We start from the raw sequence: 144179 nt of genomic DNA on the forward strand, positions 1-144179 counted from the left end.
AGTCTGTAATTTATTTAAATAATGCAATTGAATTTTTAAAGCTTGACATGACTAGGGACTGCAGTTTGACTACATTTTTGATTCTGAAGGGTTACAAAAACAAAGAGACCAACAGACTACATAAGCAGTTACATGAAGGAAGGGAGTAGTCCATTTGTTAGATTACTTTACACCCCATAGGTAAAAAGTACATTGTTAAAAGCATTAATAAGAGCTTCTGAACTCAGCTAAAGTGGCATTGAGTTTATGAAAAGAGCATCTCTGGTTAGGGATACATTTGTTGCTGGAGACTACCCTAAGGGCCTAGTTCTTGGTATTTTCATTGAAGGAGTGACTCATAGGGTTGATTTAGAGACTAATAACTTCTTGCTATCTGATGTGGTACTCTCCTGTCTCTGACCAACCAATCACTAATAGAGGTGTTCAGTGAACACATCATCTAGAAATTAACTTTAAGAGAAGAGTGGGAGACTTTACTTACAGGAGTCAACAGCTATTTATATGTTATTAGATATCACAGAGGGGGTGGACAATGGTCATTCAGTCATACAGCATCTCTGGATCTGGCTAAGGCTTTTGATACTATCATCCTTGCTGGTACATGAATTAGCCAAAATACCTAAATGTAGATCCTTACATGGTAAAATGGATAGCAAACTGATGGAAAGATAGAACTGACAGAGTTAAGGTGGGAGGTATCATTTCAGATAGTTTGTTTGTTTGTTTGTGTCTTTTGGCTTTTCCCGGTTAGGGGTCGCCACAGCAGAACTCCGGTCCGATAATGATTGGCAGTTGATTTTTTTATGTACCAGCTTGCCAGGCCTGATGCACAACCTTCAACGAAGGTACGTCCATTCATGCATGTCTCCACGCAGAAGTTTAATATACTTCTCCGTTCTTCAAATTCATAGCCGGCCTTAGGCATAGTCCAACTAGGCGGCTGCCTAGGGCACCTCTGTAGCAGGGGCGCTTTTTCAGTATGACCAGGATGGGGGCACCAGGTAGTGTGTGTGGGGGAGCGGCATGGAGCCCTTTTGCCTAGGACATCAGTTGACCTAAGGCAGCTCCTGTTCAAACTGTAAATCCACACTTATGGATAACTAAAATTGTTGGTGACTGCAAGTTGAATTTTATTATTTGATTGCCTTGATATAAAATTACTGATGCAAAAACTAATCCTTAGAAATACATGGTGTATAGAAAAAGGGCTAAAATTAATTGCAAAAAAGGATGGTGTTGTCAAGTTTGATTATCACCCTTCAATTACACTTTATAGTATAGCCAATACCAAACTCCAAACTGACACAGTAGTTAGAATCCTCACATCTTGTTCAACAATTCCCTCTCCTTTAATCCAAATGTAGCATCAGTAGTCAGAAATTCCTTCTATTTAGCCTTACTGATAGCTAAAAAATGAGGTCAAAAGAAGTTAACACCCCTCCATATTAAGCTCTGATTAGTATATGATTAGTCTAATTTTAAAAAGCCAACAGTGTTTTTTAACTAAAAAATATATATGCTAGTATAAAGACCCTTAGCTAACAAGACAGGCTTGCAGCCTCATCTCTATAGTCTCTGCATTTTTGTTTCAGTCTCTGATAGACTCTTGCATGGAAATCTGTGTCTTGCATTTGCATCCTTCCCTGACATCTTACTAACTCCATAAGACCAACAGATTCAAAAATACTTGAACTAAGGTTTAAAGTCTTCACCAGCATATAAATAAAACACGATGGAGGGACAGATACATCACCTAACACTTATCCTATTTCTATAAGAAATTGTCTTTGCATATGAAACAGAGTGACAGCCTAACACATTTTAACGTAATCCTTGATAACTGGATGGGCATCATTTAATTTTGATGTGACCCATTTTGACCCTCTGGAAGTGGGACATACAATATAAGGATGGGTACTGACAAAGCTTACCTGCCTTGTAATTATTATAGTCCTATGATCCTGTAAACATAATTAGTGCATGTGTTTGTGTGTGTGTCTGTGTATGTGTGTGTGTGTGTGTGTGTGTGTGTGTGTGTGTGTGTGTGTGTGTGTGTGTGTGTGTGTGTGTGTGTGTGTGTGTGTGTCTGTGTGTGACAAGCTTATCAACTTTATAACAGAATCCTGCAGCAGATTTAAAAGTCTACATTTATTGTTTTATTGTGTAATTTTACTATAGCAATTTACAATCGTTCACACAGCTTAAGGCTTAATGTACCTTCTCTGATGATTTCTTATTCTGCTAATTTTTTGGTGTTCAACAAGTTTGCAGTATACAAGATACTTCTATTGACTCAGTAAAAATACAAATTAATTAAACAAGGGGGAATAACAGTCATTGTTTTACCATTGTGGGAACTTTAATGTGAAAAGCAATCATATTCCTCTGCTAGATTCTGTAAACCAGACTCGCCCGTTTTATGCTTCATAGAATGACATCCTTGTGGTTTAACTTCTCTGATCACCACCAGGAAAATCAGGTTTCATCTCAGCATTTTCTTTAAAAGCAAAAAGTTAACAAGTTGCCAGAAAAAAAATTCTGATTTTCATTGTTTTGATAATCTGCCACTCTTGCTTCAGGGATATGCTGCGAACCCCCCCCCCCCCCCCAATTGTAGTTTTTAATCTATATCAATGCAAATTTAGATGAAAAACTGAAATATACATTAAGCAAATGCAGGAAGATGCAGAGTGAAAAAATACTGCACTATGTTTTGTTAGCAGTTTTATTTGCAGATTGCATTACCTTCAATACAACTAGAGTTCTGTTTCATGTTGACATATAGAACAAAACTTCTTTGCACGAAACAGCAACCTAACTGTAATAAAAAAAACTGCATTAAAAAGATTTAAGAAGCTATAAAATGCACCATCTAGAGTCACAACAGTATACACTGATAAAAAGCTGAATGTTTCCGAAAGATCTGGACAACATAAGAAAGAATTATACTGCAGAGGTCCTTATGTGAACCTTAAATGTTGTAGTTTGTATCAGAACAGAAAAAACACAATCTTGGTGTGCCACGGACACATGCACCCAAATGAACTTTGTGAATATTCATACATGTGCTGTTTTCCTAAGAACATCATTTTGGATTTCTTACTACTGCAACACAATCGATAAATATTTGGTGGAGTGCTGTCTTGCATATGTTCGCAGTTGGTACACTGACGATGAAAAGTATCATATGCCTAGAACACACCACACTGTGAGTCAGTCATTAAATGTTGTAAATGCTTACACTGGCTCACAATTCTTGAATCACTGATTAGACCATGCTGTTTTCGCACAGAAGGGATTTGCATTATGTCTTCCACTACTGACTCATTTGTGCTTGAATTTTTTTTAAAGCCTAACGCCATAACCTCTGTTTAAAGGCTTTTTTATTAGCACTGTTCTTTGCAAAACATAAAAGTAAAAAGACATATGATATGTCTGAATGGGTTGCAAATAATCATGAAAAAATTGTTCCAAAAAATTGGAAAACTCATTGAGCAAGGTCAAAGAGCAAATGTTATACTACGTTTTCTTTCTTTCTTTCTTTCTTTCTTTCTTTCTTTCTTTCTTTCTTTCTTTCTTTCTTTCTCTTTTTTTCTTTCTCTTTCTTACTTTTTTACATTTTTATTGGTATTCATAGACAAGTTTATATTGTACAGTGATAAGTCAACAGGATTTGAGTAGTAAGGTTGCTGTCTCAGGGCACATAGTATTTATTGATTTATGTATTGACATTTGATTAACAGGAAAGTCCGACTGGGTAGGTTTCCATTTTCAGCAGAGGCCCAGGAAGTGTACAGTGACACACCTATATGTTGTAGGTAATAAGTTGTTTTCCCACTTATATATAAGAAATGTGCCATGATGGACATTCCACATTATCCCTAACACAGCTTCACATTCACACATTCTTGTTAGATTATTGTTATGCATCAGAGCACCTGCGAGTGGATTGTGTTTGTATGTGTAAAGGACACTTCTGTTTAAAATTAGTCTCATTGTGATATCATGTTTTAGAACTGCAGTTGTGCTCCAAACTGGGAGAGTCAGTTTTGAAGCAGTGAGCATAAGGATGAAACTTTCATTACAGGTCATTCTGGATTATGCAGTAAACATTTACTGTTCCTCTCATTTTGTGAACATATGGAACAGTATGGACAATTTAATTAGTTGCATCATACCTCTCAGTTGTACAGATTTTCACAGAATGTTCAGATTTTTGACATTATTTTTGGTCTGTTCCTCATAAAAATTGTTTTTTTTTACAAATCACTGGGATGATCTAAGGATCAAAGTCACTAAATAATGACATATATTTGAGTTTCAGACTTCATATCTTTCAGAAAATGCATGCTAACACAAATCCTTCTATTCTAGCAACTTTCTAAGTTTATAAGAGCAATACTTAAAATGCGTCCCTATTTTATGGCCTTTGTTCCCCATTATGTCAGGCTTTGTCCAGATTTCTTGCTCTAAGAGGTTGAAAGGTATGCATACAATTCACTGATACACATTTCTACTTCCTGCAAAATGTTTGTTATTGTGCATTTACTCTTTTACATTCTGGGTAGCCTGCATACAACGCTTATATGTATTCCTGCTTTGGTTCTTTTGTTCAGTTCTCTTTTTTTTTGTCTGTGTTTTTGAAAGGAGACACTTGGGACAAAGAATATCTATGTGCATAAAGCCATTAACTTAGGAATGCTGGCTGGTGGAATCTACACAGTTTTGTTGGTTTCATGTAAGTTGTTGAGCCCTCACATAGACCTATCAAAGTACAGGTATATCAGTATTATCCATACATCAAGGAAGTAACTCCTTTTCCATGTTTGGCCTACACACTACTGCCCAGTACCCAGAATGCAGTCTGCTATATAGTACTGCACTTAGGAGTCATGAACTCTGAAACTTCTTGCTTTGTGGTTATAACAGTCACAAGGTAAGTCATGGAAATCCTGTTTTTAATCATCATCATACCCTTTTACCAGGGCACAGTGGAATATAAAGTACCCTTAACTATATATTGTTGTGGAGGTGTGTTGTAGATGCATAGACAGAACTACAGCTGGCTGGTCTGGAGGAATTCATCTTAAAAAAATGTTGGTGATTTGTCAGCAGCATGTTCCCACCTGATTATTACAGCATTATGCACCCCAATTCTCAACGAGTTCACCAGTGGTGAGTGATATCTGTCCCTGTTCCTGCTCTCCATTTATGTGGCAAATGGTACTAACAATCCCCCTACATTATTAGTGACAAATATGGTCAGACTATCCTAAAAAAATTAGCAGTGGTTGGAACATTCATCTCAACCTGACAGCCTGCAAAGTTCCTCACAGTGCCATGGGACAATATGTCTGCAATGAGAGCATTAAGTCTCCTCTACAACCTCATGGTCAAAGATAGGAGAACTGTACCTGTCTGGACACATGTTATGTAAGACATTAGAGAATGCCTCTCTCATTTCTCCTTTAATCAGTGGTCTGGACTTAGGGCCTCCTGTGCACTGTCTGTCATGGTGGGCAAAAGCCACCTCACACTGTATCATCTCTCTCCCATTCATAATCACATACTGTGTTATGCTACCTTTCTTCCTGGCCAGGAGCTCTGTTTCCATTCCAGCCTCACATATCCTGTTACAAGTTAGCTTCTGCTCCACAGTGGTGTTTATGTCTGGCCTATACAGCAGCCTCCCAAATGATGTATGCTGAACACCCTAACTACTCCCTAGATATACCCTTCCTGCTGACCTCACAAAACCCATCTGAGCACCCACTATTATGCAGTCAATATTAAGAGGCCAACTCTGCCGTGCCAAAAAAATGACCACCTTTACTCTCACTATATACCTAAAGTATTTCTAACTCATTGGTGATTACGATTTAAGCAAGCACAAGGAAGCTGCCAAGTTAAGTAAACAAGAAGGTTCAAAGTGCATCACAGGTTTTCATTAATTAATCTTCTGTGATATGCACGCGGGGCAGCACAGTGGCATAATGGTTAGCATTGTTGCCTCACAGCAAGAGGTTCTCTGGTTCAATTCTTGGTTGGGGTGCCTTCTGTGCAGAGTCTGCATATCCTCCATGTGTTTGCGTGTGTTTCCTTGGGGTGCTTTGGTGTCCTTCTACATTTCTAAGACATGTAGTAGGTGGATTGAACCCTTTAAATTTGCCCTAGGTGTGAGTGTGTACATGGTGTACCCTCCGAGAAGGACTGGGCCTTGGGCTAGTGACCTGAGCCCATAAAACATGTAACTGCTACAGAAGCAATGAGTGCTGAAAGGTGCTCATTGCCTAGCGTTCCACATTGTGTGTAAAAGGGAAAGAGAGAGAGAGATATGCACTCTCTGTATGGCTGGTATACTCACATCCTTTATTTATTTTATTTGCAGTTTGTTAACCAGGGAGGTCCACTGAGCCATACAGACTCTGTTTTTCAGTGGAGCTTGCTTTATATATCAGGTTTGTGGAAATAAAGATGACATATGGGATTTAACTGTGCATGTATAAATATGACATACATTAGGATTCTGCCTTGTAGCAATTAAAATGTGCACATTTACATACATTTTACTAGAAAATGAAATGGAAGAGAAGACATAAAGAATACCCATGTGTCGGAGACAGAAGGGGTTACATAAAATATGTCCTGGATGTGGACCCACAGAAGTATTTATGTCTACGCTTTAATGGCACTCCTTATCACTTTTATCATAAGCTAGCATTTTTTCACTTATTAGGATTTTGTCAGGAGACTCTAATATTAACACATTTTTATCTGTATGACTATGACTGTCTATAAATTGGTGCATCCATCCATTCATCCTTCCATCCATTCATCTGTTCTTCTAGGGTATTTATTCCAAGCCACTCTCTCTGTTTTCTAATGCTAAACTAAATATGCACCAATGAATTTTGTTTACATTCCATTGCCATACTGTGCACAGTGATATCGTTTTAGGGTCACTGTTATCCTTTTAACAGTGCTACATGAGTGCACTGTGCAAAAAACTTTGGATACATTTCTCTTTTTAAAGGTAAGATGAGCACGGTTTGATTAGATCTGATGGCAAACAACCTGTCCAGTTACCTTAAGAATGTGTGAATTTTTCTGAAAATCACAAAGTGGGCAGGTGATGACCCTGTGTTGACAGATTGCAGTTTCTGATTCATAGCTTTGCATCCTACCTTTCTGTTGCTATTTACACCAGCAGGCTCTAGAGCATAGCTAAATAAGGGTATTCTCCTTACTCACAAATTCATGTATTTTAAGCTCTTCTTTTGTAATGGTGGAACACTTCATATACCTGTAATTTCTGCTTCCATGTACGTATATAGTTAGAAATGAACTATAGCTGTCCAAAATCATAGAAAGACTAGTAAAAGTGCAACCCTTTGGGTACACTTTTTATAAATAGTGGTCCTGTCTGATTCAGAAATACCTAGCCATTGAAGACATTTCCACTGAGGTAACAATTTCCCTAAACTGTTCTGATTACTTTAGGCACTTAAAAGGAAATATTTTTGCAGAATGCAAATAATCTGCTAATAGTAAGCTATCAGAGATGAGATTCTGCTGGTAGCACTGTTTCAGAAGTGTTAAATACAAAACAACCATATACCTAATACTCGGGCAGTTTCATTAGAGCAGCAGATGCAGCCGTGGTGCTTTATTAAATCAAATGACAGGTACCAGACCATCACTGCAAATTTTACTTTTTGCTTTTCTAAGCCAAGTGAAAAATGTAGCTATCTTAGCAGTATCAAACAGATTGTACATCTCTGTTAATAGCCTTTTACAAATTTAGTGAAACAATGGATGTATGAGAGTATTGGAAAACTGAAACAAATAAACACAAAACAAACAAACAAATAATTATTCCAGCAACCTTGCCAAAATATCTAAATCTAGTCTGGGCTGAGACTGCAAACATCAGATAAAAATAACAAGTCACACAGCAGAGGACAGATCGCAGTGCCTCTCCTCTGCCCCCGGGCTGCACATGCCCAGTAAGTACCTCTGTGGTGGAGAAGAGCACGGTAGCATTCCCCAGCAGAAGGCTGGAGTAAAAAAAGGCCCGTGTTTGATGTATGAGCTTTTGCTTGCCATTGTGAGTCACCCCAGAACTAGCTGCAGGCAAAACAAAAATCTTTTGTGATTAATTAGAAAAACTGGACAATTATGAATTGACTGCACAGATCCAGTGTATGGTAGTATAAATAGTAATGGAGCTGGTACAAACTAATTCGCATACAAAGCATGCATGCTTGATTTTATATATGTGTGTTTGTGTGTGTGTGTGTGTGTGTGTGTGTGTGTGTGTGTGTGTGTGTGTGTGTGTGTGTGTGTTCATGTTTGTGAGATAGAAAGAGAGATTATAATGCATGTATTTGTATGTGTGTGTGTGTGTGTGTGTGTGTGTGTGTGTGTGTGTGTGTGTGTGTGTGTGTGTATGTGTGTATGTGTGTATCTGTGTATATATGTGTGTGTGTGTGTGTGTGTGTGTGTGTGTGTTCATGTTTGTGAGATAGAAAGAGAGATTATAATGCATGTATTTGTATGTGTGTGTGTGTGTGTGTGTGTGTGTGTGTGTGTGTGTGTGTATCTGTGTATATATGTGTGTGTGTGTGTGTGTGTGTGTGTGTGTATCTGTGTATATATGTGTGTGTGTGTGTGTGTGTGTGTGTGTGTGTGTGTGTGTGTGTGTGTATCTGTGTATATGTGTGTGTGTGTGTGTGTGTGTGTGTGTGTGTGTGTGTGTGTATGTGTGTGTGTGTGTGTGTGTGTGTGTGTTCATGTTTGTGAGACAGAAAGAAAGAGAGGGATTATAATGCATGCATTTTTGTGTGTGTATGTGTGTGTGTGTGTGTGTGTGTGTGTGTGTGTATGTGTGTGTGTGTGTGTGTGTGTGTGTGTGTGTGTGTGTGTGTGTGTGTGTGTGCGTGTGTGTGCATGTTCATGTTTGTGAGAGAAAGAAAGACATAATGCATGCATTTTTGTGTGTGTGTTCATGTTTGTGAGATAGAAAGAGAGATTATAATGCATGGATTTGTATGTGTGTGTGTGTGTGTGTGTGTGTGTGTGTGTGTGTGTGTGTGTGTGTTTATGTGTGTGTGTGTGTGTGTGTGTGTGTGTGTGTGTGTGTGTGTGTGTGTGTGTGTGTATGTGTGTGCTTGTGTGTGTGTGTGTGATCATCATGTTTGTGAGACAGAAAGAAAGAGAGAGATTATAATGCATGCATTTGTGTGTGTGTGTGTGTTCATGTTTGTGAGATAGAAAGAGAGATTATAATGCATGGATTTGTATGTGTGTGTGTGTGTGTGTGTGTGTGTGTGTGTGTGCGTGTGTTCATGTTTGTGGGATAGAAAGAAAGAAAGATCATAATGCATGCATTTGTGTGTGTGTGTGTGTGTGTGTGTGTGTGTGTGTGTGTGTGTGTGTGCATGTGTTCATGTTTGTGGGATAGAAAGAAAGAAAGATCATGATGCATGCATTTGTGTGTGTGTGTGTGTGTGTGTGTGTGTGTGTGTGTGTGTGTGTGTGTGTGTGAGCATTTTCATGTTTGTAAGAAATACAGAAACAGTGAGAGAGAGAGGGAATATAATGCATGCATTTGTGTGCGTGCACGTGTGTATGCATTTGTGTGTGTGTGTGTGTGTGTGTGTGTGTGTGTGTGTGTGTGTGTGTGTGTGTGTGTGTGTGTGTGTGTAATATAAACAGATAGATATTAGCTGTACATATTTAATACTTGCCTTCTCTATGACTATCTTGCATGTTGTTCATATTCTTGCCATGCCATGTTTTTGTAAAATTCATATTTTGTCTGGTTGCTCAACATTTTGTAGAGATACCTGATGGATGTATCTTCTTTTGCAAATGTAGAGCTTGCTTTTTTGATGAGGGTTGTATCCTTGAACAGCCATCATTATTTTATTTATGAAGTTTATTTAACAGGAGAAACCCAATAACCAATATATAGCTTTAATGAGAGATTACCAGATTAAAATATTTTCTCTAAATGATGAACATGTCATTTTCCTTAATGACTCACTGAAAGTTTATCTTCTTTATGCATAGAGATAGTACACATGCATGAATAAGGTGTGCATTTTCTTGTGAAGATGATAGACAGACAGACTATTTGGCAGATCTGCACTGCTTCAGTTACGAAATCACTGAAAGTAATTTGTTGTCCTGCTAAATGAAAATAGTACAAGCCAGCAACATTTTAAGCTTTTATCAGAGGTGCACAGTTCTCTTTTGTTTTATTTTCATATACCTTTGAATGTGTATTTAACCAGAAACACACACACACACACACACACACACACACACACACACACACACACACACACACACGCCTATTGTGCCTTACTGTTACTGTATATGTAAGTTTTCACAGGCTGCGTTTACATGTATCCAGTATACCATACAATGTTAATACCACACAGATACATACATCAGATTAAGAAAAGACATCACCAGAAAAAAATATATTCCCTAAAATTCCTTCTTTTTTTCTCACACAAAAGCAATTAACTCTTTCCTTCTCTTGTTCTACAGCTATCCATTTGCCTCCCTAGTCTGTCTGTGTTCGCATTGTTTTCTGTTATTATTATTCAAGCAGTGATGCCTCGGTAGTAAACCCATTGACCACTCAATCAACAAAGTAGCTGTTGATAATTAAAAGTTCCCAGCCCTTTGCCCCAAGGCCAGACTAGAGCCAGTCAGAGAGGAGCCAGGCCCAGGCTGCTCAGGGACCAATCGATCAGCTGATTAACCCTCATTACTGATTGGTCAGAGCTGATTGCATCCTCACTAAAGAAATCTTCTTTTGCCTGAAGGAACAAGGAGCAACTATACATTCAGTATTGGCAAAGAAAGCCATTTCTCTTAAAAAAAAAAAAAAAGGTTGTACAATGGAGGATGATTCACAATAGATATATTTTGGTTCATGCTTCAGAAATATGTACTGATATTACGATTCTGACAAAGAATGCATCTGCAGTTAATTGTTAATCATTTTCTGTAACAACAACAAATTAATACTGTTAGCATGTCTAATGCAACCTTAATTTTCGGATATAATAAGTGCTTGGTTGGCATTTGAAAAACGACTTTCTCTGAATACCATTTTTATTTTTAACATCTTCATATCATGGATTTCTTACATTTTGCTTCATACACACGCATCAAAATGCAGCAGGTAAAAAACTGATTTTTATGGGTGATATCACTATGGATATTGCTTCAGAACAGATATGTTTCACTAGTTACATAAAATGCAAGGACTATTTGTAGCTTCTTGTTTATTTGCTTATTTTTTTAATTTATTGATATTTTTATTTAAAAATGCTTGTTTTTGTGGATGTCCATAGATTAGTAGGGAGGTTAGGAGAGGTATACACTGTCACACAACATGGAAGTTGAGGGTATAGGGCCACAGTACCTTTTTTGCTAAATATATGAAGTCCTTTCATAGCACAATAGTTTAGCATTGGACTAAACTGCTAGACTTTCTAGACATAAAGAAATGTTTACTGTAAACACATAAAAGTATTTGTAACACTTATCATTTGTTGAGTACTTTATGGTCTCTCCTTTATCCTACACATTCATATCCAGTACTCTATGCCAGGTATACCAGTTCTCCATTTTATTTATTTGCAGTTTGTTTTCCAGGTTAGTCCATTTTCAATGGAGTCCTGAGGAGAAAAGCTCCAGAGATATATAAATACATAGTACAGAAAGAGCACAAATCCATAATATACATTTCAATTACATGTTAAATACATATTTTGCATAGTACAAACCTATATTGCACAATTCAAATAGATGTTACATAATACAGAAATAAAAAAAGATTTTCATTAGGAAAATTACATCAGGTTAATTCAGTAAGTAATAGTTTTTTTGTGTCTGTGTGTGTGTGTGTGTGTGTGGGGGGGGGGGGGGGGGATTCCAATGAGGTATTTTTTAGTCATTGGTTGAATATGTCCCAAGGGATGTAAAACTTTAGGAGGTAGTGACAGGCAACAAAATTTGGAAAGTTAGGAAGAAAGTGTGATAGAATTAGGTTGGATGAGAGCAAGAGCATTTCCATTGTGAAGTAAGGTGCGAGTGCAATGAGGTTTTAAACTAGGAGAAACTGCTGGTGATGTGCATGGGAGAAGGAAGAGAGTTCCAGAGGTGTGCAAGAGAGAAGGGCACCAATTGATTCACAGCAGGATGTGTTGGTTTATGTGATTTAATTAGGTTTTAGGAACTGGATCTTAGGAGTCTATCTGGTTTATGCATTTCAAAGGTATTTGCTAGGGAGAAGCAGAGAGACAGGTTATGAATGAGTTTGTGTGCTTGGATGAGCTGGGTATATGTGAGGAAGTTTGGTAATTCTAGCCAACTTAGTTGCTGAAGGGAATTACAGTGGTGAGAAGAAGCTCTATGACCTGCTGTAAATTTGGATATTTTGTTATAATAAGATGAGAGTTTTGTATTGAGGGAAGATTGTAGGCTGGTTAGGATAGATGTACCATATAAAAGGGATGGGATGAGGTATGTATTAGCTAATGTAATCCTGGTGGTGGGAGAGATAAAGCAACTGTGGCAGTAAAGCATACCTAATTTTTAATGTTTTTTTTATATTTGCTTGTAGATGCTTATCAAATTTTAGTTGATTGTCAATGATAATTCCTAGTAAATTTGTGTCAGATACTAGTTCTAGGGGGGTATTATTATTGCTGGTAATTATGAAGGATTGTTTGTTTAGGGAATAGGTTTTGGATGCATTGAATAACAAACATAAGATTTGTTTTGGTTGCTTTAAGGGCTAGATGGTTGTCGAGCATCCACTGTTCAGTGGAAGAGAAGGCAGCTTGTGTTAGATTGTTTAGAGTTGTGATGGAAGGGGAGGAACAGATTATAGTAGAATCATTGGCATATTGGATGAGACTGGAGTTAGGAGTGGCTTGGAAGAAATAATTTATGAATATGTTGAATAGTAGGGGGCCTAGAATGGAACCTTGGGGGATGCCTGTGGATGTATTAAGGAAGGCTGAGGTAGCTTTTTTCCATTTAACTGCTTGTTGCCTGTTTGTGAGATAGCTTGAGAACCACTGGGCAGAGGAAGGGGATAGGTTAAATTTAGAGAGTTTGGTAAGAATGAGGTTGTGGGAAACGGTGTCAAATGCCTTAGAGGGGTCATGGAAAAGAGTGGATACAAAGTAGCCAGAGTCGTGGGCTTTGTTGATTGTTTCTAGGAAGGAGAGGATGGCAGTGGAGGTACTATGACCTAGTCTAAAGCCATGTTGTGTGGGGGTAAGAAGCTGATTATTGATGAGGTAGGGTAAGAGTTGTTGTTGTACACACTTTTCAAGTAGCTTAGAAATAGGGTATAGGATGGTGATAGGGCAAAAGTTTGGGATGTCATTATTACTGCCAACTTTATGGAGAGGAATAATAAAGGCCTTCTTCCAGAGCTGGGGGACCTGGCTTTCTGAGAGAGACTGATTCATTAGTATGCTGATAGGGAGAGCAATGGCTTCTGTGACTATTTTTAGGAAGTAGGAGGGAATTTCATCAGGGGCATTGGAAACAGGTTTTAATTTTAGGAGAAGTTTTTTTATGATGGATATAGAGATGGGATTGATAGAGAAAGGTGGAGGTTGGGGGCAAGGGATGCTAGGGGAGGAAAAGATGGGAGCACACTGAGGAAGGGTTGTAGAGGTGTTGCTAAAGGATGATATTAGCTTGCTTATGGACTCTATGAAGAAAGAGTTAAATTGGATGGCCAAGTCCATGTCAGAGGCATCTGGGTTGGGGCAAGGGTTTTCTTTTTTTCCCAGGTTGAGGAGAGATGAGATTCCTTTCCAAAAAAAGTTTGGGATTGGTGATGTGGTTGGTTTGGGGAGTGGAGAAATAGGCTTTGCGGTCTAAGGTAATAAGTTTTTTTACTTTATTTCATAGTGTTTTATATTTGTTTAGAGCGATAGTGGTTTTATTTTTGTGGTAACGTGTCCAGGCTTTGTCACGGAGTCACATAGTAGCTAAGGTGTTTTTGGTTAACCAGGGTGCAGGGTTACTTTTTATAAATTTTGTTTTTAGAGGGGCAAAGGAGTTGAGCAGTTTTGTGAAAGTAGAGTTAAAGTATGATAGAGCATTATCTAGGGAAAGAATTTTTAATGGGTTCCAGTTTGTGCTTTTTAGTACATTTGGGAAGGTTTCAGCATTGAAGTTCTTTAGGCGACGAGTAGAAATATAGGTGTGAGTTAGTTGTACAGAAGAGGGGAGATGGTGGGCAAAAGTGGGGAAATGGTCAGCTAGTGGGTCTGGGAGAATATCACTAACAGAGATATAGTGAGGGTGGGATACTAGAATCCAGTCTTTTGTAGTTCCAGTGATGGAGTTCTTGGAAGGCTTGGTAGCGGAATTGATTACTTGTGTAAAGTTATATAAGTTAATATTGAGTGAGTTAGAGGGAGATTGGATTGTGGCCCAGTTTATGTTCATGTCCCCAGGATTATGGTTATATGAGTAATGTTGGTAGAGACCCAGGAGAGAATATCTTCAAGGGATGAGATATTTTTGCCAGGGGGAATATAGAGGGAGAGAACAAATATGAGTTTATGCTTGTTTAGGTGGAGTAGGGCTGGTATTATTTCTGCCTTGCCAAATTTGGGAAAGGGTTTGCTATAGGGGGTGACTAAGAGGGATGCCGAGTAAAGGAGTGCTACACCACCTCCATTTTTTTGTATTCTGTCATTCCTTAACATGTGGTAGTTGGGAGGAGTTATTTCAGAATCTTGTATGTGGGGCTTAAGCCAGATTTCTGAGATTGAGAGAATATCGGGCTGATTATGTAGAAGTCAGGCATGAAGGTTTGGAATTTTGTTACATAGGCTCTGACCATTTAGAGCTGAGAAGTGGAGGAGTTTGCCTGTTGCTTGGGGGGTTGGATGCAATGTAGTAGAGGGGCCTGGGTTTGGGTGGATGTCCCCGGAGAGAAGGATAGAGATAAGATGATGGATAAGGTATTTGGTTTCTTTGGGGTGTAGTAGGTAGAGAGTTTTGTGGACATTAGACTAGTGTAGTTGGGAGCAGTGTTTTTAGAGTTAGGTAGGAGTCTATAGGGGACAAGCATGCTAGTATTGAGAGGGTAGAGACTGGGAGATATATGAGTAACAGTAGATGTGTACCTTGTAGAGGATGGGGTAGTGGTGTGAAATGGGGAGGAGTGGTTTGCATTAGTAGGTTGGGTGATATAATTTAGGTAAGTTAAGGTAATTAGAAGTATTATTTGAGTAAGTAGAGATAGAGATTTGAGGGTCATGATGTTGGTTATTAGAGTAGCAGTAGGAGGTAGGAGGTGAGTTAAGTTGTGAAGTTAGTTTGAGTAAGAGATTATGATTTAGGTTGTTTAGTAGTTTATCAGGACAAGTTGTGTTTGGCAGTAAACTCTGAAAGGTAGGCTTATTATAATGGGTGAACTGTGGGAGAAGATTTTGGGGGTATGATGTGTAGTTTGAATTGGATGGTGGAAGTGGTGAGAGTGGCTAGCTAAGTAGCTTGGATTGGATGGAGGATGTGGTGTGAGTGGCTAGCTAAGTATAAGTGCCAGAGTATTGAGGTGGGTGGGATTTGTGGGTAGGGTAGGGGAACGGAGCAGGTAGAGCCAAGGAAAGGAAGAATCAAGGTCAAAAGTGCAAAAAAAATCAGTGGAGTGTAAGGTAAGTTCAGATGAAAGTATGCAAGGGGTAAGGGATATTCTAGCAGTGGTATAGGGAAAAAATTAGAGTGGTTCAGAGAGGTAAAAGATGGTGCCACAGGAAGGAAGGTAAAGTTAAAGAGTCTGGGGGAGGGGTTGGAAAGAAAAGAAAGTGAAAGAAACTGGGGGAGAGGTAGGAACAGAGACTGGAAATTGATATCACAGTGGCCTAGCTGGTTGGAACCAGTACTGAAAGGGTCAGGTCAGCAGTGTGAAACAGTACTGAAACAATTGGAAAGGAAGCAACTGTGAAAATCAGAGCTGAAGAGGGAATGAGACCAAGCCAGAGATGGAAATGTTGCAGATATAAGTTTAAAAACAGGAGACAAAGGGAACAGAAGATGTACTAGGGGTTAAACAACACTCTAGAGTGTGGCTGCCAACATTAAACCTACATATACTGGAACTATTGATAGTTAAAACAACATTAAACTAAATGCTATTGGTGCTATTAGTTAAAACAGCAAGGAATGTGGTAGACTACTGGCATTGTGTTGCTGCCTGGTGGTCAAAGTAAGTTACTATAGCCATAAAAACTAACATGTGTGTATGCTCATCTGCCATGTAGTAATACTTTAAATAAGAAGGAGTTTACTTTTTAAAAGCAGATAGTTTTAAAAACAGACTCAGAGTGTAGATAAATTGCAATAGAAGGAACACCTACAGTTTAGAAAGCTGTGCTTTTTAAATATTTTCCCCTCTGGATGTAATATGAAGTATCTGGGTCTGGTTGTGGAATCTATGGGCATCCTGGGAGCATCCTGGGGCTTGGTCATCATCATCTATCATTTTTTGTTTTAATATTTGGACCTACGCCCTTATTCCCCCCTCCCATTGAGGTCCCACGATTTCATACAAGAGATGGGTATGCAATGGGGGTGTGTGGAATATCACCCTATTCTGTGGCAGCTCAGCCATACCCAGGATGAGTAACCCCATGTCTCCCCTGCCATTCCATCAGTTGCCTGAGCGACTAATCAGACCCAGGTCAATTAGGCCGTAGTCAGGGTTTTATCCATCTGTGACACAGGAGCAGATTCAGACATGTACTGCAAAATGTATAGCACAAATGGCATTGTTTCCTGACTAAAAATGTACTTTTTAAATTTTATGCCAACCAGATATGATGGTTTGATTACTTTCTTTTTTTCTAAATATATTTTCTCATTTACTTTCATTATAGTTCACTTTTAAAAAATGTGTTTTTGCAAAAGAAACAGAGTATTGCTAGGTGTGTTAATTACACTAAAGAAAATATTGCTGCTGAGGGATAAAATGGAACATTTCAATGTCTATGACAGTGGTGATTTTGCTCCTTGAAACTGAAATTAAAACATGTACTATTATTAAACATCTTTACAGATGTCATATACAGTATTTCATATTTTTTCATATCTGTCTGTGTATCTATCCACCTATTTATTAACTTATTTATGCATTTTGCTGACAATGTTGACTTTTACATTTAGATCACTCACTGTTCACTTTTGGCACAATCAAGTGAATAATACAATGCAGGAATTCTGATCACAAATGTTTGGCCAGAGCAGGTCTTTTGTGTGGATTGTGATAGTCATGTGTATACAGTTTCTTCCTGTGGTACTTCCTTGTTATAACAATTGTGTGTTACCCATTCCATAAATAGATTGATTATGAAGAAATTTTCTTGTGCATGCATATAGTAATATGGTTGTTATATAACTTGTAAACTGTTGTAGCATTGATTTTTTGGTACAATAGCATATTAAATGAATACAAGAAATAATCACTCATCTGAGATTATACACTAGCATTTATAATAACAAAATTTTCTGAATCTAGGTGCAAGAATTTTATATTTACTTTAATACACAATTGGTTTTATACATATATGTCTCGTATATTTTCTAGTGCCATCAGAAATACATTACAAATAATATTGCCTTATAAGCAAAAATCTTGCTAACAGGAAAAGATGAATAGGACAGCTGCAGGGATATTTTCCCTGCTCATTTATCTTTTCCCACAAAAACCTCTACCCCCTCCTACAAAGGCACACACATTGGATCATATTGCATGTTTTAGGTCAAAAAGGGAAACCAGTTTCAGGCAGGAAGCAAAAATGGCACAAGAAGCAACTGGAATTTGTAAGTGGCTCTAGCCCTGTGAGGTACACCTGAGTTCCCAAGAACTTATTTAACAATTGCTGAGTACTGCAGCACAGTTGAACAGACAAAAGTGTTAAAGGTCATTGAACTATGCCTTGATGTCTTTTTTTTGCTTTAGTTTCATAGTGCTTTTATTCAGTGTGCAGAGCTTGCACAAATGATGCACAGGAAAATAACTTTTGTCTTTTGCAATAGTAGGATTTATATTAAACCACTGTTAATTTTTTTAAACTAGAACTATTTATCTCAGAGGTGAAGGAAATATGCATTTCATTTACAGCAAGAATGGGCTCATAACTTGCCACATGCAAACACTGAGCATAAAATGGATTTTGATCCAGTTAGATTCTTAGCTGGGACGCCTTCTATGTGGAGTCTGCACTTCTCTGAGGTTGGATGGATTTTCTCCAAGTGTCATGATTTCCTTCCACCTATCAAAAACACAAAGTTGGTGAATTGATATTCTCCAAATTTCTGGGTGCATTTTCTTCAAGTGCCATGACTTCTTTCCACCACACAAAAACATAAAGCTGGTGAGTTGTTGTTCTGGAAATTTCCATTTGTGTGCATGTGTAGTACATGAGTGAGTGTGTATGTGCAGTGATGACATGGCATCATGCCCAGAATGGGTTAAATACTTAGAGTCTTTTGGTTGTTGAGATAGGTTCTGACAACCCTGTGACCCTATACAAGGAAAATGTAAGTTATCAGAAAACACACTGGTGGATTGAAGCTTGTACTGATGATGGAAATTTTACAGCATTGCAAAACTAGATAAGTTAAAAGTATATATGGTGTGTGTGTGTGTGTGTGTGTGTGTGTGTGTGTGTGTGTGTGTGTGTGTGTGTGTGTTGACACACACACACACACACACAGGCATATATGAATGATTACATTTTTTATAATGCCGACAAAATTTCATTCTTCAGAAAATTTGTCTAAAAAATTAATTGACACTAAAGTAGTTAGAAATGTAAATGAATGGATTACATTTGCGATCACTTAAAAAAAAATCAAAAACATTGCATTACATGGGGAGGGGGGTTATGCACTTTAAAAAGTATTGTTTACATTGACCATATAGTGGCCATTTGTTTTGTCAACTCACTTCGATAAAATAACTGTTTGGCAGTTGTGTCAGACTGTTGCATTACAGCGGATTGGGATTATGTCCTTCCCCAGTATTGTACAGTCTTTAAGTTAGAATATAATATATAATTATCAAGCAAGTGTGGGATGCATGAGGGCATACCCCCTGCAAAAAACATTGGTTTATAGTTAGCTGGTCTGAAGCTATGTCTCATAGCATGAGCAGATCCATATCAACATTTCTTTTTTCATTTTTCCATTATTTTGTATCAAAAATGATGACATTGACATTTGAATGTTTAGATGTGTATACATATATATATATATATATATGTATGGGTCCCCTTCAGATGGTCGAACTTTTAAAAGCTCGACTTTCATACGATCGAACTTTTAAAAGTTTGAATGATCTGAATGGGGAATGCAAAATGAGAAGATTTCCCTTTACTGCAATGTAGTGCTATCACAGAGTTAGTATATTTGAATAGTGGGGGGTGTGGGGGTGCAGGGGGGTTTGCTAGCACTGTTTAGTTTTTATTTTCTTTCTTTCTTTTTTTTCACATTGTCGAACATTCAAATGTTCGATCATATGGTCTCAGCCATATGAAAGTCGAACATTTGGATGTTCGATTATGTGAAGTAGACCCATATATATATATATATATATATATATATATATATATATATATATATATATAGTTCCCAACCATGATGGATGCGCGGAACAAAAAATAGGTGCACGGACCTCAGTAGATAATCCACAAACAAATCCAGCACTCACGTAGAATAAAATCCACAATCAGCAGAGTATTTAACTTTTTATTGGCAAACCTGCCCAAAAATACACAGACCGGTGGCCAGTTTCGCTCGCAGCATCTTCAGTGTGTGAATTCAACACTCAAGGACCCGGATTATATACATGAACGGTGCTAGCCGTCACACATTAAAAGAGACAGTGCACCTTGTACCTCACAGCAAATGCTGACCCAAGGTTAAAACAAAAAACAAAAAACCCAAAAACCACTATTATCAGACCTTATTTCAAATGTGAAATGCCCCAACCCATTAACTAAATATAATATTGAATGCAACCTTATCAATCAAAATTTCAGTACACCTAGATGTCTCTAAATTAAGTTGTTATCTATTAGCACATTCTGCCCCAATATTTATAACAATTAATGAAAGGATATGTAAAGTCATCCACTATTCTCACCATTACTAAGTATGAAGACTAAAGTATATATATAAATTTATTACCAATGGTCATTTAAACCTGGCTTAAATAAAGCCCCTAAATTCACTATCCATCTTCGTTCTTTTTGTGTCAAAATATCATGTTTTCTTTGATCATTAACATTATGTGTAGCCACCATATCCAATCCAATAAAAATAAAATGGGCAGGTACATGTGTTAATTTGTGCTTATATAGGGCACTTCTTGTGCGTTGGCACTTAATATCACTAATATGCAAAGCAATTCTTTGCTTAAAACTACACGAAGTTTACCCCACATAGAAGGCACCACACAGGCAAACCGCCATGTATACTACCCATGTACTGTTGCAAGTGATAAGACTACGGATGTCAAAAACTTTTTTTGTATTTACCGATGTGAAAGATTTAGTTTTGGCCATAATATTACAGTATTTACAAGCTCCACAAAAAGTACTCCCTACAGTGACTGTGTTCATAGCTCTTGTTACCTCCCCTTTTTTAAAAGATGAAAAATATTGTCCCAAGTTCTTGCCTCTTCTATAACCATAATGACATTGATTATCCACATATTGAGTAAAAAATGCATCAGACTTCAATATATGCCAATGTTGGGCAAGTACATTTTTAATACGGTATGTATTACTTCCATACGTTGTTATAAATCTGATGAATTGACTTTCATCCCTGTTGTCATGATCCTCCAATAAAGTAGTTCTTTCTACATGCATTGCCTCCCTATAAGCCTGTTGAACTAAGTTTTTACTATATCCCCTATTCTGAAATCTAACTTTTAAATCCACTGCCTGCTTATGAAATTTATTTTCCAAAGAACAGATCTTTCTAATTCTTCGAAATTGTGATTTTGGTATGTTTTGGATAGTGTGTGGGGGGGTGACAGCTACTGGCATAAAGAAATCCATTTCTAGAAAATGGCTTTCTGTAAAGATCCATATATACAGAACCATCATCTGTTTTACCAACCGTAACATCCAAAAATTGGACTTCCTGTATATGAATTGTTCCAGAAAAAATCATACCAAATCTATTGGAATTAAGATATTCTACAAACAACTCCCAGTGCTGTTCAGATCCCCCACACACTATCCAACAATCATCCAAATATCTCCTCCACATCACCAATGACTGTTTAAAGCAAACAGGCATAGAATATATGTAAAGCATTTCCAAATATCCCATAAAGAGATCAGCATAAGTGGGGGCAAAAGTAGCCCCCATAGCTGTTCCCTTTACCTGTATATACCATGCATTATTGAAAGTGAAGGTATTATGTTCTAATACTAACTGAAGTATATGTATAAGAAATTCCTGTTCTTGTCTGGAATATAAGCCTGACTGTGACATCCAATACTGTACTGCTTCAACACCTCCGTCGTGAGGTATAGATGTGTACAATGACTGTACATCTAATGTACCCAAGTACTGTTCTTTAGTAACTTCTATCTCATCAATTAACACCAAAAATTGCTGCGTGTCACGTATACGTGCAGTAACAAAATTCAACAATTTCTTCAACCTGTATTCAAGCTACTCAGAAAGAGGTTCAGTCAAAGATCCCCTACCTGCTACTATTGGGCGTCCAGGGGGATTAATGATACTCTTGTGTATCTTAGGGACCATATAGAAATATTGTGTCATAGGGTATTGCACTTGTAGCTGTTTAAGTAATTGGAGACTAATTATCTGTCGTAGATAAGCTTCTTCTAAATAAACATCAATCTGATGCTTATGTTGCTGAATAGGGTCTTCACTTAGACTTGAATAATACTCAGTATTGGTTAACTGTCTATTGGCTTCTATCAAATAATGTTGTCTCTCCCAAATCACGACAGCACCCCCTTTGTCTGCTCCGATAATAACTATATCATGATTATTCATCAACTTAGTTAATGCATACTTTTCTTCTGGATTCAAATTTTGTGAACCAATGTTAAAAATATCTGATTGATTAACATGTAGATCTTTCAAAATAATCTGTTCAAAGGTCTTAATATTGCTGTGATATGGTGGCATGAATTGTGATTTTCTAAACTTACAGCCTGTAGACTCCCCTGTACTGCAAGATGTATCTTTATGTGCATAAAAATAAAAATATTTCAAATTCAGCTGTCTGCAGAAACTTTTAACATCATTTACAATATCATAATGTGAGACAAAAAAAGAAGGTATGAACCCAAGGCCTTTATTCAACACACTGAATTCACTGGAGGAAAACTCAAATCTTGTTAGATTAATGACCAGATTATTTATATCATTAACAAATTCAGTACTGTTTAATCTTTCAAAGTCTGTTGCTGCTGGAATTGGTCTTGAAATATCTGTTGTACTGCTTCGTCCATGTCCACAATGTTTCCGCCCTGCCCGTCTAAAGGGATTTTATATCTTTTACTGACTGGTGATGGTACATCAGGCAAATCTCCCATCTCTGGTTCGGTGTCGGTATTAGACATGCTGGATGAATATTCAGAACCACTTGTTGTGGTTTCTCTTCTCCTCAATATTGATTTCACCCGTTTCCTTTTGGGCCTGGGGACCTGTTTATCATCTGTAAATCTAACACCCTTCTTCTGCTTTTTCCAACTATACATATTGGCTTGTTGAAAATCTGTAACATCCCTCTGATATTTCTGCATCTTTCTTTTAGCCAGCTCTTGATTATATTTTTCTATATCAACTATGTATTTTGCATGCAAATCCTTATATTCCAAGGTATTGGTGTGTTTCTGTGTATTCTCAAAACACTGTTCAAGTTTTGCTAATAAATCGGGCAATTGGCTTTCATAGTGTTCCACCAATAACTGTATAAACATACATGAAGCCGTAGCTTGTATTGTTCTCCATTTATGCATGAAAGCTGCATCATTGTTGCCCAAACCTGGTTCTACATAAACACGCAAGCCCCTTGGAATAATCTTAGCAGACAAATACGCTTTTAGTAACTTGCAGTGCCAAACACAAGAACGTACTCGTTTAGAAGCTTCCGTTAATGCACTGAAGCTCTCCACCACTTCAACTGGTTTATTGGAAACATTAATTAACGTTTTGTTCATATTGCTTTCCCCCGTAAAACAAGCACTGTCATCCTTATCCGCCGTTAAGTTTTTTATGTAACATAAAAATTCAGTTCCTTGAGCCATATTAGGGCTGGTGTAGTCAAATAATTAAACTGTAGTCAAAAGCTCTGCTGATAGAATAAAAGATGTTACCTGAAGCTGTACCCGTAAAGTACAAATGTCAATGTTTTTAGTCCAAAACGGTCCCCAGGCCCTTCCGTAATGAAGAAATCCAACCAGGGAATGTTCCAGCTTATATTCCAGACAAGAACAGGAATTTCTTATACATATACTTCAGTTAGTATTAGAACATAATACCTTCACTTTCAATAATGCATGGTATATACAGGTAAAGGGAACAGCTATGGGGGCTACTTTTGCCCCCACTTATGCTGATCTCTTTATGGGATATTTGGAAATGCTTTACATATATTCTATGCCTGTTTGCTTTAAACAGTCATTGGTGATGTGGAGGAGATATTTGGATGATTGTTGGATAGTGTGGGGGGGGATCTGAACAGCACTGGGAGTTGTTTGTAGAATATCTTAATTCCAATAGATTTGGTATGATTTTTTCTGGAACAATTCATATACAGGAAGTCCAATTTTTGGATGTTACGGTCTGTAAAACAGATGATGGTTCTGTATTTACAGATCTTTACAGAAAGCCATTTTCTAGAAATGGATTTCTTTATGCCAGTAGCTATCACCCCCCCCCCACACACACACACACACTATCTAAAACATACCAAAATCACAATTTCGAAGAATTAGAAAGATCTGTTCTTTGGAAAATAAATTTCATAAGCAGGCAGTGGATTTAAAAGTTAGATTTCAGAATAGGGGATATAGTAAAAACTTAGTTCAACAGGCTTATAGGGAGGCAATGCATGTAGAAAGAACTACTTTATTGGAGGATCATGACAACAGGGATGAAAGTCAATTCATCAGATTTATAACAACGTATGGAAGTAATACATACCGTATTAAAAATGTACTTGCCCAACATTGGCATATATTGAAGTCTGATGCATTTTTTACTCAATATGTGGATAATCAATGTCATTATGGTTATAGAAGAGGCAAGAACTTGGGACAATATTTTTCATCTTTTAAAAAAGGGGAGGTAACAAGAGCTATGAACACAGTCACTGTAGGGAGTACTTTTTGTGGAGCTTGTAAATACTGTAATATTATGGCTAAAACTAAATCTTTCACATCGGTAAATACAAAAAAAGTTTTTGACATCCGTAGTCTTATCACTTGCAACAGTACATGGGTAGTATACATGGCGGTTTGCCAGTATGGTGCCTTCTATGTGGGGCAAACTTCGTGCACTTTTAAGCAAAGAATTGCTTTGCATATTAGTGATATTAAGTGCCAACGCACAAGAAGTGCCCTATATAAGCACAAATTAACACATGTATCTGCCCATTTTATTTTTATTGGATTGGATATGGTGGCTACACATAATGTTAATGATCAAAGAAAACATGATATTTTGACACAAAAGGAACGAAGATGGATAATGAATTTAGGGGCTTTATTTAAGCCAGGTTTAAATGACCATTGGTAATAAATTTATATATATACATTAGTCTTCATACTTAGTAATGGTGAGAATAGTGGATGACTTTACATATCCTTTCATTAATTGTTATAAATATTGGGGCAGAATGTGCTAATAGATAACAACTTAATTTAGAAACATCTAGGTGTACTGAAATTTTGCTTGATAAGGTTGCATTCAATATTATATTTAGTTAATGGGTTGGGGCATTTCACGTTTGAAATAAGGTCTGATAACAGTGGTTTTTGGGTTTTTTGTTTTTTTGTTTTAGCCTTGGGTCAGCATTTGCTGTGAGGTACAAGGTGCACTGTCTCTTTTAATACGTGACGGTTAGCGCCGTTCACGTATATAATCCGGGTCCTTGAGTATTGAATTCACACACTGAAGACGCTGCGAGCGAAACCGGCCACCGGTCTGTGTATTTTTGGGCAGGTTTGCCAATAAAAAGTTAAATACTCTGCTGATTGTGGATTTTATTCTACGTGAGTGCTGGATTTGTTTGTGGATTATATATATATATATATATATATATATATATATATATATATATATATCTACTGCAGTTATTCATGCCTGTTGCACATACAAGATAAGAAAAGAACTCACAGGAAATAGTAGGTAAAAGAAATAAATAACAATGCAAATAAAACTATAATAAAATACGCAATCTTTTTGTTTTTCCCTTTTTCCAAATATAATCAGATGAACTAATGATATAGCTAATGATGTAACTTTCTGCCAAACTACTAATTTAACAGTTTGGCAATGACTTCACTAATTTACAATTACTTACCTATGCCAATCCAGCATTATTAGACCTGGAACCCAGAATGACGTAACTGTCCCATGCCTTCCCATGAATACTAGTGCCATAAACATCGCTTACTACATTTAGCATTCTATGTTTGGAAGCAATATTTGAAACAATATTTTTTAAAGGCTTCAAACCTCACTTTTCTTTTCATGCATAAAAGTGTTCCCAAGAATAAAGATGCATGTGAACACTTTTTTGTTTGAAATGAAAAGCACATTTCTTATCTTTAAACATGATCTTTAACTACATTGAGTGCAAGTTAGCACTTTGGTAGTCACCAATGGCATCATCCCGGCTGCATTTTGAAGCCTCTCCCAACATGGACACACTCCCACCCCCAACCCCACCCCACTCAACTGTTGTGATTTTATAGAGTGATCCTGTTGTTGCCTGCTATTGCCTCCTATACATGCCCATTCTCTCGTAACGACTGCTGTAAACAATGACTTAAGCCAGGCATCAGTTTTGTACTTCTTATTATGTAAAAAGTAACCTATTGCATTAACTCCGCAGTTAACTGAGAGGGCTAAGGCTCCTGTTTGATAAACTGCATTCTGTGTCAAAGGTGCAGCAATCAAAACTGTTCTCTCGCTTTCAGTTTAATGGCTTTTCTCAGACTTAAGGTAATGTGGTAAATATATCCCAGGTATCTAGTGATGGTACAGAGCACTAAAACTTGCTAAGAAGCTATGTGTGACAGTCAAAGGCAGAGGGTTTGAATCTTTTTAAGTGCCTTTAGGACATGATGTAAGGAATATAGCTATTATTTAGAGATTTGCTAGCCTACATATTTGTACTGCAAAACATTGGTCTTTTTATTCCGTGATATAAAATGTATCCTTGATGTCAGCAGGATGTGAACAATCCAAAAACACTAAACTTTATTAATGTTAAGCGCTTTCTTCTCCACTACAGAGACTTCCTCAGAACAATATTCCACACTAACCCAACCAACTACATATCCCCCCTAATTAATCAATTAACGTTTAAAATCAAGATTAAAAGCAAAATGCACACCATTATAAACAAGAATTAATGATTAATTTATAACATATTTTATAAATACTGAATACATATAAACAACCTGTTTGCCAACCTAAAAACACAGTGGTAAATTACAATTAATTAATAATAAATACCATTTAATAATGGACATGTCACCTGCACTAACCTGAAATTTGATCAAGTTTTAAAACACTTGCAATACTTATGGTTTCATTAACACCTAGGTAATGAGAGGCGTTTAAAAACAACTGCCTTCTCAGTTCCATCAGGTCCAGATGTACATCTAAAATGGACCCTTGTTCATCCTTCACTAACTGCTGCAAAACCAAAAATTTAAAATGATGTGTCTGATTTTCCTTAATATGCCTAAATAGGGCACCAGTGGTCCTACAATGTCTTATATCCCCCAAATGTTCACCTATTCTTAGTTTAAATTTCCTACAAGTTTTGCCAATATAAAAACTAGGACATTCTTCACACTTGGCCATATATATTACATTACTACTATTACAATTATAATGGCCTGTAATGTTAAGTGTCTTCCCATTTGCCCTAATTTGACCCTCAGTCTTCATTATAAACAGGCAAAAGGAACAGGAATTACATTTGAAATTACCAACTTTCTTATTGATCCTACCCTCATGTCCTATACCTTCCAGTATATTCTTTATAGATTTATCCCTCCTAAACACGTCTCGGGTTTTTACCAACTTTCAACCCTACATTAACATCAAATTGAAGAATCTCCCAATTGGCATTTATTACATCAATAATAGTGTTAGCCATCCCATTATATGTTAAAATAAAGGTTGAACTGAAAGAAGCCTTTTCAGAGTTGAATCTACCACTACTTATAAAGCCATGACCCAAAATGGGTCTGTAAAAACCTTGTTTCCATTTGTGAATTACCTCATGGCTAAGATCATCCAATATATTCATTATATATGATTTCATATTGGTATTTCATAAGTTTAGGTATTTCTTTAAATGAAGAATTACTAATTATTCTACATAAATTTTGCAAATACGTCAGAATGCTTTGGATAGTTAGCCAATCTTGTTGTGGAATTTTGTATGTTGTTTCTGTTGTTTGCATATCCAGAACTTTTAGTTCTTTGGTACACTGAAGCCAACAAACAAATTATTTCTGTTCCCATGAATTAATTATTTCTTTGTATATTTTATGTGGATAGCTCTTTGTAACTATGAATGGTGTTAAAAGATCAGACCAGATTTTTAAACCTATATTTGCATTAATAATTTTCCTAAATGAGTAAATGTAATAATTAATCATATGAGTTTTAGTGGGCATAGTTATGTTATAACACATGTGACATGGCAAATTGTTTTTATCTGTTATTTGACATTGTTTTGTAAATCAAATGTATTTATTAATATTACTATAGATCTTTCCAATTTGCAGAATAATTTGGACTTATCCAATCTGAGATTGTTTTAGATATTGATGCTTTTATATATGTTTCTATATCAGGAAATTTTAATCCTCCCTGTTTCAATGGTCTGATATGATGTATTAAAGCTATTCTGTTTCATTTGGGAACCTATAAAAATTTTATTAGGCATGAGTTTATTTCTTTGAGTATATTTCTTTCTGGTAATAGTTGTATTGCCAAAGCTATATATAGAATCTTGGGTAGTAAAACCATTTTGTTAATATTATTTTATTCCACTTTTTTATAGAGATTTTAATTGTATTGATGATATTATTGTAGTTTTTTTAGACTAATTCATTATTATCCTTGCATAACTCACTTCCTAGATATTTTAAGGTAGATTCTTGTTTCTCTATAATGTGAAATCCCTTTGTCTGCAATTCTTTTTTTTTATTTAAAAAATAAAAATTTTGATTTTGATTTATTGAAATGGTGTCCTGAAGTCCTGTAAAATGTGTCAATTAAAATATCTAATTCTTCTTATGTCTCATTTGCATTGGATAATGTTAATAATATGTCATCGGCAAAGAGCATTACTTTAGAATCGTATTGTTCATAAACATCTACTCCTTTGATTTTTGTATTGTTACATATTGGGTCTGCCAATATTTCAGTAGCCAAAGCAAATAGAATGGGTGACATGGGACATCCTTGTTTAGCACCCTTTGTTATATGTATAGATTCAGAGGTGAAAGGACCTAAATTAATATATGCCAAATTTTATATATATATATATATATATATATATATATATATATATATATATATATATATATATATATATATATATTCTTTAGTAGATGAACAAAGGAAGGAGGTAATTCAAATAAGATCAGAATTTTGAATAAATAGTCCTAATTTAGGGACTCAAAGGCTTTCTCTATATCTAAGCCAATTATGAGTGTTTCTTTATTTTCTTTATTAATATAATCTACAAGATAAATTATATTTTTAATATTGTTATGTGTGTGTCTATGATATATAAATCCAGTTTGCCATTATTTATTGTTTTGCATACTGGTATTTTAATTCTGTTAGTTAATATTATCATAAATATCTTATAGTCATTATTTAATAATGATATAGGTCTATATGAGGTACAGAGGTTTGGGGATTTGTTTTCCTTTAGGATTGGTGTGATTAAAGAATATCTCCAAGAGGGTGGTATTAAAGCTTGTGGCTGAATTTCTAATAAAGTTTTATGAAAGAAGGATAGTATCTTTGAAGGAAAAAGTTTATATATTTCCATAATTATGCCATCTATACCTGGAGCTTTATTATTTTTACCTTCTTTTATTGTATCAGTAATTTCTTTGTGTGATACAGTTGCTTACAGATGTAGTTTTAAATTTTCTGGTATTTTTTTTTTTGTATTAGAACATTTTTCATCTAGATTTAATTGATTGATATGTATATTTTCTTTTTTGAAATGTTCCATATAATGATTTCTATAGACATCAAGAATGTCAACTATATCCAAGACATTTTTCCCTTTCTTTTCATGGAAGATACTTTTAATGTTATTAGCTTTTGATTGTGTTTTGATTCTTGTGGATAAATTATGTAGATATTTGGGAGAAGTGGCCAGTGTTATTAATTTTTAGTTTTTCTAAATCTAAACTAGTTTTATGTGTTAAAGTTTCATTGTATTTATTGTTTAATACTTCTACTTTCTTTTTCATCTCCAAATGATTTTGATTTTTTCAGCTTTTACTGACAAAAGTTTGGATTGTAGATCTAATAATTCAGAATCCCATTTGCCGATTTTTTTTTATACCAAGTTAGAGTTTTACCATATATGTAAGCTTTTAATGAGTCCCATATCATTATTTTAGTTATCTCTGTGGTGTAATTAATATCTAAGAAGAACTGTAATTCGGATAATAACCTGGGTTTGAGCTCTTTAATTTTTGTTATATATGCTGGAATTCTGGAGTTAAAGATTAATGGTTTGTATCCATTTTGATGTTTTAGTATCAATGAATTGTGGTCTGAAAAGGGACAGGGAGTGATTGAGAAATTAATGATTTTAGAGTGTAAGTCATGGGCAGCAAATATTTTATCTACTTTAGTTTGGGTACTAAATATGTGATCTTGATGGGAAAACAACAAAGAAGTATCTACAAGATGAAATGATTCTACCCACTTGTTTGAAGCTTATGATAACAGCAGATGTATGCAGTGGTCTTTTATTTGTAGTTTCAGCAATATCAAATATACAGTTAAAATCTCCTAATATTAAGTTGCCTTTATAATTATTGGAAATGAAATCCAAGTGCTTTTAACAGTTCCTGATCCAATGCCTGGGAACCAGTATAGATTGGCTAGGGTCCATATTCTGTTATTATATTTAACTATTACTAATGCCATAAGGCCTTCTTTATTTTCATACTTATAAATGATTTCTGGGTTAATCACACCCGTTTTTCATAAAATTGTTACCCCTTTGTTCTTTGTCTTGTAAGTGGATTGCGTCAACATCATATATGCCTTAGGATTCCATTTGTAATTATCATTTGTTTTGGAATAAGTTTCTTGAAGGAAGACAATTTGTGCTTTGTTCAGTTTTAAATATTTCAGTAGATTTGATCTCTTGCTAGGATTTTTTAAGCCATTGGTATTTAAAGATAATAAAGTTAAATCCATCTTAGATTATTTAGACTATGTATTTTTTGTTTTATTGTGACTATGAAACATTTTCCTCTGATAACTATAAAGTATATGTTTGAGCTTTTAAAGGAAATTATCAGTTTTATACTTTGAGTGTTTACCAATAAAGTAATGCTTTGTTCAGGCATAATAAAATGTTTTGTGAAATAACAAATTTAAATTAATAACTGTTAACAAAATTAAGATCCGCACTAGCCATGGAATGAAAATCATTCCTAATCTGATGGATAAACCTAAGTCCACCAGATTATCACTCATACCTTGACAATCCAGAACATCTGAGCTCCATAAATTGAATTATCATATGGAGAATATTTGTAATAGGAATAAGCAATATTTATATTATTTTGAACAGCTACAGTACTATTGCAGATTAGACAGAATTCTAATACAATATAAATGTCTACTAATTGTATAAGCAATTAATATTTACGTGAAAGATAGATGACAAGAAATTCAATCATAGTAAAGTAGGATGTATCATATATAAAACCTCATTAAAAGATTATAACACACAATTATTTAATATATTCTCCCTTATTGATGAAGTCTTTTAAAACTTACTACTTAATATAAATAGATGGTAATAATATTTATACTTAAAGTTTATAATACACTGTATTTTACTGGATGTATCAAAAGTCATATTTCATTGTTTACCAGCATTTAAGTAATCACTTTGTATGTTGCAAACTTATTTAAAGCATCAAGTTTGTTTTATGTAAACATTGATGAAAGTTAGTGCATTTTAATTAACAGTGCATCCCTCTTCCCCCATTTCCTACACATAAGGATTTTCATATCTGTCATTTAGGTTAAAAGCAACAAATTCACTTATTGTGATTAATGGTTACATGTTCCCTTTCCATATTCATAAATTACTAATTTAAGGCATAAACTGGAAGTTTTTAGATTTAAATGGCAACATTTTATTTTTTTATAATTAGCAAAGGTTAAACTGAGTGATTATTGTCAATTTAATACTATTTGTTCAGAATGTGATTCTTATATTCTGTGACATTCCTAGTTCAGGCTTCTATTGTTTTTCTTGAACAACTTTGTCAATTTGATGTCATGTATAAAACATTAGTTACCTTGGTAACAGCTTAAGTATTATGTATGGTCGAGATGTGTTACAAAACCACAATTCAAGTTAAAGCAATTATATAACTTGTTATGCACATTTACCTATACGAGAAAATCAGCATGCTTCCCCTTGATGTTCAATATAGTGTATGTCATGTACGACAAGTTAAAACAGTAGTGTTATTATACTCAAGCCCATGTTATTAAACTGTCTATTGTCAATTTAATTCTATTTGTTCAGAATATGATTGTTAGATTCTGTGACACAAGTTCAGGCTTCTATTGTTTTTCTTGAACAACTTTGTCAGTTTGATGTCATGTATAAAACATTAGTTACCTTGGTAACAACTTAAGTATTATATGTGGTCAAGATGGGTTACAAAAACTACAATTCAAGTTAAACAATTATATGACTTGTTATGCATATTTACTTATATGAGAAAATCATCATGCTTCCCCTTGATGTTCAATGTAGTGTATGTCATTTATGACAAGTTAAGACAGTAGTGTTATTAAACACAAGCCCACGTTATTAAATCCTGTCTTTAATATCAAAATTTACCAGACTGTTTCATCTTATAAGACAATTATATATTTTATGTCTAGATTTAGTAAAATCATACATTACATAACTATTAAGCAGCGGTGGTACAGTGGTAGTATTGTTGCCTCACAGCAAGAGGTTCTCCTGTTAGATTCTCGGCTGGAGTGGCTTCTGTGTGGAGTCTGCATGTCCTCCCTACAGTCGAGTGGCCTCCGAAAGACATGCATGAATGGGTGTGCCTTCACTGAAGGTTGGGCGTCGGGCTGGCAACTCAGCACCATAAAAATTTACTGCCAATCATTAACGGACCGGAGTTCCGCTGTGGCGACCCCTAACCGGGAAAAGCCGAAAAGGCAAACAACATACATTACTTAACTATTGTGAGAGCTTTTTTTTAAAAAAAATCAACTTAATGAGCTAAACGAAGTGTTGGGAGACCATCAATATGTGTATATGTGATTTAAAACAGCCCTTTTATTATATATATTTTTTTAAAACCAAAAACGTCATTGGTGAGAATCATCTCAGAGGCTTCTGAAAGCCATTAAGCATTATCGTCACTCTGTCTCCATTACCATAGCAACCTGGGAGGGTCTGTTTCTGTTAGTGTGTCTGTGTACTGCATACCAGAGGCTTGCAATGTACCTAAAGCAAAGCTTCACTTCACTGCACCCTCAAGCCCAAATTCCCTCCCTTTCAGCGAGGCAGCAGCCAGGAAAGGAACAGTGAGTGAACAGATCAAAAAAAAAAAAAAAAAAAACCTCCCAACAAGCCACCATAACAAGAGACAACACACTCCTCCAGCCCTCTCACCTTTCACCCAGCAGACACACAAACAAACCACCCCCTGCCAAAACATTCCACACCACATCTCAATCCACTCCCCCCTCCTGGACCCAGACCAAAACACCAAACATCTCCCCCCAACACACAAGCACCAGCAAACCCTGACCACAAGCCGCAACCTGCATCCTCCCGGAGATGAAAACAGCAACACACAACAGCCGCCAGACACAGCTGGATCCACACACACCATGCCACGCCCAATCAAAGAGCACTCAAAGCCATGATGCCTGCCATAACTGATATTAATTATGTTTAGACAGAATAATAATGACATTTTTACTAGCTGCCAGACACAGCTGCATCCACGCACACTATATCAGGATTGATCAAACAGCACTCGAAGCTATGATACCTGCCATAATTGATGTCAACTATGTTTAGACAGAATAATAATGACATTTGTACTAGCTGCCAGACACAGCTGCATTCACGCATACCACATCAGGATCGACCAAACAATACTCTCAGCCATGACACCTGCCATAATTGATATTAACTATATTTAGACAGAATAATAATAATATTTGTACTAAGAACTTGCTACTATTATTTAACAAGCATATACATGACATTTCTAAATCATTCGTTAACTGAAGAAGTCATTAGTCTCCACGACAGCATCTTCGGCCTTTCCTCAAAACACTCTACTGTCACTGCCATCATACACGATGCCATCTTGTTATACCAGAGTCTGAACTCTGACAAATGGCACCCCATTGAACCAGTTAACCAATCACTCAAATTATTATAAGTAAAATTAATGAAAAATGAACAAGACAAGCACTCACTGAGCCCAAGTAGGGGAATAGAAACTTCTATGTTTGTATTATACGTTGCATTGTTTGGCTTATATATAATGTAAATAGTAACCCATCTTGACCTACCTTTGTTTGTGAAGAATTATTGGACTCTTTGAACACTCTGAATACATCATTACTGTTTCTCAGTTGTTTAAGAATCCCTCCTTTTTTAAATAAAAAACAGATGACAAGTGATGTACCATATCAGTTGACACTTTGATAGATGTAATTGTAAGAGCTGTATTTTTGGGACAGCTATCTTGGAATCAGTTTTTTGTTTCTTCTTTCTAGCATCAGTCCAAGGATTTATCTTCCTTTATTTTTTTAAGAGTAGGAGCATCCATTCCATTTCTTCTGGGATAGACACTATGTTGTTGTTTTTGATGAATATAGTAGCTTCTTCTAAGTCATTAAATGTTCTCATCTCATTGGCAAAAAAAAATATTTTTATCTTGGCTGGAAAGGCCAGTTGTGCTTTAATGTTGTTTTGTTTCAACAGTTTTATTATTGGCCAGACTATTTTCCTTTGTTCTAGTGTTCTGGAAGAATAATCATTGTCAAACCATATCAGGCTTTGATTGTATTTTAAGGGTGATTTTCTCCAAGCAGATTTTAACATTAGTTCCTTGTCCAGAAATGAAAGAAATATTATAACTATGGATCTAGGTGGAGTATTTGTTGAGTTAGAAGCAGGTTTTCAGTGCTCTATGCACCATTTCAATCCCAAATGAAGGTCCCTCTTTCAAGTCTAAAATTCAGGAATCCAGGTTAAGAATGAAATAATGTCTTCTCCTTCAGTGTTTTCAGGCATGCCAAAGATCCTTATGTTGTTTCTCCTTTTCCTGTTTTCTAAGTGATCTATTTTGTAAAGCAGCCATGTATTCTGTTTAAGCAGAAATTCTTTTTGGAGTTCTTCCTCTTTGAGTCTCCCTTCAGTGTAATTTAGAGAAGTCTCTATATTTGTTATTTTTGTATGGTGCTGCTGTAATAGTTCCTTAAGAGCATCAGTCTATTTCTGAAAATGTTATTTGAGGTTTTCTAAGTCATTTTTAAAGCCATCCATCTTCAAAGACAGTTCCTGTGAGGTAGATGTCATCAATTGCAATTCTTTTTTCAAAACAGCATCTGGATGAGAATTCCTTGAGTTGTTCATATTCAGTGACTCAATATATCTCCAAGTTACTTGACAGGAAAATTTTTGTATATCTCCACCAAAAGTGATATTTATGTAGTTTAGTAGTTTATTTATATATTTCTGACATTTTAAATTTGAAAATAATAAAATTTTCCTATATTATTATACTAATTTATGGAGCTCACAAAATTCACTGCTCTCAGTTAGCCATCTAGGCTCCACCCCAATTCCAGAACCTTTTGAGATACCAATCCTCCTGGGATTCATCCTGTGATTTCTGAAGCTTCTACAGTTCCAGGAATGATGTACACTGCATGGAAAATGGGGTCTTTTTTAGGCAAGGTTCTGTCCAGTTGCCACATTGCCATTTTTTTGTAAATATTCTGAATTGCCCTTAGTATTAAACATCAACAATATTAATCATTAATTCTGTATTTTTCAGTAGGTCATTTTAATCTTTGAAATTTTTAAATTATTTATGGTATCCCGGGATTTAGCAGTTACTGCTTTTTTTTCTAACAAGGCAGAGTTTGTTCTAGGGAATGTTTACTAGGTGTGGCATGTATTAGTCCAGATGCTGTATTAACAAGAGCATCTTGTATGAATTGGCATGGTTTATCTCTCGATAGTGTCAGTCTCTCTCTCTCTTTCAATGTGCTCAAAACATCACTGACACCTCCTGCAGTTGGATATGTATCTTTATGGTCTGCTGCAGATTTTAACAGCTGATCACCACCTTTATAGTATGCAACCTTCAGAAACTTTTAGATTACAAGCCCAATTGGACATTCAATTCAGACACCTTACCATATGTAATCATCTATCATAAGCCTTTTTTTTTGCAGATACTTTAACATACATGACCATCTATTATAAGCCTCTTTTGCAGTTTGGGATAAACCTTGGAAAACTTGCCTGATTAATCAGAGGATAAAAAATAGTTATTTCGTAAGACTCTCTGCCTTTATGTAGCTATTCAAATTCATGCTTGTATCCAACCTTGCAAACTAACCATATTTATCTAAAGAGTGTCCAATAATTTATAATGGCCACTGAACAAACGACTTATTGTAAGCACGTGTTTAAATAGACAATGGGGGCTTTCCTAGTGTCTACTATGTGCAGGCAATTTAAATTGACTATTCTGAGATCACACTGTCTCGAGGAAGGGCAATATTCCCCTTCTCCAAGTATCTGTAATATTAAAATAGTAGTAATCAAATCAGGGACAGTTAGGCAGCAGAGTTGTGTATTGATTTAATGTTTGTGTTTTGATCTTCACTTGCTTTTTTCAGGTACCTCTGTTTCATTTAGATTGCTTTCAACAATTTTGCAGCCTGGGTTTTTAAATTTGGTGTCTAGTATTTGGGTGGTCATGTATTGCTCATTTATTATGTTGCCATTGTTAACAAATGCCATGCTTAATAAGGGAATGATTGCTTATGCCTTTTGTATGCCAGGACTGATTTGTTTTGGTGAGTAATTAAATCATTCCAACTTACTAACTTGGAGCTGTTGCTAAAAAAGATATATGTTGATTTTGCGATAAATAACAACAATGCAAATAAATCTGTTCTGACAAATAATCCTGCAAACTGACACTGCAAAGAATGCTATGCTTCTTGTCCATGGGAGCTACTTCTCTCACTACCCATCCAGTGGGAATCCCCCTCTACCCATTCCACTTCAATATAATCACCTCCAAGGTTCTGACATTGCTACAAATTGTAGAAAGGGGTGCACTGACTTTGTGGAATCAGCAAATTGAGCAACCAGCAACAATCAACTAGAAATCACATAAGCAATATTCACAGAGTTTTTTCCTTCCTGAAAATCAAAGAGAACCAGTCCAAGGCAATCTTTTTATGGGCCATGTATTTCATGGGTTTATGGGAAGGTGTCCATAAAGTAACAGATATGCTAAGCAGGTTACTGTTTCATAGATAAAGCAAACTCTACATTTAAGTTACATGCCTTCATAATAATTCTTTTCAATCTGGCCTAAAAATAATTTGAGGATGAGAAGGTAATGGCTTATGGTATCAAATGCTTTGGAGCAGCCAAGAGACCTTATTTCCTTGTAGAGTTTAAAACAGTTTTGCTCCCTAAAGAGTGCATAAACGCTATATATTTCAAAGTTCGGTCCTGGGCTACCTTCTCAAGGCGAAGACAAGTGGAAGTACAGTGGCCATATAGCATGAAAGGGAAATATCCTTATAAGGTCCCATAATAATCTGGGCCTTTCCATTGGATGGAAGCAATTCCTTCTGATGTGCTTTTACTTATTGGATATGAAACTTGCAAAGCAAGTGCCCAAGCATCTAATATGATAATTTAGGCAGGAATACATCAAATTCAGTAATAGCAGAGGATTTCATTTTTCTTAGAAGACTTTGAACAAAGTTTGTGCTTACAGATTACAATCTGAAGATAATACATAAGTAGTGAGTTTTCTTAGAGGAAACAGCAGTTTTTTATTGTTAAGTCAGAAGCTGTTATGTCTGTAAAATATGTATTGAAACACTTGACAATATTCATCTGAGAATGATCTAGGTATAGTGGGGTGGGGATTTTTCTTCCTAGTGAAAGATGTCTAGATATGGCATTCAGTGATTCTTAGAAGAAGATTCTCAGGACAATGATGATGAAAATATTTTTTGCAATCCCTTAACTTATGCTTAGTTTTGTTCCTCAGCTGTCTATACTTCTCAGTGGTGGAAAGGGGCTTCTATTTGCAATAATTTTTCCAAGTTAACTCTCTCAGAGTTTGTTGTGTCTTTCGGCTTTTTCCGGTTAGGGCTCGCCACACCGGAACTCCGGTCCGCTAATGATTGGCAGTTGATTTTTATGCACCGAGTTGCCAGCCCTGACACACAACCTTCAAGGAAGGTACGCCCATTCACGCATGTCTCCACGCAGAAGACGCTCTAGCTGAGAGTCGAACCGGACAGCGTCTTACTGTGAGGTGACAATGCTACCGCAGCACCACCACCGAGGAGTAAGTTAGCTCTCTCAGAGTGATAATAAATATAAGTTGGTAATCATTCAAGGCTAAGGAGTGGTATTAATCTAGTGGATACCAAATGGACTGTTACCAAAGCAGTCTGATGTTATGTTTAATGATGGAACATTATGGAGAGGGTTCCAATTATTGTATTTGGTATGAACTGCTCACAGATGTTTGGGCAGAAATTCTTCATACTGTGGACTTTTAGGTATATGTCAGCTCAAAGGGATTGATTATGTTACTAAATAGAAAAAATTCTGAGGTAGTGACTAAAAATGCCACATAGGATATCTTTAGATATGGTCTAAGGTATCTTTCTGCTGGAGGCCTTGTTAGTCCATGTAATAATTACGTAATTAATAATTGTAATAATTCAGTAATAATTTTGCTTAAGCCATGCAGACTTAAAGCTTCATGTGAGTATGGTGCAGGGATGGAGGCCCAGTCAAGAGTTATGTTACTAGCTATGATTAGTATCCAAGCTTTTGTAATAGTAAGCAGATGTATGGTATTTCCAGCTAATAACGAGCTAATAACGAATATGTATGTATTACCTTCCTGCTTTCTGCATCAGGAAGCCAACATCAAATGTGCATTTCAGGTTGTCCTTGATAAGTATAGCTAGATATTATTTGTGCTTGAAGCTGCAGTCTTTTTACTACAGTGTGCTCTGTGTGTACTGTATCGAAATCTGCATTGTGAGATTTTAACCATCTCTCTTAAGACTGTAAGAACATCTATACAAGTACCAGTGCAGAAATGCAACAGGTCTTTTTTGTTATGGATATGTCTGGAAATGAGGAGCACTATTTTCTGCTAGGTGGCCAGGCATGGTCTTGCAAATAGCAACATTATTGGGTTCAGGACCATAGCTGCTGGAAATGCCTGCTCTGATAAATGCTGATCAATAGTGCCATGTCTGTAAGATGGATAGCAGAGTGAATAAATGTATCCTGTCACTTTATATTTATATATAGACATTTTAGGAAGTTATTTAGCGTTCTCAAGTAAATTGTTATTGATGGAGCTGGGTATGCATTGTACTTAAACAAATAGCTAAGCTGTCCACCATATGGACTGAGCATGTTGTATTGACAAAATGCAGTAAAGCATTACAGGGTCCTCCTGCCTAGATGCGCAAGATAGATATGAATGCATGATGGGAACGATCAGGAAAAATTAATACCCTGATCACTGTGATAATTATTTCAGTTGTCTGTACGGGCAGAGGCTCTATGACAGACCAGGGGCTTGACATTTGTTTTACTGGATAATAATTGATGGAGGGGGTGAGATTCCAAATGGCTCAGTTTAGTGGCACAGTTTCTAGTGAGGTAAAATTACTGCTTTATTTGATAGTGTAGGCTACATTTGGTTCAGTGGCACTGAAATATGATTCATTCGTTTGCTTTTACACTAATTCTCCTGTGACTCACAGTACAGAAACACTGTTAGCTGTACTGTTCGTGGAAGGTGTTAAGGTATTTAAGGCATTGTCAGTGTGGCTGGAAACACTGATTAGTGCTTTTGATTGGTTATATATATGACTTGTTGTGGGTACAACTTTGAGAGCTATTATGAGTTGCTTCATTTATGCAATGCCACAGGCCTATATTGCTACATGCAAAGCATGGTTTTATGTTTGATTAATCGGATGGCAAAAGAAAGTTAAAACTCAATTTCTATAATAATTCAAGTGTCAAAGTTATAAAATGTTGGCAATAAATATATCATGTAGAGGAGTATTGCTGTTATATCAGCAGGGTTTTTACTATGCTTTGATAAAGTAATTACAAATTTACCTTTAAACCATAAGGCTAAAATATTTTTTGATGAAATCATTTTTTTTATTTAAGTACAACTGAGTTCATAAACTCATTTGATCTATGAAAATTTTTGATGATTTGGTTAATATGTGGGATTCATTTGAGCACACACATTGAGAGCATTTAAATCAGTGTAGACAAAGTATAACTAGGAAATATAAGACATATCCTATTGACAAAGCTCAACACATTCTAAATTATTAAAGAAAAAGGAAGACGTTTAGTATATGGAAAAGATATAAGACTGCTACAGCTAAAAGAGTTTTTCATTTACTTAGCAGGAAATTGAAGAGCTTGTTAGTGAAAGCTAAAAATAAGTGCGAAGAGCATCTTTTGTCAGATGCCTAAATAAAGAAATATTATTCTTATGTTCAGAAATTTAAAGGTGAAAAATGGAATGGGCCCTATTATTGTGAATAAAAAGTAATATATGAAGGAGTAGAATTGGCTGAGATGTGTAATAAACATTTTCTTGTGAGTGATTCCATGAATAGGGTCAAGTGTTGTGTTAGGTGTACTTTAGAGGATGATATTTATGAACATCCAGATTTTGGTTTGGACACTGTAAGGAAATCATTGGGCTGCATAAGACAGGACAGTTCTTTGGGTCCCGACAACTTACCAGGATCCTTCCGGGTTACTTATGCTACATACATTTCTACAGTTATTTCATCCATCTTTCATACAATATTATTTCGGGGTTATGTCCCTTTAAGTTGGAAGTGTGCAGATGTTATACCAATTCACAAGGGGGGGTTCAGTCAATTATAAGGCAATTAGTCTAACTCCCATGTAGAGTTTTGAGAGATGTTTACTACCTGCCTTGACTACTGATTTAAAGGATCATTTGTTGAGTCTGTCTCAACATGGTTTTACCTATAATAAATCAACATTTACTAATTTAACAACTTTTTATGACTATGCAACTTTGGCCTTGGATCGCAGTTTATCTGTTCTTGTAATATATGCATATATAGGGTTCCTATTATTTTAGCTGGCTAAGTTGGAGGAAGCAGTGAGTCTGAATTAAGAATTATCTATTTAACTGCTGACATGCTTAAAGGGGTCCCACAACACTCAGTACTAGTCCCAGTGTTATTTAATATAGTTTTTTTTTCTCAGATACCAAAGCATTCCTTATCTGGATGACAAAATATGCTGATGATGTCAAGCTTGGACAAATTATAATATCATCAAGGGCTGTAGAAGAAATTAATCTGCACTTGAGTAATTTAGCTTTATGGTTAAATTATGACAGGGTAAATAGTAATAAAGATGAATGTGAGGTCCTTTATTTTGGCAAACCTAGTCTGAATGTCAAGGTGACATTGGGAATGAGTCTTTTATTGAATTTGTCAGAGTATAAGGATTTGAGCATTAGAATTTATAATTATTTTAAATTTAGATCACATGTCCAAGCAATTAAAACCAAAACATTCAAATGTGTAGCTTTAATTTTAAATAAATTTGTTTCAAGGAATACAAAATTATTTAAAAGTACTTATTGCATATATTTGACCTGTTGTTGAATATAATATTATGTTTTCTGCATATATGAAATGGGATTTATTATTTTTGCAAAGAATACAGGGGAAATTTACAAAGAGAATATCTGGGTTGAAAAATCTTCCATATCATGCTAGATTGGAAGTTTTATGTCATTTTCCCGTACGTTATCGGTTTATATGAAAAAAGTTCTGTCTAGCTTATTGGGCATTATGCAATGAGGTACTTTGACTATTACTAGACATTACGGAATGAGGTACTCTGATTATTACTAGACATTGAGGAATGAGGTGCTTCAATTATTGCTAAACATTGAGCTTATAGTTTTTGTATTTCCAGTGCTGGTATAAATATGGTACATTTACACAGAGCTGCTCACTGTAACAGTGCCCTGAACAGATGCAAACATGTGGAAACATTGCTTGTTTTCATTATACTGTGAAAGTTTATTGTGATATTTATTGTTTTTTTGGACTTATTTAAAGTTTAAAGTTGCATTTTCAAACTGCTGTATGGGCTACTGTTCGCTATGAAATGCATTGTATCCAGTGTCTTTTAGTTGGTATTAGGCATCTGTTTATGGTTCCTTAACACATGAGCTCCTAACCAGTCATTTTACATTAAATGGGGCAAAGTCTGCACTCACGTGGCATGCGAGGGCTGATTTCACCTATCTGAGCTGGGAATTCCTGCTGGAAAACTCATTATGTGCTTACCTGATTGGCCTTAGGGCATAGATAGTGTAATACTTGCTTTTTTTTTCTGATCTCATATAAGCCTCACATTTATGTGAAGCTGCTCTTTGTGTAGCAGTGGTTACTGGTGCCTTGTATACACACAATCATTAGAAGTTGAAATTTCCCTATAAAAAAACACCTTGGAACTTTACCTCGGTCCCATGTTATTCACTGAGCAACTAGTTTGCATGGTGAGCAGCATTTATGCATTTAGTTAGGAATATTTAGGTCTGCCTTACCTTATTATAGAACCCAGGACTATTGCTGCTCAAACAGAATCTGGTTTGGGCACTGGGTAGCATTGTGGGTTAGGTTAGCTGCAAATTGCATCAAGTAAGCAGCCTTCTCTTTGTCCAATCAAGCACCCTCTACTCCTATCCCTTGAAAGTACACATTAGGACTTGCTACCATGGATGGGCACTTCTCTGATATCTCTGCATCCAGCTTGGTGGACTTGGGCAACCTGAGGCAATGTAACAATTGCCTCATGTATACTGACAACCACAATGCTTGAACAAACAAATACAGTATGTTAGAGATGTAGTTATACATTAACACCAGAGGCTAGACTCTAACACACAGACACAAAAAGCAACCAACAGGTTGTCAATGACTTACATACATCATTCACTGCATCCACAAAGGATCACACAGATTGAACCACATATGTGAAGTTGCTTGCATGTAACCTTTCCAACCCTCAAAGGCATCTCATGCTCAGTCCTCAGAAACTCAGTATGCACACAAACAAGACAATTCCCATCACAATGCATAAAGCCACATCTCATTGCATCTCAACTACCAAGTCCATAAGGCAAAACACTCCATACCCCAATATCCTGGTCACAGGAGACTTCATTGTGAGACACACTGATGTTTCTCTTACTAGGATGGATAAGGAGAAGTTTAAACTTAGTTGCCTGTTAGGGATCATGATCCACCAGATCATGCAAACACTCTGGTCATTTACTCCTCAGTACCAGTATGACTCAGTTATAGTCCATGTAGGCATAAATGACCTGAGATGTACCTCCTTGGACTATATAAAGAGAGACAAGATTAAGCTCTCAGAATTTGTATGACATGCAGGCATGAGACTAGCACTAAGCAGAATTCTACCATCTCCAAGGATGATGCCACAATACCAGCAGAAGATGAGATATTAGTCAGAACATTATCCACCAGTATAGTGTCTTTGCACTCTGGCAGTGCATGACTATAATGCCTTTCATATGTTTTGATGACCCTATGAACATGAAAGAACAAAAGACGGAGATGTATCGAGTGAACGCTCTTTCATCTATCTGATAATGTCGAAAGGAGAAAATAGCAAAGTCACAAAACATCGATTTTTTTCCCAGGAAAAAAAATCGGTGGGCCGTCTTCTGGACTTTGCCATTTCCTCCACTATGGTGTGATCTTGGAGTTGGTATATTTAAGTGGAGGGGTGTGTGGAGAACAAAGCCCCCCACTTTATTTTGTGTTTAAACTTTTTTTTTTTTTTTTTTGAAAGCAGCAAATTTTGTCCCTGGGAAATAATTTGCTGTTTCGTGTGTTCGCTTTTTTGTTGTTTCGATATTATCAGCTCAATGAAAGAGCGTTTGCTCTTTTCATCGTGCGATAATATGATATAGACGCTGAACAAATATTCTATATCTGGTACTCACAGATATGGGGGAATGCTGCATTCCTCTCCAATGTGATGTCCTCACTGGTAAGATCAGATCACAAAGTGGTCACCCTTGAAATAAAGAGAAAACTAGTCCTCCCACATAACTCTAAAAACTTTAAGAACATCTCTAAGGTAACTTTCTCCCCATTAAGGGATGGCATAGCTGGTTTCCAAGCCCCCCCCCCCAATCCAGAAAACACAGAAATCTATGCAGAGATGTACACAAAATCCCTGTACAACCATATAAACAACTGCATAGAAACAGCAGTAGTACAGTGAAATAAACCCAGATCAAACAGCAAAAACAAGCCACTCTGATGGACCCCTGGTATTAATAGGGTGTACAACAAAAGAAAGAAAATCATGTCAAGAAGTAAGTAGAAATGTGCACAGCAGGGCAAAAAGTCCCTCATTAGTCTAAACAAGTGAATCAGGGAACTAGTCAAGTCTCTGAAAGCAGACTTTGAGGTAAAAATAGCCTTCAAAGCTAATGATAACCATAAGGCATTTTTCAATTATGTCTGCAATTTTAAGGGCAATACCCAGCTATGTGCAGAATTAGTTGTAGATGGCATTAACTATACTCAGCTGGAAGAGACAACGAATCTGTTGGCTGACAAATTCAGCTCAATTTTCGCCTCCCCATCAGCCCCAGTTTTCCCCCAAGAAATACCCTCCACCACTCCTCTGCCACTTATCACCAAAGAACAGGTTACCACTGCAATTTCTAAAGATAAAACATAGCTTCAGTGCATCCTGACAGTATACCAGGTTGCCTCTTAAACAGATTAAATCAGGACTTATCAGGCCGATTAGGATCTCTATATAACCACAGCCTCTGGACTGGCTTTGCCTGATTGAGTGGCGGACAGCAACATTCATCGCTCTGCATAAAGGGGGACCATCTACTGACCCAGAAAATTTCAGACCAATTTGTTTTACTAGTCTTATATGTAAGGCCATGGAAAAAGTAATCATGTACCTAATCAATAATGACATAGAAAACCTCCAAAACACTGGACACAGCTCAATTCATCTTTGCCAAGGGCAAGTCACGTCTACTGAATCTGCTGGATTTCTTTGAGAAAGTCACTAAGGCCATGGATGAGGGTTAAACAGTACATACTGACTACCTTGATCTGGCCAAGGTATTTGACACAATTCCCCACTCATATATTATAAATAAACTCATAAAACTGGGCATAAAATCCCTCTATCATCAGATGGATAGCAAATTAGCTCATAGACAGGACACATGGTAAAGTGGGTGAATTTAGAGCCAGCAAGAGGCCATTTACCAGTGGTGTGCTACAGGGCTCAGTGCTGGGAACCACTCCTGTTCGGAATATACTTCTCTGAAGTCAAAGCTAATGTGGAAGGCCTCTGGATGACAATGTTTACCAATGACTGCAAGCTAGAAGCAATCACTGAATCACCCAGTGATGCAGATATCCTTCAGGATGGTCTAGATTAGACAAATGATTGGTGCCAGAACCATGGCCTAAAACTAAATGTGAAAAAATACATTATCATACCCTTTGGGAAGTCAAATATCCCTGCAAATGAAAACATTAGTAGCACACCCCTAAGAGTAGACTTAGAAGTGAGAAATCTAAGTACACAGATAGATAGTGGTCTGAACTTTGATCACCATGTGTCCACAGTAGTGAGGAAGTCCTTTTATGTGACACAACTTATAAGTAAAGGTATGGCATCCAAATCCAAGGAAATTAAAGTCCAACTGTACTCATCCCTCATTAGACCAATAATCCGGTACAATGTGTGATTTAGGATGTACTTGACTAGGCATTTACAGCAGTGGCATTGACCTCGAAGTTTCCTCGCAAAGGAAATACAGGGTATAAACAACATGTCCTAGGTGGGTAAACATGAAGCCCTATCCCTTTATAGGATCACAGCAGATTAGTAGGCTATTGACCACAGAGGTCATTTTAAGCCTAGCCATTTTACCCCAATGCAATACCATAGAAATGGTAGTTAATACCCAAGATTGCATTTAGTAATGGCTGCTTATGCCCAGGAGGGCTGTGGACACTATTCCTGCTAAGAATTTACAGTGCCCCATCCACTCGTGCAGGTTCCTCTTGAACAGTGTCATAGAGGTGCTCTGTTTCACATGAAAAGGTAGCCTGTTCCAAAGATGTGGCAGTCGCTGGGAGATAAATCTGTCCTTCCAGTATGCAGCATGTCATATTTAAGTCACAGGCCATATTTAGGTCCCTGGAATGAGTAGCCCAAGTCTCGTTGGATTTACAGATATGCAGCAAGTTCATTAGGTTTGGGTCTGAGATTGCTCTGTAAGCCAGGCAGGCATTAGTCTTCCTCAAGAGGTCTATACAATACAGAGTATAGTGACAGGGACTTTAGTCGGTCTGTGTATGGCATGTGCTGGAGCCCCTTGATCTTCTTAGTGAGAAACCTCTGAGGGTACTCTAATTGCTGCAAGTGCTTTGTACCGAACAGGGTGTTATACTCAATCATGGGCTGGATTAGTGCAGAGTATATAGGGATTATAACCTCTTTTGCTCTCGAGGTGATGCCTTTACTAATCAAGAGTGCTATGTAGAAAACCTTCCTTACTACAGAAGACACATGGTAATCGAAGTTAAGGTCACAGTCAACTTGTGAGTCCAGGTCCCTTACTACTTTGTGGACACTTAAGGTACTGTTGTTGATTTGATAGTGTGAAGGGACATTGTTTGTGCTGAAAGGAATGATGATGCATTTCTTTGCATTCAGTTTGAGACCATGACTAAGACACCAGTCAGTGGTCTGTGTAAGACCCTCTTGGAGTATACTAAGATCATCTGGGGATTCAATAATTGCACCTAGTTTGCAGTCGTCTGAAAACTTGGTCAGCCACAACCCCTTAGTTTTGACCTGAACTTCTGAAAAGTATATACCAAACAGTAGGAGGCCCAGCACTGACCCCTGTGGCACCCTGCTGGTAACAGGTCTGCTGGTTGATGTGGAGTCACTCACTTTGATAGTGTGTGTCTAGTCAGTGAGCCAGTTGGCAACCCATCTTACAACAAAGGTGTTTACATTCAGTTTGCTAAGTTTATCAGTAATGCTTGAGTGTGGGATTGTGTTGAAAGCCTTTGCCAAGTTCAGGTATGCTGTGTGCACAGATTTGCCCTTGTCAATGTCCCTGGTCACATTTTCAAAAAAAATTCATCAGATTTAACAGGCAGGATCTGCCCTGAACAAAGCTGAATTGGATAGGATCCAGGGTGTGGAGGTTGCCTGTGTCTTTATTCATGAGGCCCATAATGATATGTTCCATGGTCTTACTGATGAGGCTGGTCAGGCTTATGGGTCTGTAATTCCCTGGGTTTTTTGCTAGGCCAGCTTTGTGAAGAGGAATAACTGTTGCTGTTCTCCATTCTGCAGGAACCTAGCCTATGGTTAAGCTGTTATTGAAAAGGGTACTGAATGGTGATGCTAGTTCATCTTTTGGCCTGTTTAGAAGACAGCCTGGGATGCCGTCTGGTCCAATAGAGGCTGTGTTTTTTGCCTTGGACAAGGTTTTGATGACCTGTTCTTCAGATATGTTGGGTGGGGGGAATTTTGGGGGAAGGTTTGTGATAGGTTTGGAGCAGATAATGTAGTGAAATTTTCACCAAACCTATCTGCTAGAAGGTTTGCTATGTCTGTGGGGTCAGTGTGTGTGATACCATTGGTCACTAGTTCTGCGCATGCTTGGGCCCTACCTTTTAGGCTATGTATGAAGCTGTAAAAGGCCTTATGGTTATCTTTGGTTGTGCTTGCTATTTTTTCTCACAGAAGCCCTTAGAGGATTTGACAAATTGTCTCATTTGTCTATTGAGGCTGAGGAGGGTGCTTTTCCATTGTTGGGGCCTCACCTTTGTTTTCTTGGACAGTCATTTTTTGCATTTATTGTAATGTTTGTTGATGCTGGATGTCCACCATGGTGGCTTGTTTTTACTTGTGGCTCTGGCTTTGATTCTTTCTGGTATAGCCGAGTCTATACACTTATGCAAGTGACTGTACAGGGCTGTAGTGTAAGCTTTGATGTAGTTACCACTTCCAGCTTGGAATGCATTTATACCTTCACCTAGGAGGGTATATTTTGCTCTGGTGAAGTTTTTAGTCTGATTTTGCCCATTGTGAGTTCTGGTGTTAATGTCAGCTTGAAGGTGACTGACTTGTGGTCAGATTTAACTAATGATGGTCCGACAGTTGTGGCAATACATCTATTTGACATGTTAGTGAGGACCAGATATAGTATGTTTTTCATTTGTCAGGGTATGAACAATTTGTTCCAGGGCATTTGAGTTAACAAAATTAAGGAACTTTTGCACTAGTGAGTTAGGGCTAGTGTAGTTTTCCCAGCTGATGGTGAGATAATTGAAATCCCCCATAAGCAGAGTGTTCGGTAATATTTGGATTGTTTCCAGTTTGGTCAAGTAGGCTTTGTGCATGTCATGACTCATAGAGGGGGATCTATAACTGGCTATGACCTGAAAGGGGGTCTTATCCACCGTAATCTGAACTTGGAGTAACTCCATGGAGTTGTCCAGTCTAAGTAAATGGAAGGTGAATTTATCTCTAGTATAGATAGAAACACGTTCATTTTGTGGTCTGAGGGTGTGGAAGGCATTGCAGCCTTGCAAGGCCAGGGTACTTCTGAAGCCTTGAACCAGGTTTCTGTAGCTACACAGACATTTACATCTTCCAGTGATAGAAGTGCTTCCAGGGTATGCAGTTTTTGGTTTAAGCTCATAGCATTTAGCAGCACGACCCTTATTTTGTTATGATTGGAAAATTTCATGTCGGTAAGTTTGTTTTTGAGACCTTGCCTAAAAAAGGCACTAAGGGGGAGGCAAGAAGCTTTGCTAGCAGCCAAAAGACTAGGGGTGTCAGCTGCAAACTGTCTCTGGAAAAGCAGCGAGGTTTGTCGACCTTGGCTTCTTAGGCTGACAGGAACTGGCTCCCCTTTGAATGACACAAAAAACTAAGCCAATTATTGAAATCAATCATTTTTTGTTTATACTGTGGCATCATTTTAGGCGAGGGTAGTATGTTGCTTAAGGCTAGGGACACACCTACCTCAGGCATGTACTCAGAGAGCTCAGTCATGTCTGCCTTCATATAGTCCAGTAAGGTACATCTCGGGTAGTTCACTCCAAGACGAATTTGCCCAGAGTCATAATTGTACTTGCTGCTGAGAGACCTGAGTGCATGTGTGATCTAATGAATCCTGGCACCAGACAGGCAGCTGACTGTGACTTTCTTCTTGTCTAGCCTGGTGAGTGGCATATCCGTGTGTCTCACTATAGAGTGTCCAAGGATTAGAAAATTTGCTTTTTGGGTGTTACACCTTATGTTTAGCACTGGTGTTGCTATGTGTCATGGGTGCTGTGGGAACTGTGTTAGTTGTAGCAGTCTTGTGTTTTTGAGGTTTCTGGTGTCTTGGTAGATTTTTTGAGAGAACTTCAGTGTATGTTGATTTTTGTGCTAGATGCATACTGTCTGTATGAGTAGTGGTACTATGTGCATGTGTAGTGGTGGGTAGGTTGGTAACCTCTTTTGTTCTACTGTTTTGAGTGTGAGAGAGTATGGATTCAAGATTTTTAGTGTAGTTACATCTCTCACACTCTGTACTAGAGTGAGTTATTAGTAGAGGGTTGTCAGTGTACATGAGGCAATTGCTACACTGCCACAAGAGACCCAAGTCAACAAGGTTGGCAGGAGAAACAAGGGTGGTTCAACTGTCCATAATGTTCGGTTGAAGACTGTTATCACTATGGGAGGCTTTTCAGAATCAATCAAGGAAGAGATTAGTGGATGGCTATTTCTGCCTGGGTTTTTTTGTTGGTAGTAGGTTTCAGCTCACTAGCAGTATTTCTTTGACTGGGAAAGTATTAAGGATGAGGGCTACACTAATGTGCTACAGCTGCATCTAAGGGAAAAACTGCTGAATTAATTTGTCCAGCGATGGCGCAAAATTGAGCAGTAGGGCATGGTGCTGCATATTGAGCAAACAAGCAGAAACCTACTGAAAAAGCAGGCCTTAAATGCCAAAAGCTAAAAACTTGAAGAAAAAACTTTAAAAAGGTTCAAAAAGACCAGTGAGGATGCTTACTCCAAACCCTAGACCAACTACCTTTTACCAGACAGGTTCCAGTCAGCGCAATCCACTCACTAGAGTGCAAAAAAGCCCTTTCCAGTCTAGGATGGCCTGGAAACTATGCTCAGAACAAACAGCCACTACAAACAGACCTAGATACAGCAAACCGGTATCTGGACTATGCTACAGCTACTAACTACCCTAGTTTTGGTGGGACCCACTAGAGAATGTTTAACACAGCAGAAAATAGCAGTGAGACACTAAAAACATTTAAAACAGCAGAAAATCAGCAAGGAGACTCTAAAGAATGTTTTAAACAGCTAACAAGTCAATTATTTTAACACTGCTTGGTGGAAAAAACAGAACAAGCAGAACAGATAGCTTTGCAACAGCAACAAATACCAACAAATACTTAACAAATAGAGAAAATAGCAAAAAGAGCTTTGCAAACACTGAAAACAGCAATAACATTTGATTTAACAGGCATAGTAAGGCAGACAATTGCAGTACAACAGTGTAGTTTAGTACACAGTATATAAATACAGTATAAAAGTAAGTAGCAGGCAAGTAAAAAGTGCAGTAAGTACTATAACTAAGCAGAAAACAGGCAACTTATGTTTTTGGGATGCTCAGAAGCCTGTGAGGCTTTACTCTATCTCTTAGCAATTATTAAGGGGTGACCAATGCCTAACCTACAAGGCACTTATAAATCCAGCCTGATGGAACTGCTGCACATTCACAAGTCAAACATCATGAGGGTCATCTGATCTATGAATGCAAACTTACTCAGTGACTCAAAAAAACATACTGGAGAGACAGATATTTATCTCTGAGATTGCCCCTTCTTTGGAACAAGCTTCTTATTCACATTAAGTAGAACCCTTCTCTGGCTCTCTTCAAATGCAGTTTGGATCAATGGATGGGGAATCACAAATTCACACCTGGGTTAGTGCATGTGTCCCTTATGGACAGGGGCAATATGTAAGATACGCAAGGAGTAGGCACAAATCCATAATGTTCTCTTTCCTCTAGGGCCCATATACTGGGTAAAATTGGGTTACTTTGACTAGGATTGTATGGGCTGTTAAGTCATTAGCCTAATAATCTCCTATAAATCTATGAATCTATGAACCCATGAACCTATGAAGGAAGGGAAACAAGCACCCAGTACCAGGAATACAGATATATGTAAGGAGTTTGCTTAAAGTTAATGCAAGAATTGATCTGTGAAGTAAAATATGTTTGAACAAAGAAAGTTTTCAAAGTGTACAGAAAAATGTAGGTAAGATAAAAGACAGGTAAGAAGAGGGATTGGCTGAAAAGAATTTCTAGTTGGAAAAAAGGAACAAGAATGAATACTCAGGGGGATAATAAGGGTGAGGGTGGAAGAACATTGTCAGAGCTATGAATGTTTAAAGACGATTGCAGGTATTACATTATAAGCCAAGATATGTAAGGCCAGAACCCACATAGAATGCAGATTGTCCTCAGTAGAAAGTATCACTGAGTTGAAGTCTGAGCCCCAAGAGTAACAAAACTGAAGATATGAAGAGTCCGTCTCCTGCAAGCCTATTCAGACAGGAGAAACACTTCTTCTGCTAAAGGAAGTCTTCACCCAGAGAGTCAAGGTGGCTGGGAATGTAATGTTCTAATTAGGATATTTTGCCTTGGTGCACCATATAACATAGGCAGAGATTATGATAGCGCATTCATAACGTGAGTTGAAGCTGGCCTCTGTGAGTTGGAACCAAATGAAAAAGAATAAGATATGTCAAAACAATGAAGAAGAAGTAGAAGAAGAAGAAAAATAAGAAGAGGAGGACCTCAGTGATAGTCCCATGGAGATAAAATGCAACCACTCTCACAGAAAACATGAAGCATATAACATAAGGTGGAGACACACTGCAACTGAGTACAATAGCCTAACTGCATGCTACTTTATGAAGCCAGTAGCTTGCTTCTTAGCAGTACTTTAGTTACGTAAGCATACTAATGTTTGTAGAACGAACTGAGTCCCAAAAAAACAATGAAAGTAAAGGCAGAAGACCACCAAAAATCCAATAAACTCCTCCTGGGAAATGGAACACTTTATTGTAAAAACACACAGTAAAAGTGAATATCCACAAGCGCTTTCGCCCGAGACGGTCAGGCTTTTTCAAGATAGTCACATAAAATTATCAAGTACCTTATATAGTCTAGACCTTGCTTAATTTAATTCATTACTAATTCAATAATTAGTTAATTGGTTAATACCATTTGTTGTTTTTCATTGTGCTATATTAACTTTTCTATGCAAAACTTTACTACACAATGTTTCAAACTGGTAACCATTGAAAAAAATATGTAATCAAAGAATAATGAATAAAATCATTGTGATAGTAATACTTATAAATAATTCAATGCCATAAAACAAGTTGGAATTTAAAATACATAATAACTATATGTGTCTCAAACTAATTAATAAATTACAAAGAGAATTACAAAGAAAATTGCAAGAAAAACTACCTACTAAACATCCTTATAAAACAATAATTGATGGTTTGTTCTAGAATGTAGGTAGTACAAAATAGCAAGAATTGTATATTAAAACTATCCAAATATTACAAGTGATGAATCTCTTTAACCTGTGTTAGGCAAAATGTAAATTGAAAATAAAATATCATGTTTACAAAATAAAGTCGGTGTACAATACATGAACATGATTGAATCAAAAAACAGGGATGAATGTTTCAACCTTTTCAACAATAATAGATGAAAACCTGGATGTGTATCCTAATTAACCGCACACCCTCATGTCGGGTTGTGCACCATTCTCTGTTTGATACAAATGTGCAACAGTTAACGTTCAATTAATTGAACACTAAACGTAGGCTAACTGGACTAATTGTTGTTATAATTTTGCTCGTCTTAATTTTAAAGTGCAACTAATACTGATAGCCTCATTTAACTCTGGTGGTCTAGAGGCATCTAGTCTTAGTTGCCACATTAATTCTTGTTGTTCCAGTGTGGACTCCCAGTCTCCACCTCTTGGGTTTATGGGTACTTGTTCCAATATCATAAATTTTAACAACAGATATGTCAAAACAATGAAGAAGAAGTAGAAGAAGAAGAAAAATAAGAAGAGGAGGACCTCAGTCATAGTCCCATGGAGATAAAATGCAACCACTCTCACAGAAAACATGAAGCATATAACATAAGGTGGAGACACACTGCAACTGAGTACAATAGCCTAACTGCATGCTACTTTATGAAGCCAGTAGCTTGCTTCTTAGCAGTACTTTAGTTACGTAAGGATACTAATGTTTGTACTACTCTTCAACATACACTGCAATGTATATATTTGCTAGACTTAGAGCAGGGGGATTTCTCTACTGTTGCAATGAGAACCTGAACATTCTACCTTAAGATGTCATTAAATGCAGCCCAACTAACTCCATGAATGAGAACATGGCATCAAACGCATGGTCAGTTGTATGTGGACATCACACTGAGAGGTAAATGCGTAAAATCTATGTGAGAAACATGAGTTTATGCTACATGGAGAAAGTTGCCTTCTCCCCAAGGAGACGTGACCTCAAGGTAAATTATACTAAGTAAAGGAGTACAGTATAAAAGCTTGAGGTATTGGGAGCATTGTTTGTCAGAGAAAATAGTAACAGTAAAAGGTTTATGCTGATGCAGCTTTGGACAGCTTGTTTAACAAAAGAACATTTACTCTGCAGAACTTCACAGTGGTGCCCTACATCCACTGTGAATGATATTTAATTTGCTCTTCAAGGTATGTTTCTCTCAGCTTATTGCAGGAGGATTTTTTTCTCTGCCAGGAGTATACCCTGAGCCTTGTTCTCTATCAGTTCTTTAGTTATATGCAACAAGGAAATTTCTAAAATAACTTTTTATTGCTATCATGCTCAGTGAAATTTTTCTCCTGTTCTAGGAGAAGAACCTGAATTTGAGCTAAGGGTGAATGAGGCAGATCGAGAGGAACCCCAACAGTGGCACACCCACTACAGTGTACTATAGTGAAATGTACAGGAGAGCTGGATAACTGCCTTAACTCTAGATCTTTGAAAAAGGAGTATTAAAACAGATACTCTACCAATGTGTATTTTCTCTACAGGATCTGTGGTGTCATCTTAAGTCTTCATTGGTTTTGACAGACTCTACTGTTATCACACCTTTTTCAAGCTGACTAAGTAATGTTCTACTTCAGACTTCTATTAAAAGAGCTTAGCCTTCACATTTAAAGGAGACCATCACTATATAATTCCCATGAATCACTCGTAGACTAAGAAATGGTAATTTACACAAGAGCTTAAACCAATTAGTAGAGAACAGAGATATGTACAATATTACACGCAGCACTGCACACGGGTTAATGGTGGCTTGCTTCACTTCTGTAAAAATCTTCTATCAGCTGTATTCTCTACTATTGAGGTAATTATCTGGTTAAACTATTCTTCCTTATAACAATTAATAACAACAAAGTGATAGCCTAACAAGAAGTTAGCACACCCACAGAAATTTTGAAAGGTATAAGTATATAAAGAGCTCATACAGACCAGCGGCAGGAAATCATATTTCCTCATATTACTGAGAATCTGGTAGCGTTGTCGCCTCACAGTAAGATGTTGTCCAGTTTGATTCTCAGCTAGAGCGTCTTCTGCATGGAGACATGTGTGAATGGGCGTACCTTAGTTGAAGGTTGTGCATCAGGGCTGGCAACTCGGCATGTAAAAATCAACTGCCAATTATTAGTGGACTGGAGTTCCACTGTGGCGACCCCTAACCAGGAAAAGACGAAAGACACAACTGAGAATCTGTTTTATAGGAGATTACTTAAAATGGCCACCTATTACCAGGGAAAAACATCACACATACAACTTGAGCAGAAACATTAAAAATAAACTTGTAATGTGGTTCTTTTTTTAGGAGGTAGCCTCATCTCCTGTACTGCTTTATCTTATCTAGAATAGCAAAATGCAAAACAATTATTTTATTATTTTCACAAGGTTTGTTTAGTGAGTGCCGAGCATTGACCTCCTATGGAAAAATAAACATTTTATTTTCTGAAAAGCCATTTTTCTTCAAAGCAGTGTGCAAACTGCCTATACAGTCCATGACAAAAATCTTGCTATCAGGCATATCAATAGGTCCAAAAATCCTCAAAAATGCTCAAGCACTTGTGGAGTTAACTTAGCTTGAATAACTTTATCTTACGCACTGAAATTATACAACACTTATGTAGCTATAAATACAAAGCTTCTTTGCAAAAGCTTTTAAATGGAGACAGTAGAATGGATTATTATGATAATGTATTTTACTGGAGGAAAAGGGTAGCAATAAAGCATACAAAAATTCCAATATTAGCCACGGTGTTGTAAAAACCTAAACTATATCGTGAGGCATGAGTTCCTATCACTTTTTTTTGCTTTTATAAATATCTGTAAATTCCCTTTTTTCATAGTGTCCTTAGATTTTATTTATTTATTTATTTTATATTTGTTTACTGGGATGGTCTGACTGGGACAGTGCCCATTTCCAGCAGAGGCCCAGGGAGAAAAGCTCCAGCTTAAGCTTACATACACACTCATCACATCAAGTAATAGAAATTATAGACAAAAAAAAAAAAAGAGTGTGTTAACACATTTACAGGATAAAAATTTAAAACAAAAATATATACATAGTATCAAATAGAAGACTTTAAACACTTGAATATAGACAAATATATGGCTGAACTTACGCATGTGGAGGAACATAATATTAGTTAGGAAATTAAGTCAGGAGAATCAATTAGGCAAAGTAGTGCAGAGTTAGTAATATGTCTGTGGTGAGAGTTACAGCTAGGAATATAACTACTTATAGAGAAGTAGTGTTGTCAGAAGGGGTATGTATAATCGCATGCCTACTGAAGTGTCATGGTTTATATGATATAGCTCACTAAAAATGGAGGATGTAGAACAGTGTGTGTGATATACCTTTAAGAAGCTTTCCAGTGAGTCAGCATATGCATATAAGTACTGAGCATGTGCAAAAAACAGTGCTATTTTGAGTGAGCAGCCAGATAGTGGGCATGCAAGTATCCAGTCAGTCAGATAGTTTGCTTAAGTTTAATGTTCCTGCCAGACTGCCTTTTTTAATGATCTTTGCCGGGCTGTAAAATTCATAAAAAATGCGTGCTCATGTCATTACTGGTGCACTATATCATTTTAGTATTGTCTACAGTTGTCTGTCATTACTGGTGCACTATATCATTGTAGCATTGTCTACAGTCGTCTGTCATTACTGGTGCACTATATCATTGTAGTATTGTCTACAGTCGTCTGTCATTACTGGTGCACTATATCATTGTAGTATTGTCTACAGTCGTCTGTCATTACTGGTGCACTATATCATTGTAGTATTGTCTACAGTTGTCTGTCATTACTGGTGCACTATATCATTGTAGTATTGTCTACAGTCGTCTGTCATTACTGGTGCACTATATCATTGTAGTATTGTCTACAGTCGTCTGTCATTACTGGTGCACTATATCATTGTAGTATTACTGGTGCACTATATCATTGTAGTATTGTCTACAGTCGTCTGTCATTACTGGTGCACTATATCATTGTAGTATTGTCTACAGTCGTCTGTCATTACTGGTGCACTATATCATTGTAGCATTGTCTACAGTCGTCTGTCATTACTGGTGCACTATATCATTGTAGCATTGTCTACAGTCGTCTGTCATTACTGGTGCACTATATCATTGTAGCATTGTCTACAGTCGTCTGTTAAGTTCTTTTCTGAATAACTGTCTGGAAGGATTCCACATCTAGAAGGACAGCTGGCATCTTCTTTACATTTACATGCCTTATCTTCTTCTAGGATGGAGTCCAAGTAGCTTATACTTGTAACAAGAAAACAGCCTCTCCAGGCATAATTTGAGGCATCCATGGTTAATGTCTGGTTTTGGAGAGGACATAGAAAAGATAGACCTTAGTTCAAGTATCACATCTGGATCTATCTTGGTTACTCCTTGGTTACTAAGGAGAGAAGAGGAACACTAAAGTCTATAGGCTAATCACTTGACACTGTAAGCTTTTTAGATACCATTAGATTTTTCTCTTAAAGAGACAGTTCAATTTAATTTAGTTTATTCATTTGTTAACATTGTAGACTAATCAATTTCTGACTATTTCAACCATGGCCATATGGAAGAGGAAATGTCCCCCAGCATCATCAAAAATGTTTTGATTGCTGAATGAGTTACTTGTATTGAATGATTAAATCATTTATTTATGGAGATATTTTGTGGTTAAAATGATCTCACTCAATCTTTTCATCTTGGCAGGCAGTAGATTTGACTTCTTCATGCTTGGAAGTATGTCTAGGTATAAAAAGCACAGCAGAGTATATTGCTGGGTAGAGTACAAGGTGCGCAGGATAAAGTCGGCTTGAATAAACTTGTTACCAAAATAATATACTCTTAGGCACACATGGGCAAATATTAGAGTCAGGCATTTAATAAACACTCTGGATGCAGTATAAGAACAAAAACATTGGACAGCAAAGCAAAAATGAGCGCTACCTGTTCTGAAAAAAGAAAAAAAAAACTCCTGTGGGACTCTAAGACAGGGATGTGAGTGTATTCTTCCTATATGTCAATAGTCATTAGAATGACATCTTGCAGCAGGTGAGGAAGATGGTCTACAAGTCTGCATCTTGAACTTTTGCCTTTTTATGAACTTGTTTTTATTTGATAGGTCTAATGTGGATCTCTACTTGAAAGCAAGAAGTATTTTATATACAATCTTGACCCTTTTTCTTGCTTTTGTAACTAGGTTGCACTGCCTGAATTTTTAGAATTTTTTTAGATGTGTGATTACTAGGGCAAGTTCATGCTGTGATCTAAAAGAGATACAGCTGGGGACTGAATTATTGCAAAGGAATGTGAGCTACCCCATTGAGGCTACCTTTCTAACCTGCTGGGCTGATGTTAACTGCTCCAAATGAATTTTAAAATCAAGAGTGTCTAGCTCCTATTTATACCACCTGGGGGATTAAAGGGACTGAAGAATGTGTACCCCATAGCTGGATGAAGAATGCTCTATCCTGTAGTGATGTATCCCTTTACTGTTGACTCCTGAAGCCTTCACCCCTATCCTGTAGTGAGATATCTCCTTACTGCTGACTGCTGTGGCCTTCACCACTATCTTATACTGAGGTATCTCCTTACTGCTGACTGCTGCAGCCTTCACTGGTATCCTGTAGTGAGGTATCCCCTTACTGCTGACTACTGCAGCTTTCACCGCTATCCTGTAGTGAGGTATCCCCTTGCTGCTGACTGCTGCAGCTTTCTCCACTATCCTGTAATGAGGTATCCTCTTACTGCTGACTGCTGCAGCCTTCACCCCATCCTGTAATGAAGTATCCCCTTACTGCTGACTGCTGCAGCCTTCACCCTCAGAGTTTGCTGTTTTTTTTTTTTAAATAACTTTTTATTTCTTACATGTTAAAGTCTATAGGATCATAGGATAATAGGAGGTTACTAGGGTAATGGCCCTGGGGCCCTTACAAGCCTAGCCAAGAGTTTATCCCCAAGAAAGATACCTCAATCAGCACCTGTTGTCCCTGCCAGTCAGGGACACAGGTGGAACTCCTGGAACATATTTGTAGTTTGCCATCCATTCATCAAGGTTGCACTTGCAGAGGGTCAGTGACGTACTTTGTTGATGTGTATGGGGAGTCTGTTCCAGAGACAGGTCAGCCTCTGGGAGACAAACCTCTCTCTCCAGAAGGTTTTGTTAATGTCACATATTAGATTTAGACCTTTTGATTGGATGATGCATGAGGAATTAGACTTATGGATATGGGGCATCTCTAGTAGGGCAGAGTCCGAGATTGCCTTGTAGGTGAGACATAGATCACCTGTACAATACCAAGTTGAGTGATACTGACTTGAGTCTGTCCACATACAACAGGTGTTGGAGGCCATGGATTCCCTTTTTGAGGTATTTTTGTGGCCTTTCCAGTTGGTGCAGGTGTTTGGAGAGGTACATACCAAATAGGGCATTGTACTCAGTTATTGGCATAGTGAGGGAGGAGTACAGAGAGGTAATTATCTCCTTTTTTCTCGATGCAATCCCTTTACTTATGAGATGAACTAAGTAAAAGGCTTTTCTGACCACTACCACTACATGATGGTTGAATGTGAGATTGTTGTCAATCTGTGTGCCCGGGTCTTTCACCACAGGTTGTGTGCTTAGGTGACTGCCGTTGATGTGCTAATCAGTAGGGGCCATGTTTTTGCCGAATGGTATGATAATACATTTTTTTGTGTTTAACTTAAAACCATGACTTTGGCACCAGTTAGCTGTTGCTGTGAGACCCTCTTGCAGGATGTTAACATCATTTGGGGACTAAATGACAGCACACAACTTACAGTTGTCCATAGACTTGGTCAGCCACAGACCTTTTGTCTTTCCTTGGACCTCTGAGAAGTAGATGCCAAACAGTAGGTGTCCCAGGACAGATCCCTGGGAATACCACTACTGACAGGTGTGCTGTTGGAGGTGAAGGCACTTATTTTTGACCTTGTGGGTCCCATAGGTGAGTCAGTTGATAAGGATTTATGCCAAGTTGTGTTAGGTTTTGGATGATGCCTGAGTGGAGGATTGTGTCAAAGGCTTTGGCCAAGTCAAGGTAAGCTATATGTACTGACTTTCCCTCATCCAGGGCCTTGGTGACAGACTAGACTAGACTGTTTCTTGAAAATGTTTTAGTTTTTATTGAGATAATTTCTGGTACATTTGCAATCTGCATAGCTTTACCTCTTCTTCAAATTGTGGTAGAGTATTGGGAAAAGGGGTGCTAAAGGAAAGACTTGCCAAAAGGGGCATTTCAAATGTTGGCTTTTACATGTTCAGGGAAGACTAAGTTCTGAGTTTTGAGTAATTTTCTTATTACAGAACCAGAAACAGTAACTTGGCAGAATGCATCCAGCCTGCTGTAATGTTACTTTACCATAAGTGATCATACTTTATCTGTTGTTCATATTAATCTAGGCAGTCATTCCGTAAGAGTTACATCTGAGACTTGACTAGAGATTAGCTTCAGTTTCGGTTAGAATATCAAGCTGGTACTGTATTACATGGGTCTGGTAAGTAACAACCATAACACTGAATCTGTCCACAGTATAAACCTTAAATCTGTCAAGCACCCTGCTTTCTTTATCAAATGGCAGAATTCTTATGCAGAGATAACACCTCACCTTTTATTAGATCACAATTCTGTAAGGCAAGGACATAAACTAGATTTATGTATAAATTTGTGGCTAGCTTCATTAACCTTATGTATGATGCGGAATAGCTAGAAGCATATCATGATCCATTTTCAGGATTTTGTCTCTATTTGTTTAAGAGAAGAAAGGCTTTTTGAGAACCAATCTAAGTGATCTTAATTAAATTAGCAGTATCACCAAAAAGATACATTTGGAGAAAACTGACAAAGGAGCCAAGGTATTGGGAGCAAATAACTAAAGAGGGAACGATGATAGAATGGGAAGATGCTAAGAATTAATTTGGACTGCAGGTTAGAGATTGCCTTTCCTATCAAAGACTGATATCAGAGTATAGGCAAAGAGAAGGATATAGAGGCGTCCTAAATGAAAGAACAGCAGCGGTAGAGTTTTTAGTAGACTCTAGAACAGATGGTGCAATTAAAAAAAGAATAATAAGTAGAGCATATAAAATATTGCATGATAACTATAAGAATCAATCAGAAGAGGTTAGAAAGGACTGGGGAAGAGAGACTGAATAAGCAATTCACAAAGAAACAATGGGAAGATATGTCTCCCAAATATGCAACAAAATCTAGAAGATTTAGGATTTTTGCCTGGAAATGTTTAAATAGATATTTTTATACCCCAAGTAGACTCCAGAGAGTTTTTCCTCAGTAGACAGCAAATGTTGGAGGTGTGACAAGGAAGACAGTGATAACTGAGAACATATTTTCTGGGAATGCGGTGAGTTGGTGGACTTTAAGGATTTCCTGCAGGATGCAGTGTCGGTAATGCTAGGTGGAAAGATTGGTGTGATAAGCGAGATGATTTTTCTGAGCTATGATACAGAATCAGAATTGACTAGACATGGTAAGGCCTTGCTGTGTCTAATTATGGTTGCTGCCAAAAAAAGTTGCTAGAAAATGGAAAACAAAATCTAAACCAACTATGCTAGAAGTAGTGAATATAATAACAGAGACAAAACAACCGGAGCTGAGATCTTTAGAAAAGGGTAGGAAGAAGCTACATAGGAAAAAATGTGAATTGTGGGAACAATACATATGGGGATAAATGAGGTTTAAAAGAAGGCAGGACTTAAATGAGCTATGTAATGTTTGACTGAAAATGATTGGGTAGTTTATAAGTTATGTATAATGCTTCCAACTCGGAGTGTGTCAATATGGTTTGTGATGTGAAATGCTTGCGACTAGGATTTTGTCGGTGTGGTTTGTTTTTATTTATATAAATGTGTGATTGCCTGTGTTGTAAATGATGGTTTAATAAATATGTTTCTTGTTTAAAAAAAGGGCAGGAATTGAATAATTTATGCAATGTTGCTTAGGTTATATGATATGTAGCTATATATATGAAGTATAATGTTTGTAAACACGAACTTGTTGATACAGTTTGATTACTTTTATATAAATGTAAATTTGCCTATGTCACAAGTCATAATTCAATAAAAGTGCTTAAAAAAGATACACCATCTATAGAAAATGTAAAGAATCCTTATAATTGTACTGAATCTCATAATCCACAGGGAAGGAAATTTGGTCTGATCCGGCTAATCTGCAATACTCTTCCTCTCCCTCTGAATCGATAATGGTGTGTGGACTTCTTTATTTCTTCTTTTTCCTCAGAAACATTCCCACATGCAGATGGCATGGTTTCAGTCCTGCAAATTAATGTAGATTTTGTTCCAAGTTCAAAATATTCCTGTGATATTTTTTTGAAATCCAAAAATAAAAAAAAACATTGTCGTCTGGGAAAATGGCATCAAAGTTTCAGGCAACTGCAACCTTGCTGTTTGGGAAACAGAGATCTGCTCCCTTGTAGAAGAAGCCAGTGATTATTTGGTCAAGTGCCCAAATGGCACCCAGATCCTCAATACCCCACTATTGCTGTAAGAATTACAATTTTGAATAGAGCACTAGATTTCTCTGAGGTCTATGGAGTTTAGTAGATTCATAGCTGACCCATGCATTTGCAGCTCATTTTAGAGATAATGGATATTCATCTTGATTCTTCTAAAATTTCTGCCACTCATTCAAAACGTGCTTCCCCAAAATATGAACTGTTATATAATATCCCTAAAAGTGGGTAGTCTGAAGACCATCAAAGCTTGAGAAGGCTTCATCTCCAGGAGTGAGTGGAGGAATCTTATCTCCAGTTACTGGCACTATTCAAACAAATAAGCCCACTGATACCCATGGTTTCCTTTTAAAAGTTTTGCGGGCTGTGTTTTTTTCTTTATTTTTTTATCTTTTGGGGAGACTAGATTTGTTTGATTTGTTGGAAATACCACATAAGTTCATAGGTTCATAGGTAGGTACTAGGCTATTGGCCCTAGGACCTATGTAAGTCTAGCCAAATGGTACCTTGGCTTTTGCCACCCAAAAAAAAATATTTTCCTGTGCCCCTGTCAAGCAGAGCCACAGAAGTAATTTAATAATTTAAAACAAATGAATAATAACATCCGTTTCATGAGAAGTGACAAAGGAGGGAATATTGTTATTATGTCCCAAGAATTATATAACATAAAAATGTCAAAATTATTAGAAAATTGTGATGAATATGAAATTGTTACATTGTTTGACATTAGGAAAAAGGAAAGATTAATACACTCTTTCTTATATGATGCCCTTATGTCAGGTGAGATCACACTTGAGGTTTATGATTTTTGTTTCATTGATAAACCTAGGATAGGCATCCTTTTTGGAATTCCGAAGACACACAAGAGTCAATCTGATCCACCCTTCCGGCCTATTGTGTCTGCTCCCCATTCTGTTACTGAAGGGATAGCATTAATTATGGATGCTATATTAAGTCCTTTGGCCTGTAACTTTGACTCTTTCCTTAAGGATTCTTGGCATTTTTTGCAAAAAATCAAGGAAAGTTCTGTTCCCATGATTTTTGATCCAAATAAACATATAATTTTCACACTTGACGTTATTTCTTTATTTACCAGTATTCCTCATGAGGAAGGAGTGGAAGCAATTCGTTGCATCCTGAGTAAAAACAAAAATTTTAGTACAGGACAAATCTCCACCATCTGTAGATTCATTGAAATTTTGTTACAAAATAACTTTTTTCTTTTTGGGAAAACTTTCTACAGACAGAAAAGAGGTGTGGCTATGGGGTCCTCCCCTGCCTATGCAAACCTAGTGATGTCCTGGTGGGAAGACACTATATTAAATATGGTCAAAGATGAGTTCCAAATTTTATTTTATTGTCGTTTTGTTGACGATCTTATGTTTATTATTCAAGGGAATGAGACCACGGTCAAACAATTTCTATATAGGCTGAATGCCACTGGAGGTTTTTTACAGTTTACTTTAGGTTGCCTTGGATTGTCTATTAATTTTTTGGATGTTAATCTTTGGTGGGAAACCATAGAAGGAAGATTTCAAAGCAAAATACATCGGAAAGAAACTTTTACTAATAGTTATGTGCATTATACCAGTGCACACCCAAAACATGTCATTCGAAACATACCAAAGGGGCAGTTTATTCGTGCATGTAGGATGACTACTAGGGAGCACGATTTAACAGCGGAAATAGATTTTATTAAACACTTGTTTCTTACTAGAGGGTATAATTTAACACTTTTAAATTCTATTATTGATGATATACAAGCAAAAAGACAATCAAAATACAAAGCTATACTGGTTGATGATAATGTCAAGACATATAATTTAACGCCTACTACAATGGAAAGTAACCATCATTTAGTTTGTTCTTTGGACATGACTATTGACAATTATTTGATCCGTGAGATTTTGACAAAAAAGTGGAAAATTATCCACGGTAATTCAGATTTATTTAACGTGGTTGGTCCAAAACCTTTATTTGTTTACAAGAATAGTTTTAACGTTAAAAAAGCCCTTGAGCAACATTCCTTTAAATCAGATCAGAATACTTACAACGTTAAGGGAATGTTTCCATGTAACAATTGCAGTACTTGCAGGTTTGTGGCTAAGGGACCTATGATTTCTTTTGAGGGTATAGATGTTACCTTCCCCGTTCCTGAATATGTCACCTGTAAGACCACAGGTGTGGTTTACGTTGGTCTTTGTAGTACATGTCCTGCATTTTATGTGGGGATGACTACTAGGAGCTTACACACTAGAATTAAGGAACATCTTTATAACATCAAAACTAAAAATGATAACAGCGCATTGTTTAAGCATTCCATTAATTGTTTGAATTTTAAACAATTTCTGTTTACAGTGTTAGAAGTGATTCATTCTGACCTAAGGGGTGGGGATTTTAAAAGGCTGGTCGAACAAAGAGAAACCTGGTGGCAGATTAAACTTCTTGCAGATCAAGCCCCAGGCTTAAATGAATCAGTCAACATAAAATGTTTTTTATATAACAACGTACTGAGTGTTAAGAAAGATAAAGTGTCTATTTCATCTTTATTCTTGTGAAACGTACTGTTTGGTTCGATTTAATCAACCAATTTTTAGCTTTTGTAATTGGATTATTATTTGACCAATGATCTTTTCTTTACGTGTCACCTGTTTTGTATTTAAACTAGTTTTTAATTGTTTTTATATACTCTGATGAAGTCCAAGGACGAAAACGGAAATTAAAAGTTGTTGATTACGTTATTTTTGTGGAATTGGTTCTGATTTTACCTCTGGTTTCGCTGCTTTTTTTACTTTGTTTACGTATCATTTGGTTTTTCTTGTGGAGAGCCACAGAAGTGATCCTCGGGGTGAATATCTTATCTCCCATCCAATTATCAAGATTTTTCTTGAAGAGCGCTAATGAGGAGCTTTGTTTGATATAGATAGGTAGTTTGTTCCAGAGTATGGGAAGTCTCTGGGACAGGAATCTATCCCTCCAGCATGTTCTGCTTATTGTGCTTGAGAAACTGAAGGACGACTAGAAGAAATGCTTTTTTCAGTTCAGTAAAAGGTGAGAAACTCTAAACTCTCCTAGGCAGTGTATTTGCTTTGAAATAAGCGCAACAAACTCAGTGTTTTATTTTATGATCTTTACCCTAAAAAAAGCACTGGGGATGAGTGCAATGGGGGAGCTAGGGTGGGGTGGTTGAAAACCGTAAGAGCTACTGCTAATGATGTTTCCATGGAATGCCATTTGTCCTCAAAGTAAAGGAGATGGGAAGATGGGAATGATAGTGAAAGCTTGTTATGGAGCTGTGTGGTATCATTCGTAAAACAGCATACAGAAGGAAAAACTGAAACAGGGAGTTAGAAGAAAGTTAGATGGAAGGCACAACTAAAAAAAACAAAGAATAAAGATTATGGTGAGGCAGAGAGAGGTGGCTAGCTAGGTGAAAGGGCAGGAAAGGTGGAAACAAATCAAAAACTGAGGTGTTTATAGTTAGTAATTATTAACTGTCATCATTAACTTATATATATATATATATATATATATATATATATATAGTTCAGTGAGCTGTCTTAGCTTTGTGAAGTTTGTAGGCAGATGTTCCATTTTAAGGGAACTATATGCAATGAACATGAGGTGCCTTGCTTTAATGATGTAATCATATGCATAGTCTCTTTTTTTATTATATGATGCTTAAACTAACTGGCTACTTTGACAATTTTGATTTTGTATGCAGCTGAAAGATGTGATGACAAATGAAGGAAGATTATACAGCTGTAAAGAAGAAGTTATTGTAGATGAGGGACAGTATTATATTTTTTCATTGTCTGATTTTACAAAGATTATGCCCCTTTATGAAGGGAATGACACTCCTTTTAGTAAACCAGCTATTGACAGAGGCAACATTGAACAGCTGCAACCCTTGTTGGTGGCTAAATTTATTAAAATACGTTGGGGGGTTTTGACATCCTCAGAACAACAAAATATGAAAATCCTTGGAGCTTACCTTCCATAATGATATTTTTGTTTTATTTATTTACTTTTTGGTCCTCTGCAACCCAACCATTTACCCATCACTTTAGTCTTTTGACTCTTTAATTCCCCCAGTGGCTGGCCATAGTGATGTTACCATGAGAGATGAGCTGATGGAGGCCATTATCCATAGATGATATTGACTTTTTGTTATACTTTACACAGTGCTATGCCCCAAGTCCATCATGCTCTGCCATTATGTGGAGTTTTTTCCTTGGCATCTGCCAGATCATTTTCTCACACTTAGCAGCAGGGCTGTAAGTCTTAGATGGGAATCCCTTCCTTCCCTGTGAGGTAGCAGAATTGGGAAAATGTCACTCATTCCTCTTGCCATAACTCACTCTTAAGGCACCGAGTACAGTAGTTAAACCTATGACTTACGTCTGCATCACTGTTAGGGTTCCATCACTGCTGATGAAATGACAATACAGTCCTTATCTGTGAAAGGATAAAATCAAAATGCAATGCAGATGCATCAGCCACGTAGTAGTATCAACTGAAAATGGAAAACAAAGAGCAATATAAATGTTATAACATATTGGAGGATTAGGCATCCACAGTGTCATAAACATGTTTAATGGAGACTCTGTGAGACTGGTATCCATTGCGTTTAAGGGGTTTCATATAAAAGCACCTTCAATGTCTTAACAACCAGAAGGCTAGCATTCTGCAGAATGTGGCATGGGAACTGTATATCTTACACAAGCAGTGAGATTGGTACACAAAAAATGTATGATGATTTTGTATTATACATAATTAGCAGTGGAGAAAGACTACAAATGTCTGAGACCCACCTACAAAACAAATCCACACATAGACTGACACAACTGTTAGGTAAAGTACATATGGCATCAAAACACATTTTCTGTATTGTAAAAAAGTGTATGGAATAAGTGATAGTAATAGTATACAAAATGTAAACCTGAATTTATTTAAGATAACTTGTACAAACTCAGCATGACTAGACAAAACATTAAACTGCGACATTATTAAGAAGCCTGTAAATTAATTAACATTTTAGAAAATGTTGTTTGTTCTGCCATGTATTATTTATAAACAATGATGTCAATAATAATTACCCGTCATGTTGACCTTTCTTCCTGCACCCATGGCCCAAAGTAATAATAAGCAAGAGTATTTTTGAGTTATCAAATTTACTTTGGCTACTAGTACTCATACATTGTTGTCCACGTTCTCCCATTCAGATGAATGTTACCTTTGTTCAACATATCAATAATGAAATATCATGTCTTCATAAACTCATGCACAAAACATCATAATCATAATAACCAAGAGACAGAAGAACTCCATTGCAAAAAGACATAACCTATAATATGGGAAAAAATGGCAAAAAACAGTATGCAGCATCATGGACTGTCTGAATTTCCTACTCTTAGCAGCATGGGTTGAGTTTATCTTCTCAACCTTGGGATGTATTCTTAGCCGGGAATCCCTTCTCCCCCTGAGATAGGAGAGCTGGGGAAAAATGTCACTCACTCCTATTCCAATAATGGACTCCTTAGACACTGGGTACAATAGTGGAACATTGTATTTGCAGAAGAGATTGTCTATCCTTGTGCTCTGTGCCCTCCTTGTGGAGGATTTGTTTCCACACATCCAACTTCAAAATATAATTGCCACATATTGATGGTCTCCAAACACTTCATTTAGCTCATTAAGTTGATTCTTGATAAAAAATAAATAAAATAATAAGTGCAATTTTATTTTTAAAATGTATTTTGGTCCAAACACATTAAGGACTTACATAAGAGTGGAAGTCTGAGTTATTGTGAAAGACTAAGAGCACTCGGTCTTGTGCAGTACCCTTTGCAGTCGTCTAGGAGGTGAGCTTGCTTGATGTGTTGGGCATATGGGGATAGCTGATTCTAAGGGTGTTTGGGGTTTCTGGGAAGTGCTAAAGAGTCATCAGATTCCCTTCATGGAAATATCTGTGGGAATGGAAGATGTGTTGAGTGGTTCACTGGCAGAGTGGCTACTGCATGGAACAGGCTGGTAAAATGGCACAGAACAAATATTGGTTTGGATATTTTAAGAACAGCCTGGAAACACACCACATGAACTAGTGAATGATATTCTGGCTAAACTGGATGGGCAATTGTTGTCTATGCTTGAAGTACTGATATGAGTGTATGTAAGGATGGAAATATCAAAGCTAAACTTATCACCTTCAACTCTCAACTGGTTCACCAGCTATCTCTCAAACAGGCAACAAGTAAAGTGGAAAAAAGCCATCTCCTCTTTCCTAAACACCCCCACAGGTGTCCCACAAGGCTCCATATTAGGACCCCTCCTCTTTAATATCTTCGTAAATGACTACTATCATTCTATCCCCCATGCTAACATCATCCAATACGCAGATGATTCTACAATCATCTGTGCTTCCTCTTCTATTCCAACTATCCTAAAGCTGACTCAAGATGCCTTCTCCACCACGGAACAGTGGATGAAAGATAACCATCTTGCACTTAATGCAGCTAAATCAAAACTTATGATATTTACCCCCTCTAAAACCAACACATTTGACCGACAACTATTCTCCATCACCAGTCAAAATAATACTCCACTTGAACTGGTATCTGAAACCAAACTAATAGGAGTTCAAATCGATGATAAGCTTAAATTCAAGTCCCATCTATTACTAAACATTAAAAAAACCCACCAAAAACTCGGCCTACTCTACCGACACAAATGATTCCTCTCATCAGCTTCCAAACTCACTCTCTCTACCACATTTCTCTTACCCTCCCTTCTATATGGTGCCCCTCTTTTAACTAATCTACAACCATCTCTCAAAACAAAACTATCTACCTGTTATAATAAAATAGCCAAATTCGCAACTAGCAATAAATCTTCAACCCATCACTGTGCACCACTCCACAAACTAAATTGGCTTGAACTTCCCAACTACCTCTCCTATACTCAGCTCACATATGCACACAAACTCATTTTTCAACCATCCCTCTGTCCCTCCCTGTCCACTACCTTTAAAATTCACCACACTCAAAGACTTCTCAGATCTACTAATCAAAACCTAATAGAAGTCTACAGACCCCTGTGCCCCCCAGGACATAACCTGCTCTCCTTTTCCCTAGCACACCTATGGAACTCTCTCCCTCCATTCGTACCATCACTAGCCTTCCTACCTTTAAAAAATCACTCCACTCCTACCTAACATCCACATCAGAATGCTCCTGCTCCCACCCCACATAATCATTCTCCACTCTCTACATTCTTCCACCTCTCACTTTCTCTATTACAGCTAGTAATCAATTTCTTAATAATACTTATCATCCTGAAAACTTTCTGCATCTATCTACTCACTTTCTTATCCTTCAAAAAAAAAAAATTTGTTTCTATTTTGCTATTTTTTATATATATTTTTTTTTAACTTTACTGATTGTAACCTCTGTACCTTGTTATGTCTTGTATGATATGTAATGTAAATCTCTGTAACATGTAATCTTTGATGGAGCTTTTCTCCCCAGGACTCCATTGAAAAAGGGTTCATTTGGCCCAATGGACTATCCTGGTTAACCAACAGCAAATAAATAAATAAAATATACCTATAACAAATAAGAAACTAGAAGGGTCTCATAATTTAAAGTCTATGGACTTTATAAACATGCTTGGAAGGAGCCAATAATAAGAATAATCATTACAGTTTGTGGTCTCTCAAATAAATAAGCAACAGCAAAACACACACACACACACACACACACACACACACACACACACACACACACACACACACACACACACACACACACAATAGTTATATAATGTATGATTTTAATAAAGCTAATCATCATATAAGATGAATCAGTCTGCTGAATTTAGATATTAAAGACATGATTTAAAAACATGGGCTTGTGTATAATAATGCTACTGTTTTAACTTGACATACACTACATTGATTGAACATCAAGGGGAAACATGATGAATTTTTATATAAGTAAATATGCATAACAAGTAATGTAATTGCTTTAACTTGAATTGTAGTTTTTGTAACCCATCTTGACCATATATAATACTTAAGTGGTTACCAAGGTAACTAATGTTTTATACATGGCATCAAACTGACAAAGTTGTTCAAGAGAAACAATAGAAGCCTGAACTTGAAATGTCACAGAATGTAAGAATCATATTCTGAAGAAATAGTATTAAATTTGCAATAGACACTCAGTTTAATAACATGGGCTTGTGTATAATAATACTACTGTCTTAATGTGTCATAAATGACATACACTATATTGAACATCAAGGGGAAGCATGATGATTTTCTCATATAAGTAATTGTGCATAACAAGTCATATAATTGCTTTACTTGAATTGTGGTTTTGTAACCCATCCTGACCATACATAATACTTAAGCTGTTACCAAGGTAACTAATGTTTTATACATGACATCAAACTGACAAAGTTGTTCAAGGGAACAATAGAAGCCTGAACTAGGAATGCTACAGAATGTAACAATCACATTCTGAACAAATAGCATTAAATTGACAATAATCACTCAGTTTAACCTTTGCTGATTGTACAAAATAGAATGTTGCCATTTAAATCTAAAAACTTTCAGTATATGCCATAAAATATCAATTTATGAATATGGAAAGGGAACTTGTAATCATTAATCACGATAAGTGAATTTGTTGTTTTTAACCTGTAATTTCACTCATTTTATAATAAGAAATGACAGATATAAAAATCCTTATGTGTAAGAAATGGGGGAAGAGGGATGCACTGATAATTAAAATGCACTAACTTTCAATGTTTACATAAAACAAACTTGATGCTTTATGTAAGTTAGCAACAAAGTGATTACTTAAATGCTGGCAAACAATGAAATATAACTTCTGATATATCCGGTAAAATACATTGTATTATAAACATTAGGTATACATATTAACATCTATTTATATTAAGCAATAAGTTTTGAAAGACTTCATCAATAAAGGTAAATATGTTAAATAACTGTGTGCTATAATCTTTTACTGAGGTTTTATATATATTACATCCTACTTTACTATGACTGATCTTTCAAGTAAATGTTAATTGCTTATACAATAAATACACATTTATATTGTATTAGAATTCTGTCTAATCTACAATAGTACTATATCTGTTCAAAATAATATAAATGTTGTTTATTCCTATTACAAATATTCTCCATATGATAATTCAATTTATGGCGCTCAGATGTTCTGGATTGTCAAGGTATGAGTGATAATCTGATGGACTTAGGTTTATCCATCAGATTAGGAATGATTTTCATTCCATGGCTAGTGTGGATCTTAGTTTTGTTAACATTTATTAATTTAAATTTGTTATTCTACAAAAAAACATTTTTAGTATGCCTGACCAAAACATTAATTTATTGGTAAACACTCAAAGTATAAAACTGATAATTGTCTTTAAAAGCTCAAACGTATACTTTATAGTTATCAGAGGAAAATGTTTAATAGTCACAATAAAACACAAAATACATAGTCTAAATAATCTAAGATGGATTTAACTTAATTATCTTTAAATACCAATGGCTTAAACAATCGTAGCAAGAGATCAACTCTACTGAAATATTTAAAACTGAACAAAGCGCAAATTGTCTTCCTTCAAGAAACTAATTTCAAAACAAATGACAATTACAAATGGAATCCTAAGGAATATATGATATTGGCCCAATCCACTTATAAGACAAAGACAACAGGGGTAACAATTTTATGGAAAACAAATGTGATTAATCCAGAAATTATTTATAAGTATGAAGATAAAGAAGGCCTTATGGCATTAGTAATAGTTAAATATAATAACAGAATATGGACCCTAGCCAATCTATACTGGTTCCCAGGCATTGGATCAGGAACTGTAAAAAGCACTTGGATTTCATTTCCAATAATTATAAAGGCAACTTAATATTAAGAGGAGATTTTAACTGTATAGTTGATATTTCTAAAACTACAAATAAAAGACTGTTGCGTACATCTGCTGCATGAAAAACGTTAAACAAGTGGGTAGAATCATTTCATCTTGTAGACACTTTTAAATATAAAGAAGATAAATCTTTGTTTTTTTCCCATTAAGATCACAGATTTGGTACCCAAACTAGTATAGATAAAATATTTTCTGTCCATGACTTATACTCTGAAATCATTAATTTCTCAGTCACTTCCTGCCCCTTTTCTGACCACAATTCATTGATACTAAAACTTTAAAATGGGTACAAACCATTAATCTTTAACTCCAGAATTCCAGCATATATAACTAAAATTAAAGAGTTCAATCCCTGTTTTTTATCTGAATTACAATTATTCTTAGATATTAATTACACAACAGAAATATATAAGTTAATGATATGGGACTCATTAAAAGCTTACATATATGGTAAAACCCTAACTTGGTATAAAAAAAATCAGAGAATGGGATTCTGAATTATTAGATCTACAATCCAAACGTTTATCAGTAAAAGTTGAAAAAAATCAAAATCATTTGGAGATGAAAAAGAAAGTAGAAGTATTAAACAATAAATACAACAAAATTCTAATACATAAAAACATAAAACTAGTTTAGCTTTAGAAAAATTAAAAATTAATACCTTGGTTACTTCTCCCAAATATCTACATAATTTATCCACAAGAATCAAAATACAATCAAAAGCTAATAACATTAAAAGTATATTTTAGGAAAAGAAAGGGAAAAATGTCTCGGATATAGGTGGCATTCTTGATGCCTGTAGAAATCATTATATGGAACATTTCCAAAAAGAAAATATACATATTGATCAATTAAATCTAAATAAAAAATGTTCTAATATAAAAAATACCAGAAAAATTAAAACTAGATCTGCAAGCACCCATATCTTACAAAGAAATTACAGATACAATAAAAGAGGGTAAAATAATAAAGCTCCAGGTATAGATGGCATAATTATGGAAAGATATAAACTTTTTATTCAAAGATACAACCCTCTTTCATAAAACTCTATTAGAAATTCAGTCACAAGCTTTAGTACCACCCCCTTGAAGATATTCCTTAATCACACCGATCCTAAAGGAAAACAAATCCCCAAAACTCTGTACATCATATAGACCTATATTATTATTAAATAATGACTACATTAACTAACAGAATGAAAATACCACTATCCAAAAATAATAAATAATGATCAAACTAGATTTATATATCATAGACACACACATGACAATATTAAAAGGATAATTTCTCTTATTGATTATGTTAATAAAGAAAATAAAGAAACACTCATAATTGGCTTAGATATAGAGAAAGCCTTTGATTCCCTAAATTTGGACTATTTATTCAAAATCCTAGTGCTATTTGAATTTCCTGCAGCCTTTGTTCATTTCCTAATATATATATATATATATATATATATATATATATATATATACAAATAATTATATTATATATAATTTATCGTATGTCAAGTTATGTCCTTTTACCTCTGAATCTATACATATAACAAAAGGCCCTAAACAAGGATGTCCCATGTCAACCATTCTATTTGCTTTGGCTATTGAAATATTTGCAGATTCAATTTGTAACAATATAAAAATCAATGGAATAGATGTTTATGAATAATACATGTCTAAAGTAATGCTATTTGCTGATGACATATTACTAACATTATCTAATACAAAAGAGACATTAAAAGAATTAAATATATTAATTGACAAATTTAACATGACTTCAGGACTCCATTTCAATAAATCAAAATCAAAAATTTTAATTTTACATAAAAAAAGAACTGCAGTCTAAGGGGGATCACATCATAGGGAAACAAGAATCTACATTAAAATATCTAGGAATTGAGTTATGCAAGGATAATAATGAATTAGTCTCAAAAAACTATAATAATATCATCAATACAATTAAAATCTCTGTGGAAAAATGGAACAAAATAATATTAACATTTGAAGATAGACTACAGGAATAAAAATGGTTTTACTGCCCAAGATCCTATATATAGCCTTGGGAATATGACTGTTACCAGAATAGAATATACTTAAAGAAATACATTCATGCCTTATAAAATTTTTATGGTTTCCCAAAAGAAGCAGAATAGCTTTAATATATCATATCAGACCATGGAAACAGGGAGGATTACACTTTCCTGATATAGAAACATATATAAAAGCATCAATATCTAAAACAATCTCAGGTTGGATAAGTCCAAATTACTCTGCTAATTGGAAATAATTACTAACTGTAATATCAATAAATTAATTTGATTTACAAAAAAAAAAAATTCAGATAGATAAAAACAATTTGTCATGGCACATATGTATTAGTATGCAATATAACATAATTAAAGCCACTAAAACTTGTATGATTAATTATTACATTGACTCATTTAGGAAAATTATTAATGCAGATATAGATTTAAAAATCTAGTCTGATCTTTTAACACCATTTATAATCACAAAGAACTTTTCATATTATATATATAGAGAAATTATTAATTCCTGGGAACAGAAAGGATTTGTTTGTTGGCTCCAATGTATCAAAGAACTAAATGTTTTAGATATGCGAGTAATAAAAACAACATACAAAATTCCACAACAGGACTGGCTAACTTTACAGAGTATTCTGTTATATTCGCAAGATTTAAGTAGAATAATTAACAATTTTTTAAAATACCTAAATTTAGGAAATACATATATGAAATCATATATTTTATGTATTTATTTTATTTACTTGCAGTTGGTTTACCAGGATAGTCCATTGGGCCCAGATGAACCCATTTTCAATGGAGTCCTGGGGAGAAAAGCTCCAAAAACAAGCAAGGTTACAGTAAGGATTTAGATTACAATCATTACAAATACTACAGACTAGTGAAAAACATTACAAATACTACAGACTAGTGAAAAACATTACAGATACTACAGAATAGTGAAAAACATTATAGATACTACAGACTAGTGAAAAACATTACAATATACAATATTGAGAAGCCATTACATCTTAAGGAAGCTTGCACTTAAGAGGTGCTTACTAATACATTCATTCTAAATAACTTAGTACAAGCAAGAGCAGGATGTATGAGTTAGGAGAGCACATAACATTAAAGATGCCAATGTAAAGAGGGGAGGAGATTATGTGGGGTGGGAGCAGGAGCATTCCCATTGGGATATTAGATGTGAGTGAAGAGATATTTTTGAATGAAAAGCGGTTTGAGCTGGCACGAATGGATGGTGGTAGATAGTTCCAGAGATGTGCTTGACTATAGGATAGGAGATTTTTACATGCAGGACGAGTTGATTTATACAATTCTATTAGGTTTTGGTTGTTAGATCTTAGCAGTCTATTAGGGAGGTGCATTTTGAAGGCAGAGGAAAGGGAGGGACAAAGGGAGGGGTTGAAAATGAGCTTGTGTACAAGAGTAAGGTGAGTGTAGGTGAGATGATTGGATAGTTCTAGCCATTTTAGTTTGTGGAGAGATGTACAGTGGTGGGTGGAGGACTTATGGCTGGTAGCGAACTTAGCAATTTTGTTATAGCAAGAGGAGAGTTGTGTTTTAAGGGAAGATTGCAGTTTAGTTAGGAGTGGGGCTCCATAGAGGAGGGAGGGGATGAGAAATGTGGCAGAGAGAGTGAATTCAGTGGAGGGTGTGATATAATGATTTTGTCGGTAGAGCATGCCAAGTTTTTGGTGTTTTTTGTTTATATTTAGTTGAAGGTTTTGAGTTGAATTTAAGCTGACTGTCAATTTGGACCCCTAGTAATTTGGCCCTGATACCAATTCGAGAGCTGTATTATTATGGTTGGTGATAGAGAATGTGCTTATATTGAAAGAGCTGACTTTAGAGGGAGTAAATACCATTAATTTGGTTTTAGAGACATTGAGTGCAAGGTGATTTTTTTTTCATCCATTGTTCAGTGGTTGAGAATGCATCTTGTATAAGCTTTAGGATTGTAGGGATAGAGATGGCAGAACAGATAATAGTTGAATCATCTGCGTATTGTATAATATTTGTGAAAGGGATGGAGTTGCAGAAATCATTTATAAATATATTGAAGAGGAGCTGAGGTGTTAAGGAATGCAGAGGTAGCCTTTTTCCATTTTACTACTTGATATCTATTGGATAAGTAGCTGGTGAACCAGTTCTTAGAGGAATGTGACAGGTTAAGCTTAGAGAGTTTAGTTAGAAGTAGATTGTGGGAGATAGTGTTGAAGGCCTTAGAGAGGTCAAGTAGGATGGTAGAAACAATGTGGCCAGAGTCTCGGGCTTTATTCACAGTTTCTATGAAGGAAAGAAGGGCAGTCATAGTCCTGTGACCGGGTCTGAAACCATGTTGTGTGGGAGTTAGTAGGTGATTGTCTAAGAGATGTGGTAGGAGTTGTAGATGGATACACTTTTCTAGGCGTTTAGAGATGGGAGATAGAATAGCGATGGGCCGGAAATTAATGATATTGTTATTGCTGCCACCTTTATGCAAAGGTATGATAAAAGCCTTTTTCCAAATTTGGGGTACAAAACTTTCTTGGATAGAGCAGTTGATTAGAATGCTGATGGGGTAGGCAATGGCTTCGGCAGCTATGCTAAGAAAGTATGAAATAATGTTATTGGGGGCATTAGATCATGGCTTCAATTTTTGAAGGAGTTTTTTATGGTAGATGTGGGTATGGGTTTTAATGAGAAAGGTGGAGAGTGGGAAGAGGGGGTATTTGAGGGTGATGGTGATGGAGAAGAAATGAAAGGAGAAGCAGAAGTGGGGGCTGTAGTGTTAGTAGAGGAGGATGGGGGTGATGTGGAGGGTGTGGTAGTGTTAGAGAATAATGAGGTTAGTTTGGAAATAGAATCAATGAAAAAAGAGTTAAATTGTGTAGCCAAATCTCTGTCTGGAGCATTAGGGTTTGGGCTGGAGTTATCTGATTTGCTGGGATTAAGGAGGGTGGAGATTCCTTTCCAGAATTTTTGAGGGTTTGTTTTATTGTTGTTTTGGAGTATGGCAAAGTAATTCTGTCGATCAGTGATAATGAGCTTTTTTACTTTGTTTCTAAGTGTTTTGTATTCATTATGGGTGGGGGGAGTGCTATTTTTCTGGTAATGTGCCCAAGTTTATTTCTGAAGCACATGGTTGCTAGTGTGTTTTTGGTTAGCCAAGGGGCAGTTTTGATTTTTGTTCTTTTAGTCTTTATAGGAACATGGTGATCTAGGAGGTTTAAGAAAGTTGAGTTGAAGTGGGCAACTGCGTTTTTCAGGGGTAGAGTTTTTAGAGTGTTCTAATTTATTGCTTTTAGCTAGTTAGAAAATGTAATGGGGTTGAAGTTTTTTTGGTCGCGAGTAGTAATATAATTATGAGTAAGATGTAAGGGTGAAGGAAGTTGATGTGTGAATATGGGTAAGTGGTCACTAAGGAGATCGGGAAGGGTGCCAGTGTCAGAGAAGTAATGGGGGTGAGAGACTAAAATCCAGTCTAGGGTACTACCACTGGAGTGGTTTTTTGAGGGGCGGGTTATGGAGTTGATTAGCTGTGAGAAATTGTAGAGGTTGATGTTAAGTGAGTTTGTGAGAGACTGAATGGAGGGCCAATTGATATTCATGTCTCCCAAAATTATTGTTTCATTGCTAATGTTGTTAGAAAGCCAGGAGAGGACTTCCATGAATGTAGAAATATTGTCGCCAGGAGGGATGCAAAGGGAGGCTATACATATGTGTTTGTGTTTATTAACTTGAAGTAGTGCTAGGAGTAATTCGGCATTATTGAAGTGGGAAGTAGGTTTCTTATAGGGAGTAACTGATAAGGAGGATGCGTATAGGAGAGCTACTCCTCCCCCCTTTTTGTGGGTTCTATCTTTTCTAATGATAGAATAGTTGGGTGGTGTTATTTCAGAAACTTTTATATGGGGTTTTAACTAAGTTTCAGAGATGGACAGGATGTCAGGTTTATTATGTGTAAGCCAGGCATGGATGTTAGGGATTTTTTAGCTATACTTTGAGTGTTTAATGAGGTAAGTAGTATGGCTTTGTCTGTAGAGAGGGAGGTGGGGGGGCTGGGTTGGGGTGTATATCTCCAGATAGTAAAATGGTAGTTAGATGTAGGATTAGGTTGGAGAGGTCCTTGGACTGCTTAGAATCTAGGTTGAGCTTTATTAGATTTGTGAGGGGTTTCTTAGTTATTGAGGGGGTAGGATATTTATGAGGAGTAATAAGTTTATAGGGAAAGAGTAGATTTTTTTATAGGATATAGGCAGGGAGATATTGTGATATGTGGGTATAAGAGTGGTGAGGTAAGATGGTTGGTTATCTGAAAGGATGGTGAGTGGTTAGTGTTAATGGGCTGGGTGAGGTAGTAGATATAGGATATGTTGGGAAGTAGTAGTAGCTGAATAGAGAAGGATGGGGGTCTTGGAAGCATGGTGAGATAGGGCTGCTAAGAGTAGGTATGTTGTGGCTGAGTAGTTTAGAAGGGCAGGAGAGTTGTATGTTTAGGGGGTTTAGTCATATATAATGACTTTGACATGGGAAACAGTATTTCAAAATTTTACAAAACATTGATAAACTATAAAACAACACCCAAAACCTCATATTGGAAATGTATAACAAAATGATACTCAATATGGTTAACTGAAGATATTAAAACAAATATCTTATTGATAAAATATACATCCTTTACACAATACTGGAACTTTTTAATTGGAAATTCTTGCACAGAGCATTCTTAACCCCAGACAGAATCAATAAAATTAGTTCTTCCATAAAAGGAATATGTTGGAGATGTGAGCAAGTACACAATGCAGATTGGAAGCACGTTTTCTTTGATTATGTTAAAATTAAGCCATTTGGAATGGTATTAATAACTTTCTACACGCTTTATTTAATGAATCATTTTATTTAACTAAAGCTCTTGTATTATTAAATGTGAACAAAGGTCCTCGTTTTAATAGGTCAAACATGTATCTAGTATGGACTATACTTGGAATTTCAAGGAAGTGTATAACACGAAGATGGAATACAAACACAATACCAACTTTGGAACACTTCTACAGCCTACTGAAGACCACAGCATTATTGGAAATTAAAATTAAACAGCTAAGAATTTATCCAAAGCCATTTATCATCAACCCTTGGGGAAAAGTCTTATTGTTGATTGACACTATACAATAATTGATCAGACACTCTAATAATGGATTGGACATACTTATAAAATAACTGTATACGTTAAGATCTGCTATAGTGTCAGGCTAACGTAAATAGTGTACATAGTTATTTAAGATGTTATGTATAAATACTATGGAATTCATTCAAATGTATTTGAAAAATAAAAAAACAACTGAGAAAAATATATAATTGCAATAAGATCATACAGGCTCTGGGAAAATAAACAAGATGAGTTACATATTTTCCTTTTGTTTGAGTTGTGCACTCAGCATCTGGAATAAACTGATATACCTTAAAACATTCCAAATGTTAACAATTTAACAATGCATCCACAGCATGTCAAGGGTCAACAACATGTTACATAAGAAGACATAGCGATCACCATTCGGTTTAATATAACAACTACAAAGATGTTGTAGCTCTGAGTAAGCAATATATTCCATGAAGAGTAGTGCTACAGTATGCAGTGAAAAATTACCTTGATCATTGTAGCTATCTATATTCCCCTAAGTGAAAATTCATCAACAGATGAAGATATTCTCCACTGGCTATCCTTAACCTACCACCAGGAAATTATCATAATAAGAGACCTCAATATAGACTGGACCACCTATGCCACCAATAATTCTTTTAATTTTATAATCCTACATGGCTTCTACCAGCTCATAAAAGATCCCACCAGAATAGATAAAACATCTAACAGACACTCAGTTCTGGACTGCATCCTCACTAACAAATCTCCTTCATTCTTCCAAGCAGGAGATCTCCCAGACAGTATCAGTGACCATCTGCCCACATTTTTGCTTAGACATAATCTCAGTCCATCTAGGCAATCAGTCTTCTGACTAATCTGTAATAAAACAAAATTCAGTACCCAAACATTCCACTATCTACTTCAACAAATAAATTGGTCTCCCCTAAAATATTCCCATTAGACGATGCTATTCAACACTTTAACACTATCTTCTTGGACATGTTAAACAGCTTAACACCTTGTAGAACTGCTACAATAAAAATGCACCAATCACCATGGCTCTCAAATAACACCAAAGATCTTCTAAAACAAAGGGACAAGGCATGGATACACTGGTTATCTATTAGAAGCCAAGACACCTTAAAGCTGTACAAACAGATTAGAAATAAAACTAAGTCTCAAATAAAAGCAGATAAAAACATATTACATCACTGCACAACAAAAGCACCAAAACATTCTGTTTCACCATTAGCAAGCTCCTACAGCCTGGTAACAATACCTCCCCTACACCCAATACATTCTCCTCAGAAGATAACATAGCAACTCAGTTCAATTCCTTCTGCATAAACTCAGTACAGTCTCTTATCAAATATAACCAAAATATATCACCCAAGGTCACTACATTTAATAATTATCTCACAAATACCTTCTCCTTACAACCTGTTCCAGCTCATACCATATAAAAAATTCTTAAAAAAGTCAAACCTACCAGCCTTGCTGCAGACACTCTACCATCAGAATTTCTCAAAATTGCTGCAGAGGTCATTGCATACCCCATATCCATCCTTATCAATCACTGAAAACTACGTCACACTTCTCTGGAAAATCTCCTACATCACTCCCCTGCATAAAGGCAGAAACTCCACTGAACTCAAAAATGATAGACCTGTTGCTCTTCTTTCTCCCCTCTCAAAAATACTTGAAAGACGCATTCACACCCAACTCCTAAATCAGCTTCTATCCAACAAACTGCTTTCTCATACTCAGTATGGTTTTTGCCCCCACCATAACACCACAACTGCCCTCCTCAGTTTTACCAACACCATAAATCACCACAGACACCAAAACAGACTTGTCTCTGCTATCTTTCTAGACCTCTCGAAGGTCTTTGACACAGTTTCACACCAGAAACTACTATCAGAGTTACCCACTTTAAACATTAGCCTCACAACCCTATTATGGGTCCACAGTTACCTAACCAAAAGGTAATAAGCTGTTAGGTGGAAACAGGAGCTATCATCTCTACTCCCTGTTAATACTGGAGTCCCACAAGGTTCCATACTAGGGCCCCTGCTGTTCAACATATTCACTAATTAATTGCACAAACACACTCCTTTAGCCTCAGTTATTCAATATGCAGATTACTCTACCCTCATATGTAATGCATCCTCCCTCATACAGCTACAGGAAATCACACAACAATCCTTTATGCAAGTAGAATCTTTGCTAAACAAAGCTAACCTTATACTAAACCCAAACAAGACCAAGCTGATGCTTTCCCCCCCACTAAATCATCCATACAGCCAAACTATTTTCACACACTTTCCTCTAACAACATAATCATAAAGATCACCTCACAAACTAAGCTACTATGTGTTATCATTGATAAACTGATATTTGACATTCAACTGTCTCAGTCCATTAAAAGAACTCATATCAGACTTGACTCTACCGCATTAAGCCATTTCTTACAAATCAAGGCAGATTAGACATTACCAGAACTCACCTCCTATCTAGTCTGTTCTATGCCTCACCTATCTTTACCACACTTGGCAAAACTGAACTTTCCACAATTAAATCCTGCTATAACAAAATAGCCAAATTTGCCACTGACTCCCCACACAGGTCCCACCATTGCTCCTCCCTACAACAATTAAATTGCTTAGAACTCCCCCAACACCTAACCTATACACAGCTCATTATTAGCCACAGCTTAGTATCCCAGCCTGACAGAATCCCAGCCTTGCAACAATTACTCCAGCCATATACTAATACTTGTCACCTCCAATCTACACATAAACCCTTCCTGTAAGTCTCCAAAAGCAACAACAAGGCTAGGGGGAAAATTCTCTCTATTCCCACCATATCTCTAAAATCTAGAACACTATCCCCCAACATATTTTAAATGTCACTGATATACCCAATTCAAGAAACAACTAAAAGACTACATACATAGTAACTGGATCTGCTCTTGTATCAACACAGGCTAATCTATCCCCTGTATGTATTTTCCCCAACTTGTGAACCTCTACTTGCATACCTGATGTACCTCCTTCTTCTAACCCGCTCCTCCTCTTTCGCTTTCTTTACTAACCTGACTACAAGCAAGCTAGACTTACTCTCAATTACCTTCTATGAAAAAACTCATTCTTCCTTACAATTTTATGATATTTATATATCAGTGTATACTATTACTTTATCCTATATATTTGATGTTATACCTAAGACACTAATGTATATTTATACTTGCCTTTTTTATATCAATGTATTTGTTCCTGCAATATTAATGCCTGCATAAATTGTACTTCTGGAGCTTTTCTCCCTGGGCCTCCACTGAAAATGGGCTTACACCCAGATGGACTATCCCAGTTAACAAATGCAAAATAAATAAATAAATAATATCTATTCATCTGATAAAGGGATTTTTGATGCACACCATAATCTGAGAAATATGTGCTAGTAAAGGTATATCACACCTTGATAACACATAAGCACACACATGTATACACACACGCACGCACATACACACACACACACACACACACACACACACACACACACACACACACACACACACACACACACACACACACAGCAAACACATAAACACATAAAGACAACCACACGATGCTCGGTTTCATTAGCTGAATAATTATAGTCTATAAATGTGTTCTGGAATGGGCAAGGCTCACTGTCTGTATCGTATGCCAACCATCTTGCCAGTAGAATGTTTATATTTTATGGAGAATGAAATTATTATAATCTAGTCACAGATTCCAGTTGGATAATAATGTCTATGATGTATCCATAGGTATGAGCTGCAGAAATAGCAAACGGGGTTGTATAATGTGTTTCTAAAATATTTCCTATCTACTACTGCTCTATTTCCTGTTGTATTAAGGAAGAAGATGCCTTACTCTCAGCATCTAATAGTACATTTGCAATTATGATAAAACAGAGGCAGGTTGTTGGATTACTGCAAAATTCTGTTGGAAATAACTCCAAAGCACTATTCTTAAACAAGAGACTTTTTCTTCCCCAAAGACAGAAAAAGAAGAATTGGTGAGAGACAGAGAGAGAGAGAGAGAGAGAGAGAGAGAGCAAAAGATGAAGGGACATATATAAATGATCATGGGCACATTTCACACACTTCCTATACAAAGCTCAAAATGAGCACACCTTTACTTAGGAACTGCTGTTTTGTAAAGCGTATTTCCAAAGGTAATTCTTGTAACAGTTAATTGACACAATTGTTTAATGCAGTTTGAGGTAAACTTTTCTTGAGCATTTTACTGACTGTGGGATTGCTTCTCAGATTATATATATATATTTTTTATTTAGCTGTTCTTTTTTGTTGCCAACTAAAAAGGAAATCTATAAACAAAACATAATTCCATTTTTCTCACTGCATGTATGATTTGACAAAGCTCAAATAACCAAAGTTGTCAACAGAAAGGATTTAAAAAATATCTTTTTGTTAGCTATAGATTTATTAAATTTTTTTATCACAGATAGGTGGATGCAGTTGACTGGTTACACTCAAAGAATCTTGTCACTTGTTACGTAATTATGGAGTAGCACATGAAAAAGTCAGCTTTGTCAGAGGTATCAGTATACATGGTGAGGCATAAGGCGAAGCTGAATATCATATGCAGTCGACAGATGAGAATATCTATTGGTAGTCAAATCCTTATGGGGACAATGTAATTATAGTTTTGACTCATGAGACAACAAATAGAAAAATAGTAATGTTTGGTTTTCAGGCACAACTATATCAGTGAATATCATAACAGCTGTGAAATGCAGATGATCAGTCAGTTCTGAGACAATTCTTGGTCAAATTGCAACAGAAATTATCACATCAATTATCACTATTTATCATTAAAATTAACTGCTTTACAACACTCTTTGAGTATTTTGTCTGTAACTTTAGTGATACTAATGCTCATTTATTTTCTTTTGTGATTCATTTCCTAAATTAACATTTTAATGGTGTCTTACACAGTAATGTCTATATATCCTGTACAGAAAAATATTTGCTCACTTCTTATTTTTACTGTATTTACAGAAAATATTTCATTGTGACAATAAAAAGGAACAAATATTTGGACTGCTATTACCCAGCCATTTATAGTTTGTACAAATCTTTGAACATTAAGACAAATATCTAGCAGCATCATATGTCAAATGAAGCCTGGTACCAGCAGGATCTCCACGGAATGTTTTGTTCGTATCCTGTTTGTGCCAACAACATGGTGCCACCAGATCTGCCAAATGTCATGAATTATACTATGCACATATTTGTCATTGTGTAATTGTAACACACTCATAACATTGTAAATATTCAAATGTGTGGGGCTTCTTATACAAAAAAAGATTCTCTTACTTTCACGCTGAAATGAGTAATAGCGGTTGCCATTAGTGACATTTATCATTTCTATAGTATACAATTCTGGATATATTTCATTTGATGCAAATGATGGTCAGCTACTACCAATAACTTAAACACTTTTCCTTAATTTCATCTCAGTTTAGAAAAGATATCAGGAGAAACTGAGTTTCATGCATAGTAAATAACAACATCCATCCAGGTCTTTAGCCATTGTTATAGTATATGTGGGAGGTATTTCTGTCATACAGAGATTTCATATGGCTTTCAGTGTTCTAGTACATATGAAACAGGTATAGCAGACAGTCAGGAAGCAGCAACAAGATAAATATGTAGGCCTGATCCTACCTTACTTTCTCTAATCAAAGAGTGGCAACGGTTATCTGGTGGTGTACAGCCAAGATTGCAGGCCAGTCTGCTGTTACATCACAGACATTTAGGAAGTTTCTTAAGCATCATTTGCAACTGAGATGTGCACGTAAAAAATGAAAGACATGGGAAAGGAGGGGGAAGCCAGCAACAGACTGCAGCAAAATGCACATGCTAGTAAAGAAGCTCTAACATCTGATAATAAACAGCATAACAGTAACAAAAACAATACTGATTAGTAAGGTCTCTGATGGGTTGGGTTAACATTTTACAAAGACAAAGCATGACACAAGTTTTACAAAGTGACTAACATGATGATTTTATGCTCTGAACTAATTATAATGTATGAATGTGCATATGTCCACACAAAAATACAATTTCCAGAGTGCAGTAGAGAAATAGGTATTGTGAAGAAAGGAGTAACTTCTGTATAATTCCTGTGCCTTTCATAACATAAAAGGGATCATAAAACTGCTCTCTGTCCTATCTTCTTACAAAAAGAAATCAGGCAGTGTTATTGGTCTGGTTAGTGTGTATATCTGTGTTTATTACGTTAACATAATTATTTTATTATCCTTATAAAATACCTTGCACTTTGAGAAATCCTGGAATTGCTTTTGAAGGTGCTGTTTATATTACTAAATATTTTCTGTTTATATTTACTTGTAATGTCTGTGATACATGTGTGCTCTTTGTAGTGTTGCCCTCTCACAGATAATTGGAAAAGAGAGGACTTTGCCATTTTTATTTGGATTCAGTGAGACACCTTCTTGTATGTCAACAACTTTGACACCATTTGTCTGAAAGATATTAAGATTAGTTCATCCCAAAATCTACACTAGCTTCCAACTCATACAAGTGCCCACGGGAAGTAGGTATCAAAGTTATGCCTTTCCAGTATATGTATTCCACTAGACCAGTCATTAAATCATTTATCCCATTGCCTGTCCTAGACAGTATGTCCACTGCAACACTTTGATGCAATCTCATTCACTGTTTTGGCTTTTGAGAACTTGAATAAAACACACCAAACAGGTAATAACAAAAGCAAACAATGAAGCAGTCAGAAAGATAAACTGCAGTAAAGTGACATTTGTCAACTATAGTCGTTTTCAAAGTACTTTTATGCAACACAATCAGAGATGGCATTGCAAAGTGCAGCAGAGACTGACATTATAGTAGATGCAGATCTATCTCTGCAGCGGGGAGATTTCTTAGACAGATATTGCATTTATAAATGGAAATTACACTTTAATAAGCAAAGAGAGAACATCACAGAATAAAATGTTTTAAATATGACATGCATTTCATTCTTTACAGCATGTTGCCCTTAGTAAAATGTTTGCATAGAAGTTACAGATATTTAATTTGAGAATGGTTTTAGTACTGCAACATTCACAACACGACTTGTTTGGTAGCATTTTCAGTAAATATAAACAAAAGACAATGACTGGAATTATTGGATTTGCTTGGTCTAGAAATGTACTTTGGATAACTACAGCTGTAAAGGGCACCCTATGGGTGCACTGAAATGGAATTCTCGAACATCATTCATGGAGCTCCACCAGAGGAAATTATTGTCACTGAGGTGATAATTTCTCCCTTCTTTGAGTTGGCATGACTGTACAGTTGATAAAAATAAGTTTGGGGGTGTCAGCGTGCAAGGGGGTGGGGCATGACCCTTGCAAAAAACTTTAAAAACTGTTTTTCCACTTTTTTTTTTCAGGAAATGCAGTTCAAGGATACTAATCCCTGGCAGATTGAACTTTATCCACTAATAGTGGAAGCAGATGTAAAATGTCACTTTCTGCAACATAGTGTGATTAAGTTTGTGGACAGCTTTAATTTCTTGCAGTCAGTATGTAAGATGTTTATATGCTTTTTAACATTTTAGTGTGATTTTTTTTTTCATTTTTTTAACTTGGTCACTGATCCTGTACGATTTGAATTTAACGACTCAAAAAGCAGAGATTTGGTACCTAGATACATGAAAACACTTTCCCAGGTACGAAGGCAGCATGTACCCGTTTTAGAAACCTGCTTAAAATTCATGAGATTTCTTAGAACATTAGGAGAGTAACACTTCTTTTCAAAATAAAAGGTATTCAGCAGGGCTGATGAATAATGAATTGAACATTTTCCTGTATCTTTAAATTTTACAGAAAACTTCCAGTGTCATAGAGAACTGAAGCACGTCACACTTCAGTAAAAATGATTTATAATAATGCTGGCAACTTGTATCAGATTTTAAAAGATATGATTTCTCTGCTTTGAGATGACAGCCTTAAAATGTCAAAATTTAGACAGCAGAAACTATTCTTAAGTCTATGTTAAATCACAGAAACTGTGATAAACTGTCTGGAAAGAAATGCTGAGAGCTTGTAGAGCAAAAGTTATGTGATGCTGTTCAGAGCTATAATGTGAGCAAAACAGTCATGTCCTTCTCGATATGGCTTCCTTTCATAATGTGGCCAAACAGTCATATCCTTCTCTATATGGCTTCCTTTCATAATGTGACCAAACAGTCATGCCCTTCTCTATATGGTTTCCTTTCATAATGTGACCAAACAGTCATGTCCTTCTCTATATGGCTTCCTTTCATAATGTGGCCAAACAGTCATACCCTTCTCTATATGGCTTCCTTTCATAATGTGACCAAACAGTCATGCCCTTCTCTATATGGTTTCCTTTCATAATGTGACCAAACAGTCATGTCCTTCTCTATATGGCTTCCTTTCATAATGTGACCAAACAGTCATATCCTTCTCTATATGGCTTCCTTTCATAATGTGACCAAACAGTCATATCCTTCTCTATATGGCTTCCTTTCATAATGTGACCAAACAGTCATATCCTCCTCTATATGGCTTCCTTTCATAATGTGACCAAATAGTCATATCCTTCTCTATATGGCTTCCTTTCATAATGTGACCAAACAGTCATATCCTTCTCTATATGGCTTCCTTTCATAATGTGACCAAACAGTCATATCCTTCTCTATATGGCTTCTTTTCATTTCTTAACTGTGTGACACAACACATACCACCTATGAGACATTACATTACAGAAAACTCTACTTATCAAAACACATTGCTGATGGAGACAAGAAGAAAGGATCATACAGCATTTCATTTGTTGAAAGTCTGGACTGTGAGTTATGAGTTATCATTGGTCTGGTAGAAGACAAGCGGATCACCAATCCTACATATCTGGCATCTGTGGCAGAAAATATACACGCTTTGTTATGTCTCTCTCAGTGTCATGGCCATTACTAGAACCCTGAAATGAGGAAATGTATTTGGAAGTGGGGGGATGAAATGAAATGAAGTACAGAGACAGGACTGTGTGCTCCTGATGATGTGAAAGAAGAATAAAAAGAAAGTTGGAGCTACATTCCAGCCTGAGTAGCCTGCTCCAAGTGAAAAGGTTTGTTCCAGAAGACACATATGGTGTGATTTTAACATCCTTATAGAAGAATGCTTAGAAGGGAGCCTGAAGAGTTCAGATTATTTATTCTGACCTCAGTACAAGTCATACTGATGGAGGAGCTACTGAATGGCTAGCTTTTGCTTTATATAACAGTGACTACACTTGGAGATGTGTGTGGTATAAATCAGTGAAGAGGGTAGAGTTGAGGGTTTAAATGAGGAAGGAGTGCTGGTTTTAATGATGTTTTCTGCAATAGTAGACATAGTGGCATGCATCAGAGATTAACTCTTTGCCAGTATTCTTTAGGCAATCCTGTACAAACAAATGTCAAACTATGATTGTTTGTGGGAGGCATCAGAATTGGGCAATAGTTTCAGAAAGTTGCTCTCTGTTTTAGAAAAAAATAATGTATATATTTTATATATTTGCTAACCTGATAACTCGGTAAATGAAATGAAAACAACCTTGGCTAAAGTTACAAGGCTAACAACGACAAGCTAGATGTGATGCCCATGCACTGGCCCAGTAATCAAGGAGCCTCAATCCTCACCACTAGCACCAGTGAGGGGTGTGCACATTGGGAAGGATAACAAGTACAAACACAGTAAAGTACAATTTCCCTTAAGAGCAGACAGAGATCACAGACAGTCTGGGGCTGGTTTCTCCCTTTCTGTCCAGATCCCCAATAAGACCCACTGGCACAGCTATAGGGTACAGATCTCAGCCTAGTGGTCAAGCCAAAGCCTCCGGTACCCTCTCTGTCCAACCAGTGCTTTACATCCCTGCCCTAAATAGCTGACACACATATGCTTTAAGATGTCATTTAGATACAGACACACAGGCACTACTGGGGAAGGCTGGCACAGGTTCTCCTGCTATGCCCCCTTTCTGTCCAGACTATAAGGTAGTACCGACTGCCACCAACCACTACTATCAGCTGCTATGAGTCCCTCCCCAAAGGGTGACAAATTTCACTCTGCAATATTGCTGTTATCTGAATAGTAAGTGTGATGAACCTCAAGACTATTGGAGTGTTTGGACAGTATCACCAAATACGTGCAAGTACTCTAGAGCTTAAATTATTTCTAGGCAAAGGAGCAGCAGTTGAAAGGTTTAAAATATTTAATAATAAATAATAAAAACACAAGTCAAATCTCATCAGTTCAACACAGTGCTAATCAAGATTTCAGAAATCACAGGAAACTTTAAAACAATATTGTAGGATAGTCTGACATAAATATTGAAAACAGCTAGATTAATCTGGCTAAATCTGTATCTATCTCTAAGAGAAACACCATTCTAAATACTACTTACATACAGAGCAAGCAAGTGCTGGCGAGTGGATGTTCTTAGTAGATCCCAGACAAGATACAAAATGCTCTGTCTTTCTCTCTGAGAAAGTCTTAAATTGATAATACACAGTACTGCTAAATCATTTCATATTGCATCCTTTTTATCAATTTTCCTTTAGTTCCTAGGCTAACAGAAACTCAAAATTTATATTTCTTTGTAAGCTGCACCTGGTTAGGAAGCCACAGCAATAAAATACACCTTTACATGTAAAATCTAGTAATTATCTCTGTCTTAAACAATAGAAGGAATTTGCTAGCCCAGACATCCTGTCTCCGAGCTTGAGATCAAACGCAGTTGTAATTCTTTTCTTAACAGCTTTCTTCCATCAGGGTGCACTGTGGTTATGTTTTTGAAGCTCAGTACAACATATAATTTAATCATAACATATAGTTCTCTTTACATTTGTAAAATAAGCCTGTGGATTACATTAACATTTATAATGACATAGAATTATCTACAAAATTCTATCTAGTTAGGCTGACAGCCTTTCAGTTTATCACATTTCTTCCCCCCAGGAACTCAAGGTATGTTTTCAGGTGTCCCTTGAGAAACATTGCTTGAGAGGGTTGAGTCTATTCGGGAATATCTTACCCTATTTCCTGTCTTGAGAGCCCATCTGTGTTGGCATTGCTAATCCCACTTCAGTGCTGCACTGACATATATTTTTGCAACCCTAAGATCCATTTTAGCAACTTGGCATTTTGCTGGCTGGTTCAATGTAACAATGTTAGGGGATTGTAATCTGTAACTACAGTGAATTTCCTTCCATACAGACAAGGCTGAAGTTTCTGCAGTGCCCACACTATGGCTAGACATTCCTTTTCTACAGCTGCATAGCATTCCTCCCTGGGTTGGAGCCTACAACTGAGATAAACCACTGGGTGATCTCCCTCTGAAGAAATCTGGCTAATTGCAGCCCCTACCCCATGGTTCAAAGCATCCACCTGCACAACAAATTATTTGCTGTAATCTGGACTGGCTAACACAGGGTGTCCTCCCAAAGCTTCTTTAAGCTTCTGGAATGCCTGCTTACATGCTGTGGGTCCACACTACCTTACCTGGCCTATTTTTCATTGTTAAATCTGTCAGGGGAGCAGCTATGGTACTATAACTGGGGATGAACTTTCTGTAGTACCTTGGTGTTCATAAGAATGTCCTCACCTGCTTTTTGGTAAGAGGTGCAGGTCATGTCTGAATGGCTTCCACTTTGGCAGGTTCTGGCCTTATCTTACCACTCCCTACTCTACGTCCCAGGCAGGAGAGCTCTGCCATGCCCACCTGACATTTGCTCATCTTAACAGTGAACCCTAACCTCTGTAGTCTGCCCAGCACCTCCCTGACATGTTGAAGGTGCTCTTGCCAGGAATGGATGTAGATGGCAATATCATCTAGGTAGGCAAGGACAAACCCTCCTGCTTCTGCTAGGATATGATTTACCAGACTGTGGAAAGTTGCTGGGGCATTTTTCATCCCAAAGGACATCTTTGTGAACTCATACAAGCCAAAAGGAGTCACAAAGATTGACCTCTCTCTAGCACTGGGAGTCAAGGATACCTGCCAGTAACCCTTGGTAAGATCAATTGTGGTAAGATACTAGCCCCACTCAGCTGCTCTATGGCTTCATTTGACCTCGGCATTAGGTAAGCATCTAACTCTGTGTGACTATTTAATTTTCTGTAGTCCACACAGAACCTGGTGCTGCCATCCTTCTTTGGCACCAGCACCACTGGGGAGGCCAAGGGACTGTTGGACTCTTGAATTACCCCTAGTAACAACATTTCCTGTATCTCCTCCCTCAGAGTCTGTTTGACTCTCTCAGGCATCCTATAAGGGGCCCGCGTAATAGGCCCTTGGGGTCCTTTATCCGCCTGGTGCTGCACCAGGTTGGTGCACCTTGGTTTCTCAGTGAACATGTCACCAAACTCCTGTAACACTGCTGGGATTTCTCAGACCTGGGTAGGAGATAGCTGCTGGGACATTGCTACCCCTTCCACTGAGGATTCAGTCCGAGCCTCAATGAGGAGATAAGTCACCAGATCTCCCTCAGACTCCTCCGGAAATTCACTGCAAATACTCAGTACAAGGGTGTCCCTATCATGGTAAGGTTTCATCATGTTAACATGGTACAATTTGTGATCCTGCCTCCAGCCTAGCAGTTCTACCATGTAGTTAACTTCATTGACCTTCCTTACCACCTTGCAGGGTCCTTTCCAAGCTGCTTGCAGCTTCTTGTGTCTGACAGGAATGAGAACCATTACCTGCTGCTGTGTAGCATGCTCTCTAGCTTGAGCATTCCTGTCATACCAGACCTTTTTCTGTTGTTGGGCTTCTGCCAGGTTCTCCTGGGCTAAGCCCATGAGTTCCCTGAGGTTTGTCCTGAGGTTTAGGACATATGCCACAACAGACTCCTTGTGAGATACACACTCACCCTCCCACTCATCATGAATTAAATCTAGAGGTCCCCTCATCTAAGCCCATACAAAAACTCAAAAGGTGAAAAACCCATGGGTTCCTGGGGAACCTCTCTGTAAGCAAACAGCAGATGGGACAAATATTTGTCCCACTCCCTCTTTCTGCAAATGCCCATAGCATGGACTTGAGTGTAGAGTTTAACCTCTTAACAAGACCATTAGTCTGGGGATGGTAGGAGGAGGTTTTCAGGTGCTTCACCCCACAGTACTTCCACAGACAAGCCAGCTGTTTTGACATGAAATTGGAACCTCTGTCCAGCAGTATTTATTTTGGGAAACCTACCCTGCTGAAAATCTCTAACAAACCATTTGTCTCATTTTCTGCCTCAATGGAGAACAAAGCCAATGCCTTAGGGTATCTGGTAATATAATGTACTATTACTAGGATATATGTTTTCATTGTGGAACTTGGAGTACTCAGAGGTCCCACAATATCCATAGCTACCCTCTGGAATGGCACGTTAATCACAGGCAAAGCCATCAAAGGAGCTTTCACCTTGTCTCCTGCCCTGCCTACCTTTTGGCACTGCTCACAGTTGCTGCCATACCCTGTTACATCTCTGGAAATCCCAAGCCAATAAAAGTTCTGCATAATATGTCTCTTTGCACATTTTATGGCCCTACGACCTGCAAAAGGAATATCATGGGCTATGGCTAGAAGTGGCAGAAGTTAGGTTCTAGGCACTATCAACTGCTGTATTCTCTCACCTTCTAGCCCTCCCTCAGGGATCCACTATCTATACAGTAATCTTTTGCCCCAGTATACAGATTCCTGCTTCCCTTGAAAATCAGGTGCCTCACTAGCTTCCTGCCTCTGGCCTTGCAATGTAGGGTCTGAGAGCTGAGCCTGTCTCAACTTTCTGTTTGCAACCTTTCCCAGCTCCCCTTCCACAGGAAATCTGGCATCCTTTGACAGTGGTGCCTCACTGTCAGCCTGGGTACTGCTACTTACCTCTGACCTTGCAGTCACTCTGTCCAACAGAACATCAGTACCCACAAGCAGCTCTGGCTCACCTTCAGTCTCACTGCTACAGGATAGCTCCCTCCCTGAAGAAACCACTTCACTAGTCTTGGCTGCAAGTATATAGTCTGTCAGGGTCTCCCCCAGTCTACCAGACCAACATGCTTGTCTCCAAGCCTGACTGCATGTAACTGCATGAGCACATGGTACTGCATTATCAAAATCATTCCCTATCAGGACATCTGGAGGGATAGCCTCAAACACACCTACTTGCTGACTTCATTTTCCACCCTCCCAGTCAAGGTTAACCCTAGCCAAAAGTATTTTGAATGGGGACCCTCCAAAAGCTCTGACTGTAGTAGACTGACCAGGCAAGTAGTGTTCCTCTTTAATCATTGCAGGCTTCACAATGGTTATTTCAGAGGCTGTATCTCTCTTACCAATGGCCTCTTTGCCATTCACTGTGATAGGACATAACCTCTTGTGGTAGTTTAGTACCCTTGTTGTTTCAAGACAACGTACTATTGGCATTTTGTCTTTCCCACATACTGGCACTCTCATCTTTTGTTCCCCACCTTTCTTCCATGGACATCTATATGTTACATGGCCCCGCTGGTTGCATTCAAAACATTTAACCCTAGATCCTGGATGTGTACCTGGAATAGTGGCTACCCTGATACTTGCAGATTCTGTTGGGCAGTCTGTGCTGTCCACCATGGGTTCCATTAGATCCATGAGCAGCACTGGGTGTCCCTTTCTTGTACAGTGATGTCCTGCTTGCTAGATATAGGTCTCCCTTCTTCCTCAACTCATCTGAATTAGCACATGGTCTTTTAGCTAACCAGATCCTCATGTCCTCAGGCAAAGTGCTAATGGTTTCTCCATCACCGAAAATTCTGCCAGCCCTTCAAAAATAGTCACCTGACATCCACTCACCCACCTATGAAAATAATTGCTCAGTTCAGCAACATATTCACACACACTTTCATCTGCCTTGCATCTATGCTCACAAAACCTTTTCCTATAAGCTTCAGGTGTTAGCTTAAAAAATTCTAGCAAACAATTCTTTACGGCATTATAATTAAAAAAAATCATGATCAGGCATCTTGGATAACACATTTAGAGCTTTACCATAGAGTAAAGAGGTCAGGAACCATACCCAGAGCCTTTGGTCAATATCATACTGTTTACACACCCTCTCAAACATATGAATGAAACTATCAAACTTAGCTCCCTCTGTAAACTGTGGAAGAAATTTACTGACCTTTTTTGTTCCTGGTTTCTTGTTACTCCCTTCTCCATGACCTCCACGACTCTGGCAAAGAGTCAGCATCTCCTTTTCATGTTGCCTTTGCCTCTCCTTCTCCTCAGCTTCTATTTCCAAATGCCTGGTCTCCACCTCAAGTCTCTTTAGCTCCAGATGGATTTTTAAGTCCTCTGCAGAAAGGTTGAGCTGTCCATTCTTTGCGTGTTGTACATCTCCACGGCCAGTCTGATCATCCTTCTGGTTGCTATTTTCTGATGCAGCTGTGACCAAAGCTGCAGTCCTGTCTGCCTCAGTCAGGTTTCCATGCACCAGTCCTTTAGCCAGGCACATTACAGCCAACTGGCTCCTTGTCAGCTTCCCATACTCCTCTGCTGACATGCTTGCCTGCTCTCCCTGACTAATTAAGCTAACAAAAGAAATACAACAATTGTGATTTGAACTCTGAATGCTCACTGTGTGGCAAATTTTGAGTACAAAAACACCTTCAGTGATTACTGTACACAAGCTACAGGAATTCAATGTCCACACCACTACAAGTCAATTAGTATGTGATGTGACTAACTCACCACTGCCAAACAATTAATATGTTATGTGGATATCCCACCACTGCCAACCAATTAATATGTGGTGTGGATATCTCACCACTGCCACCAAATACTATGTGATGCCCGTGCACTGGCCCAGTAATCAAGGAGTCTCAATCCTCACCACTAGCACCAGTGAGGGGTGTGCACATTGGGAAGGATAACAAATGCACACACAGTAAAGTACAATTTCCCTTAAAAGTACACAGAGATCACAGTCAGTCTGGGGCTGGTTTCTCTCCAGATCCCCAATAAGATACCCACTGGCACAGCTATAGGGTACAGATCTCAGCTTAGTGGTCAAGCCAAAATCTCCAGCACCCTCTCTGTCCAATCAGTGCTTCACGTCCCTGCCCAAGAAGCTGACACACAGATGCTTTAAGATTTTATTTAGATACAGACATGCAGATACTCCTGGGGAAGGATGGCACAGGTTCTCCAGCTATGCCCCCTTTCTACCCAGACTATAAGGAAGTACCAGCTGCAACCAACCACTACTATGAACTACTATAAGGCCCTTCCCAAAGGGTGACCAATTTCACTGTGTAATATTACTGTTATCCAAACAGTAAGTATGATGAACAGCAAGAGTATTGGAGCGGCTTGGATAGTATCACCAAATACATGCAAGTACTCTAGAGCTTAAATTATCTCTGCACAAAACAGCCACAGTTGAAAGGTTTAAAATGTTTAATAATAAATAATAAAAACACAAGAACAATCTCAATTCAACACAGTGCTAATCAAGAGTTCAGAAATCACAGGAAACCTTTAAACAACATTTTATGATAAATGAAATATATACAGAAAACAGCTAGACCAATCTGGCTAAATTCCTATCTAACTCTAAGAAAAATCACTGTTCTAAATACTTCTTACATACAGAGCAAGCAAGTGCTGGTGAGTAGATGTTCTTACTAGATCCCAGACAAGATACAAAATGCTCTTTCTGTCTGAGAAAGTCTTAAATTGATAATACACAGTGCTGCTGAGTCATTTCACATTACATTATTTTTATCACTTCTCATTTAGTTCCCAGGCTAACAGAAACTCAAAATGTACATTTCTTTGTAAGCTGCACCTGGTCAGGAAGCCACAGCAATAAAAGACACTTTTGCATGTAAAGTCTAGCAATTATCTTAAACAATAGAATAATTTACTATCCCAGACATCCTGTCTCCGAGCTTGAGATCAAACACAGTTGTAATTCTTTACTTAACAGCTTTCTTCCAGCAGGGTGCACTGTTGTTACATTTTGAAGCTTAGTACAACATATAGTTTAATCATAACATATAGTTCTTTTTGAATTTGTAAAACAGGCCTGTGGATTACAGTAATATTTACAATGACATAGAATTATCTACAAAATTATATCTAGCTAGTCTGGCAGCCTTTCAGTTTATCATACTAGACAACAATAATGTATTTTTGCAGAGACGAGCAGGCTGCAGGCATAGAAATTGATAAATAAATAGATAGAAGGATGGATAGGTAGCTGGAAAAATGAAATACACATAAAGCAAGGAAAATGGTTTAATTCTCCTCTTCTCTTCTCCTTCTCTGCCATCTGTAAGCCTCCTGACCCCAGGAAGCTGTAATGAACCGTTAGTTACCATCATCACTTGCCAGTCTGACACTCCACATCACTTCATGTGTGTCTCTTTTTGGATGGAATTTGTCATGTCATGAATCATTATGTGCTGTCCAGGCTGTTGTGTAGGTAGTGAAAGTCAAGCTTCTTGTGACTGTCATCTTGGGTCTTATGTGGCTGCCATATACATTTTTTACTGTAATCCCTCCCCTTCTGGTAGCTAATATATGGGATACCATATGGTAGAACCTGCTGTGCTTTTCATTGAGCATGTGTGAAGTTTTTCACTTGCATCATGAAAGTTGCTGTTTGAAAGTGTCTTTTCAGTGCCAAGGATTTAACTCTAGTCCTTTTCACTAAGCATTACAGATGCAGAGTAAGGTCTCAGGCTTAGACCATTTATGGGGAACTTCCACATATATTTGAATTTACCTTAAGAAGCTGATAGGTGGTGAGCAAGTGTGGTGGATACATCAGTGCATTCTTGGAGTGTCTACTACAACTCATTCTCAAAAACGTTAGAAGCAGCAGTTCACCATGACAAGTTTGTTCATTTTTTTCTGGAGAGGAATGGCATTGAAGAAAGGGTTGTTGGAAGAGTTTATGAATTGTTTAGGACACTGTACTGTTTGCCCACTGATGAAAATGAGAGGAAATGCACTCTTAATTTCCCTTTTTTCATAGTGACCTTAGATGGAATTACAGAATTATAAAATGTGCAAGTCAATTGGTCCATGTGGCCATTTACCTCTGTCTTTGCCCTCTGTCTTTACCCACCATTAGATCTTACTTCCTCTTTCAAGGAGTGTTAGGCCAATGATAGTAGGGGTGAATTAATAAATGGCCACCAACTTGTTTAATTCCTTCTTAAAGGAAGATAGTGCAGCACAGTGATGGAAATGGAAAGAAAGTTTGTTCAAGAGAAAGGGTAGTTACCACATGACAGATTTGTCTCTCTGTCTTGATATATTTATTTGCAGAAGCAGGTTTAAGTCTACCAGTGTTCACTAGGCTGTTTGACTTGTGGATAAGTAAGAGGCCTTGGACTGTTGGATCCCTAATGGCCCTGAAGGCAATGCAAAGATCTCTGCTCAGGTGTCTATAGGACAAGGACTACAGTGGCAAGGCATCCAGCTTCTCTTGGCAGCTCAAATACCTCAGACCCATTATTATTTTTTACCAGTAACCATTGAAATCTCTCCAGCTGCATGATATTGAGGGGTAAGGATTTCTTGACCACTGTTACAACATGGGTATACAACTCCTTCTCCTTTGATTACCATGTTCCAAGGTCTCTCATAACACCTTCATTTTTGAGTGGGGTATTTTCGACAGTATATGTCTGGTTGGGGATGGTTAACCAGAGATCCTCATTATTGATTGTTATTATATGCTAAGTAGCAGACGTCTCAACAGGGATCCCTATGGTACTCCACTGGTTACTTCCATGCTCTCTGAGGATGGGTCTGTGATCCTCATAGTGTTAGCCAATTAGCTATCCATCTAACTACACAGAGATCAGTAATGGGGCACATTTACTTTGTTGATAATGTTGCCATATGGAATGGTGTCAAATGTCTTGGTAAGGTCTACACATGCTGTACAAACAGCAAGTCCACTGTCCACAGCTTGCATTGCCATATCAGAAAATCTCACCAGGAAAAACACAGCTAGCTAGCCAATGGAAAAACTTAGGTAGGGATCTTATTCAATGATGTTATATCTCTGGAAACAGGAGTAGCTATCTTCTGCAACTGAACAACCAAAATAGCTTCCCGAGGACTATACACCTGGACAAAAACTGGTTGATTGAAAGTAATTTAGAGGAATAGTGGTCTCACCTTCGATAACCACATCGCCACAACAGTCAGGAAATCCTTCTATGTGGCACACCTCATCACGAAGGGCTTTTCATCCAGAAAAAAGGAGGTCATTGTCCCACTGTACTCATCCCTCATTAGACCCATTATAGAATACAACGCCCCATTTGGTATGTACCTCTCAAGACATCTGCAACAACTGGAAAGGCCTCAGAAATACCTCACTAAAAGAATCACAGGCCTAAAGCAGATGCCCTACGCTGACCGCCTTAAAAAACTCCAGCTATACTCTGTCGCATATCATCTACTCAGAGGCGATCTCTGCTTAACATATAAGGCCATGTCAAACCCAGAGCTGTTGGACATGCTACACTTAAAGAAATCACAATCCCTCAGAGCTACACACTCCAGGGATCTAAACCTTGTCATCACAATAAACAAAACATGCTGGAGGGATAGGTTCCTGACCCAGAGACTCCCCTGACTCTGGAATAGATTGCCCATACATGTCAAGCAGAGTGCCTCTTTGGACCTCTTCAAGAGGAACCTTGACGATTGGATGGGAGAAAGGAAATTTACCCCAGGGATCATGTCAGTCGCCCTGCTAGACAGGGGTCCAGGAAAGTAAATAATGTGGGAAGAAATAGCCAGGGAATTGTTATGGCTAGGCTTGTATAGGCCCAAGGGCTGATAGCCTAGTACCAACCTATGAACCTGTAATAAAAGGTGCTGTTTAATGGTTGCTTAACATGGTAGCAGCGTGTTGACTGCACTTTTATGGTATCTTGAGCAAGAAATAACAGCAGTAAGAAATAGCAGCAGTCAGAAACAAAATCATCCAAGACAAATGTCAGAAGACATTTGAATAGATTAGGTAAAATGGATGGCAAGCCTGCTAGCTTAAAACAATATTTGGATCCCAAGCTGGAATTTAACATTAGATATCTTGGAGATCATAAATCCAAAATGTCTTCTTTCAAAGATTGCCTAAACACTGTTTATAGGTAAAGGGAACAATATGGGCTGAGGCAGAAGTGACTGACAGATGTACTTAGAAAGATGAATAATCTAAGTCTGGTTTAAGCAATGATTCAAGATGCTGTAATACTTGGAAAATATATGCAGCCAACATTAATGGATCTATTCTGATATCAAAATGAAAATATATTCCATTTACAAAGGAAAGATCTTCTAGAATTTGTTCTTTTAGTCATCTTTAAAATAGGCACTTCATCACAAAAAATAACTGACTGGTTAAAATTGACCCGAGATCCCATTGGCTGTCAGATCAAAAGCTATGAAATTTGTGTAAAGCGTTTCTTCTCCCTGCTGGGCCTGGGAAGGCAGCTTGCTGCTACTGAGAGGTGGTATAAATGGTCAAAGGTACTCACAGCAGAGTCAAACATGGATTCCTTGACCAGAAGGCAGTAATTAGAACTGAGTTAGAACTGAGTCTGGTTTTCTTTTTATCTTTAAAGGCTCTTTTAATACCAGAGGTATTGGATGGAGTGTACAAAGAAGATCATGGTTTATTGTAATTGAAAATAGATTGTTGTCATCGCCGAGGTGAGGTAATCGGGGACTGGATGTACAAGTGTGATGCAAACAGATCTACTTCATGACATCTCTACTACTTATCTATGTCACGGAATTCACATTTGTCTACAGATCATTCATAAGAAATCTACATTTTTCTGCTTAGAGTGTCTGCTGTTCTGTTTTGCACATCTAGGTATTAATTGCTTGCATGACTATGTTTCACCTGATTGCCTTTTTTTAATTATCTTTGCTGGGCTGTAAAATTCATAAAGAATGTGTGCTCATGTCATTACTGGTGCACGATATCATTGTAGCATTGTCTAGTCATCTGTTAAGTTCTTTTCTGAATAACTGTCTGGAAGAATTCCAGCTAGAAAGACAGCTGACATCTTCTTTACATTTACATGCTTTATCTTCCTCTAGGATGGAGACCAAGTACCTTGTACTTGTAACAAGAAAACAGCCTCTCCAGGCATAATTTGAGGCATCCATGGTTAAGTTCTGGTTTTGGAGAGAATATAGAAAAGGTAGACATTGGCTCAAGCATCACACCAGAATCTACCATGGTAACTCCTTTGCTACTATGGAGAATAGACTAAGACTAGACTATTGGCTGATCATTTGACCATGCTGACTCCCTTGTTACTAAGCAGAGAAGAGGAAGACTAAACGCTATTGGCTGATCACTTGATACTGCAAGATTTTCAGATACCATTAGATTTTCCTCTTAAAGAGAGATGCATAAGGAACCATTAGTTTAATTTAATTTAGTGTATTAATTTGTTAACATTGTTGACTAATCGATTTCTATTTCAACCATGACCATACGGGAGAGAAATGACCCCCAACATCATCAGAAATGTTTTGATTGCTGAATTAATTACTTTCATTAAAAGATTAATCATTCATTTTGGAGATATTTTGTGGTTATTGCTGGGCAGAGTAGAATGTGCTCAGGATGACGTCTACTTGAATAAAGTTATTACCAAAATAATGCACTCTCTTAGTCCAGTATAAGAGCATAAACATTGGATAGTAAAGTGATACCTGCTCTTAAAAAAAACAAAAAAAAAAAAACAAAAATTTCCTCTAGGCCTCTCAGGCAGGAATGTAAATGTACTGTTCTTTTTATATGTCAGTAGTCACTATTATGACATCGTGCTGCAGGAGAGGAAGATGGTTTACAAGTCTTTTCCTTTTTATGAACGTTTGTATTTTAATAGATCTAATGAGGGTATCTAATGATTATCTTTCTCTTTCTTTGGAAGTAAGAAGTATCTTACATGCAGTCTTGACACTTTTTCCTGCTTTGGGAACTAAGTTGTACTGCCTGAATGCCTAGATTTTTTTTCAGAAGTGTGATTACTAAGGCAAGTTGATACTGTCATTTAAAAGGGATACACCTGAGGATTGAATTACTGCAAAGGAAAGTGAGCTACCCCATTGAAGCTGCCTTTCTGATCTGATGGGCTGATGTTAACTGCTCTCAATGAATTTTAAAATAGAGAGTGTCTGGCTCCCATTTATACCATCTGAGGAATAACAGGGACTGAAGCATCTGGACTTCATAACTAGATGAAGAATGATCTATCCTGTAGTGAGGTATTGCCTACATGCTACAGTCTAGATTGTTTCTTGTAAACTGTTTCAGTTGTTATTGAGATCATTTCTGGTACAGCTACAATCTGCATAGCTTTACCTCTTCTTCAAATTGTGGTGGAGTATTGGGACGAAGGGTGCTAAAGGAAAGACTTGCCAAAAGGGGCATTTTAAATGTTGGCTTTTACATGTTCAGGGAAGACTAAGTTCTGAGTTTTGAGTAATTTTCTTATTACAGAACCAGAAGCAGTAACTTGGAAGAATGCATCCAGCCTGCTGTAATGTTACTTTACCATAAGTGATCATACTTTATCTGTTGTTCATATTAATCTAGACAGTCATTCTGTAAGAGTTTTATCTGAGACCTGACTAGAGATTAGCTTCAGTTTCAGTTAGAATATCAAGCTGGTACTACTTTACATGGGTCTGGTATGTAACAGCCATAACACTGAATCTGGCCACAGTATTAACCTTAAATCTGTCAAGGACCCTGCTTTCTTTATCAAATGGCAGAATTATTAATGCAGATGTAACACCTCACCTTTTGTTAGATCACAATTCTGTAAAGCTAGGACAGACACTAGATTTATGTATACATTTGTGGCTAGCCTCATTAACCTTATGTATGATGTGGAATAGCTAGAAGCATATAATGATCCATTTTCAGGATTTTGTCTCTATTTGTTTAAGGGAAGAAAGGCTTTTTGAGAACCAATCTAAGTGATCATAATTAAATTAGCAGTATCACCAAAAAGATACATTTGGAAAAAAAATGGCAAAGGAACCAAGGTATTGGGAGCAAATAACTAGAGAGGGGAAGATGATAAAATGGGAAGATGCCAATAATTTATTTGGACTGCAGGTTAGAGATTGCCTTCCCTATCAAAGACTGATATCAGAGTACAGACAAAGTGAAAGTAATAGGGGGGCCCTAAATGAAAGACTAGCACAGGTAGAGTTTTTAGTAGATTCTAGAACAGAAGGTGCCATTAAAAAAGAATGATAGTACTGAATAGAAAATATTGCATGAAACTATAAGAATCAATCAGAGGAGGTTAGAAAGGATTGGAAAGAGAGACTGAATAAGCAATTCACAAAGAACAGTGGGAAGATATATGTATTTCTCCCAAATATGTAACAAAATCTTAAAGATTTAGGATTTTTGCCTGGAAATGTTTAAATATATATTTTTTATGCCTCAAGTAGACTCCAGAGAGTTTTTCTTCAGGTAGACAGCAAATGTTGGAGGTGTGCCATGGAAGAAAGTGATAACTGGGGACATATTTTCTGGGAATGTGGTGAGTTGGCAGACTTTAAGGATTCCCTGCAGGATGCACTGATGGAGATGCTATGTAGAAAGACTGGTGTGATGAGGGAGATGATTTTTCTGAGCTATGCTACATAATCAGAATTGACTAGACATGGTAAGGCCTTGCTGTGTCTATTTATGGTGGCTGCCAAAAATCAATTGGTTGAAAATAGAAATCAAAATCTAAACCGACTATACTAGAAGTAGTGAATATAGTAACAGAGATAAAACAAATGGAATTGAGATCTTTAGAAAAAGGTAGGAGCAAACTACATAGGAAAAATGAGAATTGTGGGAGCAATACATAATGAGGTTTAAAAGAAGGCAGGACATAAATGAGCTATGTAATGTCTGACTGAAAATGATTGGATAGATTATAAGTGATGTATAATGCTTGCATCTGGGAGTGTGTCAGTATGGTTTGTGATGTAAAATGCTTGCGACTAGGATTGTGTCGGTGTGGTTTGTTTTCATTTATATAAATGTATGATTGGCTGTGTTGTAAGTGATGGCTTAATAAAGATGTTACTTATTTAAAAAATGGGTAGCTGTTCAATAATTTATTTAATATTGCTTAGGTTTTATGATATATACCCATGTATGTGAAGTATGTTTGTAAACATGAACTTGTTAATACAGTTTGATTACTTTTATATAAATGCAAATTTACCAATGTCACAAGTGATAATTCAATAAAGGTGGATAAAAAATACATTATCTATAAAGAAATGTAAAGAATCCTTATAATTGTAATCAATCTCATAATTCACAGGGAAAGAAATTTGGTCTGATCTGGCTAATTTGCAATACTCTTCTTCTCCCCCTGAATCTGATAATGGTGTGTGGACTTCTTTATTTCTTCTTTTTCTCATAAACATTCCCACATGCAGATGGCATGGGTTCAGTCCTACAAATGAATGTAGGTTTTGTTCCAAGTTCAAAATATTCCTGTGATATGTTTCTGAAATCCAAAAAATAAAAAAAAAAAAAAACATTGGCATCTTGGAGTCTGGCATCAGAGTTTCAGGCAACTACAACCCTGCTGTTTGGGAAACAGAGGTGTGCTCCCTTGTAGAAAAATCCAATGACTATTTGGTCATCTGCCCAAATGGCACCCAGACCCTCAATATCCCATTACTGCTGTAAGAATTACAATTTTGAATGGAGCACTGCATTTCTCTGAGGTCTATGGAGTTTAATAGATTCATAGCTGACCCATGCATTTGCAGCTGATTTTAGAGATAATGGATTTTTCTTTATAAATTTCTGCCACTCAGTCAAAACGTGCTTCCCGAAAGTATGTACTGTTATATAATATCCCTAAAAGGGGGTAGTCTGAAGACCATGGAAACTTGAGAGGGCTTTATCTCCTGCAGTGAGTGGAGGAATCTTTTCTCCAGTTACTGGCACTATTCAGACAAATAATGGGTTTTCCTTTAAAAGCTTTGTGGGTTGTGTTTTTTTACTTCTTTATCTTATGTGGAGACTAGATTTGCTTGATTTGTTGGAAGTATTACATGACTGAGAAACTGAAGGAAGACTAAAAGAAATGTTTTTTTTTTCAGTTCAGTAAAAGGTAAGAAACTCTGAACTCTCCTAGGCAGTGTATTTCATATAAAATAAGCTCAACAAGCTCAGCGTTTTATTTTGTGCTCTTTGCCTTAATAAGAAAGCACTGGGGATGAGTGTCAATGGGGGAGTTTGGGGTGGGGAAAGTGAGAGCCATAAGAGCTACTGTTAATGATTCTTCCATGGAATACCATTTGTCCTCAAAGTAAAGGGGGTGGCAAGATGGGAATGATAGTGAAAGCTTGTTATGGAGCTGTGTGGTATCATTCGTAAAACAGCATACAGAAGGAAAAACTGAAACTGCCAGGTAAAAGAAAGTTAGATGGATAGCACAACAGAAAAACTGAAGAATAAAGATTATGGTGATGTAAAGAGAGAAGGCCGGCAAGGTGAAAGGAAAGGAAAGGAAAGGAAAGGAGGAAAATCCAAAACAGATGCTTATAGTTAGCGATTATAACTGTCATCATTAACTTATATATACAGAAAATACAAAAAGGTCATAAACAGAATTTGTAGTTCAGTGAGCTGTCTTAGCTTTGTGAAGTTTGTAGGCAGATGTTCCATTTTAAGGAATGATATGCAATGAACATGAGGTGGCTTATTTTAATGATGTAATCATATGCATAGTCTCATTTTAGTTATATGATGCTTAAACTAACTGGCTACTTTGACAATTTTGATTTTGTACACTTGTAATAGCTGAAATCTGTAATGACAAATAAAAGATTATACAACTGTAAAGAAGAAGTTATTGTAGATGAGGGACAGTATTATATTTGTCATTGTCTGATTCTACAAAGATTATGCTCCTTTATGAAAGGAATGACACTCTTTTTAGTAAACCAGCTACTGACAGAGGCAACATTGTACAGCTGGAACCCATAACATCTTGCTGGTGGCTAAATTTATTAAAATACAATGGGGGTTTTAGCATCCTCAGAACAACAAAATATGAACATACTTGGAGCTTACCTTCCATAATGATATTTTAGGTTGGTTTATTTATTTGGATTTTGGTCCTCTGAAACCCAACCATCTACCCCCCACTTTAGCCTATTGAGTCTTTAATTATCTCAGTGGCTGGCCATAGTGATGTTACCATGAGAAGGTAAGCTGATGGAGACCATTATCCATAGATGATATTGACTTTATGTTATACTTTACACAATGCTATGCCCCAAGTCCAGCAGGCACTGCTGTTATGTGTGGTTATTTCCTTTGCAATCTGTCAGATCATTTTCTCACAATTAGCAGCAGGGCTGTAAGTCTTATCTGGGAATCCCTTCCTTCCTCATGAGGTATCAGAATTGGGAAAATGTCACTCATTCCTCTTGCCATAACTGACTCTTAAGTCACCGAGTATAGCAGTTCAACCTGTGAGTCACTCCTGCATCACCGTTAGGGTTCCATCACTGCTGATGAAATAAAATACAGTCCTTATCTGTGAAAGGATAAAATCAAAATGCAATGCATCAGCCATGTAGTAGTATCAACTGAAAATGGAAAAAAGAGCGATATAAATGTTATAACATATTGGAGGATTAGGCATCCACAGTGTCACAAACATGTTTAATGGAGACTCTGTGAGACTGGTATCCATTGTGTTTACAGGGTTCATATAAAAGCACCTTCAATGTCTTAACAACCAGAAGGCTAGCATTCTGCAGAATATGGCATGGGAACTGAATATCTTACACAAGCAGTGAGATTGGTGCACAAAAATGTAAGATGATGTTGTATTACACATATTTAGCACTTGAGAAGGGCTACAAGTACCTGAGACCCACCTACAAAAAGTTTCACACATACACTTACACATTTAAAGTACATATGACATCAAAACACATTTTCTGTATTATATAAAAATGTGTTGAATATAGTGATAGCAATAATTTACAAAACATAAACCTAAATTTATTTACAATAACTTGTACAAACTCAGCAAGACTAGACAAAACATTGAACTGAGACATTATTAAGGAGCCTGGAAATCATTGAACATTTTAGAAAATGTTGTTTGTTTGCCCGTGCATTATTAATAAACAATGATGTCAATAATATCCACAAGAAAAGCAAACTGGGACCCAGGATAAAAGGTAGATCCTCAAATGCAATGAGTGAATGTACAAGAACCAGGATACACTGAGACATGACTGAATTACAATAATTCTGTTTGATAAAACATTTATTAAGGTAAGCTCTTTGATGGCCAGAATCACCGTTTCTTCAGACCAATAACATATACAGCTCACAAACAGTTTAAAATATTTATACTCCTGTTAATAAATCACAATCCTTAAACAGAAAGCACCATTAGAGGCCAGAAGCAGAAAGACATCTAAGAATCTAGCTTTGGATTTGACCAGCTCTGCCACCCAACCTGATGTTAGGAGGAAGACCAATTTTCACACTACTAAAGGTTCTCAGACAAAACAGGTTTTTCCAGTTTTTCCACTCCCTATTCACTGAAAAAGAGGGAGAGTCATCAGTCAATCACAGAACAGGGGTCGTCCAAAGAGGAACAGGCAGTTTTTATCCAACAGAATTGTCGTAATTCAGTCATGTGTTGGTGTTACAATGATGTTAATAATAGTTACCCATCATGTTGTCTTTTTCCCTGCACCCATGGCCCAAAGTAATGACATGCAGAAGTATTTCTGAGTAATCAAATTTACTTGGGCTACTAGCACTCATACATTGTTGTCCACGTTCTCCCATTCAGATGAATGTTACCTTTGTTCAATATATCAATAATGAAATATCATGTCTTCATAAACTCATGCACAAAACATTATAATCATAACAACTAAGAGACAGAAGAACTCCATTGCAAAAAGACATAACCTATAATATGGGAAAAATGGCAAAAAACAGTATGCAGCATCATGGACTGTCTGAATTTCCTACTCTTAGCAGCATGGGTTGAGTTTATCTTCTCAACCTTCGGCTGTAGTCTTACCTGGGAATCCCTTTCTACCTCCTGAGGTAGGAGAGGTGAGGAAAATGCCACTTACTCCTATTCCCATAATGGACTCCTTAAGCACTGGGTGCAGCAGTGGAACATTGCCTTTTATTTGTGCTCTGTGCAATCCATGTAGAGTCTTTGCTTCCACACATCCAACTTCAAAATATAATTGCAATAAGGTCATACAGGCTCTGGGAAAATAAACAAGGTGAGTTTCATATTTTCCTTTTCCTTTTCCTTTTGTTTGAGCTGTGCACTCAGCATCTGCAACAAACCTTAAAACATTCTGAATGTGAACAATTTAACAATGCATCCACGGCATGTCAAGGGTCAACAACATGCTCCATAAGAACACATAGTGATCACCATTTGGTTTAATATAACAACTACAGGGATGCTGTAGCTCTGAATAAGCACTAAATTTCATGCAGAGCGGTACTACAGTATGCAGTGAAAAATTACTTTTGTATGTATTTATCTGACAAAGGTATTTTTAATGCACAGCATAATCTGAGAAATGTGTGATAGCAAAGCTATATCACACCTTGATAACACATAAATACACACACACATATACACACACACATATAACACACACACACACACACACACACACACACACACACACACACACACACACACACACACATGCGCACACACACACACACACACACACACACACACACACACACACACACACACACACACACACACACACACACACACACACGCACACACATATACGCACACACACATAGCAAACACATAAACATATGTACACAATAATGAATAGTTATAGTCTCTAAATGTGATCTGAAATGGGGGTGGCTTACTGTCTGTATCATATACTAATCATTTTGCAGGTAGAATGTTTATATTGTATGTACAATGAAATTAGTATAGGCTAGCCAAAGATTCCAATTGGTTACTAGTGTCTATGATGCATCCATATATGTGTGCTGCAGAAATAGCAAACATGGTTGTATAACGTTTCTAAAATATTTCCTATCTACTACTGCTCCTGTTTTATTAAGGAAGAAGATGCCTTACTTTCAGCATCAGTCACTATCAATTTTGATAAAACAGAGGCAGGTTGTTGGATTATTGCAAAATTCTGTTGGAAATAACTGCAAAATACTATTCTTAAACTAGAGACTTATTCTTCCCCAAAGACAGAAAAAAGAAAAATAGGGGACAGAGAGAGAGATAGAGAAAAAGAGAGTGAGAGATAGAGAGACAGATATAAAAGATTACAGGCACATTTCATCTAACACGTCCTATGAGCACACCTTTATTTAGGAACTGCTGTTTTGTAAAACCGTAATATAATAGGCATAGTTTCCAAAGATAGAGCGCTTGTGACAGTTACTTCACACAATTGTTTAATGCATTTTGAGGTATTAGGATGCAACAGTAAACTTTTCCTGAGCATTTTGCTGAATGTCGGATTGCTTCTCAAATTATATCATTTTTTTTATCTGTTCTTTTCTGTTACCATCTAAAAAGGCAATCAATATACAAAACCTAATTCCATTTATCTCACTGCATATATTATTTGACAAACCTCAAATAACCCATGTCGTCAACAGAAAGGATTTAAAAAGTAACTTATTGTTAGCTATAGACTTATTGCATAATATCATCACAGATAGGTGGATGCAGTTGACTGGTTACACTCAAAGAATCTTGTCACCTGTTACATAATTATGGAGTAGCACATGAAAAAGTCAGCTTTGTCAGAGGTATCATTAGTATACATGGTGAGGCATGAGGCAAAGTTGAATATCATATGCAGTCGACAGATAAGAATATCTATTGGTAGTCAGATCCATATGTGGACAATGTAATTATAGTTTTGACTCAAAAATAGTAATGTTTTGTTTTCAGGCACAACTATAACAGTGAATATCATAACAGCTGTGAAATGCAGATGATCAGTCAGTTCTGAGACAATTGTTCAACTTGCAACAGAAATTATCACATCAATTACCACTATTTATCATTAAAATTAACTGCTTTACAACACTCTTTGAGTATTTTGTCTGTAACTTTAGTGATACTAATGCTCATTTATTTTCTTTTGTGATTCATTTCCTAAATTAACATTTTAATGGTGTCTTACACAGTAATGTCTATGTATCCTGTACAGAAAAATATTTGCTTACTTTTTATTTGTACTGTATTTACAGAAAATCTTTCATTGTGACAATTAAAAGGAACAAATATTTGGACTGCTGTTAGTCAACCATTTATAGTTTGGACACATTTTTGAACATAAATTAAGTCAAATATCTAGTGGCATCATATGTCAGATGAAACCTGGTGCCAGCAGGATCTCTTTGTAATGTCTTGATTGTATCCTGTTCATGCTAACAGCATGGTGCCACCAAATCTACCAAATGTCATGAATTATACTATGCACATGTTTTTCATTGTGGAATTGTAACACACTTTTAAATATTCAAATGTCCAGGGCTTCTTATAAAAAAAAAATATAAATAAATAAATAATAATAAAAAAAGATTCTCTTACTTTCACACCGAACTGAGCAATAGTGGTTGCCATTCGTGCCATTTATCATTTCTATAGGATAAAATTCTGAATCTATTTCATTTGATACAAATTAACATCTGCTACTTCCAATAATATAAACACTTTTCCTTAATTTCATATCAGTTTAGAAAAGATATCAGGAGAAACTGAGTTTCATGTATAGTAGATAACAACATTCATCCAGGTCTTCAGCCATTGTTATAGTATATGTGGGAGGTATTTCTGTCATACAGAGATTTCATATGGCTTTCAGTGTTCTAGTACATATGAAACAGGTATAGCAGACAGTCAGGAAGCAGCAACCAGATAAATATGTAGGCCTGATCCTACCTTACTTTCTCTAATCAAAGAGTGGCAACAGTTATCTGGTGGTGTACAGCCAAGATCACAGGCCAGTCTGCTGTTACATCACAGGCATTTAGGAAGTTTCTTAAGCATCACTTTGCAACTGAGATGTGCACGTAAAAAATGAAAGACATGGGAAAGGAGGGGGAAGGCAGCAACAGGCTGCAGCAAAATGCACATGCTAGTAATGAAGCTCTTTGGCAGGGGCAGTTTTGGCTTTTGAGAAATTGAATAAAACACACCAAACAGGTACACAGATATGAGATACGAATCTGTAAAAAGTTAACCTGGGATTATAATGTCCCTATGTGTCAAAAAAAACCCCGAAACAACAGAAACAAAAACAAACAAAAATAAATAAATAACAAAAGCAAGCAAGCAGACAACTAAACAAACAATCAGAAATATAAACTCCAGTAAAGTGACATTTGTCATCTATAGTCATTTTCAAAGTACTTTTATGCACCACAATCAGAGATGGCATTGCAAAGTGCAGCAGAGACTGACGTTATAGTAGATGCAGATCTATCTCTGCAGCGGGAAGATTTCTTAGACAAATATTGCATTTATAAATGTAAATTACACTTTAATAAGCAAAGAGAGAACATCACAGAATAAAATGTTTTAAATATGACATGCATTTCATTCCTTACAGCATATTACCCTTAGTAAATTATTTTCTGAGAAGTTACAGATATTTAATTTGAGAATGGCTTTAGCACTGGAACATTCATGACTTGTTTGGTAGCACTTTCAGTAAATTTAGAGTGCATCATTTCATAAATGATGCAAAACACAATGCCTGGAAATTGCTGACTTTGGTAGGTTTAGAAATGCACTTTTGAAAATTATAGCTGTAAAGGACAATCTATGGGTAGAATGAAATGGGTTTCTCTAACATCATTTGCCTGAAGGTCAACAAACCAAGGATTGGAGCTTCACCATAGTAAATTGCTGTAGTTGAGGTGATAATTTTTCCCTTCTTTGAGTTGGCATGACCATGTAGTTGATAAAAATAAGTTTGGGAGTAGGGGATGCAGGGGAGGGCTTGACCACTGTAAAACAATTTCAAAAAGTGTTTTTCCACTTTTTTTTTCAGGGAATGCAGTTCATGGATATCAATCCTTGGCAGGTTGAACTTATATCCACTAATAGTGGAAGCAGATGTAAAATGTCACTTTCTGCAACATAGTGTGATTAAGTTTGTGGACAGCTTTAATTTCTTTCAGTCAGTATGTAAGATGTTTATATACTTTTTAACATTTTAGTGTGATTTTTTTTTTCATTTTTTTAACTTGGTCACTGATCCTGTACGATTTGAATTTAACGACTCAAAAAGCAGAGATTTGGTACCTAGATACATGAAAACACTTTCCCAGGTACGAAGGCAGCATGTACCCCTGTTGTAGAAACCTGCTTAAAATTCATGAGATTTCTTAGAACATTAAGAGAGTAACACTTCTTTTCAAAATAAAAGGTATTCAGCAGGGCTGATGAATAATGAATTGAACATTTTCCTGTATCTTTAAATTTTCCAGAAAACTTCCAGTGTCATAGAGAACTGAAGCATGTCACATTTCAGTAAAAATGATTTGTAACAATACTGGCAACTTGTATAACATTTTAAAAGATATGATTTCTCTGCTTTGAGATGACAGCCTTAAAATGTCAAAATTTAGACAGCAGAAACTATTCTTAAGTCTATGTTAAATCACAGAAACTGTGATAAACTGTCTAGAAAGAAATGTTGAGAGCTTGTAGAACAAAAGTTATGTGATGCTGTTCAGAGCTATAATGTGACCAAACAGTCATATCCTTCTCTATATGGCTTCCTTTCATAATGTGACCAAACAGTCGTATCCTTCTCTATATGGCTTCCTTTCATAATGTGACCAAACAGTCGTATCCTTCTCTATATGGCTTCCTTTCATAATGTGACCAAACAGTCATATCCTTCTCTATATGGCTTCCTTTCATAATGTGACCAAACAGTCGTATCCTTCTCTATATGGCGTCCTTTCATAATGTGACCAAACAGTCGTATCCTTCTCTATATGGCTTCCTTTCATAATGTGACCAAACAGTCATATCCTTCTCTATATGGCTTCTTTTCATAATGTGACCAAACAGTCGTATCCTTCTCTATATGGCTTCCTTTCATAATGTGACCAAACAGTCGTATCCTTCTCTATATGGCTTCCTTTCATAATGTGACCAAACAGTCGTATCCTTCTCTATATGGCTTCTTTTCATAATGTGACCAAACAGTCGTATCCTTCTCTATATGGCTTCTTTTCATAATGTGACCAAACAGTCGTATCCTTCTCTATATGGCTTCCTTTCATAATGTGACCAAACAGTCATATCCTTCTCTATATGGCTTCTTTTCATAATGTGACCAAACAGTCGTATCCTTCTCTATATGGCTTCCTTTCATAATGTGACCAAACAGTCGTATCCTTCTCTATATGGCTTCCTTTCATAATGTGACCAAACAGTCGTATCCTTCTCTATATGGCTTCTTTTCATAATGTGACCAAACAGTCATGTCCTTCTCTATATGGCTTCTTTTCATAAAGTGACCAAACAGTCATGTCCTTCTCTATATGGCTTCCTTTCATAATGTGACCAAACAGTCATATCCTTCTCTATATGGCTTCTTTTCATAATGTGACCAAACAGTCGTATCCTTCTCTATATGGCTTCCTTTCATAATGTGACCAAACAGTCGTATCCTTCTCTATATGGCTTCCTTTCATAATGTGACCAAACAGTCGTATCCTTCTCTATATGGCTTCTTTTCATAATGTGACCAAACAGTCATGTCCTTCTCTATATGGCTTCTTTTCATAAAGTGACCAAACAGTCATGTCCTTCTCTATATGGCTTCTTTTCATAAAGTGACCAAACAGTCATGTCCTTCTCTATATGGCTTCTTTTCATAAAGTGACCAAACAGTCATGCCCTTCTCTATATGGCTTCTTTTCATTTCTTAACTGTGTGACACAACACATACCACCTATGACACTACCACTCCGAAGGAATGGGTTGCACAGTCAGTGTGGTGGTAAGTAACGAAGAGATCAAATAGATGTTCAGGTAGAAAAATAAATTGCACTTCCACAAACTTCGAACCACAATAAATAACAGCTCCAAGGCCAATAAACGCTCCAAACAATTTATTCCTCGTAAAAACAAAATCCAAAAACAAGCGTTGAACAAGCGTTGACCTAGGTTTCGTCCATCTCCACAGACTTCATCAGAATACAAAGAATGTAAGACTAAGCCACTTAAATATTTTTTTACATACCACCTATGAAACTGTACATCAGAGAAAACTCTACTCATCAACGGGACTTAATTAAAAACAGTGTTGAGACAAGAACAAAGGATCATACAGCATTTCATTTGTTGAAACTCTGGACTGTGAGTTATGAGTTATCGTTGGTCTGGTAGAAGACAGGCGGATCACCAGTCCTACATATCTGGCATTTGTGGCAGAAAATATACATGCTTTGTTATGTCTCTCCCTGTTTTGCGGCCATTACCAGAACCCTGAAATGAGGAAATGTATTTGGAAGTGGGGGGATGAAATGAAATGAAGTACAGAGACAGGACTGTGTGCTCCTGATGATGTGAAAGAAGAATAAAAAGAAAAATGGAGCTACATTCCAGCCTGAGTAGCCTGCTCCAAGTGAAAAGGTTTGTTCCAGAAGACACATAATGGTGTGATTGTAACGTCCTTATAGAAGAATGCTTAGAAGGGAGCCTGAACAGTTCAGATTATTTATTCTGACCTCAGTACAAGTCATACTGATGGAGGAGCTACTGAAAGTCTAGCTTTTACTTTATGTAACAGTGACTACACTTGGAGATGTGTGTGGTATAAATCAGTGAAGAGGGTAGAGTTGAGGGTTTAAATGAGGAAGGAGTGCTGGTTTTAATGATGTTTTCTGTAATAGTAGAACTACTGGCATGCACCAGAGATTAGCTGTTTGCCAGCATTCTTTAGGCAATCTTGTGCAAACGTCAAACTATGATTGTTTGTGTGAGGCATCAGAATTGGGCAATAGTTCCAGAAAGGTGCTCTCTGTTACAGAAAAAAAAAATATATTTTATATATTTATTAGCTTGATAACGGAATAAATGAACTGACAACAAACTTGACTAAAGTTACAGTGTTAATGAGACTTTCTCAACAAAGTTGACTTTTTCCCACCTTAGGAACATAGTTACGATGCTCCATATATTACAATGAGATTACCATACCTTTAGAGTATAGAACAGCAAAGTAAAGAGATGTCTCAGGATGCCCAACAGCTGTCAGAGACAACAGGCATACACTAATTAGATGAGGCATACATTTCATATATCAAATTTTTTATTTGACATATCATTGCTGATATTTTATGATTTCATCTCTCTTCACTTTTTACATCAGCTGTGCCAGTACTCTGCAGTACACAAGGCAAAAATAGTAGCAGCAGTGAAAAATTAGAATAAAATATAGTGCATCTGAATGCAACTGGTGGACGTTTACATAGTGACTTTTAATAGTATCTGATAACACTTTTACATTACTAGAATACTCACATGCAATATAATGGCAGGGAAGAGACACAGTTTTGCCTGATTCTTTAGCAAGTCATAATCTTTAAGATAAGATCATTTTATGCAGTGCAGGAAAGTGTGATCATATTATTGTGTGTGTGTGTGTGTGTGTGTGTGTGTGTGTGTGTGTGTGTGTGTGTGTGTGTGTGTGTTTCCAAAACAACTCTTCTATATCCCTAATAATGAGGCACGTGAACTTTCTGTTGCAGCAGTTAAATCTCAAGTCTTTTTAAATGAATAGTATTGACTATCTTTACCAAAGGAAACAGTTGCCCATTTTTCATAGTCAATCTAGTGCATTTCTTCATTAAGACTAACAGAGAAGAAGGATGAAAACTTTATAAAAAGGTATAAGAAAAATCTTCTAGATGTACAAGTTTCAAATATGGTTGCTGTTTGACTCTTTTATTTCTGAAACATAGAAATAGTACCAATAGTGGAAAACATAGTCAGACATTGTAGCATAAACCCTTTTCTCCTAACCCAAATGCATGCTTCATATCTGTTTTGAGTTAAGTGGTTAACACAAATATGTCAAGGCTTACAGAGTAATGAGCTAAAAGCTCAGGTAATTAATCAAACACATATGTTTAATTTATCCTTAATGGACTATTGCTGCTTTATCTGTAGCTTGGCAAAACTATTAAGAAGGCATGTAGGTGGCCATCTCATATTCTTTTTTTTACTTTGGTAGAATAAATATTTTATTACATTGGTCTCATCTAATACACAAAGAGGAAGTACAGTTGTGTAAAATCTTACAATAATGGTAGATATCCTTGCCTTTACTGATGCAGTTAGGGTTACCATATGTCCGGGTTTCCCCGAACACATCCTCTTTTTTGGGCTCCTGTCCAGGTGGTTTTTGAAAATTCAAATTTCAAAATTTGAATTTTCAAAAACTAGACGTCCCTATTTTGGGGTCTTTCCACTGCTTTGGTTGTTTTTTTGATTGGCTCGTTTACTGGTATACGAGCCAATCAAAAAACAGAGCTCTGCTCAATGCAGAACTGCTTGATGTTCCGCATTGAACAGAAGAGGGTCCACTGTGCGCATTTTTGATTGGCTCGTATACCCACATATGGGCCAATCAAAAATCGCCAAACATGCGGAACTGCATTAAAGAGAAGACTAAAGACCTTTTTTTTTGCTCTTCAACCCTAAGCGGATGAACAAATATGTGCTGGTAATACATACAACCAAATATGATAACACTAGCTGCAGTATTCTTAACATATGAGATTCTTTGCCATTGAAACCTGACATCCAGCCAGTCTAACAAAGACTACTGTTGCTTTAAGGTATGGCGAAAATCACCCAAATGTTCATTGCATAGTTTAGGGCATAAAGGTGAGGTTCAGGCCTACCATAATCAGAACTGATTGCCCTAGTAGGAATACCAGTCCAAGGAAACCAAGAGGTAATCTGTGCATCCAGGAAGGCAAAAGACTAGGGGATGGAGGGAGGGAGTGAATACTGTAGCAGAAAAGGCACGGACATCTACCATTATGGTAAGATATTACACAACTGTACTATGTCCTTACATTAACTGCTGCAGTATTCTTAACAAAGCTCAAGAGGAAACCTGGGAGGGGGAAGGAGCAGAAGAGACCCCTAAAAACTATGAAGAATGGCACTAGCAAAACAAGCCCTAACACTAGAAATACCATCCAACTTGCAGTGCTTGGTAAAGGCATGCGAAGAAGACCAAGTAGCTGCTTCAAGAATAAAATTAGAATCTAAGCCCTTGAAAAAAGCACTAGAAGAAGAGAAGCCTTCGTTCTAGCAGAGTGAGCCTTAACTGAAGAAAAAAGGCTCTTGCCATAAAAACTGTCACAAAAGGAAATGGCCTTAGAAATTCAAGAAGAAATAGTTTGCTTGGATTCAACTAGTCCCAAAGATCTATGATGAAAAGAAACAACTGATTAGATTTTCTAATAGCCTTAGTCTTAACCAAATAAACCCCTAGGACCCTTGGGAAAAAAAATCAACTGTGGTTTTTTCTGAACATCTGAGACAGATGCCTGCAAAGTCTCTTTGGATGTGCTGCAGCCGGATCCTCACCGGCCTCCAACAAGGTCACGGCAGAGAAATCCAGCAACACAGCTGGTGAGCCTTCGGGTTTATAATCACCTTGGGAGAAACACCTGGCAGAGACTGGACAGTGGAATAGTCTGGTCATACCTTTTCACATTCTTCCCTAATGACTGACTCTCGGGCTAGGAGATTCATTCCATTCTATCCTTAGTGAAATGAACACAAATTAAATTTTTCTGAATAGTCCTTATCTGTTACTATAAACTTATCTCAATAAATATTTATTTTACTTCTGTTTACAAGGAAGGCATAGCTGAGTAGAAACCCCCTTTTCAACAGAGGCCTGGGAACAGAAACTCCATATTATTAATACTAGTGCAGTGGTCGCATATTTACATTCTCTAAAGCAACAGCAGTGACAAGTTTGCAGTTCAATAAACATGTAAGTGAGGAAGGCATCTTCAAGTTTCCACGTGAAATTACATTAACAAACAAAATTATTCCATTTTATGTGAAGGAATGGGTTACAAAGATATGAATATGCTGTGAGGAATAGTTGAGAGAAAGGGGGTGGAGTATATCAATAGTGCGAGATAAAAAAATGAATTGTTAGGTACAGAACTATTAAACAATGAGAAGTGTAGAAGGAACACAGTATATAGATTAGACAGATGTGGAACATGAACACAGCAATATATATACATATATATATATATATATATATATATATATATATATATATATATATATATATATTTTTTTTTTTTTTCTTTTTTCTTTTTGCTCTACTCTGAATGAGGTGTGGAATGCTTACTATCCAAGCTTCCATAGCAAAGTATTGTATGGACTTGTTGCCATGACGGAAATACACTAAGGAAAACTATAATGAGATTGTCTCTCAAAATATCCATCATTTTCTTGCCAGGAGGATGAAGTTGTTTGCCATTTCTCTAATCATGCAGAAGTTCTTTTAGGAAGGTTACTTTCTGAAAATGTTGTGGGCTGCGGTGGTGCAGCGGTTAGTATTGTCGCCTCACAACAAGAGGTTCTTCTGTTTGATTCTCAGCTGGAGCACCTTCTGTGTGAAGTCTGCATATCCTCCCCGCAGTCAAGTGATGTCTAAAGACATGCAGGTAGGTGCATGTGTGAATGGGTGTGCCTTCTTTGAAGGTTGGGCATTGGGCTGGCAACTTGACACTGTAAAAATCCACTGCCAATGATTAGTGTACCAGAGTTCTGCAGTGGCGACCCCTAACCATGAAAAGCTGAAAGAAGATAAAGACAACTTTCTGAAAATGTTGTCTGTAGTCTGGATTCCATTATAAGAAAACAGATGCATCTGAGTATGTTCCTCAATGTTTGTATTTATTGTTATTATCCAGGTGAAGGATCCTTTTTGGACAATGGCAATTTTGCTAGAGGATGAGGCGAACAGTCAATAAACTGTTAGGGAACTGAATGTAGTAACTCACTGGGCAGTAGGTAGAGTCACATTGCCAGAAACATTAGTGATACTGACGCATGACTAAACATTGACTCATACATGAAAAAAAATTTGATAGTAGCCATAATTTCTCATGACTATTAACTTGCCCCCTTTATCAGAGGGCTTAAACACCAAATTATGTTGCCCACTTAATTGTTTTAGACTGTTCCATTCTTGCTTAGTCATATTATACATTATGGCTTTCTGGTTGAATTAATTTAACTCTTTTTCTGTGGTCACATTTACAGCTGTATTAAAACGCAAAATATTATCATTCTTAGTAGGTGGCATAAAATTACTATTAACCCTGATATTAGAAGTATCTAATCTGCTATAAGCATTTGTGTCCATATCAGAGTTACAAGAATAAAAACGTTCATTAGATTCTGAATCACTTCATTTAATGCAACACTTTCAATATCACTAGTTTCAAAAAAATATTCCTTAATATACATTTTTTGAACAAGTTTAAAAATTTCACTTTTAAGTTCATATAATCTAGGAATGAACGTGGAGATACATTTTAAACCTTTTACATGTAAAATTGTAGGTGTGATCTATGCCATCAGATGTGAATGTAATAAATTCTATGTGGGAGAAAGAAAAGAAGTTTAGCTGAATGAGTTAAAGAACACATAAGAGATATAAAAAAATCATAAAATAGTTAGTCCTTTGGGAGAACATAGTAATGTTGAACATGGAGGGGCTCCTTTAAAATTTAAAGTCACGGTGTTAGAACAAATTAACTCTAATTATGCAAGTGAGACTAGGGTAAAATATCTTTTGAGAAAGAAAGAATCCATTCTAATTTTAAAATATAATACTTTACAATCCATGGGTTTAAATAGGGAATGTAATTGGAAGAGTTTTATGTAATACTCATGTATTATTGTTTTTAATATTTGTTATACAGTTTAGAATGTGAAATGTTGTTCTTATTAATTGAAATTCTAGTTAATTATTTAATTAATTGAATAATTTGTATTGTATATAAATGTCAGGTTTAGTTTAATTCATTACTCTGTAAAGGCTGTTTGGCCGAGGTGCTACGAGGTTACATTGTGAGGTTATACTGATTCATGTGCTGTTCAAGCTATATGCAATTGTGATTTTGTCATAATATTAACTGGCAATTCAGTTCGTTGGTTTACTAATTTGTGGATTCTCTTCATTGATGCTGCTTATCAAATTCCGCAGTCGCTGAATAAACTAAATCTTTGTTATTTACTTTAAGAAGTGGAGTTCCTGGCATTTAGTGGTTTTTCATGTTTGCTATCTTTGTGGTTCGTGGATTGACTCATACATGTTCAAAATTCATAAATATGTACAATAGTGTTTGACTTTTAAAGTAAGCAGTGTTAAATGGGACTTAGTGTGACAGTATTAAAGCATTTGTGTCAGGGTAAAATAAACTGTGCTTCCTGCATTCCTAGGTTCATAGGTTCATAAGTTCATAGGTAGGTACTAGGCTATCAGCCCTAGGGCCTATACAAGCCCACCCTTGCTTTTGCCACCCAAGAAAATTATTTTCTTGTGCCACTGTTGAGCAGAGCCACAGAAGTGATCCCTAGAGTGAATTTCCTATTTCCCATCCAATCATCAAGATTTTTCTTAAAGAGTGCTAATGAGGAGCTTTGTTTAATATAGATAGGTAGTTTATTCCAGAGTATGGGAAGTCTCTGGGACAGGAAACTATCCCTCCGGCATGTTCTGTTTATTGTGGTGACAAGGTTTAGGTCCCTAGAGTGTGTAGCTCGGAGGTAGCTCCTTTTGTACATACTAACACAAGATTGTTGCACCAGAGAATAATGGGAATTCTCCAAAATACTGCAGGCTCAAAATCATTATATAATCTAGTCACATGTTTGTGTACATACCTCTGAGTGCTGAAGATATGAATTTCAAACTTCTGCTTTGCTCCCTAGCAATACAGAATTAAGTTGTACAACAGTGTAATTGTTTGTATATACAAAACTAATTGCATTTTCAAATCTATAAAATGTATTTAAAAAAGAATTATATTAGAATGTTACAGTAAGATATTTTTTAAACATACATAAGTGTGGCTATATGGGGTCTATGTTAAATGTTCGAACATCCAAAATGTCGAACATTACATGGTCGAGACCAAATGTTCCACGTTTGGATGTTCAAATATACAAAAAAAAGAAAAAAAGAAAATGCAGAAAAAAACACTTTAACAGTGTAGGCAGGCCCCCCCTGCACCCCCGACACCCCCTACTTAAATATACCAACTCCGAGACCGCACTTCATGCAGAAAAGGGAAATTCTCCCTATCTGCACTGTACGGTGCCATTGAAAGTCTATCTTTGAGCACTCAAAATTTCGAACGTTTGGTCTCAACCATGTAACGTTCGAAATTTTAAGCATTCGAAGATTTTACAGGTACCCGATATATGTGCATTACCTTAGTTATTATTGTGACAGTTTCTGGCCATGACAGTTGCTGAGTGTTAAAGGACTGGTTAATACTTGGGTATATGCAGCTAATTAATGTTGCAATATTTATTGAACAGCTTACGCAACTCCACTCTGTGTTGTCATTCTGTGTTGACATTCTACAACATATCCTTGTGATTTCCTATACGTATAACATTTATACATTCCACACCTTGAACATAATATAAACAGAGACATTTACCCAACTCCGTGACTCATAACATATCCCACACCTTGCCTCACAACTGCTCTTTTAGAGAAGTGTGCATAATTCTCACATTCCCATAGACTGCAGTTTAATGAATGTAAGGAAACGGATAATAAAGACATTAATGTATGATCATTCACTTTTAAAATGCAGGAAAATTAAAATATATTTTCCCATTGTAATCAAAGTGACTATGTTACAAACAATGTCCTAAAATGTTTGTTTCTCAGTGAAAAATTGGCTGTCCTGTGAGTCATTGCTGGTTATTCAGTTGAGAACTGTTAGTTTGAAAATGTAATATAGGTTCATAGGTGTGTACTAGGCTAATGGCCCTTGAGCCTTTACAAGCCTAGCCCATAGGATTATCCTGGGATCATGCCACCCAACCTTAGTTCCTAGTGCCTCTGTCGAATAGAGCCACTGGAGTGATCCCCGGGGTGAATTTTCTATTTCCCATCAACTCATCAAGATTTCTCTTGAAGAGAGCCATTGAGGTGCTCTGCTTGACATGTATGGGGAGTCTATTCCATAGCATGGGAAATCTCTGGGTTATGAACCTGTTCCTCCAGCATGTTCTGCTGGTTGTGGTAATGAAGTTGAGGTCTCTGGAACGTATGGTGCATAGGGATTGGGATTTCTTTAGATGTAGCATTTCTAACAGAGCTGGGTCAGACATGGCTTTGTAAGTCAAGCAAAAATCGCCTCTAAGTAGGTGATATGAGACAGAGAGTAGCTGGAGTTTTTTGAGTATGTCCATATAGGACAAGTGTTTAAGGCCTAGGATCCTCTTTGTGAGGTACTTTTGTGGCCTCTCCAGTTGTTGCAGGTGTCTAGTCAGGTATATGCCAAATGGGGCATTGTAGTTGATGATTGGCCTAATGAGGGAAGAGTAGAGAGAGACTATGACTTTTTCTTCCTGGATGCAAAACCCTTAGTAGTGAGATGTCCCACATAGAAGGACTTTCTGACCACAGTGGCAACGTGGTGGTCAAAAGAGAGGTTGCTGTCAGCCTGTGTTCCCAGATCTCTTATAATGCCTTCTGTGTTCAGTGGACTACCATCAATGTGGTAATTCCAGGGAACCGGGTTTTTCCCAAAGGGGATGAAGACACATTTTTTGGCATTGAGCTTGAGGCCATGGTTCTGACACCAGTCGTTGGTCTCATTGATGCCTTTCTGTAGGATGTCAACATCACTTGGGGAGTTAATAATAGCTCCCAACTTGCAATCATCTGTAAAGTTTGTCACCAGAGTCCCTTCATGTTGGCTTGGACTTCAGAGAAGTAGATACCAAACAACAGACGACCCAGCTCTGAACCCTGTGAGACTCCACTCACGACTGGTCGGCAGTCTGACTTGGAGTTAGCTACTTTCACACTGTGGGTTCTCTCTGAGCCAGTTTGCAACCCATCTAGTGATATAGGGGTTGATGCCTAGCTTAGTAAGTTTTTCTATGATTGTTGAGTAGGGAATGGTATCAAAGGCCTTGGCCAGATCAAAGTAGGCTGTATGAGCCACCTTACCTTCATCCACAGCTCTTATAACTGACTCAGAGAAGTCGACCAAGTTGAGCAGGCATGATCTACCCTTCACAAAACCAAACTGTGTAGGATCTAGAGTTTGGAGATTCCCTATATCCTTGTTTATTAGGTCCATGATGATGCGTTCCATAGCTTTGCATATCAGACTTGTCACGCTAATGGGGTGATAGTTCCCGGGGTCTGTAGTCATTCCTCCTTTGTGGAGAGGGATGACTGTAGCAGTGCACCATTCGGTAGGGACAAAGCCTGAGGTGAGGCACACAGGTGAGGTGCCAGTTCACTCTGTAGTTCATGTAGAACACAGCCAGGGATACTGTCAGGTCCCATAGAAGCTGTATTCCTGGCCTTGGACAGTGCTGTTTTAACCTGTGCAGCAGTAATACTGCATGTCTGGCAATCTACTGGTATTGTTATTGGTCCTTTGGGGGGGTGAAGTTAGCACTGAATCTGTCCGCCAGTATATTTGCAATATCTGTTGACTCGGTATAGGTGGTACCATTGTGCAGTAGCTCAGAGCAAATTTGGGTATTGCCATGGAGATACTTTACATAACTATCAAAGGCCTTGTGGTTTGTCTTTACTATCTGCTGCAATTCTGTTTTCATAGCTAGCTTTAGAGGATTTGATGAGGGATCGCAAACTTTTGTTGAGGCTGATAAGGGAGTTTTTCCAGTCTTGGGACTTCACCTTATTCCACATCAGTTTCCTCCTTCTGTTGTAGAGTTTGTTTATGGCAGGGAATCACCAGATTGGTTTCCTTTTTTTTTTGAGGAGAGCATGCTTTATTGTGCAGGCTGATGAAATGCTTTTCAAGGGAGCTTTCTCCATTTCTACACTGCGGTGCAATAGAGGAGTTGGTATATAATTTAAGAGAGTGTGATGTTTCTGACTCACAGGTTTTTGATAGTCATCTTTCAGAAACTGTAAAAATCACCAGTGTTTTGATCATTCATAGGAAAACAATTTTATTTATTTTTATTTTACATTTGTTGACCGGGATAGTCCGACTGGATACATTTTCATTTTCAGTGGATGCCGAGGAGAAAAGCTCCAAAGGTAGTTACAAAAGCAAACATGACATGATACAAATTAAGCACAGTTTATAGACTCTGTTGAGACATATAAGTGATACAATCTCACAAACTTATGATATGGCTTAACAAATTAAAACACAAATAAGTTGCAGGTGAAATAGTATTGGTACACAAGTATAACTAAAGATTTAGTCAGGCTTAGAGCAAGGACATAACCAATGAGAATTGAAATACTGCTTGAGACTTTTCTTGAATTGAGATAGGGTAGTCTTTAGAGTAATGTCAGCAGACAGTGAGTTCCAAGTTTTGCCAAGAGAGTTGGTGAACAGGGAGTCACCAGCTGAGTTGTTGGATTTGACAGTTTGTACTCCCAGTCTATTACATAGTGAAGTGATCTGAGGTTGCAGTGAGGGTATATAATGTTTTTAAGTGCAGGTGTATTTGCAGGTTGGTTAAGTACTTTATAAGCCACTATAAGTTGGTTATACTGAATTAGCCTGGGCAGTTCAAGCCAACCAAGATTATTCAGGTTTTTACAGTGATGTGTTCTGTAGGGCAGGCCAGTGGCAAATCTAGCTATGTGATTATAGCAGCTAGAGAGTTTGTTAATATCAATTTTGTTTAAATTGGTAAGTAAAGGGGAGGCATAGAAAAGGGTAGAGAGTAGATGGGAGCAGGCAATGGCAGTTCTAGCAGGTGAGGTTAGGAATGGCTTAATCCTATATAGTGAGCCAAGTGTTTTGTTAATGATTTTGACAGCTTTATTGACATGCAGATCAAATTTAAGATTATCTATGATAACACCTAGGAGTTTCGTGTAGACATCTGGAGAGATTATGGTGCCATTATTAGACTTAATGGAGAAGCATAATACTGGGGACCTTTGAGTGGGGGAGAAAAGTAGTAGCTTTGTTTTGTTGGGGTTTAAAATCAGACAACGATCAGAAAGCCAATTTTCAACTAACTTAAAAGTACTCTGAGTTAATGTCTGCAAATCTGGCTGGGAGGTGGCAGAGCAAATCAAAGTGGAGTCATCCGCGTATTGAATGCAGTTGGCTTTTGGGATGACAGTGTGAAGGTCATTAATTAAAATGGAAAACAGAAGAGGTGCCAGAATACACCCCTGGGGGACACCTAGGGTGTTGGGTTGGAGTTTGGATAGTTTGCTCTGCCATAGGATGGCCTGTTGTCTATCACACAGATAAGATTGGAACCATTGGAGAGAATGATTGCCTAAAGAAATTATTTTCAGGGTGTGGATGAGTAGTTGGTTGTTAACCATATTGAAAGCCTTTGAGAGAGCCAAAAATGGCTGAAGATAATTTGTTATTGTTCCTGTTATGGTTTTATAGCATTGTAGAAGGTGAGGAAGGCTGTGTTGGTACTATGATGTGGCCTGAAGCCATGCTGAGAGTTAGACAGTAGGTTGTTCTGGATTAGATAGTGAAGAAGCTGCTTATGGATGCACTTTTCCATAATTTTAGTCAGTGGTGACAAGATAGCTATGGGTCTAAAATTAAACAGTTCAGTAGAGCTACCACCTTTATGGAGTGATATGACACAAGATATTTTCCCGATAGAGGGGACTGTAGCTTCTGATATGGTACGATTGATTAGAATGGATATGGGGTATGCTATGGTATCTGCAGCTTTTTGCAGATACTCAGCAAGGAGAAGATTAGCAGATAGGGTTGTAGGTTTTAATTTATTTTTTGATTAAGGTACGAATAAAAGATGTAGAGATTGGTTTGAAGCTAAAGGAGTGCTGGGTACTGGGAATGGCATCCTGTACGTTAGAGGAGTTCAGAGGTAACTGGCTAGCTAGGGCCTGGATAGTCTCAGTGAAGAAACTATTGAAGGTGTTAGCAACATCCTCTGGTAGTTTATCAGTAGAGGCTGAGGGAGTTGGAGTGGGGATTTGTCCTGGGAGCAGTAGTTTATTTATTCCTGCCCAAAACTTTTGAGGGTTATTTTGATTTCCCTGCTGGAGATGGAAGTAGAAGTTTTTTTTTATCTAGTAAAATGGATCTTTTTGTCTCATTCCTTAATTGCCAATATTCAACCAGACACAAGAATCTTGGAGCCTTCTAATATAGGTAAGTACACTGGGAATTTATAGTAAGAGATTTATAGTAGGGCTTTTTATGTTTTGTTTTACTGCTTAACGTGTTTCCTTAGCAATTTTAGGGGTTGGTAACACGTTTTTATTATTATGCTTCCAACTGAATGCATAATACCACTAATTTTTATTACTACAGGGGAAATACTTGTTTAAAGCCACCAGTATTCCTTGGAGATAACTACTTTGAATTAGCCAATATATTAGAGTTTTAGGGAGTTGGGTTCAGTATTTAGGGCTACCTAATAGTGCTGTAGACCCAGGTCAGCATAAACTGTGGTACAAACAGAGATAATTTAGAGATAGTAACCTTAGCAGGTCTGTTTTGTTGAGGGACAGTTCAAAACAGATTTTCAGCTTAAGTTTCTACAGGGTAATGTCCTTCTAATGTTACAGGCCTTGCAGGACAGATGTTAGAAGGGGATAGTACCTGATAGGGATAAGATTAATTAGATAACATGAGTCACTAGTTTAATATATACACACATAATCATTTAATACCACATTGGTGCAGTAAATATCAGCAGAAGTACTTTCTGTTTTAGCCTAACTAGCACACGAGTGATAGATGTTATTACAAAGGGCCTATCATAGCAGATGCACTTAGCTAACATAGGGCTTTTCTCAACGCAATTGAAAAGTAAAGCAGTTTTCTTAATTTAAGGGATTCATAGTGCCCCAAATGATAATTAAAGCAGCATTTTAGTTAATTTCCTAGTCGCTATAAAGAATTCAATCAACTTCATATACCGTTCCAAGCACAGATAGTTTCAGGTTCAAAACACTTTAACAATGCAGCGTTTTATGTTCAAGCAACATTTTAGTTAATTTCCTAGTCGCTGTAAAGTATTCAATCAACTTCATATACCATTCCAAGCACAGGTGGTTTCAGGTTCAAAACACTTTAACAATGTAATGTTTTATGTTCAAGGCAGACAATAAAAATCACTAAAGAGGGCATGTTTTTCTTTTTTGCTTATATCTGATTATTTTTCATTCTCATTTCACTTTATTCTATCACAGCTTTAACACATTTCTGTGTTTTTGTATATTCTTATATAAATAAATAAATATGGGAATGCTTGCACTATAGGAAAAACTAAAGGGATAGTTTACCTGCATTAATGTTAACTTGCTGACAGAAATTTCAGTGAGCCCTAATAAAGCAAGGCTGATTCAATGAAAGCATATTCAGTGAATAATAATAAAATAAATAAATAATAAAGATTTCTTTTTCCACGGGAAAGCTCCTTGGATTCCCCTTGTGGAGGGAAGTATTCACAACCCTTAACATATATACTAATTTTATAGTCACATGACAGATGGAAACTGGCAAAATCAGGTTAGTTGAAATTAGTTTTCAGTAGAATGGTTTTACTGTGTTTGGACATGCTGTAATTTCTATTGCTCAGTTGTGAGGTTTCTGTTTACATGATATTCAGTTACACAGAGCCTATATGAGAGGTTACAGTCTATTTAATATGCATTTTCTGCATAAAAAATATAAACATTAGTTTTCTACCTTTTATTCCAATATATACAAGTTAATAGTTTTCAATATAATTTGCATTTCAAAATTTTGTTAGATTCAGAGGCTTCTTTGTGTGATACCTTAAACCTTATGTAATGGAGTTCCGTGGAATACATGCAAATGAGGCCTTAAGGACATCAGGTGTTTCAGCTACATGGCTTCTGAATGTCCATGACTTTTTACTTTTTAAGTCTGTATGGGTACATTCAGGTCAAACCCTACTAGCTGTGCATATGCATGTGTTGGCCTTTTTTATTGACCTCATCAGCACAGTAAAAGTGGTTTGTTTGGCTATACTTAGAAACACATGACTTTTACAGCCAGCTGATGCCCATAAATATTAAGAGCCTGCAAATATCCCACTAATGCTGTATTGATTAGGTCACTAAAAAGTCTGAAATGGTACTTCACAGATATGTATACTGTTTTTCTGGTAACACAGACTCAAAAATATGAAAAGCAGTCAAAAACCTAGATATGTTTGCACTCTGCAACCCCTAAAGTAGCGCCCCCACAAACTAAAGTGGGGGACTTCATAATTTCCTGTTTGTGGTGTTTATGCCTTTACTTCCACATTTTTTTACCTTTCAGAAGCCATTTTACTGATCCTGTTCAGATAAGGTACTTAAATATGACCATAGGCATTTCCAAATAATAATGGGGATGAAAGCCCATAATTTTGAATATTGCCACTGTATACTTAGAAAACTGCTGGAATAACATGTTTTGCATCAGCGTGCATTTTCAGAAGGATATGAAATGTGACACTGAAATGCCTGTCAATATTTAGTGACTGCAATCCTCCACACTTTGCCAAACAGCCATAACTGTTACAAGGAACGAACCAAAAATATTAGGCAATATCGGATACAGTCTGTGAAATAAGGAAGATTTGAAAGGTATGAAGTTCTGTTATATGTGCATTGTGAAGAACGTGTTTAATAGAGGTCTATAGCTAATACTGCTGCAGTATACCTCCTCGCCTGTGGGGACTTTTTCATGTATATAGTAAGGCAGTTTAAGTCTCATGCTTTGAACTTCCATGATGCAAGTTTATGTGGTTGATAGGATGTGTTTCATATATTGCCTTTTTGTTACACATTATGTAAATAGTGTTTCTCAGTATGGAGATAGAAGGATGAGATCTATAGAAGTAACAAAGATGCCATCTTGGTGTGCTTTACCATTGATTACAAATTTCTTTTGGTGTGTTGGACTGCTGGGTTGATCACAATCAGTCTGTACATAGTTCTCAACATCTTTGCACAAGATGTGGGACATAAGCTAATGCAGTGAGGGGGGCTGCATAGGTTTGACATCAAGGATAGGTTTTGTTTAGTACTGTCATTTATGTAGACAATTACTAGACTTACAGAGTATGTACTACCATGAGGTTTCCAAAGCCTGACATCTGCATCTCAATTTTCTGCCATTACTTAGTGACTGCAGTCCTCACAGACATGAGAGCCCTACACATTCATTCTTAGGGATAGACCAGACTCTTTGGCTGCATTCCCTCCTTTCATAGGGATTCATGGGGTGAATGAGGACAGCAGAGTAAGCTCATGTTGTATGCAGGTTCAACTCCCCAAATCCCTATTAAATTTTAAGTGCCGTATCATAGATTGATTTTCTTCTGTTTCATTTCCTCCTCCTGCTTTCCTTTACTACCTCCTACATCTTTGGTTTTGTACCTCCTACTCATTTGCATGCCCTGCAGTTCAACAAATTGAAATTAAAATGCACACTTGCACTCCTTGGGCAGAGTAACTGAAGGACTGAACTGTGTGGCTACTTGTGACTCATTGACCAGAAGACCATCCCATTAATACATCTTCAAAAGTTCAGAAAGTTTCTAAGAATTTCTAAAAATTCCATTTTAAACTGTTGTCAGTTTTTCTTTTTATGAAATGCAGTAACATCTTCTAATATGCCTATCTGGAATATTCAGAGTCTTGGTTTAGAATCTTAGACTGTGTGTAGGGAAAGAGTTGTAAAATTTTAAAATGATCTAAAATGCCTTGTCTCTAGCCACCAAAGTCATTTTTATTTATTTAGTAATTAGGCTGGTCATCATTAACTAACTGAGTCATTTCACAGCATATTTTCCATATGTAATCTCTGTCATGTGCCAGTCCTTGAATATGCTCAATGTCTAAAGTTATACCAGCTGTGTCAAAATTTCACCTATTTTCTCCTGTCATTATAGGCCATCACTTTTCACCTGTCCTTAGCCGGATGTCCTCCTCTGTTTCTGGCTTGATCCTCATCTTCACTTCACTGTTGCTCTTCTTCTCCACTCTACCCAATTCCAGTGCTCACTAGTGAAATACCTCTGTCTTGATTTTTCTACCTCACTTAAAGAAATTCTCTCCCCAGGACATCCTTAAACTGTTTGTTCTCTGAGGGCATAGATGAAGTCTATCATTCATAGAGGGGTTTTCATCTCTTTTGTGCAGTCTCTCTCTCTCGGCACTGCATCAGAATCATAGTCCCAGACAAAAGTTTTTATCTTTCTGTGTAACTGCATGATTATTTTCTTTCTGTCTTTATTTGAGGAACAAGGAGCATGCTAGAAGGCCACTGACTATCCCACTTTCCACAATGCTAATTTTAAGCCCTCTACCTTCTGTATAGCATTCTTTATTGTTACTTCTACCAGAGCAGAGGTCACTGCATGTATAATTAAGTGGAATGTTTTCCTATCCTAACAATTGCTTTCAAGATAACACAATTTCTTAGGCCTAGACATATCCAAGATACCATTTTCACTTCTTTTCAGGCACCTTCAGTCCCCTTTGCTACCTCCCGTATATCTCTAATGACTGGCTGTTCTGTTATTAGTTCCCACTTGAGTTTGTCTGTTCTCCATCTATATCTACTTCTTATCAGGTTTGTAGTACAGAAGGATAAAGACATGACTGCAACCCTTGTGACAAACCATTAGCTACCAGGCACAATAGGAGATGACAAGTTAGGGAGGGGCAGATAAGGGCCTCATGCCAGTTTGCCTATCCAAGTGTAATGGGGTAATCACTGCAGTCATACCGATCTATTAGCACAAGAAATCTGGACAAAGCCAAAAATAATGGTGGTGAGAGAGACAAGGGCACAAAAAGGGACACATTTTAAATATTGCACATATAAAATTCCTGTAATAAAGGCGTTGTGTTAGCATGTATTTTCATGCATGTATTTTCTGTAGGACACAAAACATCTGAAACTCAAATATCTATGATTATTTAGTGACTTCAATCCTCAATTATTTGTCAGAAAACAATGCATTTCTGACCAAAAATATAATGTAAAAATCTGGATATTCTGTGAAAATATTAACATTTGAAAGGAAAGTACTGGTGCCTAATGTGAGAAGGAACTTGTAATGGATCACTGGGGTATGTGCTTGAGAAGGAACTTGTTATGGATTATTGAGGCTTTGACAAAGGGGGATACTGCCAGCACGGCTATCTGTAATTTTGTAAATAATTATAGGTCCCTTGTGAATATCAACATGATTCACATAAGATGCCTGTGTTACAAATGTATTAGAGCTGTTATGTCATATAAGATGGTTTGTACAGACGTGTGCTGAAGAGGTATTTTGAAAACTGCTGTCTGAAATGTATCCACAGTGTACTCCACTGGAATAGAACAGTAACTATTGTAACTGATTAAATGTATATATTTTAACAGGAGAAAGTGAAATACAAAATGTTAACTTGCAAAACTTCAGAAAAATAGCTGAAATTAAATTACTTTATGGCTGGTTCATAAACAAGATGTTATCTTTCAGTTTTAGTGCAGCAATAGACAGAGCGTCTGTACTGAGAAGTTTTCTATGCTGTCTTGGAAGTGTTTTATTGTTTTATGACTTCCAGGCTCTGCAAAGATCTGAGGAAAAGCCCTTGTGTATCTATTTTCACAAGTAGATGCTAAATACTGATAGCTTTCAGCAGTGTGGGGGAGATTTACCTGGGATAGAGTCAGATGGCAAGAAATGATGTCATTCTGCAAGATATCTCAGCAGTAATATTTGAGATATTAATTTAAGAACTCTCTGAGACAGACTCTGCATTCTGTATTCTGTCTTTGACTTGACAACATCAGCTAGAGGATCTATTCACCACATATCTGCCTTGCTTCTCTAATTAATTATGTGTACTAGGGTATAGTAATTCTCTTAGATATAGTCAGGAATATAGCAAAGCTTAGCTTAGACATCTTTCTTTATTTATTTGAGACTGTCCTGCAATGTTGTTTTAAATATTTCCTGTGATTTTGAACTCTGATATTACTGTAAATGTATATTTAGTATTGTCTTGTGATTTTATTATTTATTATTAAACATATTTAAACATTTCATTGTAGCTGATCTGTTTATAAGATATTAAGCTCTGAGAGTACTTACATATTTATTTGGTGACGCTGTGTAGGCTACTCCTAATAGCCTTGCTCTTGGTCAAACTACCATTTGTATTGATAGTAACATTACACAGTAAGATTGGACAACCTTTGGTAAGGGCCTTAAAGTAGCTGATAAGAAGCTGGCTGGTGGCAGTGATAACTACCTTATAGTCTTGCCAAAAGGGGGCATAGCTAGTAAACCAGTGCCAGTCTTTCTCAGGTGTATATGTGTGTGGATAACTCAGACCTCAAAGTATGTGTGTGTCAGCTACTTGAACAGGGGCATGAAACACTGGTTGGACAGAAAGGGTGCTGGAGGTCTTGGCTTGGCCACTCAGCTGAGATCAAAAGTCTATAGCTGTGCCAGTGGGGAGTCTTATTGAGAATATGGAGAAAGAGGGAGAAGCCAGCCCCTGACTGACTGTGGTTTCTGTTTGCTCTTAAGGGAAATTGCACTTGATGCAGAGAGCTGCATCTGGAAATACTGTGTATGTGTGTACCTGTCATCCTTCAAATGTATGTCCTTCACTGGTGCTAGTGGTGAGGATTGAGGCTTCTTGAATACTGGGCCAGTGGTGGTAGTGTATCACAAAGGCATATGCTTAGCTTTGAAACATTGGTGGTTTCATTCTCTGCTGCAGAAACACAAAAGCATAAAAGCACAGTTGTGAGGTATTGTAAACACCCTCATGGTGATGTGGTTACACATATCAGTAACCAAGGGAGAGACTAGTCTTCATCAGAGGATCCCCAGTTAATACTGCATATTATACAACATGAACTTGTGTGAGTGAGGTGCTGTGAGTAATTTTGTGGCCTCCAGACTAGTTAGGTTTATGTATAAATCCACCGTGAAGCATAAATAAAGTCCTGCTCTTTGAGGTTAAGCCAGATATCAGATTGCTGGAATGAATTTGTGCCCTGTTCAACTTACAGTCACCACGGTCCCACCTCTCCTTCCGATCACTTGGTTCTCATGATGCACATCCACTGCACAGTCATGCTTCTCCCAGTGCCTTACATGTATAGTCATTCCAGATTCCTCTTTCACCTCCCTCCATGCTGCCCTGTTTTAGAAATCTTAGATATCCTTTTATTCCCTTATTTGTAACTGCGTAATTATGAATCTGATACCTATGTATCCTTTCTTGTCTTCCCAACTCATTTTCAGGCCCTCCCTTTTGATGAACCTGATGTATCTTCCATCCTTGTCTTTTATTTGTTTGAAATATCTCATAACAGATTTCTTAATTTCATCACCCTAAGCTGCATGCCGCTGGCATGCACCCCCAAAAGCTCCTCTAACCATATAACAGACTTTCCTTATCCATCTCTCAGTTTTCTATTTTCCCCACTTCTCCATCATGTCAATCTCCTCTGGAGATTCACTCTTCTTGTCCCTCCCTCCTTCCTTTGCTTGTCTCTTCATATTACTTACTTTCCATATGCTACTTATCTGGATCACTTACTGACTGGCTCCTCTCCTTCCTCTTGTTACCTGGATCTTTCTCCTTTGACACCCCAGTTATTCACAGCAAAGCAGTTTAATTTTAATTTAATTTATTTACTCACTAAGTAAGTGAACCTGTCCTTTGGGGGACATTTTTCAACCTTTAGTTGGACTACAAGGACAAGAGTAAGTTTGGTATGTGTACAGAAATTAGAATAATCAATCAACCAGAATGCTTCTGAGATGTGAGAAGAAGCTAGATTATCTATTGAAAACCAACACAGATATAGAAAATGAAAAACACCACATGTACTGTTCTGATGTCACAGCTGAAACCTGGACTTTGGAGCTGGGAGAAAGAGCCGCTATGTCACTATACTGCACTTTATATAATATATTCTAAGACTAATGACCCTTAATGTAGGAATGAGTTTCTTTAGTTTAACTTACTGGTTACTTGCTTCCCTGCCTTCTTTAAATCCATGGGCTGTTGACTAACACAGTGATTAAACTTCAGATGAGCCTGTAGTTGTTGGGGGTTGCAGTCTCCAATATATTTGTAGCTCTTCCTTTACAGCTATGATCCTTGGGTAATGAATGCATTGTCCACAATTAACACAGTGCCACTGTATCTGCAAATCACAGTGAATGTATACCCAGTTATATCACACATTTAACATTAACATTATCTTTCATCAAGAGTATAGCCAAGCCACAGACTGAGTATAATCATTAGTCATGCCCTCTGGTTTGAGCAATGTATAGGTTTCTTCTGCAACACTTCGGACATTGTGCAAGATTTTCAGCATTACAAGGTCATCATAGACATTACACTGGATGGGTCTGGATGGAGAGATGATAAAATCAGCAAGCAAAGAAGAGTTGTATTCCTGGAACTGAATTTATCATTAAGTCTTGGTTAGTACCTTCTCAAGGTGGACCCTGTTTTTAGAAAATGTCACCAAAGCAACACTGATATAAAGACTGTATTTTATAAAGCATATATCATGGACAGAAGTAGGTTTAAAAAGTAAAAAAGACAACTGGGTGCACAAGTCTCAGGATAAAAAAAGTACCCAATCCTGGTTTGTGCACTGGTACTAAGATTGGAAAAAATGACAGTGTTGATTTCTCAAGACACAGAAACAGTCCTGCAATTGGTTTAGGCCAGGCTCAGAAGGAGGACAGCCCTCCTATTGTAGAAGGAAGTAGAAGTCCACAAAAAAAACACAAAAACACCAAAACTGACAGGCCAAAAAAAAGCCATAAAGATGATAGAGTAATATATTGAGCATAAGAAAGAAATTATGTATTGATGCAATTATGCAAGAAGCCCAGAATTTCTAGATAGAAGATTTTCAAAAAGATTAAGAGAGGAATCAGAAGAAAGAAAGATACATACACAAGGAAAAACTGTCAAAAGCTTCAAATGCAGATTTGTGTTCATTAATATAACATATTCACGAAGAACATTATATAGACCAAGAAATCTTGGACCATTTGGAAAAAGAAGTGACTGAGGAAGTGTGAAAACATAAACAACAAAATGTAGATATTCTTGAAAGGTATAAAAAAAAGAAACATGGACATGGGAAAGAAGGCGAGATCTGATATGGTGTAATATTTATGCAAAGGAGAAAACCATATTAATGAATACAAGAAAGTAGCTCCAAAGATATTTGTATAGAGATATGGGAAAAGACACCCAGATATGGAAAACTTCACAATACAAAAAATAAGATCACATATGGGGAATGTAGAACAGAAGATTAGTAAAGTAGAAGTTAAAAAAGTAGAAGCTGAAGTTATGGAATACCTGAGAAGTGAAGGATTTAGTGTAGAAAGTCTAACACAAGTTAGGTCACAGCACGATGGAACAACGACTCATGAAAGTAAGGAGAAACGTGTAGCAGGAGACATTTGAAAAAGAAACATGGAAATGGAAATAAAAATAGAGATCTGGTATGGTGTAATATTTATGCAAAGAAGAATGCAAAACTAATCAATACTCCAAAAAAAAAAAAAATTGGAGAGAAATACAGGAAAAGGCATCCAGATATGGGCATTTTTACAATACAAAACATAAGAAAACAAAGAGGGAATGTAGAAAAGATGATTAATAATGGAGAAGTTAGAGAAAAAAATACTGAAGTTATACTATTTTAGTAATTTTAATATGTTTATTTGTGATATCATATATCTTATACCTGTCATGTAATTTGATGACTATATAAGGAGGGGCTATTGTGTTTTTAACTTGTCTGAAGAAGTTCATTTGAACTGAGTGATCGTAAACGCTCACACATTAAAGTTTTACTTTTGTAGCTGTGGCCCTTATTTGCTTTTACATAAGAATAGTAAATAGGATATGTTACTTGGCAGCTAAATGAATAACAGATAAAGTCTTACCACAAAAATCCAGGCAATAAGGGAAAGGAAGGGAAGAAATCAAATGCCATCATGGAAGTATCAAACAGAGGAAACTGTAAAGTAAAGGACAGGGAACAAATATACAAAAATACTTAGAAAGACAGACATAATACAAGCAATGTGCAGTATTAGAACAGACAAAGATCATCATACACTTTTGTAAATAATAAACTAAAGATTACAGGCACAGACAGAAAAATGTAGAAGATATGCAGATAAATGTAAAGGAAATGTACAAAATAAGCAATTCATTGATGACCCAAAAAAGTTTTATAGACAATTGGAAAACAAAGCAAACTGAATAGATACACCACCAAAAAACGAAGAAAAAGACACATTTTGGAGAAATATCTATGAAGACCCCATGGAACATAATAACAATGCTGAATGGATAGAAGAAATAAAAGAAACAGTAAGGAGTTCAAATGTACAAGCATGAAATGGGATGGAGTAATGGCCAGGGAAGTTGAAACAAAATTAAGAAAACCTCTTAAAATGGAAAACTCCAGGCCCAGATACAGTACCTAACTTCTGGCTAAAAGTATTGACATCTTTACACAAAAATGTAGCCCTGAGTAAGAACTACTTATATGCACACACTGAACAGATGCCATTCTGGTTAACAATGGGAAAAATGATAGTCCTCCTTAAGAGTGAACCTGCAAGCTATCCTAAAATCTATAGACCAATAATTTGCCTTCCAACAATATATAAACTATAGACTAGAACTGATGCTGAAAGAGTTTATAGTACCTCTGTGCACCCCCTCTTCAACACTTAGAAGAACTGATCAATATTACCTAGAAATCTACAAACCCAAGAGCTCTTTTGGGCAAAAATTGTATAGCTATTTTACATCCCTCTCATAGAACAAACTTCCCTTGTCACTTCGACAAATAAACCAGATGCATGTTTTCAAAAAAGCAGTAAAAGACTACCTAAATACTACCAGGACATGTCATTGTAAACATCCTACATGAACCCTCTTCCCTTTTCCATACTCCGTCTGTCACTCTCTTCTTACCATGCCTTTATAAATCCTCTTTCATTTCATCTGATTTGCTTCTTCTTAGCCCAGCTTGCCCTGTATTTTTTATACTGTACTCCTTACCAAGTCTCACCACTACCTGTTTCATGGTATCTTTTCTTCCCCTTATTGTTTACCTAAGTGTCCTTTTATTCCGATTCCCCCTAACCAACCTCCCTTCAAGGCTTACATTCATGCCTTTATCCAATTCTTATAGCTCCTTCCTCCCCTGTATAACTTCCTACTAACAGGATTCATTCCCAGCTCACTATCTAACAAATGCTGTTAATATCCCTTATTGAACCTCTGGTTAACCCAACAATCACTCTAAGATTGATGTGTGCAGTACTAGGTTATTTCTCTAAGTCTACATATAGTTTTAATTCTTTCTTCTCTAGTATCCTACTAGCCATTGTGATTGGTACACTATTGTGTTATATATGATTTGCCTGCACATAGTTTTTATGTATTTTTGTATTGTACCTTACCAATGTAATTAATTGTTTTACTGTGGAGCTTTTCTCCCCAGGCCTCCTCTGAAAAAGTGCTTTGGCTCAGTCATATTATCCTGGTTAACAAATGTCAAATAAATAAATAAAATATGGTCATTTAGAAGAAAACTTAATCATGGCAATAGGACAAAAGGGTAATAAAAGAAAGTAATATGGAAGAAAGGATCATTTGTGTTAAATAAAGTCATAATGGAATTGTAAAAAGGGAAAGAATCTTACTTTGACATGGATAGATTACAAAAAAGCATTTGGCAGCATCCCACATTCATAGATAAATGGTTGCTTACAGATGTATAAGATGCAGCCTGCATTCATAAATTATATTACAATATATATATATATATATATATATATATATATATATATATATATATATATATATACACACACACTATATATATATATTTTGTATATATATATATATATATATATATACATACAATATAATATATATATATATATATATATATATATATATATATATACAGATAGAGAGAGATACCAGTATCAGAGGTGCAACACATAGCACACTCATGCTTGTTGCAAAACACTGTGGGTTCTATTTCCAAACTAGGTAGATGGATTGCTGACACTTCCTTACAGCATAAGGGAGATGTTGTACTCCTGAGTGTGTTGTTCCATGGATGAGATATTAAACTGAGACCTTATCTGCCTGAATTGGTGGTAGCTCACATGGATGTATAGGATCCTACAGCAGCTATCATAAAGAGTTGGGAAGTTCCCTAATGCAATGACCAAATTTTCCCTAGTAACATATATACCACATTGGCTCTCACCTAAAAAGAAGCGACTAGCCTAGTGGGACTAACCAGGTCAACAAAGGAAAATTGCAATAAAAATAAATAAATAAATAAACAAACAAATAAATAAATATCTGCTATGTTGTTTAGTGGTTGTTGAAAAGGGTCTTGTACCAGTCCATGTACCCAACTAAAAAGCAATAACTATACATACATAAAATGCTAATGCAACAATAAAAATATATACTAATAAAAATCAATTTAATTAAAATGCTGCTAACATTGATAGTAAAATATAACTTTTCCATGAAATGGTAATATTAATCTGTTCATATCTGTAATCTTTTACTTTCTTGTTCTTCATTTGCACTTACATTATTACCCTAATAATTTCTGGTTCTTTTTCAGATAATTATTATTTTATGGCAAATATGTCCTACTTAGCTTATTTATTATTTGTAGTTCCTTTCTTGGTCAGTATTTAACTTTCAGATCATACTTCTGCAGATTAAGCAACAGGCTCAGTAATCTCAAAATCAACTTGTACTTAGAGTTTCTAAATACACTTTGCAGTGTTTTATATTCTGTTTCTGCTTTTCCTGGGCTAAATCTGTCTCCAGCAGCTTTCAAAGGTGCACAGTTACCTTAGGCATATTAAATATATCTACAGTCCCAAATATCTCAATAATGTGTGTTCATCTTCTGATTTGCACATTCATATTAATGCTTTGACCTTCTCTTAGTCTCTCTTGAGTTATTCGGATGTTAGAATGTCATCGACATACTTCTGGCATGTCACTATTCTTTGACTATTGCTGTTATGTTATTTAAACTTATGCCGGCCTTGTCATGCTCTTTTTGTGAATGTCCTCAGACTAACAGATTATGAATTAAGATTCACAACATGTTCTTCAAATACTTGACCAGTATAACTGCTACAGATGATAACTGGCTGTTCTGAATCTTTACTGTGTAAAAAGGACACTGGGGAGATGGACATATGCCTGATATACAGGCTATGACAGCCCGTCTTCTGCTGAGCCATTTTTTACCTCAAAAAAACAAAACAAACAAAAAAAAACTTACCTGGAAGTTAAGTTTTTCACACTGCCTCCCATAAGAAGCCAACCAACGGGGAGATCAATAGGGAGTTGATCTCATGCATAGACACACTATTAATGGCTGAAACTAATGTTAAAATATGTCTCGTATACATAACTCGAGAAGGTGAGGGGCTCCCTCTTGAACTCGGTTTGCTTGCCTCTTCATCTTTCCTAATGCCAGAACTTTTGCACTTTTCCTCAGGAGCCTCATACTTTGATGTTGATATTTGTGATACTGTGTTTTAATGTTAAGACATTGCAGTCAGTATTTACTAAAGATATGAAAGAAAAGGCAAAATAGACAAATGTTTGCATTTAGGCACTGTCTGATTAGTTACAGTCCCTTCACAAAATCTCACTCTTGAGACACACAGTTTTAGGGAAGGATGGCTGTGATTTTTACTGAGGCCATTTATTTACCAATATGACTTTCTTAGCTATTGCATTTAGCAGTGTGCACATGTTACATCTGTGCTACTCCTTTGCATCCATAAACAAGCAACAATTTATTAAAACTATCAGTACCTTCCTTCCCTCAATACAATATTGACTTTTTATATTGTTCTAAAGTTTGCTTAAAGTTAGTATTCCTGACAATAACAGGTATGTATTTATTTAATCACACAAACAGTAGGGTATTATAATTTCAGATTTTTACATAGAAAAATATGCCCTTTGAAAAAAAAAACATGAACTGATCTATTTCCACACTAAACCAAAAGTGCAAATATTTCAGCAACATATCTGTTGCAGATTTGGTAAGACATTTAAAGTATTACAACAATGCACTGAACTGTCTGTAACATTTCTCTTCATATAAAAGAGCATTGCAGTGCTACTTACACCTTGGTGATAAGGTTCGGTTCCAAGCTAAGGTGCCTCTTGTGTAGAGCTTGTAAGTCCTGTTTATACTATTGTGGTATTTAGTCAGTGTACCAATCCTTCATACCCCAAATAGACAAAAGTATGTGAATGGGATATGATCTGACTTATCCCTAGGTGGGTGTGAGCATGATGTGTATATGTGTGTTCATGAATACTCAATTCTTGCATCGCATGCTACTTATGTGTAAAAGAAGAAGAAATCAGTTGTAGTAAACAAGATTATCATTCTATGAGCCCCATGTACTTTTTATAAAGTCTGAGTTTCAAGGGAAGAGAATTTAACTTTTGATTATTTTAAAGTCTGTTTTCAATGTGAAAGTTTTTCTCAGATATACAGGTGGGAAATGGGCTATGGCTAACCTAATGGGCTGTGAGTGAAAAACGGGAAAGATAATTATTTAAATAAAATGCAACACACTTTTTTTTCAAGTTGCTGAACAAAATATTCACATGTGGTTCAGTAGAAATGACCTTACCTTTAAGTTCAATAAAAGTACATCATGAAACTTGTCATTCAAATCATAAAAAATGATGCCATCATGAAAGATCTAGAGACAATGGTAGACAGCAATTTAAACACTGATGAATGGGTATAGCTATCAAAGTCTATCAAAGTCAAAAAAGTATATTTTCTAGTACATCATAATACCACTCACCAGATACTGTAGCAACTGAAACCTGGATAAAAAAATAAGAAAGATAAGAAAATACTTCTCCCAGGTTACAACATCCTCAGATAAGACTGAGAAATCAAAAGCTCGTGTGGAGTAGATATCATCTATGGGAATGCACTATAAATTTCCCTCATTCGTATCAGTACCACTAAGTTTAAACTCTGAAATCCTCATGTCCCCAAATCAAACTTAATAACAATAAGAGCCTTGCCTTACTACGAATTTGCATACTTCCAGGAAATAATATCCATACTTTAAAAGGACGTCCCAGTTGAATGTCAACAAATGTGTTTAAATACGCAATTATTATGGATAAACATAGGTATTAGTGATAGACTAGTAATTCTGAAACTCATAAAAACCCATCAACTACATAGTCTGTAGTCCACACTCCATACTTCATACTCCATACTCCATATTGCATAGTCCATGCTCCATACTCCATACTCCATACTCCATATCGCATAGTCCATGCTCCATACTCCATACCGCATAGTCCATGCTCCATACTCCATATCGCATAGTCCATGCTCCATACTCCATACTCCATATCGCATAGTCCATGCTCCATACTCCATATCACATAGTCCATGCTCCATACTCCATTCTCCATACTCCATACAATTTTATGGTTTCACTGAACATGTTATTCCCTCCTATGTATAACAACATATAACTACATATAACAAAAATGTAAATAGTATCATGTAGCACCCTCACTGAAAAACTAACTGATCCTCTCCCAACCTTTGCAATTCAATGGAAAATATACATCTAGAAATATCACTTTGATTTAATAAGAAATATCTTGATATTAAGCAAGAACATTTTAAAACCACCTTAAGTTCTAAAAATGTTATTCTCAAACCCTTATCATTAAAGGATATGGTCTCTGAACTTGATAAAGTCTTTTTGAATATCTTTATAAAGTATGCCCCCAGGTCAAAAATATCTAAAACTAACCCTGCTCCATTGTTATCCAGAGGGACCAAACAATTCAGGAACATAATGCTTGGAATGTATGGGCACAAAATAAGACAGAACCAAACCTTTAAATCTCCCTTACTTAACTAAAATGATAACATTGCCACTCAAAGGACATTTTATTCAGTCAGTAATCTCCTTGATAAACAATGCAAGCAGTACATCAGACAACCCACATAACTACTTCATCTTCTATCCAGTGCTTCCTTCCACAATCAAAAAACATCTCCTCAGAGTGAAGTCAGCTGCCCTTGCTCCTTATGACTTACCTTCTGTGTACATGAAAATGACCATTAATGCTCTAGTTTATTTTATATCTAGCCTCCAAAAATGGTCATCAAAGAAAAATGTGCACCAGCCATCTGGGAAGAAAATCAAATATCTTATAGGTTCATAGGTAGGTACTAGGCTACTGGCCCAAGGGCCTAAGTAAGCCTAGCCAGCAAGGTTCCCTGACTTTCACCACCCAAGAAAGTTATTTTCCTGTGCCCCTGTTGAGCAGAGCCACAGAAATGATCCCTGGAGTGAATTTCATATTTCCCACCCACTCATCAAGATTTTTCTTGAAGAGTGCTAATGAGGAACTCTGCTTGACATAGATGGCTAGTTTGTTCCAGAGTATGGGAAGTCTCTGGGACAGGAATCTATCCATCCAGCATGTTCTGTTTATTGTGGTGACAAGGTTTAGGTCCTTTGAGCGTGTAGCTTGGAGGGATTGGGATTTCTTTAGGTGTAGCATGTTCAGCAGCTCAGGGTTTGACATAGCTTTGTATGTTAGGCAGAGATCACCTCGGAGTAGGTGATATGCTACAGAGCAAAGCTGGAATTTTTTGAGGTGGTCAGCATAGGGCATCTGTTTGAGGCTGGTAATCCTCTTGGTGAGGTTCTTCTGTCGCCTTTCCAGCTGTTGCAGATGTCTTGTGAGGTACATTCCAAATGGGGTGTTGTACTCTATAATGGGTCTAAAGAGTGATGAGTAGAGGGGAACAATGACCTCTTTTTTCTTGAATGAGAACCCTTTCATGATGAGGTGTGCTATGTAGTAGGATTTCCTGACCACTGTGGTGATGTGATTATCAAAGGAGAGACTACTGTCCACCTGGGTCCCAAGGTCTCTCATCACACATTCAGCATTAAGTAGACTACCGCCTATGTGGTAGTTCATGGGTACAGAGTTTTTACCAAAGGGGATGACAATGCATTTTTTGGCATTGAGCTTGAGACCATGGCTCTGACAACAGGTGTCTGTCTCAGTGAGGCCCTTCTGTAGGATGTCCAGATCATTTGGGGACTCGACTATGGCTCCTAGTTTGCAGTCATCTGTGAACTTCATTAGCCAGAGACCCTCTGTGTTAGCCTGTGCTTCAGAGAAGTAGATACTAAACAGGAGATGACCCAGGACTGAACTGTGTGGTACTCCACTTGTCACTAGTCTGAAGTCAGATTTGGAGTAAGCTACTTTTACAGTGTGGGTTCTGTCAGTGAGCCAGTTGGCAACCCATCTTGTGACATAGGGATTTATACCTAATTTAGTGAGTTTAGCTATAATTGCAGAATGGGGAATGGTGTTGAAAGCCTTGGTGAGGTCAAGATAGGCTGTGTGAACCACATTATCCTTGTCTACGGCTTTGGTGACTGCCTCAAAGAAGTCGATCAGGTTTAGGAGGCATCATCTGCATTTCACAAACCTGAACTGAGTGGGGTCCAGAGTTTGGAGGTTACCAATGTCTTTGTTTATAAGTTCCATGATGATATGTTCCATGGCCTTACAGACCAAGCTCGTCAGGCTAATAAGGTGATAGTTCCCGGGGTTTGTGTTGGCTTCCCCTTTGTGGAGTGGGATAACTTTTGCTGTGGGCAATTCAGTGGGCACAAAGCCTAACGTGAGGCTATGATTGAACATGGTGCTTAGATGGGGAGTCAGTTCATTCTGAAGTTTGTGTAAGCCGCAGCTTGGGTTGTTGTCCGGTCCCATGGATGCTGTGTTCTTGGCTTTAGGGAGTGCAGTTTTTACCTGCATAGTTGTGATTACAGGGACTCCGCATTCTTCCTGTATAGATATAGGCCCTTTAGGGGGTGAGAGGGGGGTAAAGGTAGCATTGAACCTATCTGCGAGGATGTTGGCAATATCACTTGGTGCTGTAATTTTCATGCCATTGTGCTGTGACTCAGAGCAGATCTGAGTGTTGCCATTGAGATTCTTGACATAGCTATAGAATGGTTTGTGGTTGTCCTTAGAATCAGTGGCAATTTTGTTTTTAAAGCTAGCTTTGGAGGATTTTATGAGGGATTTCAGCTTCTTACTGAGGCTGACCAGGGAGTTCCTCTACTCATGGGATTTTACTCTCTTTTGCAACAGTTTCTTCCTTCTGTTGTTGAGTTTGTTTATGGCAGTGGACCACGAGATTGGCTTCCTTTTATTGGAGGATAGCATCTTGGTTCTGTTAGGAATAGCATAATCCATGCACTTGT

The sequence above is a fragment of the Protopterus annectens genome, chromosome 3.part0 (assembly GCF_019279795.1).
Source record: "Protopterus annectens isolate FY-2018-M chromosome 3.part0, PAN1.0, whole genome shotgun sequence".
Classification (NCBI taxonomy): domain Eukaryota; kingdom Metazoa; phylum Chordata; order Ceratodontiformes; family Protopteridae; genus Protopterus; species Protopterus annectens.